This window comes from Quercus lobata, chromosome 7 (genome assembly GCF_001633185.2).
Source record: "Quercus lobata isolate SW786 chromosome 7, ValleyOak3.0 Primary Assembly, whole genome shotgun sequence".
NCBI lineage: Eukaryota > Viridiplantae > Streptophyta > Magnoliopsida > Fagales > Fagaceae > Quercus > Quercus lobata.
Window position 1 is genome coordinate 14151623 of NC_044910.1, and position 144179 is coordinate 14295801.

Consider the following 144179-nt stretch of genomic DNA (forward strand, 5'->3'; position numbering starts at 1 on the left):
AGAATATAAATTCTATCTTATATATAAAAAAAAAAAATACAGAACGCACCCTTAATGCAGTGGTCACTTCACAAGTATAAATATTTGTAGGATCTGGAGGGCAAGAGTTAGGTTTAAGTCTCCAAAAGGGAGTTTTACACACATATACATTTAGATTAGGCTAGAATATAAATTCTATCTTATATATAAAAAAATATATAGAGTATTACTATTATTATTCTATTCCCTACTAGTAAATAAAGTTAAAACAAAACCCGACACCTATGAGTGTGTGCTAGTTAAGTTGGCGTCTTCTACTTGAACGTAATTATAGTGACAGCTCTATCGAGAACGCTAATGAGCATGAGCCGAGAGTATATAGTTATTTTCTAGACATTTTTTAATGTAGAATTCGAACATGAGACCTTCACATTTCAAACCCTTAAAAGTGAGCTCATAACAACTAGATCAATCACCTTCGATAATTAAGTATAATTATATTGATATACACAACAAAGTGGTATTGTATGTCACACACAATGAAATAGTGTTTGTATGGCACATATACACATACATAATGAATACAAATCTTCTATACCATTTTTTTTTATAAAATAACCAAAGTTTAAAATTTTAAAAATAAATAAACATTTTACAAATTATAATGGCTGGCAGGTAACTATCAGTACTTCATTCACAAGTCTTTCCTTTCTCTCTCAAATGACTTCAAAGTTCAAACAGTCAAACCCCGCCCCAAAATACAAACCATGGTTAGTCGTATTTAGTTACCCTGCACCTACAGTACGTGCCACGTATTATTAAGCATTTTGCTTAGCTTACAACCAGTACGGAAGTGTGACGCGTGTCCCCCAAGAATACAACGCGGTTTCTTCCTTCTCACCGCCCTATTTATCTCCCCTCTCCCCCCTTCTTCTCTTTCCCTCTCATTTCCTCTTCTCTCAACTATCAACTCACTTTTACTTCCCAACTCAACTCTTTCTTTCTTAAGCTCACATCATCATCTTCTTTCTTGTTTTTGTGAAGACTTATTAGTTTCTCCGCCGAAATTCAACCCAAAAACGATAATGTTTTAAATTATTGTTTACCTTCAAAAGCTTTTAAAAACATTTCTAAAGAAAATCATTTATGGCTGACAACATGGCGAGTATTGAATCTTGGAATTTCCGTCACTCTTTCGCAGACACATGGATCACCGATGCTCTTCAGAAATCGATTTCGAGCGCGAATCCAGCAACCGATACGCTATCTCCGTTGCTAAACCTCATCAAGCCCGACATGACTACGTCGCCTACTCCAACAGTTTCGGGCGTATCGGGCGGTTCGGATCCCGAGACTCCGATACCGAAACGCCAGCGAAACGCGATTCCGGTTTCTGGAGGTGTAGGGAAGGTTTCGAAACGGAAATCGCGCGCTTCGAAGAGGTCACAGACGACTTTTATAACGGCGGACGCAGCGAATTTCCGCCAGATGGTGCAACAGGTTACCGGCGTGAGATTCGGTAACGCGTCGTCGGTTCCGATGGTGCCTATACTGAAGCCGGAGCCGCAGAGACCCGGTAACCGGTTACCAGGAGGAGGAGTAGGAGTTGGAGCTTGCTTGCCGACTCTCGATACGTCGGCGTTTTTGTTGGACCATCATCAGCAGCAAGTGGTGGGATCCAACTCAGCTGCGGCTTTAGCTGGAGGAGCTGGAACTGGACTTGGTGGGTCGGGTGGGCCACTTTCTTTTGGGTCGAATCTGGGTCACGTTTCTGATGGTCCCGGTATTGGTAGTTTCGGTGGTGGGTTTGATTTTGACACATTCGCGAACTTTCCCACTCTCGAGTCGTGGAAAGTCATGTGATACTTCCCAGCATATTTTTTTGTTTAATTTTATCTTACCCTTATGAATATGGTTTTTTCTTTTTTAGATTTTAATTTTAACCCAGGACCCAGTGGTTGGATCTGTTTATAATTTGGGGGAGACCGTGTTTGGGTAGTAACTCTTTTTTTTTTCTTTTTTGTTGTTGTTGCAGCATAGTTTCGTTGTTAATTAGTGGTGTAATGGTGATATGGTATATTATTATGGATTATGGATTACTTATGGATTATGGATTATGGGTTATGGCTCTTTGTTTAATTTAAAACTTTTTTAAGGCATTAGGTATTTTTGCACTTTGTATGATTTGTACACCTATAGTGTAGCAGCCTTGTTTTATATGTGATCTTTGATCTTTCTAATCCAAGACAAAGGTTGTAAAAGAGGAATGTGAACCTCCACGCAACGTTGTACTACCATTCCAGAAGTACCTTCTTCATTTTTTTTTTTTTTTTTTTTTTAATGCTTAGGCCTTAACTAGCCGAAGTGACAATGTGTCGGCAAGTTTTATTAAGGACACAGAATTTTGCGGCATTGTGCATCGTTGGCACAATTTAGAGCTGACAGCAAACCCACCCAAAATTGGTACCCATAACTTTTGAGTCGACAAGATGTTCTTTCTCTTGTTCTGTGGGTTGTTTGGGCAGCGTTTGGATTACGTTTCAGCGTTTTGCCCTTCTTCTTCTTCTTCTTCTTTTTTTACTAGCATCTCAGCGTTTGAAACATAAACAGCACATTAAGACAAATGAATAATATTTTTATTTGTAAATAATAATCAAAAATTATATTTTTATTATTTTTTCAGTTTTCAACAAAATAATAGTATTCAACGGCATCCTTGGTCACGACTAAAGCCTAAAGATATTTAGGTAAAAATATAAGAATAAAAAAATTCCTTGAGTTATTATATATGGGGTTTATTCACAATGTTGATATATTTTGACTTGGCTTGTTTGCTAGATAGTAGGTGTGATGATTTATAATAAACCAACTTGCCAAACCTTGTAGAGAAGAGATTAATAAATTATTTGGCTAAACTAGTTGGTGTGTGGTGCAAGTTACCTAGTAAATTAATGTTATCCTTTAATAAATAAAATACAATGCCTCTTTCTGGGGGGTACTGAAATAAAATTCAATGCTAACATGATAGGATGAGATGCGTCATTCATTCATTATTTAATTAAAAGAAATTCATCCATCTTCAACTAATTTATATTAAAGTTAAAGGTGCGAAGGGTTTACTCAAGTCAAAAAGTTCTAACTAAAGAATTGGCCCTCTAATGGGGTTAGTTGAGTGCATGGGCAGACTTAAGTCTCGATTTGAGAGTTGAGTTTGCTACAATCCAATAATTCTTAATATGCTGCGGAATGCGTAACTACAAAAATATGAATTGATTAACAATATTTACAATATAGATGAGATTACATCTTTTATTGATGTGCCAATCGTTTAACAATATATATACACACATTGATGAGACTAGTTTTAAATATAATCAACTGTTATTGTTAGTGTAAGCTAATAAAGAAAAAAAAAATTATGAGAAATTTATTGAATTGGCCAATGATTCCAAGATCAAATACCTTTTTTTTTTTTAAGTGAAGTTAAAGTGGTATACCTTTGTGTTAAAATCATATTTCCTCTCTCTTTTGTGTGTGAGTGTTTATTTGTTTCTCTAAAATATAGATAGGTTTTTCTAAGATTAAAAAATGATAAATTTAATTCAATAAATGTACAAGTAGTGGCATTTAAGTGCTAACCCAATGATAATAGCATTTTTTGTGATGTTAACCCAGTGGTAATAACATTTTTTGTGATGTTTTATTTCTGTAATTCAAATCTTGCATTCCCACTATTTATCTATCTCAAAAAATAAAATAAAATTGTGTGCTTTATCAAGAAAAAGAAATAGTGTTTAATTCTTGCTTTAAACTTTGTTTACTCTTAAATCGGACAGTTTTTCATCTACCAAATGATCCGAAATCAATCAAATATATGTAATTGATTTAAAGGATGTATACATTGTCATTTTTCATGGCTTGACTTACCAAATATCATGTAAAATGTCTTTCATATAATACATAACAGGAGTCAATCACTGTTCATCAAAAAACAAGAGTCAATCACTTTTGATATATTGATAAAATCGGAAAGGCAAAATGTCCCAATAGTGGGTCATTTCACCCACGTGTATTGGTCAAAGTTTTGAATTTTGTTCAGAGGTTACCAGAATAGAATATTTCTGTATCAATAATAATAATAATAATAATATAACGTTCATAAACAAAATAATATAATAAGTCCATATTTCATAATTAATTCTATTTTACTAACTAACATAAATTCATAAAAAGATGTAATAATTTTTTTAATAAAAAAAAGTTCATAAAATATCGTCATAATTATAAAAATCTCTTACATAATTTATTTATTTTTTGGAAAAAACATCTCATACATAATTAAACTAACAGAAAAAGTTCATAAAATCCCATGAAAGTGAGCATTTTTCTTTGAAAAAATTTGTAAGAAAGCCCACAAAATCAATTTTGATCCAAAAATGCAAATTCTTTCTTAAAATGCCGGAATTCTGTCAAAACGGTTGATATAAGCCAAAATTTTGACTAAGATGAAATAGAGGATTTAGTCTATCGATTTATGAAACGAAATAGAATATTTTGGCTAGAGCAGAATAAAATTTAAAACATTGGTATTGGTTGTGTCAGCACTCAAATTGAAGTTGACCTTGTTGACTACCCTTAAATTTTGAGGTAAATTTGATTTTGTCCCATAAAGTTTTAAAACTTGGATTCGTATCCCTAACTTTTGTATCGTTTGAAAATAAGTCCTTTCGTCAATGCACCATATTGAAGTGTTGTCGAGTGCCAACTAAGTTCAAAATGATGTCATTTTTTCATTCAAAACTACAACGTCTTAACTTTTAACCCTTATTAAAGCCATGTAAGATATTAGTTCAACTAAACTGTAATTTACATCTTAAAGTTTGAAATAATTTTGATTTTTCTCTCTAAAATTTCAAATTATAGATCTATAAAATTAAGTCATTTCGAATTGAGATGACACTCTTAAAAGACACCTAATCAAAATGCATGCATGGATAGAAGAGTTTAAATCCAAACGATATGCACGAACACCTAATCGTTTTGTTTTGATTATTTTTTCCCTAAATTTCAAATCAAACCAAGAAGAGAATCTTCATACTTAATTCAAAGTATTAAATCACCTAAGCCAAACCAACAAGATAATCTCACTTAGAACTCTTGTACCTTTGGCACCAGTGACTGTATTATAAATTGTGTTTTGATTATTTTACATCCAACAGTATCTATATTCTTTCACATCAAATCCACATTCTTTCATATATTGTGTAAAATGTGAATACTTGGTATAAAAATACAGACATTGTGTGAAACATTTTGCATCTAAAAATGTGAAAGAACATTTAACCTTATAAATTATAACTGCATCCCCCCATTAAATATAGAGTATGCATTTGGCTAATTTATTTGTTGTTACTTTATTTACATTTTTTTTTTTTCAAAGACAAAAAGTAACTTTAGCATAATCTGGATGTGTTGGAGATGTCTATTATTAGAACTTGCTACGAGAAACTTCAATTAGGATTAGTCTTTGGAAACACTAGAAGGAAATGACGGGAAATTAAGTTCTTCTTAACTTTATGATGAGGAATCCACTACTGTCATTTTAGATAGACTTTGATAAATCCTGGCTGCATAACCCTTTTGAAACTATTTTTTTTTCCCTCCCCGGTCCATCTTTTCCAAGATCCAATGACGGGTAGAATTTGCCTAAATGGAACTGGTCTCTTCCTAATAAAGTCGATCAAAAATTGAAAATAAATGTTGCCATCATAGCACTATGAACTTAATTTGGGTCATGAGTCAAAAAATGACTTCCCTAACGACAAACCCTTGAAAAAGACCGTGGCCATGGTGCATCCCATCTGGTTGCATTTCTCTATTAACCATTTCATGTCATAATTTAGACAAACAGACCTCCGTGATATATGGACAGCAGTACTTCGAGTCGTGAAAATCTAGGACTACAATTATTTTTGCCACAATTTCGATACAGTAGTGGTATAGAAAAAAAAATTGTAAATCCATGTAAATATAACACGAGATTACTTTTGCTTATAATTTTCTACATCGAAATTATGACAAAGTTGTGAAAAAAAGAAAAAAAAAGGAAAAGGTTGTTGTAGAGCCACTCTTATGAGTCGTTGTCAGACCGTTCACAGATCGAATATTTTGCAAAACAAGGAACCCCATCGTTTTGCATAAGGTGATAGATGCCACAACGTAAGCATTGGAAAGCTACCTTACTCGCTATAGATGTGAAAAGACCGCCACATGTTATCTTAGAAGATGCTAATCTTTTGAGTTTACATTAATAGATCTCAGCAAAAAAGAGTTTACTTTTAATAGAAGAGTGAGAAAAGATATAAAAATCTTTATTACTTATTAGGAGAGATGGTATAATGATATTGACTAATTGACTAGCTGTTTTTATTTTGTTCACGACTACATGTCATTCAATTTTAACGTATTCTGTGACGATATAGGAGCCAATTACCTTTCGTTGTCTCTTTCCCCCTTATTGGCAGTATTAAGAATTATACTTTAGGATCTTTTATTGAGAAAATAACAGTTCCCTAATCAAATTAATAATACTAATAAAAAAGAAAAAAAATTTGAAGACTCTTAACATCAGAAAAATTCTATAAAATTTAACATATAAGTCCCCGAACGCAAAAGCCAAAAATGTTTTAAAAAAAGATTGATTGGTTTTCGACCACTTGGTGGACAGGAGAATATTCAGTATCTGCTTGTGAAATATTGGGAGTTCGGATAATGAGAAATTAAAAGAGAGATCAAGATGACTGATTAGTCAGTGAAATATTGGGAGTCGGCTAAAGAGAAATTAAAAGAGAGATCCAGATGACTGATTGGCCAGTGAAAAAAATCTCCATCTTCTGTTTTTTTTTTTTTTATACGCAAAGCGTCACCAATGATGTCGTGAAAGAACATTTCCTTTCGTGTACCCTGTAACCCCCGTGTTCATATGAATACAAAAGGGTTTAATTCCAAAATAGTTGACAATCAATAGATCATATTGTCTAATATATTAGAGATAGTTGAATTGAATTTAAAGGATAATTAGGAAATGACAAAGCAATCCATGACTTATTTAATTTGACGATCCTTCCTAAAATACTTTGCTATTTGAAATCAAACTAATTTGATATTTAAGGATCCCCTCAAAAAAAAAAAAAAAGATATTTAAGGCAATAACAGTCAATTGATTAAAGAGCGCATTAAAAGGCAAGAACACATTTAAAGATCAAGAGCACTTTTAATAATTGATGTTGAGTTTAACAAAGGAAAGACATTCAAGATTTAGTGAATGCTACACTCCAATTAAGTGTCACTCCTTCATAAGACTTAATCATTAATTCTCATTACGCATCAACCCTTTGCTTGTATTCACATGTGCACACTTGGATGATCATATTTCTATGTCTAGTTGCTCACATGCTCATGTAGTTTCACATGCTCACATGCTTGTATGCCCTCATGCTCATATGCTTAGATGTTTTGATGATCACATGTGCATGCTCGCACACCTGTGTGCCCTCATGCTCACATGCTTTGATGATTACATGCTCACATATTCACATGCTTGATTGATCGCATGCTTGTATTCTCATATGCTCGAATGTTTACATTTCTTTATGCTTAAATGCTCACATGTTTAGATGCTCCCATATTCACACGCTTCCATATTCACATGATCAAATGTCATATGCTCATACTTTCTATTGACCTTTACATGATTAAGTGTCCTTCACACGAACCTTTCTCCTACTTTTTGTTTATTTGCCTCACATGACCCGTAGACGAACTATAGGGCTCAAATGTATATACGTGTTCACATATGTTGGAAAATTTAGACCCTAGTTGATAGAATTAACAAATTTTAAACCTAAGTTGTTAATTAGATTTATTATGAATAAACCTTGATAAAACAAACTAACATCAATATCATGTCAATATCATGCACAGCGGAATAGTAAATAAGACAAGATATGATGACTTAGGAAAACCAATGAAACAAACTAGTTTCATAGTAAAAAACCTAGGGGAAAACTTTCCCGAAAAGTAATTCACTATAATAAAGAGAAGTTTTAGATCTAGTACAAAACATTTATCCCTAGATTTTACAATCCTCGTTGATGAACTTACAGCAGAAACCTTCTACCGATTCAGAACCTCTGAACTTTTCAATATATGAATGCCACCCTTTTTGCACGTATCAAAGTACGTGACTAACCAATGATGCACGGCTCCCAATATGTAATTATCACACCAACTGGAAGAAGATATTGGCTGCAAAGTTCTTCACTTCATCAACAATGAAGATTAACAAGCAATTGGTTACAAAATCCTAAGACGCAGTAGCTTATTTGAGAGAGAATAAGGCACTTGGTCACTTTTTTCATGTGTTCCCCTTATATTCTCTTATGTGATGGCTTTTAAAATAAGCCTTATATATGTTTAGGGTTGTGAGAAAAGAAACTCTACACATACATGTCAGCATGGGCTGAAAATCAGATCTGAAAATTCTGATTTCATAATTCTCGATAGATACAGCTGTCGAGCTATCTATCGAGACCTCGATAGATAGGTTATTTGTCGAGCTTTAATGAATCAACACTTCTTCACTTGTTTCTTAGAAAAATTTGCATGGTTTCAATACTAGACTTGAACTCTTGTTCCTTGATGTACTAAACCCATCCTAGATCTACCAAAATATAAGTAAAGTGTGTTTTGTCAAAGGATTAGCCAATTCTAATTGACATATGTTCATAACAAATCCCACATATGTTTTAACAACATAGGCTCATTAGATAAACACCATTTATTCACTATCCAGTAACGATATATGAAGGCCAGTTAGGGGTGTCCACGGGTCGGGCCAGGTCGGGTTTATACCCGACTCGAATTTTTAGGGTGAGTGAAAAGCAAAACTGAAACCGACCCGTAATAATGGTTAGATCGTCCAATTCAGGTCCATAAGGTTTCAGGTTTGGCCGTTGGTGCCAATATTTTGCCGGATCCATCGAATCTGGACTAGATCTCACGAGATCTCGTCAGATCTAATGGATTTCAAATAGCTCTTTGTCAGAAAATCAAAAATATCGTCAATATTTGTAAATTTTTGCCGGAAAACCTTTGAATGTTGCCAGATTTTGTTGATTTTATGGTCGAGTGGGGTGGCTCGAGTTTTTGGGGAGGAAACCCGCCAACCGACCTAAAGGTATCGAGTTCTGTGGGTGGCAACCCGCCGCTGACCGTTGGATTGGTCAGTTTGAGTGGTGGCGGTTTGGTTTCGGGCGGGTTCGATAAGTTGGTCGGGTTTCCGAGTTGAGTGGACACCCCTAAGGCCAACTATGACTAGGTAGGCTTGGGGTGCCTAATCTCTTCACATCCTGTACCCAAACTCTAGACTTTGTCTGGTAGGTAGACCTTCATGGAGTAATGTTTTAGTTCCTGGACCTATAACCAGGTGTCAACTCCTTCACCTCTTTTTAAGAGGCTCTGTGTATTCCTAGGCTTACGTTGGCAATGAGTCTAAAACCGCCTTCAAGGAGGTGAAGTATTGCGCACCTCGCGTTTGTGAGAAAGAATCAACATACTGATATATCATTTAAAGGAAGTACGGATCATGGAACTTACACGAGAGATGTTTATTTAACTAAATTTAGCCCAAAAGTTCATTCAAAAGGTAATTGTATTACATATCTATTTAAACACACGTCCCTAAAGTCCTAACAAAAAAATTGATTAGTTAACGAGTGCCTTTTACACTCGTTAAGATAGAATTTTATAATGTAGTTAAAGCCACTTTTTATAAAAAGTTGAGTTACTTTCAACTAAAAATCATATTTTTATTTGCTTCTTTTATTTTCCAATATTTGAAGCTTCGTTAACAAGTGCAATACAAGTGGAACCATTTTGAAGCTTCGTTAACAAGTGCACAAAGGCACTTGCTAACTAAACCGGTAAAAAATGAAAATACAAAAAAGAAGGGACACTAAGGGCTCGTTTGGTAGAGGAGTTTGAGTAGTGTTGTTTATAGTTTTTTAAAATACGTGTGAGTGAAAAAGTATGTGAAAATGTGTGTAATATTGTTAAAAAACTAAAAATGGATGTTTGAAATGTCCTACCAAACGGTCCTTAAATATTTTTAGTAGATGTCTATTGTGTACTTTTTCTATTGGTCAACCTTGTTGGGGACCAACCTACAGTGTTTAACCGATTCCCTACAATTCCAAATTAGAGTAGTTATAGGGGAACATAAACGAATTATACTACTAATGTAGTAGTATGATTTTTGTTAATATGCTTTTTATTTTATACATATATGAGCCTTTTTAAATACTTAGGTAAAAAAAATAGGGAGCCAAAACGAAATTGCTTCTACCTCCTCTTTTGCAATTTTGCTTACTCAAGTGCAATTCTAAGAGTGTAACTAGCTTTTTTACTTCTTGTGTTGATGCAAGTAACAGGCTCAACTTCCCTGAGTTGAAGATGTGTCTAAAAGCCAAGCCAATCAAAAATTCAAAATTTCATAGCCAGGTGAGAAATGTAACCCCAATAATTCTAAAATAACGTTTCAATATTATGCTCCAAGCAATTTGGAGACCATAATTGGTTGCCTATAATACGCATGATTACTCATGGTTATTTCTAAGTTAAGGGAGAAGGCTTGTACACACTTTCCCTCTATGTCCCCAAGGAGACCACTCCCTCCAATTGGTCTTGAATTTTCCAAAGCATTCTCATGATAAGAAGTGCTACGTTTACCCTTTACAACATTTTCACAACAAATTATAGGTAATAAGTTGTTGTTCGTTCTAATTTGAATTCACTACTTAAATTACTTTTTTTATTTACCCGTAACAAATTGTAATAACCTGTCATTTAAACTTTATTGTGAAAGTGTTATAAATATAGTATTTTGTGGTGTTGTTTTCATGTCAGCAAATCTAGAGAGAACCGTATCGTGTTCACATTTTCAGAAGAAAAGTTTTACTTTGGGTGGAGCGAGAATCTTCTAAATCCAACTCTGGTTAAATGGGCCTTTGCTTTTGGAGAAAGAGGAATAAAAAGGAGACCCACGTATGGGCTTCTCTGTTAAATTTTTGATAATATGGCCAATAATATATCGGGGAACTCGTAAGCAGGACTTTTTGCCCAATTTCACTGTAAAAAGGAGATCCTTCTTCCTCTTTTCATAAGCAAAGACTTTTTCCCAGTTTCACCTGACATTCTAAATTAAAAACCTGCCCCAATGTCATAGATTTAAAATATATATATATTTGTCAGATTTGTCAAACCATAGCCAAACTCTTTACTGATTGTGTTAGTTTTATAAAACAATAAAGAAATTAATAAATCAAAACGTGAAAGAGAGAATCTATTTGCTGCTGACTTTTTTTTTTTGAGGTTAACTCACTGATGTTACCATTAATATTATCAAATAATATTATAACCTCAATTGCATTTGACATCTGGCCTCCCATCCCATTATAAGTCACTAGATGCAGATATTTTATAAAATAATTTTTTAAATTAAATTTGTCAAGGCATTTTAGGTATTGTATTAATTGGTTCAGTCTTTGGACTAAATACTTGGCTGAATTCATTGTTTTCTACTATTCTGCTTTCAATTAGTAGGGTATATGTTTTCTAGTTAACTCGATTGGTGCAGTTTTTAATGGTTGAATAATAAATTTGGGATTTATAGGTTGAAGCTTTATTAAAAAAAAAAAATTAGGAGTGGCTACTTCTTTAATTTATAGTCTTTATCTCTTAAAGATAGTTAAAATGGCAAAATAGTGAGTTCTAGATTGTTTGAGTATAAAATATTTTGTCATTAAATAAAAGATCTCGAGTTTTAAACTCTTTCTACAAAATAAAAAATAAAAAATAAAATTATTGATGTCTTAACCTAATAATAATAATAAGTAATTATGATAAAATAAATGCTATAAATTAAAATTCCTTCAAATCTTAAAAAAAAAAAATGTTAACGAATGCTCTAAAGATATTTATTGGTAAATTAATTTAGAAATTTTTTTATGGAAAAAAATAATAAATATTTTAACAGAGTTTTCAATTTCTCATAAAAATAGATAAAAAATTTTCTAAAATAATTTATTAACAATTGATCCAATAAAAAATAAAAATAAAAATCGATTCTCACAATTTTACATCTTTTATATGCTAAAATGTGGATATTTTTTAAATATTTACATTTTTACATCATTTATTGATATGTATATATATTATAAAATATTTCAAAGATGGAATTGGTTCCATTCAGCCGCGAGTGTTCCACTATTACACTCGAGAGATTACAGCATTAAGTCTCATTGGAAATGTCAAAGACGGTGTGCTGTACTTGATGGTACATTTCTGTCTTTTTGTCCTTAGACTGACAGTGACTTGCCTCTACCTTCACACCCATCATGCATTGACTTTTGTCTTATACGTCAAACTGTTGACACGTGTCCTTTCTCAACAAACCACACCTTATCCTTGACCGCTGGATCAGCATAATCAACGTTCAACATCTGGTCGACAGAGACTTTTGTGAGGCCGCGATTCCTTTCTTGAGAAATCATAGTATGCGGTCATCCACAGTAGACCGTGTCATCAATTTAATTATAACTTCATTTTAGGTATTTGTCACGAGAAAAGATTCGGGTTCAATTTTTTTCTACATAAAAAATTGATGGGTGTTTTGATCTAGTAATAAAAGAACTATTATTAAGAACGAATATCATAAATTAAAATTTTCTAAAAAATAAAAAGAGGTATTTGTCACAAAGTTAAAACTGATTGTCTGCAGTATAATTTGTCTCGCCTTCACTTAAAAGTTATTATAACTTTTGAGTAGAATTTATGTCTTTCTTGTTTTTGTGTGTTTGTTTCTAAAATAAATAAAAAAATTTAAGATACTGGGTGTTTGGTAGAGTAATTTGAGAATTTTTATTTGTAGTTTTTTGAAATACGTGTGGGTGAAAAAATGTGTGGAAATATGTGTAATGTTATTTAAAATGTAAAAATGTGAGTTTGAGATTGATGACCAAATTTTACTAATTGAGTTAACTGTAACCCAAAATTTAATTATAACACTTAGCACAATTTTTTTTTTCCAAAATAAATTTCACAAATAAAAATGGTTGATTATTAATTGGGGACACACATAGTATTATGTATTCGTAGACCAACTACTTTCCTTCATCATTCACTCATAGAATAGCTTTGACAAAAAATTACATACTTTTGAGTTAGGTTTTTTTTTTTTTTTTTTTTTTTTTGTTGTTGTTGTTGTTGTTGTTGTTGTTGTTGAGTGAAAAGGGGGCAGAGGCAACCATTGTGACTCAGCCTTTTGAGCGTGACAATAAAGACAACTCCGCTAAAGAATGTTGAATTAAGTCATAATTATTGTGGTTTGAATTAGTAGTTTGTTATTAATTTTTTATACAAGTTCATTATTAACATTATTTTATTAAAAGTTTTATTAACTTTTAAAGTATAAATTTATAAACTATTTTAAGAAACTTTTTATGATAAAATAAAAAAATTACTAACATTTTTTACAATTTTTTAAATTTCTCATAAAATGTTTCAAAAAATTGATGATACATTAACCGGACTCTTTTGTCAATAACTTAATACTTTAAACAAGTGTCAAATTTGTTATCAATTTTGATGTATTTATAGCTGGAGAAAGCTCGAGGAAGATAGAATATTGGACAATGGGGGAGGTTGTTGACCTAAGAAGTAAATGGTGCCATATAGGGTAGAATGGGGACCATGAAGGGGTGACGTATCCTCTGACTTGTGTCAGTCATTATCTATTATGTTAATTTGTCGGAGATTTTGTCCCTTTTCTTGTTGCCGGGTTGGCTCCTCTATCTATGATCTCATGCTTAAGCCTGCATTGCGTCATAATTTTTTTCTTTATACAATTGTTTCTATCATTATTCATGTATATTGAAAATATGAATTTTGTAAGAGGTATGTCTATTGTCTAGGACACAAAGTTAAATTGCATTTTATAATACATACATTGACACAAGCAAAACTGCAAATAGATTTTGAATTCTAATATAATCTGTTCTTGTATAATAAATTGGGTTTTACTCACGAATATTTTAGGGCATTCATTAGTAAATTATTTTAAGAATTTTTTTTACAGTTTTTTTAATTTTCTATAAAATATTTTTAAAAATAGATAATTAATGTATGCCCTAAGGACATACATTTACCGGACCCAAATAAATCAAGTAATATTGCATTGACCTATCTTGAGATTTATTAAAACTACACTAACATATTTCTTAATTCTTAGTTTTGAATTGTACATAGACCGATAGATCTCCATTTCTTCTCAAAATAATACCTCCACCGCAACTTAGCATCGTCAAATTCATTAATAAGAATTGAAACCATTATACTTTTACTCGCTATTCGTTAATGAGAATTGAAACCTTTATAATTTTACCTGCTCTTTTAATTGAAATTTCCGAGTGTAATTTTAGTTAATGACCTATATATATACACATGGGGACAAGATCAAGTTACACATGATGTAACTTTAAGTAATATTACACAGCATAATAACTTTTTATTAAATTAATATGAAAATCTAACTGTTGAATTGTATATTCTCTATGTCTTTAACACACATCCAAAATTTCATGTCTATTATATGTTATTTACTATTTGATCAATAAACTCATCTTTTATACATAATTTTTACAATACAAAAAACTTGATTTTTAAAGATTTTATAGATAAGGTTATTGATCTCAAATCATCTTAAATTTTGCAATATTGTAGGTGTAAGGACACGTTTTGCAGCCTAAACCCAAGATGTATGAGATCTTGGCCTAGTAAGCCCAGTACAATAAATTTGTAGAGAGTGAGTCAAAGAACTAGGCCCTAATGAATTAGACAATGGCTAACATGGATTTAAATGATGATCAAATAAGAATAAGAAGTACTGATTTGAATCAATTCACTGTCCGAGGAGGTAAGTCTTTATATAAATCAACTAGACTGAACACAAGTATAATTTTGATGGCTACAGTATTCTCTTTCTAATTTTTCCAATCCCTTCCTCATGAAGGGTCTCTTACATTATATAACTCCCTTTAGACCATCTTGATCCTACACTTATTGATCATCTGAGCCCTTATTTGAGTACCTGTCCCATCAGATACCCTCTTTGGCTTTCTGTGAGTTGTGGTAGCCAAGACAGCACTGTTTAGAGGTCTTCTCCACATAAATGCGGCTAGAAAAGTAATTGCAGTGCATTCAATGCGGTGGTAGCAGCTTTCCCTTAGATATTTTTGGGTTTCCCTCATTCTCATATGTTTATGATGCTCGTCTCTATCACTGGAGCTTCATGGAAAGTCACTGTGATCATTGGAATACATATTTGAGTTGTACTTATCGTATCCGAGGAGATATTCCTCCTCAGACAATCTTCCTATTTGCATCTTGCTCATTAAATCCTGAGCATGAACCGTTCATTATCATTCGTTCTTCCTCGGACCACTCACACTCTCGGCCAAGACTCAAGGCCCAATATACAATTTGGGCCCTTAATCCTACAGTAGGGTATAAGGTAAAGATGTAATAAAAAACTAGATTTGTTAAGATTTGCATCCAATAAAAAAATATTGTGTGGTATAATGTAACTTAAAGTCTCACACACGCACACACATATATTGTACATTTATGTAAATAATTAATGCATCATTTTTGCCTCTTCATCACTTTTATACCATGCTACTCCTACTCACTAGGAATGGCAACAGGTGAGGTTCGGGCCGGGTTTTTACATACCCAAACCCGACTCGCAGGCCAAGACTCGCAACCCGGACCAAGCCCAATTATTAATCGGGTTTTTTTTTCCGGGGCCCAGACCTGCCCCGCCGGGCCTTGTGGGCCCCGTTTAGCCATTTGGGCCCAAATCTGGCCCAACCAATTTTTTTTTTAAGCCCATTAAGATTTTTTGCCAAATTCAAGCCCATTCAAGCAATATATGGCAGCCAATTCAAGCCCATTAAGATTTTTTTGTATTAAGATTTTTGGCATTTGGGCGACGTTATATGGCGGCCAAATCAATCCAAATCATATCCAGCCAAATCAATCCAAATCATAGGTTAATCATAAATCAATAAATCACCTGTTAATTATACATCTATAAATCAATAAATCATAACTAAAATCACCGGCTAAACATAAAAATAAAATAAATCTAACAAGTCCAAGAACTAAGTATCACAAGTCCAACAAGTTCAAGAAATTAAAAAGCTACAAAACAAATCCCACAAGTCTAAGAAATTAAAAAGGCTAAGAAATTACAAAATGTCTTATCCTTCACAAACCAACAAATTAAAAAGGCTAAGAAATTACAAAAGGCTAAAAAGGCTTAGAATAATTACAAACCAACAAATTAATCCAACAAGTCTAAGAAATTAAAAAGGCTACTAAATTAATACAAAATGTCTAATCATCCACAATTGTGACACAACTCCCATCCTCTTCATTAGGCTCCTCATCATCAAGAATTGATTGAAGTGTACAATCTCTAGACGTAGTTGAAGAACCTACAACAACAATGAATTAAAAAATGGAATAAACTTCATCAAATTGTAACTAGCAAATATAAAAATACAATTTTGATTTTATAAATAGAAATTAGACAATTGCTACCTGTTGATTTCACTCCATAACCAATTCTGAGCACACATCATTGCCTCTATAGTCTTGGGATGTAGCCTACTATGGTGTGGACTTAAAAGTCTCCCACTAGCGCTAAAGGCAGATTCTGAAGCAACATTTGTGACAGGAATGGCTAAAATATCTCTTGCAATCCTTTGTAAAGTAGGATACTTGAGACCATTACTTTTCCACCATCCCAAAATATTAAAATCTTCACTCCTCTTCAACACTCCCTCATCAATGAAATGATCAAATTCCATTCTAGCACTCCCATGTTTCTTTGAACTATTTGAACTATTGTTCACAAACAAATCAAAATATGACATTGCCCCACTCAACCTAAACTTCATTTGTGCCACAGGGCTTGAAGTACTTGCAAGAATATGAGAACTTCCTTCATTATCTACAGGGGACTCATCTATATCTTCATACTCATCAAGCAAATCATAACAAAGATTCTTAATTTTTTTCAATCTCCAAAATCAGAATTATCACCATAAATGTTAGGATAATAAAACTCTAATAACTTCATCTTATATCTTATATCTAAGATAGCAGCAACAGCCATAACAACACTAACATTAGCCCAATAAGAATTAAATTTAGCAAGCATGCTTTCTGCCATCGTACTTATCATCTCATTTGAAAACAAACTCCATTCATTCAATGCAATTTTTAACTCACACACCAAATTAAAATACATATTAGTTGTGGGGTACTTACAACCAGAGAAAAACTCAATCACACTATGAAACAACTCCAACCTCCTACAAATATCTTTGGCTAACTCTTAATCATAATCATATGGCAAATAAGTATAAAATGTTTCAAGTTTGGCCAAATGCGGGAAAACATCTTTATAAATCAATGCAGTAGAAAGAATTAAGTAAGTTGAATTCCAACGAGTTTTACAATCTAAGACTAACTCTTTGGTGTATTGAATACGCAATTGACGTGCATTTTCTTCAAATTTCTGCCTCCTTTTTGGTGATCCAGTCCAATAAATCACACTATCACGAATCATTTCAGTACCATCACCAATAAGAGACAATACATCTTGAACAATCAAATTCAAAATATGTGCAGCACACCTCATATGCAACATAGACCCACCCAACATAAGAGAACTAATATCAAGCTTATTCAAGAGAAGTCTTATTATGGCATCATTAGTACTACAATTATCAACAGTTATTATGGACAACTTCTTATCAATGTTCCACTCTAAAAAAAAATCAACAAGGACTTCAGCAAGGACATCTTTCGTGTGTGGAGAAGGAACATAAACAAATCTAGAAAAATAATATGAATAATTATAACATAACTCAATAAACATTCAATTTAACATAACTCAATAAACATTCTAAATGTAAAGTCTTTAACATTCATTTTATAGATAAAAAAATTAACTTAAAACCCGGCTTTGCAACGTCCAAGTATGATCAATAAAATGAGCGGTAATGACCATAAACCCTCTCTTTTTGTTACTTGAAGTCCACGTATCAATTGTAATTGTCATCCTATTTCCATTCTTGTCTGTCATCTTCAAAACTTTCTCCCTCTCATTATCATAGATTTTAAGAATGTCACTCTTCAAAGTATTTCTTGTGACAAGTTTAAACATAGGTTGAAGATCAGCCACAAATTCTCTAAACCCAATGTGGTCAACTATTGAAAGGGGATATTCATGTATGATGACCATACGAGCAAGCTTATTCCTAACTCTAACTTGATCAAATTGGTAAGTATTCAAACTCATAGTTTCATCTACCTTATTTTGTTGTTTAATTAAGACTTGTTGTCGCATATCCCTTATATTTTTAAACTTCATCCGTGGACATCTTGCTAAATGATTACACAAATGAGTTGTACCTTGGTTAGACTCACCCAAGTAAAGTTTGTTACAATGATGGCACTGTGCTTTAAATTTTCCATCAACTTTCTTCCTTGTAAAATGAGCCCAAACATCTGAGGTAGTCTTTCTTTTTTTACTTGTATCCAAGTCCTCATTTTTGTAAGCTCTTGTTCTCCCTCTTCCTCTGTCCCTTCTTGTTCCTCTACCTCTAAGTCTTCTCCCACTAAGTCCACCGTCGGGGATTTCGGATTCCTAATTGGTTCAGAAGTTTGGAAGTTAGAATCAAAACAAATTATCACAAATTTATTATTACACATACTCATTGATTAATAGGCACAAATTCATAATTACACAGATTCACAAATTCTATTAACGCATTCATAATTAAACATGATTAACTACAAATTCAAATACTTACTCATTGTTTAATGGTGATCCTGAGGGTGAGCTGCCAAGCGACAATGGCGAGGGTGATCGTGAAAATGGCAAAGGAGACCGCATAGTTGGCAAGGGACAATGTCCGGTTCTCAAGGGAGAGCAGCTTGGTGAGGAAGAACCAGATTTGTTTGTGTCTGTATTTGTGTCTTCCATCTCCGTTTTAGGCTTTGCATTCCTAACAAACACAAAAAACAATAAACAATTTCTTCCATTAAACAAACTATGCAGATATGAAGAGAAAGAATAGGGGAACAGAATGCTTTGAGACTTGAATCAGGTAAAAGATATGTGTACAAAAATTCACTACCATATTTCACACTTAGTTTCACTGATTTCAACATCCCCAATGTATTACTTATCATCAAATCCAATCCTAATTACCAAAACAAACCCAATAACACCACAAACACCTTAACCCATAAACCAAACCCTCACCCACCCAAAACCCAAATAAACATTATTATCATCACAACAAATTCAATGAACCACCACACAATCAAAACCTCCAAACAAATTTTAATGAAACACTGAAAAAAAAATCCAAAATTTTAAAACAAAAACCAAACATTTTGCCTCTTTATCAAATCCAAAAATCGCAATGATAGATCATACATTTTGCCTCTTTATCATCAAAGAGTGAGATCATATAAAAAAGCTTTACAAATCGGACAACAGAGGAAGAGCGAGCTGTACCTGAGGTCCTGAGGAAGAGCAAGGCCGTGAGAGTGAGAAGGCGAGGCATGGCGTGACTGCATGAGTGAGGGCGTGTGCGTGAGGCAGTGACTGAGAGTGAGTGAGGGCTGTGAGAATGAGGCCTCACACACCAAATCAGACTACTTTCCAAAAACTTAGCATTGACATGAAACAGAGGAAAGGAGCCATAAGCAACAACAAATTTTATTCCTTATATAGCTTTTGTTTTTTCTTCTTCTAATAAGAAGTAAATCACCTATAATCTTTTTCTATTCACATACCAAACCAACACAAAGAACTGAAAACTGAAAAACCCAATTCACATATCGAAAAACCGAAACAAATGAGATAAGAAAAGTCTGCAAATTTTTGCTTACCTGTAACAAGATAGGCAAGTGAGACAAAGAAAATGAAGATTGAAGGAAGGAACACAACCATCCATTTATGTTTTATTAATTTGAAATTTAAATAATAAAAAAATTTATTTTTCCATTATTGAGAAAAACTCCATTAAAGCAACTATCTAGCTTAGTTGTCCTACCAAAACTGAAATTTCTTTTTGCAAAAATTATAACTACGAAAATAATATTCACAAGATCGTCAATATCCAACCAAAACTCACACACACATACAAGCGTAGAACCACTATATATAGTGAACAAGTTGGTACCTTTGATGATTTGCTACCACTTTTGGACAACCATAAACCATGAGAAGACGGTGAAGGTGTGGTGGGCCAAGAAAATGCTCGATATAGCCTCGGAGTGAGGGTGAGGAGGTGAGGGAGGCATGACTGACTCAGTGACTGAGGGAGTGTGGGAGTGAGGGAAAGGGAGTGTCAGACTGAGGGTGTGTCGAAGTGATTGAGCTGAGGGAGAGGGAGTGTCGAACTGAGGGAGGGAGGCGTGAGGGAGTGAGGGTGAGAGAGTGTCGAAGTGTGGGAGTGAGGGTGAGGGAGTGTCGGAGTGTGGGACTGAGCTGAAATGAGGGAGAGGGAGTGTCGGATTGAGGCAGGGAGGCTGCTAAGTTCTGAGTTGCTGTTGAAGAAATGAGGGATTAGGGTTAGATTATAGGTATATATATAGGGTATTTTTGTAATTTCAGGGTATCGGGTTTTTATTCAGGCCGAGTTTTGAGTCAGGTCTCGGGTTTTTTTTGATAAAACTCGGACCCAACCCAGACTCGCTTCGGGTTTTTTTTTTTAAAAAAAAAAAAACCCATTCCCGACCCTATTCCTAATCGGACCAGGTAAAACCTAGCCCATTAGGGTCGGGTCGGGTCGGGCCAGGTACCCGTGGGTCGGGCAAAAATTGTCATCCCTACTACTCACATGCCCACACAATGTGTGGCATAGTTGCAATTTTTTTGTGCCGATATTATTATTATTTTTAGTTAAAAGTTTGATGCTTCTTCCAACCACACAATATAGTCACCAACATAAAGAACTTGCTTCATGCAGCCTTATTTTGTCATATTAACTATTTTGAGTATTTGAATGAAAATATATATGATCACTTTTGTTAGAAAATGTAGAGGACAATAAATATATTTATAAAGGAATTTCTGCCATAGTATGTTGAATGACTTTTACATTGCAATATGACTTTTACTTTGCAAGATGACCTTCACAAACTTCATATGAAATGAAATTCTTAACTTATACATTGCAAGATTGTAGATTATGATATTGAACTTAATATCATAAGTCTTCAAATTTTCTTATCCATTCATAAAAGGGAAAAAAAAAAATCCTCATTTGGTCTTCAAATTCAAATTATATCATATCAAAACATTAAAATTGTACTCAAAAACTGAAATACTAATATCAGCCAAGGGGCAAAAAAGAACATAAATAAAGATAAAACCACAAATCAATAAATAAAACAATTAAAAATAATAATATAAGTTTTTGTCATCGTAGACCGAACTGGATCGAATGGACTGGAGTGTACCCAAATAACTGAAAAGACCAAAATGGACCGAAGTGAATTGAATTTGAAGGCATGTATTAGTAAAAATCCTAGACATTAATTTAGTTACAGGTAAATTTATATGTGCACATACTTTTTTTTGGGAAGTAAGTGATATAAATTTATTGATGTATTGAAAAAATGATTGAAAATAAAGTTAGACGGTAAATAATTTTCTTTTTCTTTTTTAAGAACTTGGAATGTAATTTTTCATATATTTTTAGTAGTCATTAAAAAGTATTGAAAGTACTACAATATGGATTATACCACCGCACATCCTTGGTGTGATAGTCATTCCACAAGTATAAATACTTGTGGGACGTGAGGGGCAAGGGTCGGGGTTCAAGTCTCTAGGAAGGAGTTTCACACACATATACACTTAGGTTAGGCTAAAGTAGAATTTCTTTCTTGTATCAAAACAACTATATTGATTATATAAAGTGCGAAAATCCTAAAAACAAAAATTGACTCTGCTACAATTTTTTTTCGCCCCCTGAACTCTATGGAAGAGGACTTCACAACAATATACAAGATTTATCAACACATAAACATATAAAAGAAATATCTAAAAATCCCTGACAGAATAGACAATAGATTTAGATGAATGTCTCCAAAATGGTTCAACAACTGCAGTAAATGCTAAATACCAGATTTTATGTCAAAATTAGAATTGGCAAGCCATAATAATAGTTGACACAAAAAAGCGTTTGCGCGGTGCCTTTGTAATCAAAAATTGTTTAGGCCAGTCCGTTCGTAAAGGTTATTAATCATGACACTCTTGCAATGATGAGAACAATCAATTATCCACAATCAAAGAAGCATTATATGAGGCATGGAAACAAGGTTTTAGGGAGATAATCCATTTTCTAAAATCAAATCAAGGAGTGAAGCTAATTCAGACACACCGCCTTACTAGCTTGGAGAATGTTCCCATCATGGATGATATTGCAACATTAAAAAAGATGATTAAGCACATTCACATCCAAATTGCTCCTCAACCGGTTTTCCAAGAAGTTCAGGGACTAGCAAACATGGCGACAATATGTTTTACAAGGCTCTCTTGGATGTGATCTAATAATGCATTTTCAAATTGAATTTTTAACTAATATGGTCTTTACTCACCTATTAAATGGTGCCACAAGATTTGTCATTCATGGAAAATAAAAAATACCATTTTTTTTTAATAACCAATTACCCTATTATATTATTAATTCTTAGATTTCACTCTTACTAGTAGAAGTCATGACATAAGAGCATTGATAGCAGGTTACTTAAAATAGGGTAAGATGTACTGAATATAGATAACCAAAACGAAAACACACCCCAAAATCTACCCACATTAAATTACTCATTTCAACCCAAAAAATGAGTTTTGCTATAATTGCTCCCAATCCTTAAGGATTATTATCCATTCCCTAAACATATATATATTGTTTTTCACATCTTGGTAATAGTCATAAAGTAAAGTGGGCGCTTTGAATAGTGAGAGGATAATTAAAAAAATGAATGAAAAAACAATATTTACAAGAAATATGGTTTAAAATAAGGAATTTGATGTGAGTGAAAAAAATGGTAATTACAATAAATCCACCTGTGTTTGGCCCAAATTCACTTTGTCTACCCGTGGTTTGAAAAATGTCACTTTACCCACTTGAGGTTCACTCTATTTGTCTCCCATAACCTACCTCTGTTAAAAACGAGAGTAAATATTTATTTTTGCTCCCATTTTATGTCTCTTTCCTCACAAAACAAAAAACACAAACAAAAACAAGAGAAAAAAAAGATTAAAAAGTTAAGGTTTGGTAAAAATTAATAACAAACATTTGACTCTCCCTCTCCTCTTTCACTATGTGTCTTTCTCTCTCCTCTTTATGCTTCTCTCTTCTAGCACAATGGCAACAACAAAGAATTACTATTAATGAAAATCATAATTATCCACCATCTATCAATGATTCAATTGGAAGTTTCACCTAGGATGGACCAACAGTGCTCGTGAGACAACAAAGGACCTTCGTTGCTCTAATAAGCCAACAAGATTGACGCCTCTCACTATGCAAAGTAAGTGGGAAGCCCCCAATCTAATACCCACCTTTAACATCGCACCCCTAGTGTGGCAAGCCCACAATGGCACAACAACCCGCAGATTTGCGGGCCCAAAAGGAGAAGGTCTAGAGCCTAGTCCTTGCAAAACCAATATTTTATATCTCTAACCACCAAATACCAATCATATATAGTTTAAGTATAGTGGCAAAAAAACTTAATTAATTTTGCTTTTAGTTAATGATTAGTTTTTGCAATTGTACCTGACTAGTGATTGAGGTTATTTAGATTTCATGTATATAGCTCTGGGTTCGAAATGATAAACCTACTCTGAATCAACTTAAGCTAGATTGAACACATATAGCTTAACTTCAAACTCCAAGTATTAGACTAATTAGCAAGGTAAGCAAAAAATAATGAGAGAGAGGGTGAAAAGGTGAGAGAGAGTCAGATTTTATTAATTTTTACAAAACCCTAACTTTTTAATCTTGTTTTCTCTTGTTTTTGTATGTGTTTTTTGTTTTGAAGGAGAGAAACATAAAATGGGGGTAAAAATACATATTTACCCTCATTTTTAATGAAGGTGGGTTATAAAAGACAATAGAATAAACCTTAAGTGGGCAAAGTGACACTTTTCAAACCACAGGTTAGCAATGTAGATTTTAGCCAATCCGCAGGTGGGTTTACTGCAATTACCAAAAAAAAAAAAAGTGATTAGCTAAAATAAGGATCCCACAATTGAAAATTTTTATGTAAATGAATAATGCATCTTTTTTTTTTCTTCATGCTCATCAATTTTAATACCATATTACCTCATTAAATCGAAATGTATTTCAGGTATATTTTCGTAAAGATTGATAAGTTTAAATAAATAATTATTGTATCATTTTGATGCTTATTTCTTGTATAAGTAATTTATTAGAATAATTAATATTCAGGATCTATGCCCCTAGCCCTATAAAAAAAATGATTTGATAATTGTGATCAATATAATTTAAAGGATAGTTTAGAATTTATAAATTGATTGGGTCAAAAAAAAAAAAAAAATCTTTTGAATCATGTAAAGGTTAACTTGATGCAACTATATATAGCTTTGCTAATAGTCATTATTTCTAAATAGTTGGACAAAATGGAAATATACCCCTTTCAGCGAAAAGTTTCAACAAAATGCCTAATTTTTGAAATTATTTAGGAATATGCCCCTATTTTGAAACTCAATTTTATCAAAATCGAGTTTTAGTGTGGAACTCGAGTTCCACAATTTTTTTTTTAAGTTTAATTTGACTATAACTTGATTTTCTAAAAATCGAGCTTTACATTGAAACTCAATTTTTAGAAAATCGAATTTCAAAACAGGGACATATCCCTAAATAGTTTCAGAAATGAAGTATTTTGTTGGAATTTTTTGCCGAAAGGGATATATCCGCATTTAGGCTCTAAATAGTTATTCGTCTTAATCTAGTATTTTGGCTTTGAATAATTATTTTTTATTTGGAAATTCCCCAAAGGTGTGATCATAGGTTTATATCTTATAAATACTAATAATATTATTTCAACTTCTAAATTACATGAATACATATACAAAAGGAGAGAGCTATCAGCTATAAATGGAAATAGTAGAATAAGGCTTGTAGGAACGATGATTATGTTTTTCATAATTTTTTCAGTTGCAATGGAAGGCGATATTGACGGACGGCATAAACACCGGCGTCGTCCTCCATTAAAAGACCCTCATCATTGTCCCCTTAAGCACCGTCCTCCACCCCCTAATGACGATCCCTCCCTCCAAGTCCTAGCTACAAATTCCCCCCTTATATATGATTATAAATGTTATAAGGCTTGTGTTAAAGCAGAATGTAAGTACATAGCCATTAAAAAACTAGAGGAATGTCGGGCACTATGCATGGTGAAGTGTGCTGAATCTCTTCTTCATGACGTATATAATTGAACTATTGGGTTTCTGTAACACGTAACAACATCTGCAACATTTATAAATTTGGTTTGTATAATAAGAACAAACTATAGTTTAAAAACCAGAGTCCTAATTTTGTGACTTCATGTCTCAATATCCCCCACCTCCCCTAAAATTTTAATATATTTTCAGTTTAATAAATGTTCCCTTCACACTATATAAAATAAAAAAATAAATAATAAATAAAAAATACACACTTCACCATACATAGTATCATGGATTCATTATCCAATCAAATATCAATGTATTATACACTATATGCCTTTATCTCATGATCTATAATACAAGTCAATTCTGATTTATGAAACACTTCATATATACCCCCTACCCCCCCCCCCCCCCCAAAAAAAAAAAAAAAAAAAAAGCAAAAGGAATCCGACAATTATAAAATAGAGACAAATATTTTCCTTAATTTTTAGTGCAAATTTTAGATATTGAGAGTTATAGGGGGAAATTTTTGTTAGTTTATAAAATCGGTAAGCTTATATTTTGATTTAGATCTTTCTCCACCTTCCCCCAGCTAAAAAACAAATGCACTTAAAGGCATAAGTATCTCTCTCTCTCTCTCTCTCTCTCTCTATATATATATATATATATATGAACTGAAAATGTTTGACTTTTCATTGATCTTTGAATATTTTGCCATGTTACTTTCGTAATCTCACAAATTTCCACATAGCAATCTTTTTTTTAATTATAGAAAATAAGTCCTATTAAGAACTTGGGATTCTTGAAATACTTGGAATTCCAAATAGAAGAGTTTTGCATTTTTACTTTTAGAACTTAAGATCCTTGAAATACTTGGAATTCCACATATATTAACATTTTAATTGTTACAGTTATTTGAAACCATTTAAAACTCTTATTCTTATTTTTCACAACGCTATCACAACAAATCATAAGTAATTAGTTGTTATTGGTTTTAATTTGAACCTATTACTGAAATTACTTTTTTGCCCATCAATAATAATCCATAACAACTTGCTACTTAAGATTTGTTGTGAAAATGTTGTGAACATGGCATTTATTTAAAATTAAATTAAATAAATAATTAGAACAATTGTTCTATTGGAATAAAGCAATCAAATATTATAAAAAATAATTTTAGGAAATACTAAACTAATTCTAATATAAGTTTCTTAAATATTAATGTATGTACTCAATATAGATAAAGACTAGATCATTGCCTAAACTGGAGAAACCACCCATCTGACTAACTCTTTAACAGTTAGTCATTATGGTATCTCTCTCTCTCTCTCTCTCTCTCTCTCTCTCTCAGACTTACAAGCTCATGCTCACTTGGCAACTACAACCAAAAAAAAAAAAAAGCCCATAAACTACAAAAACAAATATCAAAACAGCATCACGACCGTTTCCTTGTCCCAAAATCTTTTTGCTAACAAACTTCTCGCTAGGGTAAAACAAACTTGAAGTAATCCAGCCGATAAAACTGGGATCACTGCAGTAACCTGCATGTTCACTGAAATAACATGTATGAAGATTATCGATGATTCAACTTCAATATACATATTTCACTCCAAATTAATGCATAATTTCTTTGTTTCCCAAAGTACAAAATTTAATCTGAGCAAGACCCTTGATTTGAACAGAAATTGCAAAGTAGAATCGGTGATCAAACAAGCTAGCAAATGATATAGAGCACCTTATGGCTAACCATTGCTTTACTCTGGAGCAGTTTCTAATTACATTTTAGTTTCTTCATAGTTCACAAAGCATCAATGCATATGCTTGTCAGCAAACTATTTTTCTTGGAAGTGGGGCTAAAACAACAGGTCACATCACATATTTGCACTTCTACTGTTGGTATCTTCTTGCATGCATAATATATATATATATATATATATAAGTCCATTCAACAACCATATTGATTATATAGAGAACTAGTGAATATGTGCCAAAATCCTAAAAATAAAAATTGACTCTGCTACAGATTTTTTTCGCTCCCTGAACTCTATGGAAGAGGACTTCACAACAATATACAGGATTTATCAACATATAAACATGTAAAAGATAATCTAAAAACTGCCTGCATAAGATAATGGTATAAAACTATCTTTTTTATATATTGGTAACTTAGTTACACATGCACCTATTAGGTCTTGAACCCAAGAACACGCACTCCACTCATTTCTTTTGGGGAAGGAAGTGCCATTTGAGTCGAGCTTATCTATAACTAGCAGTATTGTGCTTCAAGGAAGGTATGGAATTAACAGTATTTGCTTATCTAACAATATAACAGTATCATGCGTTCTTGGAAATTAAAACATACCTATTTTTGAAGAATCTCTTTGTGAGCTATGAAGGAGAGAAAAACATTCCATATAAGAGCAATAAAATTAGCTGCAAGGACCTGAAATTGCTGTGGGACAAATCGGAAGTTGAGAAATTGGAAGGGTATCCACAACTTCCAATTTGCAAGAACAGCAGAAAACCACTCCTACAAAATTAAAGTCAAAATGAAAATGTTAAGAAACAAAATAAAATGGAAAATAACCCTGCCAATGAACCGCCTCTAAAGCTCATATAAATAAATGCCTTCAGAACCACCTGCTGAAGCTTCGGAATGACTTGTGATGGCCTTCCTTCTAGGGTCACCAATGTAGCTAAGAAAACTCCAATGAATATAGGAGAAAAGAGGAACTGCAATTAAATTACCTTGCATTAGTAGCATTAGAGATTCTTTTATGCAATTTGAGAAACAAATTTAGATATATTACGTCACCTGATCAAGTAGAAGGCGCAAGAATGCACCTGAGGCTCCAGGCAATGGTACCAATTTACTCAAATACAAATACCTAAAGACACATCAAGTTGTGAAAATGAAGATTGAATAAGTAAATAAAGGTCACATGTATCAGAGAGGCCAGAAATTCTTTCTAAAAAAATGTATATTGGTCTTGGCTTTTGTCCAGTGCATTTGATGCATGCTCATCATTCCAGACTACCCTTGCCTCAGGTTCATAAATAAATATAAAAGATTATCCTTGCCTATGATGATCCAAAAGCATATCCAGGAATAGATATAAAGAATCTAATTTAAAATAATTTTTCTATAGGTCAAGTAGGAAAACATCATTGGTAAGCATATATGGGGTCTCATGGGTGACACAAAAACAAATAACAAGGGATGTAAGTAAGAAACCACAAATTTTAGCTGCAATGTACATATGTACATGATCTTATCAAAAAAAAAATGTATATATGTACATGATGACTTACATCAATTACAAATAAAATTTAGAATTTCCAATTTTTTAAAGCAAATAGAAAATTCAAAATGCATAAGAAATCAATCTAATAATTGTTAAATTACTGCAAAACGCATAGAAGTGCTATTAATATTATTAGATAAAAATAATGGACAAGTTGCTGTTGCTATATCTCCCATTTTCACACATAGACATGGACTCTGAAGCATTACCAGAAATGCAATGTTGGACCCACTAACACCAGACCCAACAGAGTAAATAGGAATGTCCTTTTCATGTCTAGCGATGGCACTTGATCAATCACGAGCTGAGGCAAATAAAAATAATTTTAAAATTCAGTAAAACCAGACTGATAATTGTTAAATCATTGCAATAATGCAGTACTTAGGAAATACACAGAAAAGAGAAAGCTTTAATTATACAATTTAACTTTCCATAATTTAGTAACCTCATCACTAAAGGTAAACGTTTTGCATCTCTAGTCATTACTAACTAAACTGTGGCAACATCTACGAGTCTCTGTGGCTTGCATATTTTATTTCCAGCTTAGTTGTACAAGTAAGAAATTGGAATATGTGCCACGAAAAGCAAGTGAAATAAGAGAGTGACAATCTGCAAGATGGAAATGCATAAGAATCACACTCTGATATACTGTTCTACCAAAAAAAACACTCTGATATACTGTGGAATGCTGGAAGAAACATATCAACAAGATCATCCTGCAGTTGTAGTTATTCTCTAAACCCAATACTCCTTAAAAGATAGTAACCCTTATTACTATCACATCCATTAAGGATATGACAACCTAGACTCAATTTAGGTAGTTCAGAAAGATAAGTTGAAAGTTTGCCATTGTAATTTCTATTGGGATAATTATGAAGAACGAGTACAGAGAATCTGTAATAATCAAGAACCATTTTTTTTTTTTTTAAATAAGGGACAGTTTGAAAAAGACAGGCATCCTCTTAGGGACTTTGTTCCTGGTGAGTTCAACCTCAAGGGCACCTGAATTCTAATTATTACCGCAGTGTAATAGGGAGTGGCCAGACTATGATATCTGTTATACTTGCAACTTGCAACTTGCAAGTATAAAAGCTAAGCTTTTTGGTTGTTTGTCTTCTTTGAACTTGTGATGTGGGCAGCAAATATAAGTAGAGCTTCCTTCTTTCTTGGATGGTTTGGAAGTAGATCAAAAAAGCTCTACAATGAGGCTTTGGTTTTACAATTTTTTTTTAGAGATAAGTAGGTTTTAGCCCCAAGGAAAGAGGGAGGGGAAGATTCAAACTAGTGTCTCAGTTTCATGAGGCATTAGTCCCCATCCGATCCGATTACAGTATCACCTGGCATTATTGGTTTTGCAATGTCATGTATAGCAAAGCTGCCTCCCAATATACTTCAAAGACTTATCCAAAAAGTCACACAAAAGTTGGATCTTCTCCAACTCTGATCTCTTTCTCTTATTCATTTCTTCTTCTTCTTTTTCTTTTTTCAGAAGATAGTACATTCCTTACAAATATGACAAGTAAAATCCACCCAAATACACAAGTATACAAGGGTAGAGAACCAAAGACAAAACAAAATCAAAAGAAAATAAAAAACTATGCATGTGTATAAGACATGAAATCTCAAAAGCAATCTATATAATGATCATATGAGTCTGTCATCCAAGCACATAATGTGGGTAGAAATCATATAGAATGCATCTTTACCCAGTCCATTTAAGGCCACTTAAGATCTAAACATACTCAGTATGACTCTTCTATATGGAGCCAGCAGTGTGCATCCTACGTTGGCATCTCACTAAGCAACCCCATTTAGAGCTAGCAACTCATCAAGACGAAAATTAAGCTTTAAAACACTAAGGCAGGTGTACTAATCTGCAAACCATACATAGGCCTTAATTTAATAATAAAACTTTTTTATCACTACACTAGAATGTAACAATTTATTTCACCCTAAACCTACTTCCCAAAGAGAAACCAAACAAGCTTTTTATATATTTTGGAATCCAACTCATATTTAAAATTTAAACATCACACACACACACTCTAACTACCAATTTTGTATTTCTACTCTCTTTCACCCTTTTTTTTTTCGGTTGAGGATTACACTTCTCTCAATGTAGCAGGCATCTATTTGGTATTATTTCAACTAAATGATACATGGCATGGCATGGGTGAACTGCCCATTATTGAGAAAGCTTGATCTCTTCTTCTTTTTTTTTTTTTTTTTTTTTTTTTTTTGTAAATATTTTACAATACCACAACACCCTTCTTTTTTTTTTTTTTATAGGTAATCAGAAAACTATTATTAATGAGAAAAAAAGGAAAAGTACAAGTTGTTCATGATGATGAACATCAAGAAAAAATAGAACAAACAACACAACAAAAAGAGAAATCAGGAAACTAAGCTAAGGGAAAGCATAAACTTAGTGAGAGAAGAACAATTAGTAAAACCCCAACAACAAGACCACTCCAAAAGACTCCGTTGGCATAAAACCTTTAATTTATCCAACGTCTTCTCATTATCCTCAAAGGAACAACGATTTTGTTCCAACCACACAATCCACATCAAACACCCTGGAACCAAATTCCAAATGTCTGAATTATGTTTCCCAAGCCACTGATGCCAACAAGATAACAAACCCGCTACTGAACCTGGCATAACCCAATGAATACCAAAAGCCTGAAGCATAAAAGTCCATAGGGAATGAGTAACAGGACAATGAAGAAGAAGGTGGTCTACCAACTCCCTATCACAACAACACATACAACACCAAGTAGCCAAGGGCGACCCCTAAACATTAGATTATCCAAAGTGAGGATCCAACCATGTGCAGCTGTCCACAAAAAGAACGCCACTCGCCTAGGAATCTTTGGTTTCCAAACACCCTTCCAAGGAAACAAAGAATTCAAAGCACCACGAATCGCATGGTAATAAGACCGGATGTCAAACTTACCATCACCTTTTAGCCGCTAGCCAAGAGTATCACTCCTATCACCCTGAGGAATACGAGTTTGGATAAGCTGGAATAAAGAATAAGATGCAGCTAGCTCCCAATCTTCAAAGGCTTTATAAAACCTTAAATCCCATACTCTAACAGTACCCCCTTCTGGAATCCACAAAACCTCAGAGATACAAGCATCCTTGACCGCTGAACACACATAAAGCTCAGGATAAAGATCTTTAAGATTATTATCACCAATCCATCTATCATGCCAAAAGCAGATACGAGTGCCTTCACCCACTACAAAAGACAGATACTTAGAGAAGCTCTCCCACCCCCATAAATGCTTCTCCATAATCCACACCCATGAGTCCTCTTGCACACTTTAGTACACCCACCCTCACCATATTTTGTAATGATGGGAAACTTCATGACCATATCTCCACAACCATTTCCCTAATAAAGCTTGATTAAAAGACACCACAATTCTTATCCCCAAACCACCCATCTCAACGGGTAAACACACCTTTTTCCAAGCCACCAAAGGATATTTGAAACTCCCCTTAGAATACCCCTAAAGAAAATTCATCTAAATACTTTCCAATCTAGCAGCCACAGATTTAGGAATAGTAAAAAGGGATAAATAGTACGTTGGGAGGCTTGAGAGAGTACTCTTAAGTAACATGAGCCTACCACCCTTAGATAAATAGATACACTTCCACCCAGATAACTTCCTCTTCATTTTCTCCAAAATAGGATTCCAAATCGAAGCTATCTAAAAAGAAGTCCCCAACGGCATCCCCAAATATTTCATAGGCAAACTGCCCACTCTACATTGAAGAATATTAGCCAATGCATCTAGATTATTCACCTTCCCAACAGGGACAATCTCACTTTTCCCAACATTGACCTTCAAACCCGTAAAGGCCTGAAAACAAGACAACACCAACCTTAAGGATAGTAGCTATTCCCTAGAGGCATCACAAAATAAGATAGTGCCATCAGCAAATAACAAATGGGAGATACACACACCAATAAAGTTCATAGAGCCCACATGAAAACCCAGAATAAGATTACACTCCTCTGTCTTCTTCAATAGTCTACTCAAAACCTCCATTATCAAAAAAAACAAGAGCGGGGATAAAGGATCCCCTTGTTTCAATCCATGAGAACAACCAAAATAACCTTCAGGGGAACCATTTACCAGAACTGAAAAATGGACAGAAGTAACACAAGCCTTAATCCACCCCCTCCATTTCAACCCAAAACCCATCCAGCCCAACAAATAAAACAAGGCCTCCCAGTTCACATTTTCAATATCAAGCTTGCAAACCACACCCGATAATCTACTCTTCAACCTGCTATCTAGATATTCATTTGCAATAAGTACTGAATCCAGAATCTGCCTACCCCCAACAAACGAATTTTGAGACTCAGAAATAAGATTATCCAAAACCACTCTCAACCTATTAGCCAACACCTTGGATAGCAGATTGTTCACACTACCCACCAAACTGATGGGCGAAATTCCTTAATGTTAACAGCATTACACTTCTTGGGAACTTAGTATATAAGCATTACCCTTCTTACAACTTTCTATTATGCATAGAGTTTTAATAATTGAAAATGAAAGTTAAGAATAGGAATTAGTATATAAATAAATAAGATTGAACATTGTACAAGTTCTTAAAAGATATCAAAGCCCATATAAAATTTTTTGAAAATTTTCAAGTATATTGCCAAAAATTTTAATGGTTTCACATTGATTTGCTTTCTCAATTTATTCTTAATTAAAAAAATTATCTGAATAAATTTCTTATATTTTGATTACTTTTTAAAGTTATTGTGTGTATATATATATATATATATATATCTTTTAGTCGACACTAGGCATGAAAAATAAATTACAATTTCTATTTACGTTCTATTTGTCTGATAATTAATTTCTTGTTTTATTATTTTATCATACTTAAGTTAATAAACATGTTTCGAATGAACTCTATTTTCAATTTTGTCTTTTATATCTTAAGAACTTTACCTTTTAATATCATTGCCCTGAACTTAAAATCCTTGCTCCACCACTGTTTTAGTTATATAACAATAAACTTAAACTAGTGACGGAGTTGAAGTAGCATTCAGGCATTTCCCATATATGTGATCTAGCTTTCAACTGACTTGATTCCCAAACACAGGAAATACACAAAGTGAATGATACTCTATTCTTACTAAACAAATTTACAATAAAAATACTGGTAGGTCAACATTGATAACAAATCCACAAAGAAATAACAGAAATTTATACATTCCATTGATGAAAATTACAGGAGGTGTACCTGACAGATCAAATCTCCAATTAAAGTTAAAAGTGCTGATGTCAGAGCTTTTATTGTCACAGGATACTTCGCAAGAAGAGCCAAATACCTGTAATATGAGAGCTTCATGTTGATAATGGCAGCTTATGAATGATTTTTGTCAATTCCCAAGTATACAGGAAAGTGATTAACACAAAACTGAGCTCGTATTTCATTTCACACACAAATTAAGAACTAAAAAACAAAAAGCGAATAAGCTGACTCTGAAAAAACCAATAGGAACTAGCTTTTTTTTTTTAACAAGTTACACACACCCGGTGAGTCTTAAACCCAACCTTACCCTCCACATTGCCCTTAAAAGGAAAGGACTGTCAATTAAGCTAGGGCTCATTGACTTGGCAATTCAATCCCATGGCACTAGTAAATTAACAATATTTAGGCCAAAAGCTTTAGCTCAGTGGCATTGTCTGCTCTCCTTTATGAGCAAAATAAAAATTCAAATCACCATCTGCCGCCATTGTAATTTGTAACTATCGAATTATTCTTAAAAAAAAAAAAAAAATTTTTAAAAGGAAACCAAAAGGCATAACATAAACTACATTTGGGAACCATAAAACAATACAATTAACAACATTAAACTAAAACCAAATAACTTGAAACCTTAGTTCATTACCATGATAGCAAAGACTTATTTCCACCACCACCGTCACTGCTGCCAGCACCACCATCACCACCACTACCTTCACCTCTCCCACCAGAACCTCCATATCCACCCGACCCACCATCCGAAACCGCAGAAACTCGAAAATGATCAAAACCCAGTTGCCCAAATCGCATTTCAGAACGGCCCAAATTCTTAAACTCGGCTCCATGGCCAGAATTCAACGGGTGAGAGTAAGAGTGGCACGAAGAACAGGGACGAAACCCGCTAATCCGAACTGGGTTTACGGGAATTCGGGTGGAATGCGAAATGGGTCTGCGAGAAAACCCCATGAAACTGTAAAAGAGTGGGGATTTGCGGATGAGTGATGCTGGGTTTGGAACCATTTTTGTTTCTGTGAAGATTGAAGAAAAACAGGGGTTGTGGGAAAGTCTGTGTGACTGTGCAGTGGGTTTTGGGCTTTGAGGTTTTTTTTACGCAACTAAAATAGGATAGGAGTGCGGCTCTTGGGCACTGTGCTCTTGCTCGGTGTTTTTGAATATGTGAACCGGAGCTGAACCGCATTGAGCAGTCCGGTTCGTATAAAATTATTTTGACTTTTTAGTTTTTATATATATATATATATAAAGAAAATTATTTATGGGAGGATGAAATTAGCTGAGTAGAGTATAAGTTTGAATTTAATCAGTAAACGGTATACCTATTGTATTGCAAATAAATAATTTTTTCAATTTCTGCATTTTTCTATCTGAATAAAATGGGTCAAATGAAGATTATTTCTTAATTTTCCTTATTTAGTGATAGAATTGTTTTCCACTAAAATTTCTTAAAAAACAACTTTATCTTATGCGAAACAAAATAAGAAAAGTCAATCGATAGTTTTGCAACTTATTTTAAAGTCACGGCCAAACATAGGGAAATTAAATAATTTTTTTGAAAATGATTCATTTTTCATAAAATATTAATATTGAAATAAAAAGAGTGATATGATTCCAATTAGCTTAAGTGACTCTTGTCTATATATACTATAAAACCAAAACTTTTGACTTTTTGTTAACTTTATAATATATTGACATGTAAGCTTTACAAGCCTCACAAATTGATACCTCATTATAATTTATTTTATTTTTGTAATTCTCTTTGTAGGTACTCAAGAATTTTTGCCTCTGGTTTTGGCTTTTTTTGGCTTGATTGCCTTGTCTTGTCTTGGCATGAATTCTTTTTGTCCCACATTGGAAAGATTGTCTTCCTCTTTCTACCTTATAAGGGATGACCAATGGAGATAGAATACCACTAGTTTGGACTCTTTCTCATTGGTCATCTCTTATAAGGTAGAATAAGGAAGGCAATCTTTCCAATGTGGGACGAGCAAAAATTGCCTAGGAGTACATGAGTTTCCTTGAAGCAAAAAATGCTCCTACAATAAAAGTATCCTTTTATTGTAGGTACTCAAGAATTTTTGCCTTTGGTTTTGGCTTGATTTGGAAAGATTGTCTTCCTCTTTCTACCTCATAAGGGATGACCAATGGAGATAGAGTACCACTAGTTTGGTACCCAAACTAGTGGTACTCTATCTCCATTGGTCATCCCTTATGAGGTAGAAAGAGGAAGACAAGAATTCAAGCCAAGCCAAGCCAAGGCAATCAAGCCAAAAAAAGCCAAAACCAAAGGCAAAAATTCTTGAGTACCTACAATCTTAATTAAATTGAATACTACTACACGATAGACTCACGCTCACTTCTCAAATACCACAGTCGCCACGCCAAACCACAAAGCAGTCTTCATAATCGTTTTTCCTAATTGTTGTGAATGTTAAGGTCTGTTTGGTTGGAGGAGTGGAAAAGTGAGGGGATAGAAAATTGTGGGAAGATGGAAAAGTGGAGGGATGAAAAAAATAAGTTTGAATAAATTTACTCTTATACCCTTGTTAAAAAATGATGCCTAATTAAAACAAAAAAGTGACAAATAACCACAAAAAAAAGAGCAATCACCCAAATTTATTAAAAAAATAAAAATTATGTCCCAAAAAAAATCACGTCTAGTTAAAAAAAAAAAAAAAAAAAAAAAACAAGTATCACCCTAACCCTAGAAAATCAAAAGAAAAAAAAAAAGCAAACTTTACTGCCCAGAAAAAGGGGAAAAAAAGAAAAGAAAAAAGAAGGATGCCCAGGCCTAGAAAATCAAAAAAAAAAAAAAAGCAACGTTGCCCAAAAAAAAAAAAAGACAAAAAACAAAACAAAAAAATGGCAACAAGTTCCAATATTTTCTTAGAAAAATTTAAATTGGTAGGGATGATTATCATATTAATATGTACTGATTTTATTTTTTTGAAAAATTTTGGGGGGGCAAGGCCCCCTTTGGTCTCAACGTGGCTCCGCCACTAAGTTCAAAAGTTGAGTCAATTTTTAGGGGTTGGTGACGCCTCAAAAAATTTCTTTTTGATGGTATTGCACATTGGGTTCTTAGTGACATGACTTTTTGGGTCCGTTTAGTTGGGAGGACGAAAAAGTGGGAGGATAGAAAATTTGGAGAGGATGGAAAAGTGAAAAAATAGAAAAGATTTTAGTTTCCCTCATTTGTGTTTGGTTGGAAGGATAGAAAAGTGGAATATCTAGGTTTTTTTTGTGAAATTGTTGTAAAAATATTGTGCTTTTAGAAAAAAATTTATATAAAAATCATATCTGAAAATTGGGGGGGGGGGGCAGTTCCAATATTTTCTTAGAAAAATTTAAATTGGTAGGGATAATTATCATATTAATATATGCTAATTAATTTTTTTGGAAAATTTTTGGTGGGGCAGTAGGGGGGGGGGGGGGCGGGGTGGGGGCAAGGCCCCCTTTTGTCTCAACGTGGCTCCGCCACTAAGTTCAACCCAACCTAGTAAGCTGAGTCAATTTTTAGGGGTTGGTGCCTCAAAAAATTTCTTTTTGGTGGTATCACACATTGGGTTCTTAGTGACGTGACTCTTTGGATCCGTTTAGTTGGGAGAATAGAAAATTAGGAGAGGATGGAAAAGTGAGAGGATAGAAAAGATTTTAGTTTCCTTCATTTGTGTTTGGTTGGAAGGGTGGAAAAGTGGAGGGATAAAAACTTTTTTGTTTGGTTAAGAAGAAAAATGAGATAATTGAAAATAAAGTTTGTATATATTTACCATCATGTCACTATTAAATAAAATAAGGGGGAATTACAGATTACCCACCCGTGGTTTGCCTCAAATTTAACTTACCCATCTGTAGTTTCATTTTTGACACTTTACCCACCTGTGTTTCATTTCGTTACTACTTCATAACTCACCTCCCTTTTAGACGTTACTCTAACACATTTTTTATCAAAAAAAAAACCTAAAACAGATCAAACATTCCTCTCTCTCCCAAAACACACTCCCGTCCACATGTACAAATTTTCAGCATTTTAAGCTTGTACCAATTCTGATCAAGTTTGTGCCATCTCACAAACCTCATGTTGCAAAAGCAAAAGGACAGCAATAGAAGACATTAATCCAATTGAAGACAAAAGCACGAGGGAATAATCATTATTCGTTAACCCAATAGAGACATTCATTTCAATGAAACAAAAACAAAAGCCCAGCAACATGAGGTCAGTCTGCTCTCTCTCTCTTAGGTCTGAAACAAAAACCCAGCAACATTGTTTCCTCTCTCTCTCTCTCTCTCTCTCTCTCTCTCTCTCCAATGGCGGTCTTTTGGAGGTCGATTTGCCACCATAGTGAAAAACCCAACAAACCCAGATAAACCACCACCATTTTTGTGAGGAATCGATGCCGAAGGCAACGTTTTGGAGGTCGATCTGTCACCATAGTGAAAAGCCCAGCAAACCTAGATCAACCACCATCGTTTTTGTGAGGAATCGATGCCGAAGGCAGCATTTTGGAGGTTGACTTGCCACTATAGTGAAAAACCCAGCAAACCCAAATCAACCAACACCGTTTTTGTGAGGAATTGATGCCGAAGGTTTATATCGAACTACATCTCTTCTCTCTCAAATTTGCTTCATGGGTTTTGTTTTATTTTTTGTAGTTTTGGGTTGTGGATTGATTTGATTTTGGTGGTGGTTGTAGATTAGGGCTTGCGTGGATGGGAGTGGGTTTTGGGAGAGAGAGGAGTGTTTGATCTATTTTGGGTTTTGTTTTTGATAAAAAAATGTGTTAGAGTAACGTTTTAAAGGGAGGTGGGTTACAGAGTAGTAATGGAGTAAAGCATAAGTGAGTAAAGTGTCAAAAATGAAATCACGAGTGGGTAAGTCAAATTTGAGGCAAACTACAGGTGGTTAATCTGTAATTCCCCATAAAATAAAAAGTAAGACATTATACTTTAAAAAAAAATTGTGTATAGATGGACACTTCATTAAAATAAATAAATAAAAATAGCACAAGAAATTAACTCAAAACTATTTTCTAAAAAAAAAAAAAACCCAAAATTGATGAGAAAATAAACATATGAGCACCAAAAAAAAAAGAGAGAGAAGAAGAAGCAAAAGAAAGCTAAGGGGGTGTTTGGTTTGTCAATTTCCATAACTCATATCTCTGTTTCTATAACTCATAACTCAAAAATGGTGGGACCCATAGCAAAAAGGTTGTTTGGGAAGTCCATAACTCTGTTTTCATCACTCAATTCTCTGATTTTTGAGTTATAAGTTATGGAAACTGAAAACACATTTTGGTTGTTTTCAGTTTCCATAACTCATAACTCAATGGCAATATTGTAATTAAACACACATAGGGGACCCACAAACAGTACTAGCCGCACCTTTTGACCACTTTTGATTTTTTTTTTCACTGGTTCGGTCTTTATGTTCTGGTTTTTTTTTTTACTGGGTTTGGTGTCACTGGTTTGGTCTTCATGTTCTTCTTTTTTCTTTTTTTTTTTTTTTTTTTTTTCACTGGGTTCGGTGATACTGACTGGAAAAAAAAAAAAAAAAACCTGCACCGTGTGACAGGTATGGGACCCACAAATAGTGTGAAAAATATTGAGTGATGACAAGTGAGTGATGATGCCAAACGGGTAGGGTATTTTGAGTGATGAGTAATGAGTGATGAGCGATAAGTGACAGAAATTGAGTGATGAAAAAAAGTAAACCAAACATGGCCTAACACATCCAAAAAAAAGGGTAAATTCCACAAACATACCTTAAGGTTTGGGCTAATACCAACCAAGTCTAAGACTTTTCAAAACTAGCCAGTTTGGTCCCTAAAGCAAACTTAATCCCTAAACAGTTAGTTATTTTTTTCTCAATTGTTTTAGGGACAAAATTGGTTAGTTTTGAAAAGTTTTGGACTTGATTGGCATTAACTCAAACCTCAGGGGGTGTGAATGGAATTTACCAAAAAAAAAAAAGCCAACACATGATGTTTTATTAATAGAGAAAGAAAAAATCAAAGGAAAAAAAAAAGGCAAGTGCAACTAGCGAAGTCCAACGTGAGGGGGGTATTTTTGGCAGCTTATGAAAATGAGCTTCCACCTCTTAATTTTCTCCCCATTTTAGGGAGAAAACTTTTTTGTAGGCCCGGGGAGAAAACACCTGGGTCCTACCACAAAATTTTCCACTCTCCCTCCCAACCAAACACTTACTAAAGCTTCTTTCTCTCCTAAATTATCCAACCTCCCTAAAATCCCTCCAAACAAACACACCATTTGTGTGCATATGTTTCTAGGGTGAGGTGTGTATGTGTGTGAGTCTTTTTTTTCTTCTTATTTTTATTTTAGAAGTCGCCAGCAACCATTGGTTTTAGGTGTGATTGGTCACCTATTTGTTTAATTCATTTTAAGTTACCTAATTACATAAACCAATTTTAAGCGGTTTAGTAATTAAGGTAAACCAAAAGTCTCAAACCAAAAATCATGGACTTGGAAGTGGGGTTACGTGTGAGAAAGGTGTTAGGTACCCCACATTGTCTATCCAAAGATAGTACCCCATTTTAATTCAGTTCTAACATTATCTTTTTAGTGAAGAAATAATATACTCGGCATTTTGTTTTTGAAAAAAAGTTTTGCACAAACAATATATATGTATATACATGTGAGTACTTACTTATTTATAATGTAACATGTGAATAATTTACTTCAAGGATTTATTTACAAACAAAGCATGTGAACTATATATATACATAGCATGTGAGAAAAATTTACCACGTTACAAGAAATAATATACAATAGCATGTGAATACTTATCTACTATATATTTAGCATGTGAATATTTATATACTACACATATATACACATAGATATATAACAACGTAAAAATAAAAGAGAGGAAGGTAAGAAATAATAGCATCTTGTTGTCATCCACCACATTTTCACATTTTATCATACAAAAAAGAACACAATAGAAAGACATTAGTGCCAAGAAGGGAAGGAATCATATAAGCTTGATTGGTGCCTATTGGTTCAATGAAATTGACCCATAGGCACAAATCTCTAAAGATACAATTTTAAGAAAAAGTTTTAAACGACAATGCTAAAAAGGAGATGCATGAATTTTGAAAGGGATTTTTCTTTAAAAAGTTTACACATTTTGTAAAAATTGTTTTTATAATGCTTTTGAAAACATTGACTTTTTAAGGAAAGAAAGTTTTGAAAAAAAAAACATGTTTTTCCTTAAAGAAAGGGGAAAAGAAGTTGTAGAAAACTATTTTCGTCTTGAATGAGCAAAATTTGAGATAGGAAGATCCTTTATGAAGACAAGTTTTTATTTTTATTTTTATCATTTTTTAAAGAAGGTTCTGTTTAATACTTGGATAAATGTCAAAAGCTATTAATTTCCCCTAAGCTTATGGTCCGAGGATCCACGCGGTACTTAGGTTCTGTTTAAAACTTGGATAAATGTCAAAAGCTATTAATTTCCCCTAAGCCTGTGGTTCGAGGAGCCATGCGGTACTCAAGTTCTATTTAATACTTGGATAAATTTCAAAAGCTATTAATTTCCCCTAAGCATGTGGTCCGAGGAGCCACGCGGTACTCAGGTTCTGTTTAATACTTGGATAAATGTCAAAAACTATTAATTTCCCCTAAGCCTGTGGTTCGAGGATCCACGCGGTACTCAGGTTTTGTTTAATACTTGGATAAATTTCAAAAGCTATTAATTTCCCTTAAGCCCGTGGTCCGAGGAGCCACGCGGTACTCAGGTTCTGTTTAATACTTGGATAAATTTCAAAAGCTATTTGTAGGAACCAAGTATGAGACTTCTGGGCCTTAAATCACTTGGGCTCACAATTTATTTGTAGTGGGCTTGAGGATTTCCTACTATGGGTCGTTCTCGGCAGAGAGACTCAAAGCAACACTCAATTGATACTCTCTCACTTGACTGTTTTCTCTCAGTTTTTCTGACCCCCTTCTTCTCCCAAATTTCCTCTATTTATAGCCAAGGTTAGTGGGGAGATCATGATTACAGCCACCATTGGTGCTACTGAAGGTCCAATATTATCTGGTTAAAGTGGATGTTTAGGTGAGAGGGCGGTGCAGCATTTATGGCCTTGGAACTTGGTTCCAGCTTGATCGATTATGTTCGGCAACTCAGTTTCCCGTGCATATCATGATTTTCCCGGACACGGCTCATACGCTTGCCCTGGAAAGTTTAACCGGTCACCTCTTGGAACTCAATACCCGAAACTTGTTTTTACATTAAGGCAGTTTCAAGAAGGGCATAGGGTAACTGGACCTTTCTGCTGGGCCTGCGCCCAAATCCGGTATGGGCCTGGGCCCAGGGCCTGTATGGGCCTGGGCCTAAGGCCAGTATGGGCTTTGGGATCTCGGTGCCGTACAATAGCCCCCCTTTGATTCATACTCGGTCGCCGAGAAGAATCAAGGAGTTGTCTGGGCCTTTTGACCTCGGGAATCTTATAACCTGGGACTCATGACTGTGGCTTCTCATTAATATTCATCTCAAAAGACGCGTCGTTTCGCGGCGCCAGGCGCCATCGCCATTATTGCCTGACGGTTCGTGAACCGAAGCGGCGCGCAAATCGGTTACGTTTGGCATTCGCTGGGTCGCTCGTAAATCGTGCCCATTTATTACTTGATTAAACGTTTCTTCTCCCCCCATTTCTTTTTGGCTCTATAAATAGTCCCCCTCTGAACATCATTTCATTTTTCCTTCGCCTCTGATTTCTCGCGCTTACTCTCTGCCGACCAAATTTCTGTGCGCTTACCCGCTTGTCCAGTGTTCTTTTCCTCCTTAGAACCCAAAGTAAGTTTTTCTTCCCCTTCCTGTTCCTTCAGTTTTATTTCTTTAAGTTCCCTTTTGTAGTTTTAGGTGTTATAGATGGGTTACTCTTACCTTCTAGAATCCTCGGTTGCTTTGGCCACCTTTAGGAGTAAATTTAATATTCCCGATGACGTGGATGTGGCTTACTGCCATAAGAGTGATATTGAACTCCACCGAGGGCGGGGTACAGCCTTCTTTCCTTTGATGTCAATTTTAGAAGGCAGGGTCAGGTTCCCCGTGGATCCCCTCTTGATAAACACACCCACTTACTACGAGCTGTGTCCTGACCAGCTTCCCCCCAACTTTTACCGGGTAGTTAGTTGCGTCAGTAAGTTGAACCACACCTTTAACTTACAGTTAAACCGCCATGACATTAACCAAATGTATAGCCTCTGTGGAAACAAAGACACCAACTATTACTTAAAGACAAGAGATACTCGGGTACGGCTGATATCATGCCTACCTGATTCGAACAGGAACTCCGCTGGGGAGTTCGTTAGGGTGCGCGGCAACTGGTTTGCCGGGGACGTCCCTTGCCCCCTTTCACGGCGTGAAGTGGGTTCGTACCATCCCCTTGATATAATTGCTTTCCTCCACTTCTCCTTTTCTTCTTATTGAAGTAAATTTTTATTGTTAGAGACTAATGCGGCACTTGCTTTTTTGCAGACGGCAAAGTGTTTGTTCAGGACATCAGAGCCGTCCACGCCAAGGATTTGAACTTCATCCTCCGTTCCGAGATATACGTGCATTGGGACGGACAACTCCGGGCCTCGCACTTGATACTCGGAGTAGAGCCAGTTTACTCTACCTGGCAGCCCTTCAAGCAGACACTATTAGTTGATAGCCCCTTGCTATCATATATAGACGTCCGGTACGTAAACTTTTTGCCGCCGAAACTTACAATGGGGAGGCAAGGGAATTTGGTCGGCGTTTTACTTGCTCGGACGAGCTAGCTCCTTTGCGAGACGAGTCCGCGGAACGGGTGTCTCAGCGCCTCAGAGAGATAGCCCACGAAGCCATACAGCAAGAAGACCAAGTCCAAGAGCAACCCGATCCCGAGAATCCAGCCGCCGAGCCTCAACAACAAGTGATAGAAGCGGCTGCCTTGCTAGCTGAAGCTATCCAACCTGGTGGAAGGATGGTATCTAGAAAGGTCATGACAATAGACCGGTTCGTGCCCGGTGCCCGGCAACCCAATCAGCCACCACCTTCTCAGGGTCGGGGTTAGGTGTCTCATCCTCCACCCTCTTCCCAGGCAGGGCGAGCCAAAAAGAAACAAAAAGTCACTGATCAACCCTCCACCGGCCCGGGAGATGCTGCCGTGCATACCCCTCCCCAACCAGCAGGGGGATTGTTATCCGCGAGCCGCAAACCCAAGTTAGAGCGGGGGTTACGTCCTCCTCCCAGGCGGCCCCAGCGTGGAAGCCCAAGTTCCTGTTGGACGGCAAACCTTTGCCTTCTACCGCCTGCGTGCGGATGTGGGAGAAGGGTGAAGGTGGCCGGATTACCCAGACGCTGGCCGAGGGTCTTCTTCTCCTCGATGATGTGCACGCCTTCGAGGATGGATCCGAGGAGTCTGTGGGGCGCCGGTTAGAGTGGCATGCCATTGCGGTAATTCTTTTGTCTATCTACTCCTTCATACAGATTTCCTTCTGCTTCTTTTCTAACCTTTGTGCTTGCTAGGCTGCTCAACTGGCTCACATTGTGGCTGCCCGGGCACGGGATCTTGCTGAGAAAAACGAGCGCGAGAAGGGGGCGCGGGAGTCAGCGGTGAAAACGGCGAAGGAAAAACTGAAAGTTGCTGAGTCTGCCGAGAAAAAGGCTGCTGTCGCGGAGAAGAACCGGGCATTGGCCGAAAAGAGGTGTACGGAGCTCCTGGCCAAGCAGAATGAGACGGAGGTCAAGTTAGCTGAAGCCATCAGCCTCAATACTGCCAATGCCAAGGAGTTAGCCGACCTCAAGGCAGCCTTGGCGGCCGCAGAGCAAAAGTGGTACAACAAAGGTTTCGCTGATGTCGAAAATTCTGCAGAGCCGGTAGTGGCTCGGGCTCGGAATATGGGTTTTGAGGCCGGGTGGTTCGCCGCTCTCCAAGCAATGGGAGCTCCCGAAGATTCGCATCTGAGAGACCCCCGCCAAATTCCCTTTCCGAGCCCTGTACCTGCCGTCCAGGAAGCCCCGGTTGCTATTAACGAGGAGGAGACGGCCAGTATGAGGGAGCTGGTTGAACAAATTGACGCTTACGCCGAGCCTGAGGAAATGGAAGCCACCAGCATCCCGACTGTGCAGGAGCTTCTCGGTGAAGACCCGCCTTTCCCCCTGACCGTCCAGCAGGAAGTGACCCCGCCGACCCAACCTCCTAGCTAATTTTACTTTTATTATTATCCTATTTCTAATTTGTTGGTTTATTTGCTTACGTCACCGGGATGTGGTGACTGAACAATTGCCTTTGTTTGTTTAATTGGTAAATCGTTTTCTTTTTATGTTTCAATCTGTTGAATGAATTTATATCTATTTGTATGCTTTGCTTGAATCATGCCAGCGTTCTGGCCGCTCAGTGGAATGATACCCCCAAAACCTGTTGTGCGGTGCTTTGGGGAATCCGAGAGCGCTAATGGACTTAGCATTTGTAAAGGGTTAGGTTTTCATCCTGCTTGGTGATTTTAGCTTAACCGAGAATCATGTTTTCGTCCTTAGAGCATTTACTTATAAGTTTTAAACCTGTTCGGTGATTTTAGCTTATCCGTGAACCTCGTTTTCGTCCTTAGAGCATTTAGTTATAAGGTTTAAACCTGTTCGGTGATTTTAGCTTATCCGTGAACCTCGTTTTCGTCCTTAGAGCATTTAGTTATAAGGTTTAAACCTGTTTGGTGATTTTAGCTTGACCGAGAATCAGGTTTTCGTCCTTAGAGCATTTAGTTATAAGGTTTCCACCTGCTCGGCGATTTTGATCGAGTCGAGGGTCAGGTTTCTGTCCTTAGAGATTTATTTGTAAGGTTTCCACTTGCTCGGCGATTTTGATCGAGCCGAGGGTCAGGTTTCTGTCCTTAGAGATTTATTTGTAAGGTTTCCACCTGCTCGGCAATTTTGATCAAGCCGAGGGTCAGGTTTCTGTCCTTAGAACTTTATTTGCAATTCTCTTGGTGTGCGGTCACGGAGCCAAAAACAGCATATACAAATAAGTTCATCATGATCTTAATTTTAACGAAATACAAGTTCTAGCTTACACGGATGATGATGCGTAGAATTTCTTCAAGTTGTTGGCGTTCCATGGTCGGGGGAGCGGCCTCTCGTCAAGGTCTTCCAAGTAGTAGGCCCTTGCACCCGCGATGGCTATGACTCTGTATGGCCCCTCCCAGGTTTGAGCAAGCTTCCCTGCAGCCATGTCTCGCATGTTCCCCACAACCTTCCTTAACACTAGTTCCCCGGCACTGAATTCCCTCCTCTTTACATTTCGGTTGTATCTTTGGACCAGCTTCTGCTGATACTCGGCGAGTCATATGGTCGCGGCCTCCCTGCATTCTTCTAGCCAATCCAAATGCTCCATCATCAGGTCGGCGTTTTGGACGGGGTCAAACCCGGCAACCCGTGCACTGCATAAGCTCACTTCGGTTCGTATCACTGCCTCCGCTCCGTATGTCAGAGAAAACGGGGTTTCCTCCATGGATCTCCTGGGGGTCGTGCGGTAAGCCCACAATACACTGGGTAGCTCTTCTGCCCATCTTTCTTTCGCCCCATCCAACCTTCTCTTGAGCCCGTTCAAAATAGTCTTGTTTACTGCTTCAGCTTGGCCGTTACTTTGTGGGTAAGCCGGGGTTGAATACTTGTTCCTGATGCCGAGCTCGCTGTAGAAGGTCCGAAAAGCGTTGCTGTCGAACTATAGCCCATTGTCTGTTACTAGCGAATTTGGCACCCCAAACCTTGTAACTATGTTTTTCCATACAAACTTTTTCACGTCAGTATCCCGGATATTAGCCAAGGCTTCAGCTTCAGCCCACTTTGTGAAGTAATCTACAGCCACCAATACAAAACGGCGGTTCCCCGTTGCTCGGGGGAATAGCCCGAGGATGTCAAGCCCCCACTATGCGAACGGCCACGGGCTGCTGACAGGATTTAGACGTCCTGCAGGCTGATGGATCATTGGGGCGTGCTTTTGACACTGTTTGCAGCTCCGAACGTATTCAGCGGCATCCTTCTGCATCTGTGGCCACCAAAACCCCTGGCTCATCGCTCTGTGTGCTAAAGACCATCCCCCAACATGTTCGCCACACACTCCCTCATGCAGCTCGGTCAGAAGCTCTTTGACTTTTTCGGGATGTAGGCACAAGAGGTAAGGGCCTGCGAAGGACCTTCGGTACAATTTTCGGTCCGAAGACAGCCAGTACCGGGGAGCCACCCGGCGAATCTTGTTGGCCTCGACTTCATCCTCTGGAACTTTATCTTCGGCAAGGAAGTCTATGATCGGGTTCATCCAACACGGACCAGCCACTGCTACCTGCGCAACCTCTACTCCGGCTCGGTCAGGAACACTTTTCACATAGATACTTGGCTCCCTTATAAGTTCTATTGAGACAAGCCATGGCGTGTCCTCGGTAGCCGATGAGGCTAACGTGGCAAGGGAGTCAGCGTGCTTGTTTTGTGACCAAGCTACCTGGGATACCTTTACCGTTCCAAACTGACCGATAATCTGTTTTACCGTACTTAGATAAGCTTTCATTCGAGGGTCCCGAGCCTCGAAGTCCCCAGTGATCTGATAAACAACCAGCCGAGAGTCCGAGTAAATCTCTACATCCTTTGCGCCCAAATGCAATACGGCCCTCAACCCGGCCAGTAGGGCCTCATACTCGGCTTCATTGTTTGAGACTTTGAATCCCAATCTGAAGGAGTGTTCCAGTCGTATACCCTCAGGGGTGATTATGACAATACCAGCCCCGACCCCTATAGCATTTGATGCGCCGTCCACAAATACCCTCCACGGGCGAATTTCTGCACTACAGATTACCTTGCCGTCGTTCTTGGGTGTGAATTCTGCGATGAAATCAGCGAGAACCTGTCCCTTCACCGAGCTTCTAGGCCGGTATCTTATGTCAAACGATCCCAACCGAGTCCCCCATTTGGCAATTCGACCTGTGGAGTCGGATCTCTTTAACAGTGACTGCAATGGATACTCGGTGAGAACGAACACCGTGTGTGCCTGGAAGTAATGTGGCAACTTCCTCGTGGCGTGCACCAGGACTAAAACTAACTTCTCCAGGGGCAGGTACCTTGTCTCGGCATCTACTAAGGTTTTGCTTACGTAATACACTGGCATTTGTACTCCCTGGTCCCTTAGCAACACAGCACTTACGACATGTTCGGTAACCGCGAGGTACATAAACAAATCCTCCCCGGGCTTCGGGGCTGTCAACCTCGGCGCCTTTGCCAAGTATTCCTTCAGCTCTGGAAAAGCCTCATCACATCTCTCGTCCCATCGAAACCCCTTCCACTTCTTCAGAAGTTGATAAAACGGCCGGCAGCGATAGGCAAACTTGGAGATGAATCGGTTCAGAGCAGCTAACATTCCAGTGAGCACTTGCACCTCTTTAGGATTGCTTGGTGGTTTGAGGCGGTTCACGGCCTCTATTTGGTCGGGGTTAGCCTCTATTCCCCGAGTAGAGATCAGATATCCCAGGAACTTACCAGCCCCCACTCCGAAAGTGCACTTCTCGGCATTCAGGCGCAATTTGTGCCGCCGTAATATCTCGAATACTCCCCGGAGGTCTTCGGTGTGCTGTGACTCAATTCTGCTTTTTACCACCATGTCGTCAATATAAACTTCAACCGTGCATCCAATTTTTTCTCGGAACATTCTCGTCATCATTCGCTGATACGTGGCTCCGGCATTCTTCAATCCAAACGGCATGACCTCGTAGTGATAGTTTGCATTCGGGGAAATAAATGCTGTCTTTTCTCGGTCCTCGGGCGCCAAGGCAATCTGGTGGTAGCCTTGGAAGGCATCTAGGAAGCTCATCCTCGGGTGCCCATATGTTGCATCTACTAGCTGATCAATCTTGGGCATTGGGAATGGGTCCTTGGGACATGCCTTGTTCAAGTCTGTGAAGTCCACGCAAACTCTCCATTTGCCATTCTTCTTCTTCACTACGACAGTGTTTGCCAACCATCTCGGGAAGAATATCTCTTTTATGACTCTGGCCTCCTTCAGCCGTTGGACCTTCAAGTTTACTGCATCGACGTGTTCTTTTGATACTCTTCTCGGTTTCTGCTTCTTCGGGGGGAATAATGGGTCCACGTTGAGTTTGTGGACAATGAACTCGGGATCTACGCCGGGCACTTCATACGGGTTCCATGCGAAAACATCTACGTTCTGCAAAAGGAACAACAACATCTCTACCCTTTCCCGGTCATTTATGCTTGTACCTATCTGGAAATATCTGTCAGTATCTGGAAGAATTCTTACCTTCAACACCTCCTCGGCAACGTCCGCCCCAGTTTCCCCCTGGGGTTTCTGTAATTGCTATGAAGTCTCTTTCTCGGCATGCTCGGCTTGACCGAGCGATTCCTTTTCCCATCGGACCGCGGCGACAAGGCACTGCCTCGCCACTTGTTGGTTCCCCCTTACCTCGGTAACTCCATACTCAGTAGGAAATTTTACTTTCATATGGAGGGTGGACGGAACAACCTCCATGGCGTGAATCCACGGCCTCTCCAGGATTGCGGTGTACGGTGAGAATGATCGGACTACTATGAATGTAACTATAACTCCCTTGCCTTCCATGTCTACTGGGAGAGAGATTTGCCCCTCGGGAATTACAACTCTCCCGTCAAATGAGACCAGCGGCGTGTCATACTTCGCCAAAGCCTGGGTCTTTAACTCGAGCCCTTCAAAGAGGTCCGGGTACATGACGTCAGCCCCGCTCCCTTGATCAATCATTACCCTCTTCACCAGGAATCCACCTATCCGGGCTGTCACCACCAAAGCATCGTCGTGAGGTTGGACCGTTCCTTCCAAATCGTCTTCTCCGAACGAGATGGCTAGCCGTCCAACTTTCTTTTTCTTCTCGGATGATTCTTCCCCCGCGCAAGCCACTGTCAATACCCTTTTCGCTGCTGCTGTTCTTCTTGGTGCAGCATGGATGACTTCGATTACCCCCAGTGGAGGTGGAAGGGGGTTCCTTTTCTGTTGGGCGCCCTGTCCGGCTTCTCAGTCAATGGAGTCTACTACAAACTCTTTCAGGTACCCTGCCTTCACTAGCTGTCCGAGATGATCTTTTAATACCCGACACTGCTCGGTGGTGTGTCCTTTGTCTCTGTGATAGGTGCATTATAGGTTTTGGTTCCTTCGAGATGGGTCGCCCCTCATTTTGTTTGGCCACCTGAAGAATGACTCGTTCTTGATCCGTTCCAAGATTTTGTGTACGGGCTCTTTAAATGCCACATTAACCCCTTCGATTTGCACCTCTGGTTCCTGCACTCTGAAGTCTCTTTTTGGTTTCGTCGGCAAAATGCTTTGCCGAGATCTCCCCACTAATGGAGCTTTCCCCCTGTTCTGCAGCCGGTCATCCTCCAGGCGTTTGTACTCCTCTATGCGTCTCATCAGTTGCCTCATATCCTCGGGGGGTCTTCTCGTCAGCGACTCCCTTAATTCAGAATCTTCGGGGAGCCCCATCCTGAAGGTGCTTGCTGCAATTTTCTCGTTTCCTCCACCAATCTCGTTGTAGAGTTCCCAGTATCGGCTGGCATAACTCCGAAGGGTTTCCCCGACCCTCATTTTCATGGAAAGTAGTGCGTCAACTGGCTGTTGCACTCGGCTGCAGGTCACGAACCTACTGCAGAACTCTTGAATCAGCTCGGCGAAGCTGTGTATAGAACATTTCCGTAACCCATTGAACCATCTCAGTGCAGTAGAGCTGAGACTAGAGGGGAATACCTTACACATCAATGCATCATTGTGTGCATGCAAAGACATCATGTGGATGTAATGGCTAACATGCTCCACGGGGTCTGTCCTCCCCTCATACGAATTGAATAGCGGTCGCGTGAATCTGCTCGGCATTGGGGCCCGTTCAATTTCATCGGAGAATGGAGATCGGGCCGCCATCCGCAAGGCTCGGCTCATAGCGTCCATGGCGGCATTGTGGTGCTGTCGTTCCTCCGGCGATTCTGATCCTTGGTCATTATAACCATGCGACCGTGAACGGTTCCGCCGATGACGTGGTTCCCGTGGATGCCGGTGTGACTCTTGGGAGCGTGATCGGTCTCGGGATCGTTGCGTACCAGATCGGCTAGAGCCCTCCTCGCCCTGATTTCTCCTTTACTGGGGGTTGCGATTCCTTTCATGTCGCCGACCCCTTGCTTCCAGCTCTAAATCCATTACTAGTCTGCGCAACCGCTCCAGCTCTCGGTCTCTATCATCATACTGCCGATGCGCCGAGACGCCTGAAACCGTCCGGTGTGTCTGGGCCGACCCTTCTCCCTATCCGGACCTTTCCTCCCCTCTTGGGTGCTCCCTATCTTCCTGCCGTTTCTGCCTTCTCTCCCTCCACGTTGATCCCCGAGAAGATCCTATGGAGCTGCTCGGTGCACGCTTTCCTGAACGCTCCTCAGACATTCCCTTCATTTGAGTCTCAGTCGAACCACAGTTTCGTAGGAGAGCCCCACGGTGGGCGCCAATTGTAGGAACCAAGTATGAGACTTCTGGGCCTTAAATCACTTGGGCTCACAATTTATTTGTAGTGGGCTTGAGGATTTCTTACTATGGGTCGTTCTCGGCAGAGAGACTCAAAACAACACTCAGTTGATACTCTCTCACTTGACTGTTTTCTCTCAGTTTTTCTGACCCCCTTCTTCTCCCAAATTTCCTCTATTTATAGCCAAGGTTAGTGGGGAGATCATGATTACAGCCACCGTTGGTACTACTGAAGGTCCAATATTATCTGGTTAAAGTGGATGTTTAGGTGAGAGGGCGGTGCAGTATTTATGGCCTTGGAACTTGGTTCCAGCTTGATCGATTATGTTCGGCAACTCAGTTTCCCGTGCATATCATGATTTTCCCAGACACGGCTCATACGCTTGCCCGGGAAAGTTTAACCGGTCACCTTTTGGAACTCAATACCAGAAACTTGTTTTTACATTAAGGCAGTTTCAAGAAGGGCATAGGGTAACTGGACCTTTCTGCTGGGCCTGCGCCCAAAGCTGGTATGGGCCTGGGCCTAAGGCCTGTATGGGCCTGGGCCCAAGGCCAGTATGGGCTTTGGGATCTCGGTGCCGTGCACTATTAATTTCTCCTAAGCTTGTGGTTCGAGGAGCCACGCGGTACTCAGGTTCTGTTTAATACTTAGATAAATTTCAAAAGCTATTAATTTCCCCTAAGCCAGTTGTCCGAGGAGCCGCGCGGTACTCAGGTTCTATTTAATACTTGGATAAATTTCAAAAACTATTAATTCCCCCTAAGCCTGTGGTCTGAGGAGCCACGTGGTACTCAGGTTCTGTTCAATACTCGAATCAATTGAGAGACAATAAGCACAATACCCACATATAACAACAACATAATTTATTCAGGAAGGAAACTTTTCATTAATAATAGTACCTTTTCAAGTTGCTTACATTTCAAGGACGTGGAATTACATTCTCATCTAAATCTTCTAAAAAAATATGCCCCAATACCAGCAACTACGGTGATGCGATACGGTCCTTCCCAATTTGGGCCCAATTTTCCCCATGTTGGGTTTTTTGCAGTGCCCAGAACTTTCCTCAACACCAAGTCCCCAGGCACTAGCAGCCTTAGCTTTACTTTGGCATTATAACCTTGCTTGAGTTTGTATTGGTAGTAGGCCAATTAAACCGTTGCTTTTCCCTTTTTTCTCTGATAAGATCTAGACTTTTCTCCAACAGTTCATTGTTGTTGTTTGGACAGAATAAGCTAGTTTTTAGTGTTGGAAAGCCCGTTTCCAGAGGGATGACAACCTCGACCCCATAAGTCATCAAAAAGGGGTCTCTCCTGTTTATTTGCGGGGCGTGGTTCGATATGTCCACAGGACATGTGGCAGTTCTTCCACCCATCTTCCCTTCGCGTCATCTAACCTCTTCTTAAGTCCGTTCACTATGACTTTGTTAGTAGCCTCGGCTTGCCCATTCCCCTGGGGGTAGGCTGGAGTATAATATCTATTCGTAATTCCCAGTTCGCAAGAGTATCTCCTGAAGGCCTTACTATCAAACTGAAGACCATTGTCCCAGATGAGGGAGTGAGGGACCCCAAACTAGGTAACAATGTTTTTCCAAACGAACTTTTTGACGTCCACATCCCTGATATTTGCCAGAGGTTCAACTTCAACCCATTTGGTGAAGTAATCTGTACTGACGAGCAGATACCTTTTGTTCCCTGCTGCCTTGGGAAAGGGGCCAACAATATCTAAGCCCCATTGTGCAAAAGGTCAAGGATTGGACAGCGGATTGAGGATCCCTCCTGGTTGATGTATGTTTGGTGCGAATCTCTGACACTGGTTGCATTTCTTCATGTATTTGAGTGCTTCTTTCTGCATATTCAGCCACCAGTAGCCTTGGGTGATGGCCCTATGAGATAAAAACCTGCCTCTCGTGTGGCTTCCACAGATCCTTTCGTGTAATTCCTCCATGATCAGTTTTGAGGCTTCAGGGTGTACGCAGAGTAAGTATGGCTCGAAAAAGGAACGTTTATATAACTTCTGGTCCTTAGATAGCCAAAACCGAGAAGTGTTTCTCCGTATCTTGTCAGCCTCAATCTTTTCTTCAGGCAAAATGTCTTCCTTTAGAAACAATACTAGAGGACCCATCCAGCTAGGTCCCACCTTGACGTTGTGGACTTGGACTACTTCTTTCTTAGTCACTGAGGGTTTGTATAAATCCTCCACCAGGATGACCCAGGGCAAATTTTGAGCCGAGGAGGTGGCGAGCGTGACCAAGGAGTTGGCATGCGTGTTTCCACTTCTAGGGATATGTAGTAAGCTAAAGGAATCGAAACGTGACTGTAGGCGTTTAGCTTGGTCCAAGTATTCTTGCATTCTTTTGTCTCTTGTGTCCAACTCCCCATTTACTTGGCCGACAACCAGTCTTGAGTCTGAGAACATCTCTATTGCTTTTCCGCCCAGCTTCTGAACCATGGACATTCCTTCCAACAAGGTTTCGTATTCCGCCTCATTATTCGTGGCTGAAAAGCCCAGTCTTAGTGATTTTTCGATGGTGATTTTTCGATGGAAACTAGAACTAGCCCCACCCCAGAGCCCCTTTGGTTTGTTGTGCCATCAACATACACTTTCTAGCACGTGGGCCCTTGTAGAGAAACTGCGCCAACATATTTTTCATCCATGCCTTGCGCTCCTACTTCTTCTTCTAGCGAGGGTTCAGCGAATTCGGCCACCAGATCCACGAGGACTTGGCCCTTCACAGAGGTACGGGGCATGTACTTAATGTCAAAAGCCCCTAGAATCGTGCCCCACTTTGCAATTCTCCTTGTATAATCAGCATTTCGAAGTATGGACCTGAGCGGGAGTTGGGTTAGGACAATAATTGTGCGTGCCTGGAAGTAATGGAGAAGTTTTCGTGTGGCTTGAACCACCGCTAGGATGGCCTTTTCTAGTGGTAGGTAATGAGTCTCGGCTTTATGCAATGATTTGCTCACGTAATAGACTGGTCATTATACGCCGTTGTCTGTTCGTATCAGCACTAGGCTTACTGTATGAGGGGCCACAGCGATGTAGGCGAATAAGACTTCGTCGGTTTCCAGACTAGATATGATTGGTGGTCGAGACAGGTACTCCTTAAGCTGTTGGAAGGCCAAAGCACATTCTTCGGTCCATTCAAATCCCTTCCATTTATTCAATAAGAGGAAGAAAAGCCTACACCTATCCACCGATCGAGAAATAAAATGGTTTAAAACAGCGATCATGCCAGTGAGCTTTTGGACCTCCTTGGGATTCCGAGGAGGCTGTAAGTTGTGGATAGCCCTAATTTGATCGGGACTGACTTCGATTCCCCTGTGGATCACCATATAGCCCAAGAATTTCCCTGATCCCACCCGAAATGAACATTTGGATGTGTTGAGGCGCAGCTTGTGTCTCCTCAGAATTTCAAAAATATTGCCGAGGTCTCTTACATGTTTGGACACCACTTTGCTCTTCACCACCATGTCATCAATATAGACTTCTATGCTCTTACCCAACTGCGGCTCAAACATTTTTGGTCATCATTCTTTGGTAGGTGGATCCTGCGTTTTTCAAACCAAAAGGCATCACTTTATAATGGTAGTTCCCAATGGGGGTGACAAAAACTGTTTTCTCTTGGTCGTCTATGGCTAGGGGTATCTGATGGTATCCTTGAAAGGCGTCTAAGAAGCTCATCCGAGGATGGCCAGCGGTTATGTCTACCAACTGATCTATCCGGGGCATAGGAAATGGATCTTTTGGGCAGGTTTTATTCAGATCTGTGAAGTCTACACAGACTCGCCATTTTCTGCTCTTCTTCTTTACCACTATAGTGTTGACCAACCACTCAGGATAAAAAACTTCTTTAATAGCCCCTACTTTCTTAAGCTTCATCACCTCGTCCTTAACAACGTCAGCATATTCCTTCGACGGACGTCGGGGTGGTTGCTTCTTGGGAGTAATGGATGGGTTAACATTCAGGTGGTGATAGATGAAGCTTGGATCGACCCATGGGGCCTTATTGGCGTCCCACGCAAATATGTCCACATTTTCTTTGAGAAAACCAATTAGCTCGTCTTTTTCTTGGGGGGGTAGCTTCGAGCCGATTTGAAAGAACTTTTCTGGATCAATGCCAATTGAGACCTTTTCTAGATCCTCGCATTTTGCCTCCTCGGCTAATTCTCCACCAGGCAACGCCGGGGTGGTTAATTGCTATAAACCGCTTTTAGCAGAGGCCGAGGGCTCAACATTGTGTTAGCATGAGATGGCAGCCACCATGCATTGTCTGGCCATGGTCTGATCCCCCATAATCTCTTTAACCTGGCCTTCCGACGGGTACTTCACCTTCTGGTGCAGGGTGGAAAAGACAGCTCCCAAGGCATGAAGCCAAGGCCTAGCGACAATGGCCGTGTAAGGTGAATAAGTGTCAACTACAATGAAATCCACCTCCACTACGTCCGAACCTGTTTGTATGGGCAGTCTGATCTGGCCCCTTGGAGTAACGGTTTTCCCCTCAAAGCTTACCAAAGGGGAATCATATGCCGTTAAGTCCTCGAGTTTTAAGTTCAGCCCTTTGTATAGGTCAGGATACATTACTTCCACAGCGCTGCCCTGATCTACTAGCACTCTCTTCACATCATATCCTCCAATCTGAGCGTGACAACCAGTGCGTCATCGTGGGGTTGGATGGTTCCAACCTTATCTTTATCCGAGAAGCCTAGCACGAGTGAGGCCATCGTCTTGGCCTTTTTGGACTCCCTATCATCGTCCTCAGTGTAAAGTCGAGCCATAGACATTAATTATTAAATTAATCATGACGTCATCACGGTTCGACTCCGGTTCAACCTCGATTCGACCTCAAAAGCCTTGAACCTCTCCCTTTTACAATTTAATGAACAGTTCGGATTTTAAAACCATATTCATACCTAGACGTCTATGGAGCTTACCATAACTTGATTATAGGCCCAATCTAGAGGGAAACCAGTTTAGCTTACAAGGATGTTATTGCTAAGACAGACACCCCTTTCAATTATGGTGGCTTTAGGAACACTCGTACTGAAAACCAATGGCACAGTTTAATAAAATAATAATTTTCATGTCTTATGTAGATTTTTCCAATCTTTCTTGGCTGGCTATATCATTTTCGGAGAGTAATTAATGGGAACATGGATGAAGTCATTCCACATGTATCAAGTTTATCATAATCTTCGAAATTAATTCTTCCTATGCTTTGATGATTTATTTATATTATTACTCTTTTTGCAAAGGCTAGAGATTATCTGTGATATTTAGGCCAAATGTTAAATCAGTTCCAACTAAAATCAAGGAGGATATTGATTATCCTCTCTTGGTGCAAACTCTTGCTCAAATTTGATGTTTGTGATGTACATGGAAATACTTTGTATTTTTTTTTTTGGAGAAACAAATACTTTGTATTTGAGGTAGAGTTGCTCACTCATTCCAACAATTTTAGACCCGCATGCATCTTTGTTATCATTTGTTAATACTTTGCCGTGCAACCATTTTCTATAACTTTGAAAGTAACCTTTGACACTATCTACAATGTATCAGCTATTATTGTTGTTTTTCTTTGTTATCACATTAGGGAAACCATAACAAGCACTGCACGGTGCTTGTTAACATTTCCCTTTACTAATTGTCAATTGTTCATGCATGTCATCCCTATGTGAATAGTTTCAATTCGTCTTACTTTTAATCTAGCAAACCAGTTTTGCTTTTTTTTAAACCATTTTTGAGATAATCATACTAAAATGCAGCAACAACAAATTCTGTATCCATTAAACTTGGTCCCAACATTATAGAAAGCAATGGCAGAAACTTCACTAGAATTTCCAAAAAAATTTAAACTAAAAAAAGAAAAAGAAAAACCCAAAAATCGAGTTCTGGTCAGATTGGGTCTAGATATCTATTGGTAAAGAATTCAGGTACCAACCGGGTATGATGCTAATTAGATAAGGGAATTAGGTATCCATGATAAAATAATCAGGTTGAGTACCCATACCTGACCAGGGATGAAGGCAAGCTTTGACGTGGGGGGCAATGGCTCCCTCCAAATTAAAAAAAAAAAAAAATAGTATATACTTGGGTACTAATTTTAGCAATTTTATTATATAAAATTACATTTTGCCCCCTTTAATAATATCATTAATTTTCTTAAGAGTAATGCTATTACCACAAATTTTTCTACAACATTTTTACAAATGGTTGAGGTAGAAAATTCATATTAGTTCGCACTTAGGCCACCGCCTATACCACTTTTTGACTTACGAATAACCACTCACTATATCAGCAATTTGTAAACAAGTTTGTAGCTCTAGCATTTCTCATCATAAAAACCATAAAAAAGTCAATAGATCTAAAATTTAAAACAAAATATACAGACCTAGAAAATTAATGCAATAACAAAAATTACCAATAGTAAATCTAAAACAAAATAAGCCCAATTAACCAATTTTACCCAACACAAAAAATCCAACCCTTTAAAAAATTTTAAATAAAATTATTTTGTCCTTGTCTAGCAACATCAAAGTCACACACACCAAAAAAAAAAAATCCCTCAAACGGCTAAGTAGTAGTAGTAGTAGTAGTAGAGCCAGAGTTCAGAACCACTGCACAGCTAATAACGGACTCGCCCTAATTCTAAGTCCTACTCGCCCTAACTCTAAGTCTTAGCTCCGTCTGACTACCCAATCATGACCAATCCCTAAATTGGTGAAAGATGAACCGAACTTTGGTCATCTATTGGTGCCGTAGGCTGTGGTGAATATTAATGCACGTACAATAGAAACATACAAACACGTGAAATTCATTGGTGATTATTAGTAGAGCTTCAACTTCAATTAATGCTCATTCATTCATAAACGGACAAACACTCCAAACACTGTTGCTCTTCTCTCTCTCTCTCCAACTATTGATCCGTTCACGTCACTCTGTTTTTCTCTAAGCTTAACCACGTCTTCCTTCCTTCAAAACTTCAGACAATATATCTTCCCTTTTCAATCAAATAATCTCCCATCAAAATAAAAGGTAACATCTCTCAATTCCAAAAATCTATAAACCTCTCTCTCTCTCTGTTTGTATTTGGCTTTGGTTTACCATTCACTAGTTGATCTGGTGTTTATTTGAATATTTGTTATAATTCAGAGTCTCAGACCCATCCATATTCCATACAGAAATATTATGTTTGCTGGCATATTCAATATCTTTATTTATATGGGTTGTTTAATTATTATATCCTTGTACTGTTTTTTTTTTTTTTTCCCAATTCTTTTTATCAAGAGCAATGGGTAAAAGAGTTAAATACCATTTATAATTTTTAGCTAAAGCGATTTGAAGCTTAAATTGTACATGATATGCCAACATGGTGAATTTTTTTGTGATTATGTTATGGATAAGCTTTCAGTGATCAGTGAATGACTAGACTAGGGTACGGTTGCTGTGTAACTTTTATTGGCTAGAGGGAATATATCACAATATTTACTATTGTATTATTAGGCTTTAATACCATTTTAGTCCCTAAAAGTTTAGCCCATTAGATTTTAGTCCCTAAAGTTTAAACTGATAAAACTTTTAAGTTTGTTTGCATGTAATCTTGTTGAGATTTTTGACTCCTTTTCGATTTGTATTGGAACTTTCTGTTAGACACGTGACGTGGCTTGAATTGGAAACCATTAAGTCGGTTACCTTCAGCCGTAATATATTTCCCGTGCACGGCAATGTATTTAAGTACTGAGTTTTCTTCTCTTTTTTTTTTTTTTTTAATTTTATTTATTTATATATATATATATCTATTGATTACTACTTGGTTTTGGACTTCTTTGTGGCTACTGGCTAAGGACTAAGGAGTGTAAGCCGACTTTGATAAATACAGCCAGTACTATATAATATAAGTGTTGTGGCTTTATTCTTTCACAGATAGTGTGCCGCAAAATTTTGAGATTAGCATTAGAGTTTTTGTATTTGTGAGTAAGAGTGATTTAATTTGGGTGTATTTGGGATTTGGAATTGTGAGAGTGCTCTCTATACTAAATTTGTATCTCCCAAATTTGTTAGTGAAATTTTTTTGTTGTTACTGGTGGATATAAGCTATTTTCGAATCACGTAATTCTCAATGTGTTGGTGTCAATTTTTCTTTCGGGTTGAAATTTTTGGTTCCCCAAAATATGTACACAATCAATCTTGGTAATTCAAGTTTCAGTTATTTTACAACACTTTCTTTTTTTACTTATCGTGATATATGTGTCTAAAAACAATGCATTTTTGGTTCAGCTACAATGACATCTCCTTCTGACTCATGGATGCGAGGAATCAATGAAGCATCAAAATTAGCTGAGGATATCAAAGATATGATTGCTGGAAGTAGTTCACTGCCTCCATCTGGACCAGAAACACAGCGGCATTTGTCAACAGCTCGGAGAAAGATCACAATATTAAGGACCAAACTTGAGACTCTCGAGTTACTTCTGTCAACGCTTTCTAATACACAGCCAATGTAAGTATTCTAGTGGAATTTGTATCATTATAGGAAAATAAGCTGCAATGTGTCTTGAATCACATCACAATAGTTGTTGTTTCATATACTTCAAGTTTCTAATGGAAATTCACATTAGCTAATCTTTAAGGATAAAAAAAAAATTAAAAAATAAGACAGGCGAGGCCTTCCATTGCTGCTCAGAAATTTTTAAAACAAAAGCCATCTGCAATATAGGTGCAAGTTGTAAGGGTTCCTCAATTTTGAAAAGGATTCTGTTTCATGTATAGTTGAACTTTACTACACTGGTAGCTGTTCTGGTATTGTCATGGAAGCAACTTATGCTATATGAGGGCATGTTATTTTCAAACTTGGGCTTGTGGTGCTTGTAACACAACTAATTGATTGAAGTATGTTTGTTAGCTTGAAATGCATGTTTTATGGTTTCTCTTGTACAAATTTCCATAGGTTGATTTCATCTATATAGACATAAATAATATATATTTTACATGCTGTGTTTGTAGTTGCCAAACGTCAATAGTAGTGCCATTGTAAAAATTCATTCCTGTTTACCACTAATCATTCTGTGGTTTTGGTTGTAATCTTCCATTTGTCATCAGCTATTACATTGCCGCTTATCCAAATATCTCAAACTTGCTGAATGTATCCTATCGAGTTAATTTAGATACCAGAATTTGTGGGCATAAAGATGGCCACAACATCTAAATCCTTTAAAAGTTTGTTAAACTATATAATTTTGGTTTCCTTGAGTTTTCAAATTGATAAGCTTCTAGTGAACATAATTAACAACAAAAATAAGACTTTAGTTTCAAAATTTTGGGGTTGACTATGGATCCTTTAAAGACTAGTCAAAGTCGGCCACTTGTAATCAAGGAACTTTTATTATATAAAAACAAGAACATGCCAGTCAGTTAAGTGATAATTGTCTTTCTTAAAAAACTACTCTCTCAGTCTCATATTTTTGGTTTGTTTAGAGAACCCAACTTTTGAAAAGGAGACCATTTAATTCATTGTCTTTCAAATAACAATGCATAAGTTTTTAAAACTACTCCTACCACCTATAGCTTGCCTTCTCCATCCACACCACTGCCTTAGACTACCATCATCACTATATTACTCCCTCCATTCTTTCTGCAATGACCTCCCCCCCAACACCCCCCCCCCCCAAACTACTTACTATTACCAAAAACCTGACATTAATTTTGTTGCCAATAATATCTCAGTGTGCTGGCTTTCTTTTGATGGTAACCTTATGATTTTCTCTTAGAAAGGGAAATAATTTGTTATTTACTTGCTTTGGTAAGTGTAATTTAAAAGTTTTAATTTCCAAGCTCTTGATGTACTGCAGCGCATCTCTTACTCATGTCTTAAGTCCTTGCATGCATGCTGTTGTAGTCTACATTATGCATTCCTGCAGTGGTTGGTTGGTATGTGGTGTTCCTCCAGAGTTCATCAAAATTCATGTTTTCTGGTATCAGGTTTTGAAGTCTGACTTCACCAAAGTATTAAAAGTGTTAAAAATTTACTGGAATTGGAATGGTTTAGGATTTTTGGTTTTAATTTATATTCATACAATAACCAAATGAGTGCAACACGTAATTGTAGGTAAGTAATTTTTATATGGCAACAGTTACCTTCTTTTCTATGAGATTCAAATCGTTCTTTTAGATAATGTTTTTTCTTTGACCTTTGATAAATTACCGATTCTCTTAAAAACTAAAATTGATAGAAAAGAGTCCCTTAGCCATTATCCTAGCACTCGCCCTCATGGGTAGGCCCAAAGTCTTGAGGTCCAACATGTGGGATTTTGAACTTTTAAAAATGGGAGAGTGAAGATAGAATTTGAATTCAGGACCATATGCTTTGATACTAAGATAAATTACTGATTTTCCCAAAAACTTAAGGTGTTAGGAAAGAGTGAATTTTATCAATTAACCATTATCACAACAACCTTATTAAAGCTTGCCTCTGCTGATGAACAGAACAGGAAAAGAGATGAATAGGCGTCAAGACATGCTAAAAAATTTGAGTTCCAAAGTCAACCAGATGGCTGCTACTCTTAACATGTCCGGCTTCAATAATAGAGATAGCTTGCTTGGGCCTAATATAAAGCAAGATGACATCATGAACAGAACAAATGGCTTGGACAACCATGGTCTTGTAGGCTTTCAGCGGCAAATTATAAAAGGTATGTAATTCTTACTTGGACACATGTTACTTTTTATGCTACTTGGATTAGAGTATATACGTTTGTAATCTGAATTACATACTATCATTGAAAGCAGAACAAGATGAAGGTCTTGAAAAATTGGAGGAGACAGTAACAAGTACAAAACACATTGCATTGGCAGTCAATGAGGAACTTAACCTCCATACTAGGCTTCTGGTTGGTTCTTTTACTGATGTGTTCTCCATTTTTTACCTTTTCCTGATGTTTACCATCCTATTTGTGCTTATGACTTCTGCAGTCTCATAACTTTATGTTTTTCTATCTTTTGCAATATGCAGGATAACTTGGATCAGCATGTGGACTCAACAGATTCCCACCTACAGGTTACACCATTACTATTGTTTTGTTGCACTCTTATCAACCTTGAATACCTGCGCATGGCAGTGTTCACTTGTCTCTGTGCCAAAGCATCCAACTTTATAATACTTTGACCTCCAGAAATTGAGCATAGGGCATAACCATGTTAAAGAACCAACATCAATTTTTTTGGTTTTAAAATAATATGAGAAAAGAAGTTCTGTAGGCTTAATAAACAAAATAGAAAAACAAGAATTTGAAGTTCCTGGAATGGCAGATCTCTCGTTTGTCATGACTCATTGACCTTTGTCTTGGACTTCTTTGTCCTTGCATGTTTTGCTAGCATCAGAACATCAGCATCATCTTCATTGCTAAGGCAACATGAACTACATTTACATTATGACTTATTATTCAAAGGCTAATAGAAAGTGCTTATTTCTCTGCACTTCTCTCTCTCTCTCTCTCTCTCTCTCACACACACAAACACACACACACACACAAACACCCTCACAAAAGGTGTTTATTTCTCTGCATTTTAATAATGAGCTTGGATATCAGGGTTTTTTTTTTTGCTTATTACCTAGGCAGTATATTTACGAGATAATCTACCACCCATATCAACTTATATTTAGCAGTTCAACTCATGCTAATGTTCTTTTGTTTGGAGCAGCGGGTGCAAAAGAAACTGGCTGTGCTGAATAGACGTACCAAAGGCGGTTGCTCTTACTTGATTCTGCTGGTCATTGCTGCTGTGATTCTAATTATTGTTGTTTGGGCACTGATCAAGTATTTGTAAAATTAAATGATCATAAGCTCGACTATTGTGTAATTGTTCCTCAAAATTAGGACAAGTGTAAAAAGTGTTGAGGATACAGCAAGAATTGCTTAAGGTTTGTGAATAAACTATAGATGAAATAGAAATTTAGATCATCAATGGCTTGTGGATCGAAAGTATTATTCATTGGCCAAACTAAACTCAATGTCATATTTATTATCATTTTGCTTGCTGTGGCCCATATTGTATTATGGAGTGATTAGTAAATACTAATACACACAACTCTCACTTCCCTTCCCTTCTTCCCCTTTCTATATCCTCTATATCCTCAGCCTCTCAGTTCTCTTCAATCTGTACACTGTTTGAGTTGTAGCTAGGTAAAATATGCATATTATCACATATATTGATGTATCAATGTATTGTTCCAAAAAAAAAAAAAAAAAGTCTCGTTTACCTTATAAAAATCAAATTGCAAATTACAATTTATCCATGTGGTTTGACATTCTCACTATTTAGTCTGCAAAGTTTCATTTGTTACATTTACACCCATAAATTTTGAACTGAAATGAAACTGTTAATTATATTCATCCAAATTAACGGATTTTGCACTTTAGTGAATAAATCAAAGTCTCCAAGACCGCTTCCATTTAAAACATTAGATTTTGTGATGCCAAATGTCATAATTATCTTCATCCAATTTTTTTCCTGTTGTTTGAATTAATTATGATGCCTTTTGATTTCATCTCTCTACAGAATTTTACCTACAAGATATTACATACACGTTTCAAAGAATTTTGTTCTGTTTGATCTAAAATAAACTTGAATAATTAGCACATGTCACAAGATTAAAAATTTGCCAAGCTTCCTAATCATCTTCCACACAACTAGTGTTCATTACTAAATTTAATTTTAATATTTTAGAGTGAAATTACATGTGGAAGCCTCAAACATACTCCCACTATCCAAATTAATTCTATGTACTTCTCAATTCTAACTATCTCATGGAAATATGCTTTGTTAAAACAATTGAACAATTTGTACATGTCAAGAGTTAATTATTAGAGTTAAACATGCACCAAAATGCTTAACCTAATCAAAAAAATAAATTGTATTTCTCAAAGAAATAATTTCTATTTTACTAAATTCAAAATTTAATATCATGTACCATTAATTTGTAAATTTTATATTTGACTAAGAAATAATTATGGAATTAAATACTTTAAAGTTTAAACTAATTAGATGAAATAAAAAATGCCCCATTTTTTGATATTGGTAAAATTATTTTTGTGCGTCTAATTTAGAGCAATTATGCACTATTTTTTTTCATATAAAAATCACACGAAGCATAATATAACCTAATTTTCATTAAATAAAATATAAAAAACCATATTTTATTTTATTTCATTGTCATCCAAGAGAAATAGCAATTTTTAATACAGTATTATATTTTTCCAATCGATTACATATTTTTGAAAAATTTTAGTTAAAATTTTTTATTGATTTAAATATAATTCAATTATATTTAATTCAATCAAATATTATTTTCAGTATAAATATTTTTTTTGAGAGAGTTTCAACTTATGGCGTCCGCTCCTGATGATAGCTCTTTATCATCAGACCAAGACACCAATAAGTTTTTGGTGTAGGTGGGGATTGAACTCCAGATCTCTTATACAACCATCAGAAACTTTATCAGTTGAACTAACTGGAACCCATTTCAGCATAAATATTAAATGTGAAAAATATAAAGCTTTGAAAAATGTCGTGTTGGACGTACCACTCTTCTTCTTTTTTTTTTTGGTTGTTGTTGTTGTTGTTGTTGTAAGAATGTGTCATGATTGTGATTTGTGATAGCAGGGAAAATTTTTATAAGAGTTATCAATTATCAATACACATAAAAAAGTTTCCAAATAAATAATTAAACAAAAATGTTTTTGTCCTTAAAAAACAACTCAAAGACATTACTAGAGCACGAAAACAACCACTATGACCTTTATACCAATATTAGAAATTGTATAAAACATGAATAAATTTTTATTTTGAATTTACCTCTCTTGCTCCAAAATTTTACCGAAGCAGACGATCTAGAGTGAGTCTCCACTCACTTGAGCACTCTAAAGAACAACGAACCTTTACTTCACAGTTTTTCATAGTTTTTGACTTCGCACAATTGAATTCTCACGGTGATGGTGTAGTGATGGTGTATTTTAAAATCTAAATCCTCATGCAATCACATAGAATTATAATATTGGTGCATTGAAAAACCTCTTGGATGCCTTTTATAGCCATGTTAAATTGAAGAAGTTGGCTAGATTTTAGCCTTCGAGTAACAAATGGGGTGTGTACCTCAAGAGAAATTATTAGGTCCACCAGAAAGATTGATGACATGGTCCTCCCTAACCTCCCAACTAGAAAGACTTTTATTTATGCAAATGTGATATCACTTGTTAATTTTAATTTTTTATTCGTTGTGCTAATTGGGAAGTTTATCACACATTTGCATAAATGACATTATTTCATTGGTTGGGAGGGCCACATTTACAGTCTTCCTAGTAGATTTAATAATTTCTCGTACGTCAAGGCATAGGGCATTATTCTAGTTCTAGATGATGATTTTTTTTTCCTTAAAAAAGTTTATAATTTTAGTATTTTTCCTAGTTATATGAGATAATGAGTGATGCCTCAACGATTACACCCATTAATTAATGTGGAGTAATGCTTGAGTGTTATTAAGAGTATGAGTTTCCCACAATTGGGGTTGGGGGTTAGGGGCTCACTCACAACTCTAGATCTAATTAATTTGAACATGGACTTCTTAGATTGTTCCCTTGTTCGAACTCAAAAAAAAAAAAAGAAAAAGAAGAAGATAATATATATAATAAGAATAACAATCCACTTTTTTTGTCACTCATTTTTACATAACTTGGTCAAACTCAAGCACAAACCCAACTCGTACACCAAGCTTTTATTAAAAATTAAAAATTATAGTTCTTATTGGCTTATTTCCATGTATGTTTATATCCTAAATTTAAATTAAATTTTTTATATTGTAGATGAAAAATATTAATAAATTGCTAAGTCCTTGTTCTTATGACACTTATTCTGTCTTTAGTGGTTTTTTTTTCAAGTGCAAACAAAAAAAATTAACATTTTTTCAAACCTTTTTTTTGGACAAAAATAAACAAATATTTATTTATATTTAACCTTTTCACTAAAACTTTTAATACTTTAATAAATTTCATTCAGAAAAAATATTTAATAAAATTCATATATTTAATAATATTTTATAGACATCATCAAAATAAATAGTGAGGGTTTATTCAGAAAAAGAAAATATAGAGTGGGTTAAAACTTAAAAATAAATAGCATCTTCAATTCTTCGTGGTTTTGGTTTGTGGGGGTAGTAAAACTTCCAAGCTTTGCTTATCTCCTTCCAAACCCCATTAGTTTATATTTTATACACCCTTTCACTCTCTCTAAGAACTCTTCCATTTGAATACGGAACCCATGTTTTTACTTTTTATCCATGTAAGACAGCTTCGTTCCGATCAGCGAATACGATTCCATTATTGAAAATTCTATCTCTGTTCTTTGATTTCAATCTTCAATCCTATGTATGTGTATTCATTTCCAAGTATAAATATGTATCCAAATCTTTGCGTTCTTGATTTTAAATTGCCTTTGTATTTAGGTATAATTTTCACAATTTTTTTTGTTATCGCACTCAATGTATTTGCTCAGTCGGTTTCATCGATTGTATAGTGCTGATGATACATGATTTTTTTAATTAGAGATTATATGTGTTAATATATTTTTTTCTCTGCATTGAATTTGTTTGTCGATAATATATTTTTAGTAGAGGCGATGCTTGTATGAAATTTTGAGACTGTTTAGATTTTTATAGAATCTGCTGGTGAGATTGGTTTTAATCCTGGAGTGTTTGGCTATTGATGGAGATTTTATTTTGACTTAGTATTTATCTTGTATATCGTCACAAATGAAATGAACATTTGCTGTTAAGAAAAAAGTTTACAAGTTTGATAAATTTAGATAATGAAGACTAATAAAATAATTAAAAAAAAAAGAAAAAAGAATAAAACCGAAAGTGGATGAAGACTATATAAGTGGAATTATCTTTTTGGATTTCATCTAGTGGAATGTGCTTTAGTCCTACTGTGTTTAATAATTTCCTTTCCTCTCTCAGGATTGATGCTGCTGTTTTGTTTTGGACTGGTGCTATAGCCGTTCGATTTTTCTGACACGGGCCTTATATCCGGAGTTCTCGTTGTATTTAGAACATCTCTTGTAATTGAAACAATTTAGTTTTAAAAATTTCCTGTACATCTGTAAACATGACATTCTAGTATTAGTAATATTCAATTCAATTCTTCAAAAATTATTGCAATCTATTTATTTGATCTGAACCACCACTTTTTCTATAATTATTTCCCTTTAATTCTCCATTTTCTATAAATGCGTTTGGTATGAAATGTGTAGATGTATATTGGTTATACGAGGGAAAGGCGAGAGAATTGACTTCTTTGTTGGTGGGTGCTTGATTACTTGAATTCTGGGAAAACACCTCTTAAGCTGTCAACAATGGAGAGTTTGGCACAACTTGAAAATTTGTGTGAAAGGCTTTACAATTCACAGGACTCCGTTGAGCGAGCTCATGCTGAGAGAACTCTGAAATGCTTTTCTGTGAACACTGACTACATTTCACAGTGTCAGTACATTCTGGACAATTCATTGACTCCTTATGCGTTGATGCTGGCTAGTTCGAGCCTATTGAAGCAAGTGACAGAGCAGAGCCTCCCTTTGCAGCTTCGTCTTGATATTCGTAATATTCTTGTTTGCTTGCGGATATTTATGCATATGTATATCTTGTGGAGGAAATTTCTAGGACTGGCTTCTATCCTCTAGATGAGACTTTTCTAGTCTCTGTTCTATAAATTTTATGAAGTAATGATGTCTGTTGGTTAATTTTACAAGTCACAATATTAACTGCTGTATTTTATTGATTCAAAACCACATTAAAGGTTAATATTACCAAAAATAGCAATAAATGAGGCAGAAGCAGACATTTGGGAAGTTTTTGGGTTTCACCTTTAATATTTGTGAGAGTGGATGACTTTCAGCTAACATTGACAGTCACCGTTTTCATAAATTGTTTCTTTCAACCTCATCTCTTGATTATTTCCAAACTTGACCGAACTGCACTTTGTCTGAAGGAAACTATCTTATAAACTATCTGGCAACCAGAGGACCTGACTTGGAGCCTTTTGTGGTTGGATCCCTAATCCAACTACTTTGTCGTGTTACAAAGTTTGGGTGGCTTGATGATGATAGATTCAAAGAGGTGATTAAAGAGGCGATGAACTTTTTAAGCCAGGTGATGAATTTGTTTTTGACTTTTGTTTGTTTGTTTTTTTTTTGTTTTTTTTTTTTTTTTTTTTTTGCTTTCTTCTTTTTTAAAATGATTGCTTCTAGGAAATATATACCATTATCTTCTAACTCCTGTGGCATATTTGTTTTCTTGTTGTGTTAGGTTGTTAGTATAGGACTTTTTATATAATAACAATTTGGTTACATTATTATAATGGTATCCATATTTTGTCATCATCGTCATAAATAATTGTATGCATTGATTTGTTTATGTCTTTTGGGTTGATACTAATTATCTAGATAATTGGTAATCACATTGTCTCTTGGTCTAAGCTACTGGGTCTGACTTGTGCTAAAAGGCATATTTGAACCCAAATTCAAGTGTTGGGAAATTGCCTACAGCCTTTTTCTGATAAGTAGATAAAATTATGTTAAAGCATGGGAACCTCCTCATGTATATGATGTATACATAAGATAGCCTAAAGAATTGCAAAGAAGGATAGTTATTTAATTGAAATGTTTGAGAATTTGAAATCTACAAATGTATAAATAAGATAGCCAAAAGAATTGCAAAGATTGAGCTTCGAAAAGACCTAAAGCCAAGGATTATTCAAACAACGATCTAGTAAAAAACTTACCTATCAAAAAAAAAAAAAAAAAGATCTTGTAAAAAACTACTTCTAACTTAGCCACCAAGGTTCGTCATCTTCAAAAATACATTGCTTTCTCTATCTCCTTTAGTGTTCATATCAGACATAGGGGGAAATAGATCCAAAATAGAAGAAGAGTGTTTACCCAATCGATTCCTCCATCTAGACAAGGGATCAACTACACTCCTCAAAATAACCCATTGAGCCCCAAATGCTAAGAAGAAAAAAGTCTACAATGCATATGCAATGTCACAGTGCAATAATAAATGATTCACTGTGTAAGAGCTTCTCATATACATGCAACACCAATCTACTAAATTGTTTCATCTCTTCATGAGATTACCACAAGTTAGAAGCTTCTTGTAATTTGCTGTCAACACAAAGAATGTATTTTTTTTTAGAAGCCTTAGCACCCCAAATACTTTTATAAGGGAAATGTGTATCAGCAGCATAATATGATTGCACATTGAACCTAACGTTCATATTATTACAACAACAAGGCCTTAGTCCTAAAATTTAGGGTCAGCTATGGATCGTTGACAAGTTAGATTGGGTTGGCCACATTAGTATTTTCCCTCCATTCTATCCTTGACATGTCATTTCTTATTACTTCTACTAATGTTATTTTTAGCCTTCCTCTACCTTTTTTCATTGTCACAACTTAGATTAACCCACTCTTTCTTACCAATTCATTGCTTAGTCTCCTCTGAAAATGGCCAAACCATCATAAGCTACTCTCCCTCATCTTTCCATCAATGGGTTCTAATCTTTAAGCGGATTTCCTCAATTCAAATCATATCTTTCTGTCTATTCCCGCTTATCCATCTTAGCAATCTCATTTTTGCTACACTCATTTTATGGATATGTTACTTCTTAGTCCGATATTCGCTATCATAGAGCATAGCTAGTCGTATAACAATCTTATAAAATTTTCCCTTTAACTTAATAGGTACAGTCGGTCACACTTCACTTCATCCACCTGCTCTTATACTATGATTCACATCCTCCTCATTCTCTCCATCTTTATGAATTATTGATCCAATATATCGAAAACTCTTACTCTTTTGTATCTCTTGGCCATCAAGTCTTATTGCCCCTTTATCTTTGTTTCTACTTTTACTAAACTTATATTCCATGTACATCGTTTTAGTCCTACTTAAATGAAAGCTTTTAGATTCTAGGGTGGTAGGCTCATGTTACTTAAGAGTACTCTCTCAAGCCTCCCAACATATTATTTATCTCTTTTTACTATTCCTAAATCTGTGGTTGCTAGATTGGAAAGTATTCAGAGGAATTTTCTTTGGGGGTCTTCTGAGGGGAGTTTCAAATATCCTTTGGTGGCTTGGGAAAAGGTGTGTTTACTTGTTGAGATGGGTTGTTTGGGGATCAGAAGTGTGGTGTCTTTTAATCAAGCTTTATTAGGAAAATGGTTGTGGAGATATGGTCATGAAGTTTCACATCTTTGGCAGCGACTTATCTCCACAAAATATGGTGAGGGTCAAGGGGGGTGGTGTACTAAAGTATGCAGGTAGGAGGACTCATGCGTGTGGATTATGGAGCAGCATTTATGGAGGGTGGGAGAGCTTCTCTAAGCATCTATCTTTTGTAGTGGGTGAAGGCACTTGTATCCGCTTTTGGCATGATAGGTGGATTGGAGATAATACTCTTAAAGATCTCTATCCTGAGCTTTATGTGTTTTCAGCGGTCAAGGATGCTTGTATCTCTGAGGTTTTGTGGATTCCAGAAGGAGGAATTGTTAGAGTATGGGATTTAACGTTTTATAGAGCTTTTGAAGATTGGGAGCTAGCTGCATCTTATTTTCTATTCCAGCTTATCCAAACTCGTATTCCTCGAGATGATAGGAGTGATACTCTTGGTTGGCGGCTAAAAGGAGATGGTAAGTTTGACATCCGGTCTTATTACCATGCGATTCGGGGTGCTTCGAATTCTTTGTTTCCTTGGAAGGGTGTTTGGAAACCAAAGATTCCTAGGCGAGTGGCGTTCTTTTTGTGGACAGCTGCACATGGTCGGATCCTCACTTTGGATAATCTAATGCTTAAGGGTCGCCCGTTGGCTACTTGGTGTTGTATGTGTTGTTGTGATGGGGAGTCGGTAGACCATCTTCTTCTTCATTGTCCTGTTACTCATTCCCTTTGGACTTTTATGCTTCAGGCTTTTGGGATTCATTGGGTTATGCCAGGTTCAGTGGCGGGTTTGTTATCTTGTTGGCATCAGTGGCTTGGGAAACATAATTTGGACATTTGGAATTTGGTTCTAGGGTGCTTGATGTGGATTGTGTGGTTGGAACGAAATCGTCGTTCCTTTGAGGACATTGAGAAGACATTGGATGAGTTAAAGGTTCTATGCCAAAGGAGTCTTTTGGAGTGGTCTCGTTGTTGGGGTTTTACCGATTGTTCTTCTATCACTGAGTTTATGCTTTCCCTTAGCTTAGTTTCCTGATTTCTCTTTTTGTTGTGTTGTTTGTTCTATATTTTCTTGTTGTTCATCATCATGAACAACTTGTACTTTTCCTTTTTTTCTCATTAATAATAGTTTTCTGATTACCTATCAAAAAAAAGAAAGCTTTTAGATTCTAGGGCTTTTTGCCAAATTTCTAACTTGGCATTAACTCCACTTTTAGTTTCATCCACTAACAATTTAAAACTATATCATCTGCAAAAGGTATACACCGAGGGACTTCCTCTTGAATCAATTTAATGAGCTCATCCATCACCCGTGCAAAGAGATATGGGCTTAACGCTGATTCTTGATCCTTATGAAAATTTGTAGTGACAGGAAACTCACTTGTGATTCCTCCACTTGTTCTCACACTAGTTACAACTCCGTCATAAATATCCTTGATTAACTTAATATACTTTAGAGGAACTCCTTTCTTCCCCAAAGCCCACAACGTAACCTCTCTAGGGACCCTATCATATGCTTTCTCAAGATAAATGAAAACCATATGAAGATCTTTACATGCCTCGTTATTTATTTTTCTGTTAGATGTCTAAGTAAGAAAATAGCTTCCATGGTAGATCGTCCTAACATAAAACCAAATTGACTCTCTGATATTGTTGTATCATGTCTTAACCTATATGTTATATCACCGTTCATATTATTATGTGCATAAAATGAATGAACATAGAACACAACTTATTGTGCCAAAACCTCACCTTGTTGCATGATCCTCTGCCTCAAACTATACATTCTCCCCAAATCTTACCAACACACTCTAATACTTCTCCATAAACTACAAACATGGGTACCTTTAAATTGTTTAGTGGACCATCGACCCTAATTCTCCCTATATTTTGAAGCAAAAATTTGTCACACTGACTGTCTTCTTCCCACAAAACTCCAAAGTCATTTACCCGGTAGGGCTTGTTTAAATTTGCCCTCTTTCCTCACCCCCAAACCACCATTTTTTATTTGAGAACAATCAGCATTCCATTCCACAAGATAGAATTTAAATTTTTCACCCAACCAATCCCACAATAGACCTAGTTCATGCCTTGCCTGTTGCTCTTTTTTTTTGATAGATACTTTTCTATTTTCATGCCTTGCCTGAAGGGAGTGAAACTCCTTATATGTGATTTGTAGTGAATCTGTGAAAAGATATGCTTGCTTACAAATTATATGCTTTCATCAGGCACCATATCATTGTGCAATTGGTTTGAAGATATTGAATCAGCTTGTTTCTGAGATGAATCAGGTTAGTAGCGTAAATGTCTGATTAAGATCTTCTAGTGGGAACTTAATTATGCTATTCTAAAAGAGCACAAATTCTGAAACATGGAGAAGTTCCTTCTGACATCTCACGATGTCGTTTGTGCTGAGGCAGTAGCCTTATTATATGTATATTTTCTGTGACCTGGATTTTTTCTAGGATAGAATTCTTGTTTTACCACCTTTATAGATAGTATGCTTGTCATCTTTTAATTGAGGAAGCAGGTTGCTTTGAGCAATGCAAATTTATTGAAAGGAGTTGCTTTTATGTAAGATTATCTTTTGGCAGGTTCTTCCCTAATTCAATCTGCATCTTATTTGATAATTATTGGGTCCTCGCCTTTTTGGCTGGTTGGCTGTTTTTGACTGATTGGGAGTGGAGGAATGCTTGAATTTCCAAAGAACTAATTCTGTTCTATCTTCTGTTATGTGATAATTTTTCTTCTAGAATTGGGCACTTGTTCTCCATTTTCAGTTGTAGCCAGTTTGTAATAGAATGTGTTGAGTTGATAGCTGGGTTGTACTTTGATAAGGTTGCTCTTCTTATTACTGAAAATAATAATGAAGATGAGTTTTGGTTGCTTACTTGCTTATAGTCTTGATATTCTGCTTATACCACTTGACAGATGTCATTTTATTGCAATTTCAGTTCAACTCAACTTGACTAAGTCTTAATCCGAACTAAATCATGGTTGAATATATGTATCTTCTTCTATCAGTATATTGTATTGAAGGTTATACTCTCTTATTAACTTGAGTTAAATCACTCGTGCAAGGATTCACATTCATGCATTGTGACTAAGTTTTATGCTAGCTATCAATTTACCACACCCACCACTTTTCTTTGGGCTTGGTGCTAGCTGTGTATAAAGATTAGGACATTGAGCATCACACAGGCAGAGTTTCATTTGACTCTTAACATATCTTCTTGTTATCTTTCTGTGTGAATAAGCAACTTGTGTTTCTATTTAACTAGGGTCACAGGTGTAATTTCTGATTGGGTTGTTAATATAAATTCTTTTAGTTAAAATTTTCTTCTTTTTTCCATAATAGATAATCATTCTTGGTCAATTTTTTGAATACAAATATTTCATCTTGGTTCATCAATTGTCAGACCAATTCTGGATTACCTTCTATGCTTCAACGTAAGATAGCTATTTCTTTCAAGGATCAGTCACTTTTTCAAGTTTTCCAGATATCTCTAACTTCACTGCACCAACTTAAAAATGATGGTAATACATTGATTTTTATATTAGAATTGTATCTTTGAATTTTTTTTCTTTAAAAAGTTTTATTTGATTGTAGTATCATTTTTTTTTGGTTGATCCACCCCCCCCCCCCCCCCCTCTTCCCCAAAAACAAAGTTGGAAGCAAGTTGCAGGAATTGGTTCTTTCACTATCCTTGAATGTTTTATCATTTGATTTTATGGGGACATCTTTTGATGAAAGTTCAGATGAGATTGGTATGGTACAGGTACATTTAACTTTTTTTTGAGGCAAACGTTCTTGATATAACTCATTAGCCTTTTACGTTTTTTCTATTTTAGTACTTTTTAGTTAAAACTATTGTTGCCTTGTGTTGTACAGATTCCAATTTCTTGGAGGCCAGTTATTCAGGATTCCTCGACACTTCAAATATTTTTTGATTATTATGCAATCACTCAAAGCCATTTTTCGAAAGAGGTTTGTATTAATTATATCCTTTTTGTAGGATAACCTTTTTTTAATAATCATTTTAAAGCTGTCCTCGAGAGAAGTTCTTTACGCTGTATCTTGTTGTAGTATCTAAATTTACTTTCATTATAATAATTTTTTTGATATGTAATTAAAATTTTGTTGGTGTTAATTTGTTGGGACTAATCTTTTAGACATTTTAAATCCCATTTACTATTACATAGTGGTATGCCTGAATAAGGTGTTCACAAATGATTTATGTGTTGGGGGGGGGGGGGATGTGTCAATCACGTTGTATTTTAGTGAAAATAAAATATTTACCCTTTCTAGTTTCTTCCTATCATAATTTAATCCACAAACTTTTAATTGTTACATTTGACCCCTAAAATATGGATTAAAATGAAATTATTATGGTTCTACCAAATGACCAAATTTTGCATTTTTGGGACTAAGTTTCAATTTTGCTCCTCCCATGCATCCAGCTCTGCAATTATTTCTTTTAGCTCTTTCTTTCTGTGTCCAATGTCCCCCAACTCCTCCTTATTCCACTTCTTCAAATCTTCCTTCCAAGCTCGAAGTTTTTGGGCTAGAATGAAACTTGGTGTGCCTTGAAAGGTATAACTCTCCACCATTGTCTCACCCTATCTACAAACCCCTCTATTCTTAACCACATATTTTCAAATTTGAAATGAGTCTTACCTCCATTAATACTACATACTACCTCCATCAAACAGAATTGGAAAATGATCCAAGATGGTCTGAGGCAATCGACTTTGAGTGATCCTAGAAAAGTGCTCTTCTCAAATAGTGGAAATCAAAAAATTATCCAATCTGGAGATGGACTTTATCTCATGATCATTGGACTATGTAGTGACCTATTCAATCTGGACATGGATGTAGACATGGACGTTCTCCACCAAATCCTTCTGCCTCTAATACGGCCCAATCAACAAAAGGACTACCCCAATACACTTCTCACCCTGGCTCTGTTAACTACCTCCAACTTCGTTTCTTGCAAACACACATCGTCACCTTTCCACTTCTTCAAGGAGTTTCTGACCCTCAACCTTTGATCATAATTGTTTAATCCTTGAACATTCCAAGACAAGATTTTAAGCTTCATAAGGTTAACTGTAGAGCCCTCTCCATCCTACCAATATCTCTGTTGCTTCCTCTCTTAGAATCATAGTTCACTGACCACTCCATATTTTTCAACTCCCTTACTCCTTTCACCACACCTCTATTGTGTTGCTGTGGGGAACCTCTCTGTGTCCCAGTAGCTCACCACCATCTCTCAATTGCCGCAAACCTCATTACTTCTTCCTTGTAGCCATCATGGGACACCCCCAGGATTTTATTAAACACCTTAATCCTTCTCATTACCCTCTATGAGGGTTCCTCATGAGAGGTGGCTGATTACTTCTCAAATCCACAGTAGGTGCTCAAAGGGGTAACTTCTAACACTTCCTCCTCAGCAGTTTTTTTTTTTTTTTTTTTTTCAATTTTATAAACTTCCTCCTCTACAGTTACTCCATTAGCCACATCTTCATCTCCGTTGAGCCATCTGCTCTCTGACCCCTTTGCCTTGAACTACCCTCCTACCATTGAGGGAGGCATTCAACTACTGCCAAAGCTAGGAGTGCTGACCCTAGGAACAATGGGCTCGATGTGTTGCTTGTTCTGAGGCAGCCACCTGGGCATGAATTCAAGGTGGATCGTGCACAAGCAAGGCTTCACCACTACTACTGCTGGATCTCTTCCTATGATACATTGCTGCAAACTCCTCACTGGTTGGCTCCATTTTGACCACAGCCCACTCACCCCGAGTCTTCTTGTGGGCGTTCTCCTCTGGAATCTCACATTGAGGGGGGCTCACTCACACTGCTCTGAGACTTCCATGATGTCATACTTCACTACGCTCCAGCAAGCTTGAAAAAATGCATTAGTAAAACCATCCAGATCTAAATGCCATAGGTGAACACCTCACGTTTCAAATGGTGTATGCTTCTATTCATGCTTTTCTCATTTTGCTAACATTTTGTTCAAGTTTCCTCTTTTTGCTGTACTCACTAATGTGTTTATTCACTATCCGCCATATCGTATGATGAAGAATTTCTGCCCTTGTTATTTTATCATTTTATCCCTTTATTAAATAAGACTGTCATAGGAATTCCATGCAAGTTTTATCAGCATAACAATTGCAATTTTTTTGGGCTGGCCTTCTGAAGTCAAATTTTAAAAGCATAGTTTCCCTCCAGCTCTCCATCTATGTTATTGTGTTTGAATTTCCTCTTATGTTTTTATCATAAGATATCCTCTAAAAGCTTTATAAATAGATTTGTTCATATAAGCACATCTTTATTATTTTGTGTAGTGTAACCTAAAGTTGGGTCTTGTCTTTGTAATTCTTGTGGAGTGATCAAATTAGCATTTGTTTTTAAATTAATGATTAATCTGTTTTGGGACCATATCTGACTATTTATATATTTTTAGTCAAAATAATTTTATTATGATTTAATCTTTTGTTAGTTTTGGGATCAAACTTAACTCATTTAAATTTCAGCGTTATTTTTGTTGTATTTTAAGTTATAGTCTTTATATTATAAGTTAGTATGATCTTTCATACCGGTTTTCAACGTGTGAAATGTTAAACTCTTAGCAGATCCCTTTTTTCATTTTTTCACCAATTCATTTGGTGAAAATTCTTTATTTGAGGTTGAATTGTAATTTTTCTGGTCAAAATGTGAGTTGATTTTTTTTTGCCTTACTAACTCTTAGGTCTGCCCTAATGTTTAATTACAGGCTTTGGAGTGCTTGTTGCGGCTAGCCTCTATAAGGCGATCATTTTTTATAAATGACGCTACACGATTGAAGTTTTTGTCACATTTAATGACAGGCACCAAAGAAATCCTGCAAAGTGGAATCGGTAAACTGGATTATATTTGTGTTGACTTCTTTTTTTCAACGTTATCTGTGGAGTGCTACTATGCAGTAAATTTTTTGAAACTTTTTTTTGAAAATCAACTTTGCAACCTTGGTAAACTTAAGATAATTGAACTTTTTAAGTAAAATAACCAGTATTGATTCAGTTGCATGATAAGATGAAGACCTCTTATATCTGGACCAATTAATTACTGTTTTTTTTTTTCTCTATATTATGCTGCAACGGTTTTTAATATTTAATTTTATAATTTAAAATCAAACATTGAACTTAGAGATGCTTTGACATCCTAAATCACAAGTTCTATTCTCCTACTATATAGAGATTTAATAGTATTGGTCATATGCCAAAGAGAAATTCACTAGATTCCAACTAAATATAAAACAGCAGCAATAAGATGTCTGAAAAACATAATGAAATATATGATTACTACACAGCAAAACACCATAGACAAATACTATTAAATCTGCATAGCATTTCCAACTTTTCCATCTTTGTGTCACATGGTTCATTCGGAAGGAAAGGAATTACTGGAAATTCAAAGGCATTGAACAACCTATGGTGGTAGTGAAGTTGATTTTTCTGTGCACTTTGTACGATTGGATGGCTACTATGGGTGGTCATTCCTTCTCTAGTTTGTTGGATCTTCTTGATTGTTCTACTTTTACGTAATTTAAATGCACCTCCAGTACACTGGTTCTGTTTCCTTATCTTTCTTTTCATGTTGATAGGCAAGTCCAAAGGGTTCTTTCTTAGAAAGATTTCATATGTTACTAAAAAAAATAGTTAGCATAAAAATTATTCAGTTTAGACTTAGTTAAATGTGATGATTTAAAACCAACATGTAAACTCTCAAGGGAAGGGATGGAAAGGGAAGTAGGGGAAGGGGGATGTAGGCTTGTCGCTTGTGAGGAGATAGTTGTTGATTTCATTAGAGAAGTCATTCTTACTGAATGGTTGCAAACAAACTGTTCCAACAATAACCATGATGTTTTGATCATTTTTTCTTCTAGGACATGCTTTGTTTCACTGCTAATTTATTGGTGGAAATTTCTTTCTTAAGAATAAATTCCTCGGTTATTTTTCCTTTTTGTAGCTAGTGGAAAATAGGTGATGAATTTACTTAAAGCTTCATAACATGTGACAAGACTATTGAGCCAGTGATCTTTTCCCAAAAATATATTTCTGGAATTTTTATCCAGCAAAGCAATAGGAGCCTTGGGAAAGCTCACCCATAAAAATTTAAAGAAAAATGATTTGTTTTCTATAACTCTTAATACTTATCATCTTGAAAATTGTAATTGTCAAAGTTTTTGCACATTGTGAACCAAATCATGATGTCAGTAATAAGTATAACGATCTTTAACATGCATTGTTGGGGGGAGTTGGGAGAATTCATTTACATAATTGGATTGTGTTGATCCTCTAAAACTTTGGCTGTTCTGGGTCATTTTAAAACTTGCTTAAATATTTAACATTTATTGCCATCTATATACTAAAATAATAGTATATTGATTGTATTAATTTATAAATCATTTCATCCCTGTTGAAATTTGTTCCTTTTTGGTTTGGAGGCAGGTCTTGCTGATCATGATAATTATCATTCATTTTGTCGTCTGCTTGGCCGCTTTAAAGTGAATTATCAGGTGACTTTGACTATATGCTCACTCAATATATGCATTCAACTACTTCTGTTGTGACTTATGTTGTATGTTTGGCTTAATTGCTTCTTGTTGATTGGTAATTTGCTTAATCTCAAAATAATATATAACTATAAGATGCTTCTGTTTATAATATCCATTTTAACTACCCAGTTGAAAAAAATTTGAAAAGCTACGCCTAGGGTTCTTCACATCAAGAGTTTGTTCTCTTGTAGGACAAAAACATTTTTTCTTCTATATGTTGTATTTCATGGACATATATTTGTGTTATTTTTTGGAAATTGTTAGGAGGAAGTATGAGAAAAGTGTAATCATGAAAAGGAACATATGGCACTGCATATCTTTCTTCATTTTGGTGCAAAATTCTCTATAAAATATAAGTATATAGATGTCCTAAATGTTTTGCTTGAAATTGCAGCTGGATGGACAATGTTATGTGTGTTATTATAAATTTGCTTGATGGACAACCTATGCTATGGTGGGGCTTATTATTATGTCTATTGAATGGACTTTGTCAGAACCATGTTGCCTATATCTTGTCTTTACAATTGACCTACTTTCTTTTCTTAAATTTTTCCCTGAGAAAATTCTATACCGAGGATTGTAGCAATGTTTCAGTATAAAGGGTGGTTGTAGAACCTATTTCTTGTTTTCAACCTTTCTTGAATGAAAATCAGTAGAACAATGTTAGTTGTAAAATGAAAATTCTCTTCTAGTGTTAATTGTAAAAGGAAAAATGAGTGTGGATTTAAGACTGATTGGGTTTGTATGTGTTTCTTACCAATAAAAGAACTGGAATGATGTTCCTAAAACTTGAGTGCCATTTTGGCCCAGTTGGTGGAAGTAGGTGCCGGTTTTGGGGGTTGTTCACATTGTTAACAGTTATTAGAGGTGTAGGGACAGTCACAATTTAGTCATCCTATCAATCTTGATCAAATTCGACTCTGCTTAGGTCATGTGACTCGACTGGTGGTCATGAGGTTGACGTTAGAGAGGGTATAAATATATTGGTCTGTGTTTGAGTGTGGTCCCTGAAGCCTAGGAAGAAGAATGATGTCATTGCCAGAGTTGGGTAACAGCGAAGTTATGGCGTTGGCTGTGAAAAGGGGCTTTAGTTCTCTGATACAATGTTGTGCATTGGGAAATGAGTTTAGGTTTAATTAATTTACCCAAACACACACATATTAATTTCTCTAGATACATGTTAAGTGGGGAGGGGAGGTTCAAACCCTGATTGTCTTTGTAAAACACTAGGAAATGCTATTTGACCTATAGTTCATTGGCACAAATACATATTATTTAGAGGTGAGTAATTTCAATATTACAAGTTTATCCCTCACTTATACATATTCATACACTTATACATATTCATAACAGTCTGCATTCTTTGTTGCTAGAGGTAATAATGAAGTTGGAGCTGATTTACAACCATCAAAGGAAGTTGTTGGTCAGAATGCTTATGCAACAAAAACAAAGGAAGGGCTGGGTAGCGAGTCATAAGAAATGAGCCCTTTAGTTGCTGGAGGAGGATTTCGTTGGAGATGTTGCCACAATGTGGACTTTTAGAGTGACCGATAATGCGGTTAATATTTAGGGTTTACATGTTACGTAAATTGAGGGATATGGTTAGGTAGCTTATGTTTGGGAGGGCAACTTTGCGTAGTGCTTTTTTCCCCGATCCTTTCTATGTCGTTGAAGATTGTGAAGGGGAGACAATTAGGGCCTGTTTGGTGGATATCTCACCACCCATATCTCAAAACCCATAACTCAAACTCATAACCCATAACTCATAACTCAATTCCCACTATAACTCAAATACCTCTTCAATTTCTGTTTGGTTACAAAACTGAGTTACATCTTTCAGTCTTTAACTCCACTTTTTGGCAAAATGGTGGAGCCCACCCACTAACACTACACAGAACAGAAAACACCCCTACCCATGTTCTGTCTCCTTCATCCTTCATTTTTCTGCTAATCCTCTCCACTTTCGTCTTCTCCCATCATAAAACCCAAAAAAGTGAAGAAATCATTTTAAAAAAACAAGCTTCAAGAAATCACTTTAAAAAAAACAAAACAAAAAAATAGATACTGATTTTCTAAATATATTGTTGGCATTACGTTTCTTCTTAGTCTAGGCTTGTCAGTCCCCTCTAGTTTGTTTTTAGATTTCTTCGTCTTTTTCATCTTCTTGTCCTTTTGTTTTGGTCCTTTCTATATTCCAATTCCAAGTTGGTATTCTGTGTGTTTTTAACACTTTTTCTCTTCATGTTCTCTGAGTTCAAGTCACTTTCTTTTCTTTTTTTTTTGATGAAAAGTTCAAGTCACTTTCATTCATGGGTGTGTCTGATTCTCTGATGTTTCTCTCTGAGAAAGATCTAAATTCCATGGAATTAATTTCCTAGTACGACCCACGTTGAATTTTCAAGATCAGTGTCCAACAGCACCTTCAGAAGAAGAAGAAGAAGAAGAAGAAGAAGAAGAAGATCATGAGCTTTATAAAAAACCAGAAGTCTACATATCCATCTCCAAACACCCAAAGCATGTCTACATCTCCATCTACAAATGTGACAATGGACATGGAAAATGGAGAGAGAGAGAGAGAGAGATAGTGGTCACCTGGGAGAAGATCTTAGTCTAGGCTTGTCAGTCCCCTCTTGTTTGTTTTTAGATTTCTTCGTCTTTTTCATCTTCTTGTCCTTTTGTTTTGGTCCTTTCTTTATTCCAATTCCAAGTTGGTATTCTGTGTGTTTTTAACACTTTTTCTCTTCATGTTCTTTGAGTTCAAGTCACTTTCATTCATGGGTGTGTCTGATTCTCAGATGTTTCTCTCTAAGAAAGATCTAAATTCCATGGAATTAAATTTCCTAGTACGACCCATGTTGGATTTTCAAGATCAATTTCCAACAGCACCTTCAGAAGAAGAAGAAGAAGAAGAAAATCATGAGCTTTATAAAAAACCAGAAGTCTACATATCCATCTCCAAACACCCAAAGCATGTCTACATCTCCATCTACAAATGTGACAATGGACATGGAAAATGGAGAGAGAGAGAGAGAGAGATAGTGGTCACTTGGGAGAAGATCTACAAACTTGATCAAGTGGAGTGACAGCCCGCCGGTGACAAAGCAAGCCTCGCCGGTGAAGATCTTGGGTCTCTTTGGTCAGCAATGGTGAGCATGGATGGGTTCTCTTTGGCTTTGCAAGAGCTTCTAATTCTCCGATTTTTGAAATGAAATGGAAAAGAACAAATGTGAGGGGAGGAAGAGAGAAGGTTGTGGAGAAGAGCAAAGTGAAAATTGAGGAGAAAGTCTAAAATGAAGGAAATGAAATGAAAAAAGAAATGTGCCCAACTTGATGGTTGACGTGACAACTCACTGCTTATGGCCCCACAAACTCACCAAAATAACTACATTGCCACTAAAACTCAAATTTGATGTTTTGGGAAATCCAAATTTTTGTTTCCGGTTTTCATCACTCAAACTCAATTTTTTGAGTTTTGAGTGATGAAATCAAGATTCAAAAATCTTGCCAAACAACATTTCTTTTGTGGGTCTCACATGTTTTGGATTATGGGTGATGAAAACTGAGTTATATAATATAACTCAGTTTTCATCCAATCCAAACACCCTCTTAGTAAGCAGAATATCTAACTTCCAAACTACATCATTAAGGGGTTTTTTAAGACTGTTAGATGGGGACTACCTATTTTAATCTTTTGGAATTGAATTACTTAGCCTAAATACTGTCCTTTAAAATTGCTGTTTTACATTGGGTTTTGATGTCATTTGAGGGGCTTGAAAATGATGGTATGTGATTGGAGCCAATGGTCTTGGATGAAGAAACAAGGAGGTTGGCAAATGAGGAGCAGGAGGTCACATTTTACATCAAGTTATTAGTAGGGAAAGGGCGGTTGAGGGAAGTGAAGTTAGCAGAGAGGAAATTGGAGCTCATATGACTATGAGTCTTAAGATCCTTTTTAGTAATGTTCATGGTCTTCATGATCTTGACTAATAGCCTACTAGGATTTTTTTAATCTTATTTTTTGCATAGCTGCAAAGTTAATATGGTTTGCCTGAAAGAGGTTAAGATCCATTCATAATAAAATGACTAAATTTTACATTGACCGTCAACCTTCTATGATCCTCATTTTCTGGGCTTGGGACTGGTTGTGAGCAAAATATATGACAATAAGCACTTTTGCTGGCCATTAACCCTATATAGGAGGCTAAGATGTAGTCCCATTAGTCAATTATTCATCCAGAGCTTATGGGGAACTCTGTTTTTTGGGCTGGATGTATTTTATACGATTGAACTTTTGGAAGGGTGTTGGAGAAATTACAGAGAGACTTTTTGTGGAATGGGATTGGTGGTGAACCTAAAATACATTTAGTTAATTGGGCCAAGGTTTGTAGGCCTTTGTAGGTGGGGGGGTTGGGTATAAGATGGTTGGGGAACTTTAATTCTGCCTTGCTAGGTAAATGGTTGTGGAGGTATGGCATGGAGACTGATGTTTTATGGAGGAGGGTTATAGAGGCAAAATATGGGAATATTTGGGGTGGTTGGTGTACGAAAAAGGTGACAAGTCCTTATGGGGTCAGCCTGTGGAGATACATTAGAAGTGGCTGGTTGAACTTCTCTAAATTCCTTGTTTATGATGTTGGGGATGGTACTAGAGTGAAATTTTGGAAGCATGTGTGGTGTGGGGATTGTACCCTCCAAGAGGCATTTCCAAAGCTTTATCATCTTAGTAGGTCAAAGGATTCTTCGGTGGCTGAAGTTATGGGTTGGTTTGCTGGGAGGTTTAACTGGAATGTGCAATTTCTTCGTCCACCACAAGATTGGGAAGAAGAAGCCTTTGACCGGTTTATGGAATTGGTCTATTCTTTGATAGTGCGGGGTTTTGGTCCTGATAAGGTTTGTTGGAAACCTGCAAGGAATAGAGGTTTTGAGGTTAGAGGTTATTATAGCTCCTTCTACCCTCCTACTTTTGTTTCCTTTCCATGGAGAATGATATGGCAATCGAAGGTTCCTCCAAGTGTGGCTTTCTTTTCTTGGTCTGCTTCCTTAGGTAAGATCTTAACAACAGACAACCTTCGTAAAAGACGAGTGATGGTGCTTGACTAGTGCTATATGTGTAAGAGGTGTGGGGAGTCAGTGGATCATCTTCTACTTCATTGCTCCATAGCTTGGGAGTTGTGGTCCATGGTCTTCTGCTTGTTTGGTATTCAATGGGTTATGCCTCATACTTCTTGAGTTGTTTGAGGCTTGGCAAGGAAAGTTTGTGTGACATCGTCATATTGATGTTTGGAGACTAGTGCCTCATTGCTTGATTTGGTGCATTTTGCATGAAAGGAATGCTAGAAGTTTTGAGGGTTGTGAACGCTCTTTGCTGGAGATTAAGTCTTTCTTCTTACACACTCTCTTTGAATGGAGTGTGGTTTTTTTTCATTTTTCTTGTTCTTCCTTTTCTTTATTTCTTGACCGGTGTTCTTTTGTTTCCTGATTTGTGCCCCCATAGTACATCCCCAATGTACTCGGTTTGGCAACCTTTCTATTATTAATAATATTCTTACATTATTTATCAAAAAAAAAAAAACTTTTGGAAGGGTGTTTTTATCATGGGATGAAGGGGTAAAGCATGAAGGAGGATATGGAGCTGATTCTATTTCTTGTTTGTTCTAGATTGAGGATGATTTTACTTGGGTAGTTACAACTGAATGATGATGTGGGGAAAGCAGAACTAGGGGAAGAATTCTCCTCTTTGAGTTGTAGTGGGATAGACATGTCATATTGGGGAATATTTAATGCACTGACATTGGGGGGACATTTTATTGCATTGAGATATCCTAGTGAGAGATATGGTTGTCTTAAATGTTGTCAGCTGTTTTGGAGTTCTCTACTTTTATGCTATACAGTGCATTGGTGGATATTCCTTTGAAGGGCAAAACAATCCTGTACACATTGGTCCAACAATCATTTGTCACCTTACTTTTCTAATATGATATGACCATAGTTCAGAAAAACAGTAGAAATAACTCTCTAATAGGAAGCACACCTAGAGAAAATAAAGCTCCCACAACCTGTTATCATAGACAAGGGGTCATGAATCTCATGATGGAGTTTAAAATCAAACAGAAAAACTTCCAAATCCGTTTCAATGGGGGACTATTAGAGCTAAGAAGCATTGACACGAGTACGGATATGACACGTTGACAAGATTTTTTTTGAAAAAATAGGACACGGGTATGGCAGGACATGTCTATTAAATATATTTATATTTATATTTATATTTTCTATATATATTATTTTTTATATAGTGTTAATTATGCATTGAATTAAGAGTAATAATGGATAATAAAGCAAAACCATGACCATTAAAGAATGTTTAGAAATTAGAATACAAACCAAGAATAAAGATATTTATTAATTTTCAAATGCACTCTTGATATTTAGAGCATGAATGCTCTCTCTTTTATTATTATTTTTTATTATGTAAAAGGGTATTCAATTCTTCTTGTTCTCGTGTCTCGGCCATGTCTTGCATTGAAAAAAAAAAGGACATGGTGAGGACACACATGCTGAAGTTTCCAAGCGTGTCAAGTGTCCGACACAAATACAGCATCCCAAATGAAGTGTTCATGCTTCCTAGAATTAGAGTCACTCCAAATTTTGGAGCAAAAGAGAAGGTGGGGGGGGGGGGGGGGGATCATTGTGGGTTCAGTTTTCTATAAGGGGAGCTTCTGACTTTTATTATATTATTGTCCATTTTCTCTAATTTTTTGGTGAGCCCAGTCATTGATGGTTAAAATTGGTAATATGTGTGTTGCAGTTATCAGAACTTGTTAACGCTGATGGCTATGCTGATTGGATACGCTTAGTAGCAGACTTCACACTGAAATCTCTTCATTCCTGGCAGGTTCATTTATCTCCCATAACTTTTGATTATTTTTTATGAAGAAAATGATGGAATTTGATTTTATTATGGATAGATTTAATGAAATTCCTCGTCTGAATTGATGAATTCATTATCTTTTTCCAGTGGGCTGGCAGCAGTGTTTATTACCTTTTAGGGATGTGGTCAAGATTGGTCACATCTGTACGGTTTTTGAAGACTGACACAGCAAACCTGCTGGATGAATATGCACCCAAGATTATAGAAGGTTTCATTTCATCAAGATTTGATTCTTTGCAGGTGAGATAGCAGCTATAATTTTTGCAGTGATGCAATGCTTTCACTTTCACTATGTAAATTTTTTACATTACTTTTGCTTCATTTATCTGCTGCAGTCTGAATTTTCTGATGAACTCTCTGAGGATCCACTTGATAATGTTGAACTCCTTCAGGATCAACTTGATTTCATTCCTTATCTTTGCAGATTTCAGGTTTGGAAAACACGCATCAGGAATACTTTTGAAAAGTTTTACATTTCCTTATTGGTTAAACTAAACAACCCTTCAATTTTCTCAAAAATTGCTGATGAATTTGACTTTAACACCATCTTTTCTTGCGTGAATTGCAGTATGAAACTTGTGGTATGTATATAGTGAAGATTATGGAGCCTATCTTGCAATTGTATATGGTACTCTATTGAATACTCCCTTTCCTTACTTTCTTTTTCTTTTTGCAATAATTTGATATTACATGTAATTTTCTTTGTATAGGATGGAGCAAACCTCCAATGTTGTGCATATAACATTCAACTCTCTTTGGCCGAAGTCAAACTTGCTTGGATAGTGCATATTGTTGCTGCCATTCTTAAGACTAAGCAAATTTCTGGCTTCAGGTTACATTTTTATTGCTTATTAAAAATTTACAATTATAGCTTTCAGAGAGAATTGTGTATCTCATCAGGCCCTTTTGCTTCTCTAATCCAGTGGAGAATTGCAAGAAGTATTTGATGCAGAACTTTCAGCTCGTGTTTGGCAGTTGATAAATGTGACAGACAGCGGGTTACAGAGTCAGGTTTTTCATTAAACCAAGTTGGCATTTTTTTTGCATTCAGATATTTTCAGTGCAACTTGAACATGCAATCTTTATGGTGTGGAATTGTTGCATTTTATATCCTTTTTTCCTTCTTAAACATGTTTTTATAAAAATTAACATGACATCTTTGTATTAGGAACTTAGGAGTTACAAGTTTATATTAGATAGTTATCTAATATATGGTTGTTCTAAAGGAATATCTTGGGTTCATAAGTGGAGTCTATTAATCATGCGTTGCCCATATCAAGTTGTATCTAAGCCTGTTTTTACTTTCTACTAGTACTGTGATAAAGCTTATTGTTTGAGGTCTGAATATGACTTCAGGAGTCAATATGCGGTCTAAAGTAATTTGCTTGACCAGTCAGAATTGTAGGACATTATGAAGTATATGATACTCTTGATGATACCACTTTGTTATCTGACCTCATTAATAATCCATAGTTTGAAACTTCTTCTAATCCCTAGTCTCTGCATAAAGTCAGGGTGGTAGCCAGTCTGACTCAAAAGATCTTAGTTAAGCCCAAAATTTTACAATAATGTACTACCAGGTCATAAATAAACTTCTTGGGTACAGACTGATTCGAATTTGGACTTGACATTTGGAGATTATGTAATTGTTTTCCTCTTTTGTTCTCTCTGTTTGGTGGTGATGCCAAAAGCCCTTAGGTGGTGATGCCTAGATTTTGCATGTAGGTTCTAGGTGGTGAAGCCTAGGGTTTGTCCAGTTGTTGCTTGTGTTCCTCTATTATCTATATTTTCCTATTGTGTGCTGCATCAAAGTGCTTGCCGCATTTTGAAATTCTTGAAAGATAATGTATAACTTACTAGTATCTATTTCTTTGTTATGAAGAGTGTGATGTATGTTGTGGCTGAGTTGTAGTTCAATTGGCACCTCCTTCCCTCTTAAGAAAGCATGGAGGTGAGGATGCTTCTGTTGAGAGAGAGTGGACATGATTTCTACCTTGTTAGTTGCCTTTTTTTTTAATCCTCAAACCAGTATGCTTTACTACTGGATTCTTCTGCTGGTAATAATGTTATTGCTATTGTCACCTTCAATTCTAGTGAGAAAGTGATGCACAGTGGTAATAGCACTCTCAATGAGTTTGATGTTTGTCGTTCCAACCACACCTTTCCCTACCCACTATTTACCTAACAAAAAATATTTTATCTATGCAATTCTCACTCCTAGTACCATCCTTTAGCAAAGGATTTCATCACATTAAGCACCTACATTGATTCATACCAAATTTCACTGTTGTTGGCTAATTTTCTTATAAATAAAAAGTACAAAATTTTGGAAGATAGTTCATGATTTGTATGCAATATTTGCAACTTAGGCTGCATTTGTTTTGGTGTAAAACCATTTCAGGAAATGGTTTTACGCCTCACCGTGTGTTTGGTTGCGCATGAAAAATTCATTTTCCGGAAAAACATTTTAGTTGGCCGTAAAAATTATGGCTTTGACCCGGAAATTTTTTTACACTTCTATTTTCACTTCAAACCATTTCCGGACTTCAGACGCGCAGAGAGAGAGAGAGAGAGAGAGAGAGAGAGAGAGCGAGCTAGAAGAGAGAGCACAGGTGGCCGCCCAGCCAAGGTCCAGCCAGCCCAGATCGTGCTGCCCCACCGCCTCCTCCATCGCCTAGATCACGCCGCCTCACTGCCCAGAAAGAAGAGAGAGTAGAGAGCCTTTTAGCTCATGACCGATTGCGCCACAAGGAAAGCCGAGATCGTTGAGATCGTCCGCCGAGATCGTCGAGAAATTGATGGCTTCCTTTCTTCCTCCAAAGCTTCAATCTTTACCTTCTCTTCCGACGAAATTGATGGCTCCGATCACTCGGATTTGAAGAGAATGGATCGTTGGGTTGTGGCCTGTGAGTCGGTGGTGGTGGGATCGGTGGTGTGGGTCCTTGGGTTGTGGGCTGTGGCCGGTTGTGTGGGTTTTTATTGGGTTGTGGTGGGTTTGTTGATAGCCATTGTTGATGTGGATGGGTTGTTGAGGAGGATTTGTGGTGGTGTTGGTTGTTTTTTTGTTTTTTAATCAGAGTTGTTGTGGTGACAAGTGGTGGTTTGTTGATGTGGGTGGGTTGTCGAGGTGAGTTTGTGGTGGTGGTGGTGGTTTTTTCTGATATAAAATTTGTTTTGAAGCTGAGAAAATAGCTAAGAAAATGTGAAAAATTTGTGGGAAAATAGCATTTTCAGAATTTTACCAAACACTGAAAATTGTTTTCTAATATAATTTTTAAAATACAACCAAACACTCGAAAATATTTTCCTTTCCCGAAAATATTTTCACCTGAAAATATTTTACATCCGGAAAATATTTTACACTGAAACAAACACAGCCTTATTCATTTCATCAAAGATTAATGCACAACTTGAGTGGGAGTGTTGATTACCAGGAAAAAAAATTATGGAATTGGTTAGTAAATTAAGGGATTGATTGCTAGAGAATGTCGTGGGATTGAAGCAATTAATACGCAATTCAAATTCAAATTACCATTGAATTTTGTGTTTAAGCTCTATTATAAATATGGATTCCATTATTGTTAAGAAAAGTGAAAGAAATTGTAGCTCTTTGGGCTCTTGTCCATGAATGTAGGTCAAAAGGCCGAACCACGTAAACTCTCAGGTTCTCTCCTCTCCTCTTTTCTCCCTCACATCATCACAAATTTCTACAAGGCCATTTGCATCTCCTTTGATTGATGTTTTAGTCTATACAATGATATGGCTACAGATACATTGTGACATTGGTGTTGGGTTTGAAATAGTACACAGAATAAGTAAATCACCCGTGTACTGTTCCATAACTTTTAACCCACCTAATCTGGGTGTTTATTGTAGGCTTTGAAACAACTAATCATTACCCTTTTGTCTAAAGGGTTGCATTTAATGATTTATTTTCAATTCTTACTTTCTTTTAGATCATGTGCATCTGCATATGGTTTAAACTAAGGCTTTGCTGATTAGTATAAAACTACTTGTTTTTTAAGATTTTCTTTTAAGCACAATTTGTCTCCATTCTCCTTTTAAATTTTGAGAGGTAAAATTTATATTTTTTCACATTAAAGCAGCTGATTCTTTCTTAAATATATCTGGTTGTCTTTTTCCTTTGTTACAATATATCATGTTTATTTATTCCTTGGACATTGGCAGAGGTATGGTGAACTGAGCAAGCAAAGGCTTGATTGTGCAATTCTTACCTTTTTACAACAATTTAGGAAATCTTTTGTTGGTGATTATGCCTTGCATTCTTCCAAAGTAAGTGAATTTGAAATTCAAACCGGTACTTTTTTTCCTTTCTTTTTGGTTGAGTTCGACCCTCTTCATGTTCCTGGATGTTTTTTTGCAGCAACTATATGCTCGACTATCTGAGCTTCTTGGAATCCATGATCATTTACTATTATTGGTTGCTATTGTAAGAAAGATTGTTACAAATCTGAAATCTTACTCTCAGGTGACAGATCACAGCTTCTATTAACTGTTCTAATGAATTCAATTATTTTATCTAATGGCATGATATATCTGTATTTGCAGTCTAAAGTGGTTATTGACCATACCTTGAGTGTTTTCTTGGAAATGACATCTGGGTTAGTTTTATAACTTCAGATTTAGTTTGGAAACTTTTTATTTTTTATTATATTAATTTTCTTGAGGTTGAGCCTTGGTGCAATGGCAAATGCCTTCCACCAAAAGCGATAAGTCATGGGTTCGAGTATGGGAATCAACCTCTCAAATTAATTAGGGATAAGGTTGCCTACCTTGGTTTCTTTGAGACCCCGCATCAGTGGGAGATTTGTGTACCGGGTACGGCCTTTTTATTATATTAATTCTCTCTGCTGTGTATTTACATCAACATGCAATTTTGTGCAGATCTATGTTGGGAAAGCTGCTTCTGAAGTTGGATATCATTAAATCTATTATTTCACATCATGATGTAAATATCACTCTTAAATATATATATATATATATATATTTTTTTTTTTCTTTTGGCTTTGTTCTCATATTTAAATTTACACTTAACTGTAAGTTAATAGTGGCCAATAATTTGGCAATATGTTTGTTTGTTTTCCATTTTCAGAAAGAGCACTTCCCTTTCTTAGATGATTTCAGATGTTCTCGTAGTAGAACAACGTTTTATTTTGCTATTGCCGCGTTGATTTTCATGGAGGACAGTCTTTTGAAATTCAAATCTTCAATGGATCCTCTTCTACAGGTATGCAATTTTGTTCAGTCACCTAATTGAGAGTTTTAAGAATGTTGAACTAAAGTAATCCTGCATTCTTTTTTTATTCTGGCATAGAATAAATGGTTGGATTTTGACATCTTTTTTTTTCCTTTCTTTTTTACATGGATATTGTAATTTAATAGTTGGCTTAGGGTTAAAAACTAAATAACCATTCTACTCATCTATTATTTACAGATTAGGCATTAAATACAATATGACCAAACTGCCCACATAACTTATACAGTATATTACTCAAAGCACTCCCCTCAAGCAAATGGTCTCAACTTGTTACATAGCAAATCTAAGCGTGCCTTGTATAACAGTTTTGTGCATGTCAACTTTAGCAGTTTTTTTTTCCTCACATGGATCTTGTAAATTAATAAGTGGCTTTGGGTTAAAAAATGAATACCCATAATTCTCATCTATTATTTGTATATATAGGCATTACGTAAAATATGACCAAACTACCCTCATAACTTATACAATGGGTCTATTTGGATACAACTTATTTTTGTTGAAATTGAAAACTGAAAATTGAAAACACTGTAGCAAAATAATTTTTAAATATGTGAATAGTGCCGTGGGTCCCATTTTTAATTTTTTAATTTTTTTCCTGAATAAAGTGGTTGTGGGTCCCATGAACAGTGTGTGAACAGTGATGAACAATGCATGAACAATAAAACTTGTCTCTAAAAGCTGAAAAGCGTGAAAATAATGGAAAAAAAAAAGAAGCAAAACGCAAATGCCAAACGCAATAATAATTCTTATCCAAACACTCACAATATTACTCATAACACTCCTCTCATGCTGGGGCATATATTTATCAAAAAGTCTGGGCTTGTTACTTAACAAATCTAAATCATGGCATGGTGGTTTCATGAACATATCAGAAACTTGGGCTCCTGTAGAGACATATGGGTGTGTCAACCACTCTCCACTCCCTTTCTAACAAGATGCAATCTACCTCTATATGTTTGTTCAGTTCATGGAACACTAGGTTGGAAGTGATTGAACTGATACTTGGTTATCATAATACATGGTCATGGGCAATTGTACATCAAATCTCAATTCCACTAGCAGATGCTTAATCTGTATAACCTCACATAAGGTATGAGCCATGGATCTATATTCAGCCTCTGCACTGGAGCAGGACACAACACTCAGTGTTTTAATTTTTCAATTGATCAATTTACCTTCTAGGAGAGGACAATATCTTGTGGTAGACTTCATAGTTGAGGGTGATATTGCCTAATCTGAATTTGTAAGAGCCTTTACATGCAAATGATCATGGGCTTTACATTAAAGTCCACGTCCAGGATAAGCCTTAAGGTGTCTCACAATTCGAAGAATGGCTTCCCAATGTGGATGATGAAGTACAACCATATACTGACTCACAGCACTTACTGCAAAGTATATATTTGATTGGGTAATAGTGAGGTAGTTCAACTTAGAAATCAAAGAACATGTCTTTTTGATGCAGCCAGTCAGATTTGATTTTTCCAAGATATCTTTAATATTTCTTGAAGTCTGGTCAGTTATTATTTATTTATTTATGTTGTAATAGAATTTAAGTTAGTCAATAAGTCCTAATTTGAGTCAATAGTTTTTTATGACCTTTTGACTGTATGATCATGGAACTAGGGAGATTGTTTATTGTGTAAGTTGTCAAGTATGGGATCATCTTTTACCAATTAAGATATCTAATTTAGAGAATCATTCTCTACAGCCCTATTTTGGGTTTGTCTCTTGATCTACTCTTTCTATTCTTTTGTATGTTTGTTTTTTTTTTTTTTGGTTTTGTTTTTGTTTTTTGTTTTTTGTTTTTTTTTTTTCTCTAAATCAGTTCCAGCAACCATTGGTTACTGTGGACTGCATCACTCTTGAATTAGATAACAACTCTCCCCTATCCATATCCATTTGATATTGGTATCCATATGGGTCTCTATTAGTTCTGAACTTAACAAAAACTTGTTTCTTCCAATATATTCAACACGTATTTCCTGTACGACAAATTATTTATCCCTTGGAGCGTGCTACTTCAATATCTAAGGAGTAACGTAACTTTCCTAGATCCTTAGTCTGAAATGATGCTTGATGAAACACCTTTTGCTCAATAATTCTCTTCTTGTGACTAACATAAATGATTAACAAGATCTTCCTTCTTTCAGAAGTATATGAGAAAACAGGGTGATCACATTCACAATTTTTCATCCCAAATCGGACCATTGTTACACTGTACTTACCAAATCAAGCTGGGTGAGATTGCTTAAACCATAATGGGTTGCATAGTTTACACATCTTCTCAAACTCTCCCAGAGCAACAAACTTGTCTGGTTACTTCATGTAGAATGTCACCTATAAATTTAAAAAACCTGCAATATCATTTTTGATATTCAACTGATGCAATGGTTGACCAAGGTTAGCAGTTAGTGATATTAAATTTGTACATAAGCAATCTTAATGACATGGGAAAAAGTTTAAGAATAATCTACAATATAAGAGGATTGATGAATTATGCCATGATATGAAAACTAGGGTTCTACTAATTCTTTGTTCTGTACTATTCCATAAAAACCTATGAATTTTGGCATCTTGTGCTCTCCAGTCAGCATATTTTGAAGCACTTGATTCAGGGGGATATATCACCAAATACTGAAATTTCTACTTACCTAGCAAAAATACTTCTACTGACTTTGCACACTGAGCATAATTGTTAGTACTTAATTTAATGGAGGTCAGTGGAAATAATTCAAGGGGAAAAAAGAGGCTTCATTTCTTTCTTCAACTCCACGACACCAGCCAAATTCCAATTAAGGGATAAAGTCCATTAACCACAATAAATAAGAATAAATTTACCAACTTTGCAAGACTCCATGATCGGAACATCCAATTTGGTCATTTGACAGGCCACCAACACACAAGGATATCAGTGGATTAAACCACACCATATTAATCACCATTACCCAATCTGTGGTTTAACAGGGAACAACTACCTCAAGAAAGACAGGTTAAACAGTGTGACACATTTATGAATTCAAACAGAAAACAACAAAAGAAAAGGTTGAAACAGCCAGCTAAAATCGGAGGTATGGGCTCTTGATAATGGGCTTTAGTGTGTCTGCAGGAGACAAGGACAACTGTGATGATGGATCAGGTGGTGTTTGATTGTGGTCAGCAGTGTTTGATTGTGACTGATCAGTGGTTGACTATGGTATATGGGTGTTTTGCAATGGTCGATTGTTGTTTATGAGTTGTTGGTGATGGTCGGATATAATTGGTGGTGTTGGGCTTGCGATTTACATTAGGCTTTGATGCCATGGAAACCAATAATTGGCTCAGGATTATAAATTGCTCCCCCCCCCCCCCCCCCCCCTTGGGGATACCTCAGTGGTTAGGGTTAGTGCCTGGACTAATTGTAATGTAAATCCAAAAGTCTCTGGTTCGACTTCTAGCTTGGGCATTTTGTGATTTACTCGATGCCTGCTCAATGGAGGTGTGTAGGCATTTGGGTTTGCCCCTTCACCACTGGACCATACCTTGAGGGGGTTCCTTGTCATAAAAAAAAGGATTATAAATTGACTAACCCTAATACCCATCTATTATTTATATATTAGGAATTAAAGGCAATATGGCCAAACTACCCTCGTGACTTATAAAATATTACTCATAACAGAACTGATGGTTAAATTCTGGTTGCGTTCGCTTAAGTCTGCTTGTGCAACAATTTTGTTATCATCTTGTGCTTGGATTACTGCTGTCTTATGTACTCATGTTATATTTAATTGAATGGCTTAACTCTTCAGGCTTATGCTAGTGTGTCGATATGCATTTGATTGGCTTCTTTCTCTTGAATAATATTGAATTTTGTTCTGGTGTTTATGCCACCTAAGGTTTTTGTTAGTTTGGAATCAACATCTGATGCAACATTCCACTCAGACGCTGTAAAATATGCATTGATTGGTTTGATGCGGGATCTAAGAGGAATAGCAATGGCGACAAAGAGGTTGGTAATGTTTAATTTTTGGCATCTTCTTGCCAATGGCTGTAAAATTTTTTATTTATTACTTTCTTATTTTGAGGCTGAGTATGGTCCTTTTTTTCTTACTCTTTCTGTAGTCACAGAACATATTGTTTCCTTTTTGATTGGCTGTATCCGGCTCGCCTGCCACTTCTTTTGAAAGCCATTGCATATTGGACTGATACTCCAGAGGTTTGCAATTTACCCTTTGATCCCCTTGTACATACTGATCTGCATGAAATGATATTGATTTTACCTTTTTCTGGAAACTGGTGATTTTATAAATGAATTTGAGTTCATTTTGTGCTTGTTTAGTCAGAATTTCTTTACGGTGATAAATTTCTGATGTTTTAACAATCCAAATATAGCAATTAACCTTGTAATATTAAGATCTAAAATTATTTGTGATAATAACTATTGTAGTCAGGCCCTTATCCTCTCCCCTTTGGATACTAAATTAAGTTCATCTTATGCTATAGTTGAAACTGAACCACTTCAATTGGAAGTCTTTTGATGTAATGGATATTTATACATTGTTATAAAATCATGGACTTTGTCAATACTAGTTTATGTATAATTTAAATTGTCTAATTTAGAATGAGTTATCATAATTAGAGAATAACAAAAATGTAGGCAAAATGTTTTCATTACATTGCAAAGCAAATATATAAACCTACCACAGCAATGGATGCCAGTCCCCAGGCTGGATGCTGACTGGAGCTAAATGCCTGTCCTATAGGCACCTTATCATAGTGATATGCTCCTGAGTTTTCCTTGAATTTTCATGTAGGAAGTGTGGCTTGTGTTTACTTGAGCTTGTTAATAGGGTAACCTTGCCTTAGAATTGTGTTATCATAATTAGAGAAGACTAACAAAAATGTAGGCAAAATGATTTCATTACATTGAAAAGCAAATATATAAATCTACCACAGCAATGGATGCCAGTCCCCAGGCTGGATGCTGACAAGAGCTAAACGCCTGTCCTATAGGCACCTTATCATGGTGATATGCTCCTGAGTTTTCCTTGAATTTTCATGTAGGAAGTGTGTCTTATGTTTACTTGAGCTTGCCTTGGCTACTGGGAACTATCTTGTTTCATGGATAGACCTAGTTGATCTTTCCACTATGAAAATATTGCCAATAGCTGATGGTATCACACTTTTGTCAGACTGTGTCAATGGTATGCCCAGTTTTGGATTACCACGCTAGACCTACAGAAGACAGTACAAAGTTATTAAACACCTCTGGGCAGTGTTATTGAGTCAGTCTGCTGACATATTGATCACTCCTGTCAAGGTGATCTATTCTAAGAGCACTGGCATTAGGTGTTGTATCCAAATCCTATTTTAACACACAAATACTTCACTTTTTCTACTTTGATATAGCATTTGTCAATACACTCCACATCAATTGTTCTATTTCATGTGCTATTAATTTATTTTATTCATTTTTATCTCTCTATTTTCATGTGATATCATGTGATAGCTGATAGCTCTTCCAGTTTCCTTTGCTGCTCCTGCCTTCTTTCCTGCATTTTTCCGCCTACTTTGCAAGGAACCAAGAAGAACAATAAAAGTTGGCCACAATGTCAAACTTCCCTAAAATATATCCAGTTACCACTGATTAACTTGAATGAAGAGTACCAGCCTCTACAACAATTATTGGGTTCCCTTCATCTAATTGCATCTCTCTCTCATAAACCAGTCAACCATCATCCCCACAAAAATCACCACATCAGAAACAGTCAACCACCATTCTCACAACCCACCACCACCTCAAAGGCTCAAACCCACAACCCATCACCACCACCACCACCATCAAAACCCATCAACAAGAACACCAAATTGATCCCAATACTAGAACAAACTCACCGTTCACAATCACAACTCACAAAACCCATTCCAAAACCAAACAAATCCAACGATTAAACCCATTCCACATCAAGAACAACCCTACGATCTCCACCAGCAACCACTCTGGTCTCCACTGATCTCCACCGGCAACCACACCAATCTCCACTAGGCAAAAAGCAAAACGAGAGAGGGAGAGATGGAACCAAATTTTTTATTTAGTTTTAGCATTTGCAACATCTGATATGGTGAGGTTTTGGTGTTCTAAATGCTTAAAATTTAGCATTTAGAACACCTGATGCTAGGCTCTAAGCATATCTTGAGGATTGTTGGGTTACATACCATGTTTTTTTCCTGATTTATGCTCTCAAGTCTATCCACTCTCCCATCAGAAAAATGAAACCTCTACCATCTTATTATGCAGCTTGCCTTGGAACAGCCAAGATTATAGTTTTATTATACCCGTAATGTGGATAAAGGGCCTCCTTGTACCTAGAAAATAATAGGAAAATTAGAAGTATACCCTCACAAGGGTAAAAAAAAAAAAAAAATTAAGTAATATCAAGCAGTGTTGTTAAAAGCATGCTTAAAGTGCGCTTAAGTGCAAAGCGCAGAGCACACAGACCTTGGGGCCTTTTCCTCTAAAGTGAGGCGCCCTCAGAAAAGCACGCCTTAGGCATGCCTTTTAGAGCTTTTTTATTAAGCGCAAAACTTGCTTTTTTGAGCTTTTTGTTAATTTTTCCTAAAAAAATCTTGATTTGATTTTTAGCCATTAGATCTAAATATGTTTGATATATGCCATTGATATAATATATAAAAACTAATAGTGTGGTGTGCTACCATACACCTAAGTCTACCCCTTTAGATATTCTAGACCTATTGGACTACAACCACGCAAACAAACGCTCAAGTCAGACAATGATGATGGTCTCTTGCTTAATGAGGATGATGATTATGTAGATTAGGATTGCATTGTATATTTGCATTGATTTTGTTAGGCAAAGATAGCATTACTTAATAGTCTAATACTTTTTAGCCTTTGCCTTTTTGGTTCTATACTTCTATTTTGATTCAACCATTTTTTGTAATCATGGCCATCAAATATCATGGTTGCATATATTTTGTAAAGCACAAGAGAATTATATAAATGTTATATAAATTATATAAAATGTTTTATTGTAATTTATATGATCAATTGATCACTTGATTGTTGTATTGACCATTAATAAATTTTTTTAATTTATTAATTTTTTTTTTCAACGAGCGCTTCACATCGATCAGGCGTGCACTTGCGCTTTTCGCCTAGGCTCCAGGAGGCCTTTGCGCTTAAGTGTGCTCAACGCTTTTAACAACATTGATATCAAGGCTGTTAGAATATTGGTTAAATGATTAAATTCACAATTTTCTAACAACTTAAAAGCTTTTGGGACAATCTGTAATTCATTATAGGTCATAAATTCCAATAGTTGGGTTGTGATTAAAAAGTTCATTTACTTGTTTTGTGAAAGTTTTAGATAATTTTTTTTGATCGGTATTTTAGATAATAAAACATTACTGCTACTTTCCACATTATTTGCATCAACTTTGCTGGAAATTATCTTTTTCTTAGATATTTTATGCATGTTTTGGAGGCAGAATCTGTTGGAAGTTGTGGGTATCTGCTGAAGTCTTTTCCTTGTTCTGATTGTGTTGAGATAAATAATTATCCTTGTACTATACTGTTGTGTTTGTCAATTTTCCCTAAATTCATGACGAAGTTCATCTAATGGTGACTTCAATGCAATCAACTTCCTATGATCTGACCTAGTCATCTCATCAAGTGCATCTTAAATTAGAAGAAATTGAACTCTCCTTTATTTGTTCAAAGGAATTTTTGACAGAAAACCATGGTATAGGTTACAACTCCATTGTTGAAATTTATTGCTGAGTTGGTGCTGAATAAATCTGAGAGATTGGCTTTTGATTCATCATCTCCTAATGGCATACTGCTTTTTCGAGAAGTCAGCAAACTGACCGTAGCCTATGGATCAAGGATTTTGCCCCTTCAGAATGCAGCAGATATGTATACTTTCAAATACAAGGGAATATGGATTTGTTTGACCATTCTTACAAGAGGTATGAGGATTATTTCTTCTGTCTTTTTGAAAGCCACTATATACTTGCATGCCCAGCTTGAACTGGTTTCCTGACAACCGAAGTTGTTATCATCTCTTATTTCTTTGTCATATGAAGTTTTTTAACAAGGTTTTTAAAATAATTGGAGGTCTTATACTTAAGGATGTCATGTATCTAAGCAACACGAGACACAGGAGAATATTGAAAAGTGACTAAAGAAACAGTTCTACTCAGTATGTTTATTTACATTGCTAAAGATGGTACCACATCAACTGACCATTATATGGGGTTCATTTCTGTATGGCAGCACTCGCTGGGAACTATGTGAACTTTGGTGTGTTTGAACTTTATGGTGATAGATCTCTTGCTGATGCTTTAGATGTTGCTCTCCGAATGATATTGTCTATTCCTTTGGCTGATGTATTAAAATTTCGAAAGGTATAAACTTTAGCTTTGAGTTATATTGTTCCTTTAGGATTTCAGTGATGTTTGTGAGAGAACTATTCCTACTGGCCCCTTCCATTCAATGTATGATCTCCCTGCATCACTGAGGTATTTCATTTTTTATTTTTCTTAATTACATATTCACACTAAACTTACTAGCACCAATCTGCACACAGGGTCCTGAACAAAGTGAAATTTTGAATGGAAGAGATTAACCCATTCCAAATTTTAGTTGATAGGATTTAGGGTATGGAAAACCATAGAATAGGAAGATTATAGTGACTAGAAAATAAGTAGGGAAGGAAAGAAAATATGCCCAATTGAATTCTAAGTGCTAATGATTGTTGTGGGGAAGAATATGGGTTTTGGAAAGGGGCATGATAAGGAGTAATGATGCAGAGAATGAAGTAGCTCAATGAGAACGTGAAGCAGTTCTGAAAGACTTTATAAGTATAGATGTTAGTAGTAAGGGACTCAAAAGAGATGCATTAATGACTTCATGGACTTGTTCTCACTGAGAGTATGATTCAAGATCTGGTACATTCTTGTAGACCCCTTAAAATACTGAATGACTGAAGAAAAGATCCTAATTGAACTTGCTGTTCAGCTATTTATAGGTGAAGGTGGTTGCTTTTTAGCTTATAATTGAACCAATTATGATCATTTGAAGCATGGCCTGACCAATGGAGGCTGTATAGGGCCTGAAATTTGCTGAGTGACTTATCAAAAAAGAAACTTGCTGAGAGTGACCCTAAGAGCAACACACCCATAAGGACTACTCAGAGAAAAATGCCTGACCTCATCTTACTGAATGCACAATGCATTTTTTGAGTAATGACTACAGAGAATTTAGTAATTGATACTTTAGTATGTGTGCTTTCTATTTTATGTTATCTTCTTCCTCAGATGGATAACTGAAAGAATTATTTTAATTGGCAGTTTATAAGGATTATTTGAGGTTAAAACTCTTGACAACAAATTTTGCACGCACTTGGTCAAAGTTCACATCATGTACAGAATATTCAGAAGTCATTTTGCAACGTTCTTATCTTTCATGTTTCACGCAGATCTAATCTTTTCTTGTACTTTCTCTTTGTTTCTTTCCAGCTGGCTCAAGCCTACTTTGCATTCTTGGAGATACTTTTCAACAGCCATATGGCTTTTATTTTAAATTTAGATACAAGCACATTTATGTATATTGTTGGATCTCTTGAAGCAGGCCTTAAAGGTTTAATTGAGAATATCTCGACACAGGTTTGTATAGCATTCTCTCTTTTTAACTTTTACAGATTCCTTTGTGACTTGTTCTTCTGCTATAGCATGTTCATGATCCTTATAACATGCAAGAATGATTTCTCTGTTACCTATAATAATGATTATTAAACAAAAACCCGTAGGTATCATAGGGGCCACGCCTGGTCACTAGTTTAAATCTTCCATTCCCTCTCCCCTTGGGCCAAAACTTACTCGTTAAAATAACTATGATTGTTACATAAATAATTATTCTAGAAGCATTATGATTATATCATAAGACTATTTATGAGATGTGTTTCCTTTTAATAATCAACTCTTAAAATGTCATTGCAGTGCGCATCTGCAGTTGATAAATTGGCTACTTTTTATTTTATTGACATTGTGACTGGAGAGTCACCCAGTTCACCTGCTGCTCTGTGTCTTGCTCAACACATTACTAATTGCCCTGGTTTATTCCAAGAAGTAAGTTTGCTAAATACTTGTGTTAATATTCTTATATTACATCAAGTAAGCAATGCAACTCGCAGGTTTTTTTTTTAAATATTTTTTTTCTCATATTGAGGGAGAGAGGTATGAAATAGTAATTCTTCAGTAAAACAATTCACAACTAGGGTTATGCACAGGCTTGCTTAGGGGAGGAATTCTCAACCGGCCCACTTGTTGGATTGAGAGAATCCAAACAGCAGCCAAACTAAAACACCTATAAAACTGACAGGGTGGCTTGTAATCAGTCAGATTGATTTAATGACTTGTGCCCTTAGGTTCGGGTGGATTTATTGGCTTGAGCTCTTTTGTTCAGGTTGACTTAATGACTTGAACCCTTTTTTCAGCCCCTGTAACTAGGCCTTCAACATCTATCTGACATCAAAATGGGCCAATTAAAAAAAAAAAACCTCCAAGCTTACCATCAGGTCAACCCCCTCCAAAAAAAAAAAAAATCAGAAGCTCTGCAGCACATGTTTATTTGCCTGCACCATCTGTTCAAAACAAAAACAGAAAAATAGTCAGACAAAAGCATATACAAAAAATCAAATCTCTAAACTACTAGACTATAATGTAATTTGGAAAATATTATAGAACTCATTTGAGGTGACTGAAGTATGTAACTAAAAAATCAAAGTTGCATTTTCAGAAAACATATGAAACTTTTGGGGGGGAAATTACACTTTACCCCACTAAACTATACCCCCTTTTACACTTACCCTACTAAACTATACCCCCTTTTACACTTACCCTACTAAACTATGGGAACACGCACTTTATCCTCCTAAAACCTAAACTATGAGAGTGCACACTTACCCCCCTAAACTATTACTCGTGTAACACTTTGCACCCCATCACGGGGATAATAATTTAGGGAAGTAAGTGTGCATTCTCATAGTTTAGGGGGGTAAGTGTAAAAGCGATTGAAGTTTAGGGAGGTAAAGTGTGCATTCTCATAGTTTAGGGGGTATAGTTTTAAAAGAAGGGGGGGGGGGGGAAGTGTGCATTCTCATAGTTTAAGGGGGGTAAGTGTAAATGGGGTCATAGTTTAGGGGTGTAAAGTATAATTTTCCAAAACTTTTTGACTGATAAAATAGTACTTTTTAAAGCACAATCCAAAACCGTCCAAATCATGGCCACTATACTCAAAATCTGAGCATTTCACTGCAGTTCACACAGGGCAGGTAGGCTGGTTAGTTTTTTGCACTTCCTATTCATCACCATTGAAGTCTTAGACATTGCTAGAAATCAGGCACACATGATTTGTCTCTGCAATGCATTTTTTACTGTTAGCCTATGTTATCTAGACCCTTCACCACTCCCACACTGATACGACATGATATGGTTAGGGCAATGCTTCTGGACACTCCAAAAGGGTGGATAATCTTTTAATTTGAAAAAAAGAAAAAGAAAAAGTATACCAAGTATAGTGAAGTATTGGTAAGTACTGCATGTAATATAGTTGATTACTCAAATTCAAGAGGGGATTATAAGTAATTATTGAGTTTCTTATAATTAGGATAATGCTGTAATAGATGAGCATGTATGGAGTCCTAAGAACCTTCATTACCTAACCTCCTGGTTTCTTCATTAACAAAGATGTCTTTTTGTTTCTAGATATTGAGTACCCTCTTTGAGATTATTATATTTGGGGATGGTGGCAACCAACGGAACCTTAGCAGGCCAATGCTGAGCTTGATACTTATCAATGAAGAGGTAAGACCCTCCTACTTCTTTTACCTTTTGCCTTTTTTGCTTCCTGTTCTATATTTTCTATGGGGTTTGTATCATTACTTGCTAAGGCTGTATCACGGTGTCCAACTATCCATACAGTTGCATTACTACAACATAGGTACTGAGGGTTGGACACTGAAATCTGAAGAGGTATTGATGGAAAGTTATTTATATGAATAAGCAGTGTCTTACAGGACTTTTAATAAGATTTTGTTCTTTGCTTATGGATTTCATATAAGCGAAGATTCTTTGGGATCATAAGTTTATTTTATTTTATTTTATTGGTAAGCAATACACCCAATTGGTCTTGAACCCTCCACCTAACACTTGCAAGGGAAGGAGGTGCTAGTTGAGCTAGAGCTCATTGGCGGGATCATATTTGTTAATATGAAATAGAATTGAACATTTGACTTCTGTATTGGCATCTGAGTGGGTTAATTGATGCTTCCTTAAAACATGCCTACATAATGTTATAGTTTATAGAAAATGTATGGATAGCTTGCCGTTTGCCAGGGTAAGTTAGATTGACGTAATAATTAATGTTCAGGGTAAGCTTTTTTCATTCTTATTTATTTCAATGCCTTCATGTTTGGTCTATGATGCCCATGTTTCCATCTTTGTTTTTAATGACTATGACCATCCTCAATATGTAGAATATGCTTTTTTGGTTGGAATATGTTCATTATGTAGCCAATCCAGTATTGGTGAACAAAAATAGGGACTACAAACCCCAACCCCCCTCCCCCGAGAAGAAGAAAAAGAAAGCACTGAGAGTAATCAGTTATATCGTCACAAATCCTCTTGTAATGCCCACTAATGAGAAACATGATTTTAAAATAATTCGGCCCCTGGTAACTGTTTGGAATTTGAAATTTACTTCAAGGAATTTTATGGAATCATTTTGGTCTCTTTAGTCTAGATGCTTTTGATGTATTAAATTGAACTTCACAAAGTAAATGGTTGTGGATATTATATGCTAGTATATGCGTGCATGTGGGTACATTGGTTTTGTATCTGGTTCTGGGCAAGGCTAATTTAACCTTGTTCCTGCCCTGAACTCAGTTCAAACTTCTGATTGTCATTCTACCTAGCCTATTGGCAGGGAGGTGCCCAACCAAAACAGGGAAAATGCAATCCCTGTCCCTACTAAAATGAAAGCAAAACTAGCTCGATGGTGATGTATTGAAGCTTAAAACATGTTCAGCTTATGTGCAATATTGTTCACAATGAAAAGATTCAACATAGGATTTCCTAGTTATATATAAAATATGAGTCTTTTTTAAAATAACAAATTAGTCTTATTCATTTAACTTTTCAACTTAGATTATGTTTTCAATTCAATAAAATTTATGTTCATGTTAATATTGAAAAGAAATGGCTTTCCAGTAGCTCTTGCTTCTTCTATCCAATTTGATCACAAGAATGAAGTTCTCTTTAGTCCTTTTTGTGTTTCCTGCTAGTACTCTAGGCTATTCATGAATGAACAACTTTCAATATACTTTAGTTTTGTTATTAACTTGAGTTGACCTTAGATAAATAGTGGTCAATTAAGAACATTGTTTTAATCAGGAATGGATGATAGAATAGGATTCTTGGTCAGCCTCTATCATTTGGGTTTAACGCATATTTGATTGAGATTTTTTATTAGGTGATGGGGAAATGGGGCACAAGCAAAGAGAGCTCCCTTATTTTTTGGGCCAACCATGCATGTCTTCCATACACTACTTTTTCTTACTTTCTTAGGTTTGGAATTTTTATTTTTATATATTCATTTCTTAGGTTTTTTTTTGGTTTGCATAACTTGATTAGTTATGGAAACTGAATTTTTAAGGTTTCCTTTGTATCAACTTTTCGAAACAATCTTCATCTCACAGTCCAAATGAAGCAAAGATACAAAATCAATCCCAAAACCATCGCTAATTATTCTGTTTATGATGCCACATCACAGCTCTTGTGCCAAGATTTGGGGTAGAGACAGACTGGGCTTTTATGAGTCAAAAGTTTTAATTTTACTTTTGAATAGGAGAGAGCTTTACTTTTCAGAAAGTGGGAAACATTTTAGAAAGAGAATAGAAAGAACTAGAATGACGTTGAAAAGCAGCTCTTTTGAGAGAGGAAGGCACCTTTATGAGAAGATTAAAGTTGGTGTGAGAGATCAGTTTCAGAGAGTCAAGGATTAGAAAGATTGAGGGAGGAAATCTAGAAGAGCATGGAGATTTTTAGTAAATTTTGAAGTTACAGGAGGCATAGAACGTAATAAAACTACCGATTTTTACGGGTGCTGACAAGGTTTGCTGGAAGCCAGCAATGAGAAAAGATTTTGAGGTTTGAGGTTTTTATTACGCTCTATCCTCTTCTTCTGTCATTTCTTTTCTTTGGAAAATGGTGTGGCAACGAAGGTTCCTCCTAGAGTAGCGTTCCTTTCTTAGACTGCCACTTTAGGTAAGATTTTAACTATAGATAATCTTTGGAATAGGCATATTGTAGTGCTTGATTGATGCTATATGTGCAAAATATGTGGGGAATTGGTGGATCATCTTCTTCTTCATTGCTTGATAGCATATGAATTGTGGTCTATGGTATTCTGTTTGTTTGGTATCCATTGGGTTATGCCGTATAAAGTTATTAAGTTGTTGGCTTCTTGGTAGGGTAAGTTTGGAAGACAGAGAAATATAGATTTCTGGAGTTGTGTTGCATTGTATGTTTTGGTGTTTATGGTGAGAATGGAATGCTAAATGCTTTGAGGACTCTGAACGATCGATCCTTGATATAAAGTCCTTTTTTTTTTTTTCCTTCTATACTCTCCTTGAATGGAGCTTAGATTTGCCTTCATGTTCTTCTTTGTCCCTCTTGTTCTAGTTGATCAATATAATCTGGGTTTTTAATTTCTGCCACTGTAGTACATTTCCAGTGTACTTGGGTTGGCTATTCTTTAATAAAAAGTTCTTACATTATTTATTAAAAAAGAAAAAAGAAAAAAAAAGAGAACATAATGAAACTTGCATTTTCTGTTTGCCACACCCTGTGCCGAGGGGAAAGCAGGGTTGGAAGAGTCAGGAGGCTTGTCTGATTGTGTTCATTGTTCCCCTTCACTTTTGCCTTATCAATTCTTTCAACTGTGCTTGTATTATAACTTTTATAACTTGACTTCCTGCAGACGTTGACAAACATCAAGGGTCAGATTTTGGCTTCACATGTAAGTCTAATACTTGAACACTTTGGTTCATACATTACCTATGCTTACTAAGGTCTTGTTTCAGCCCTCAATTAGCATGCCTAACTTGTTTTATTAATCCGTAAGATAAAACTATCTGGAATTTGGAGGGTATATGATGTAATGGGAATATGTAATGCCCCTCTAACATGTACTTGACTGTTTCACCATATGCTTTTTCTTGAAATTCACTAATATTCGTCGTTTAACCCCATTATCACTATCTTTACTATTTCTCAATTTTAGTGATTTTAATTGCATTCATAGAAATCATTACGAATATTGTTTAACTTCAAGTTACGTTTTCTCATCAATAATATACATGTTGGAGGTGGTCCCTACAAAGTGATTTTAATTGCATCCATAGAAATTATTTCGAATGTTGTTAACTTCTATTGGAAATCTAGTAGCTATTAATGGATTACATTCCCCCTAATCCCATATCTTCTAGTGGGATAGATGCACAACCTGTCAACCATCACTTTGTAGGGACCACCTCTACCTGTAATTTGGCTTCCAAGGCTTAATCGTGTGTGTTAATTTTCTGATGTCTTGTTTAATTATCATTGTGCAGCCGCCGGATCAACAGCAGCAACTTTCCTTGTGCTTTGAAAAACTAATGGCAGACATAACTCGAAGCTTAGATTTGAAAAATAGGGACAAGTTCACTCAAAACCTGATCAGATTCAAGAATGAATTCCGCTCCAAACGATATGCTGCTATATTGACTTAGTAATAATTATTTTTTGTTTTGGCAGAACCAATGTAAATTCCTAAGCCTCAATCTCTTCTCCTTGAAAAGAAAAGAAAGGTATATGTTTTGGTATTAGAGGTCGTGCACTGCATTTGCTTGATTTCTGTTGGGAGGAGGATGATTTTGCAGGGTTTCAAAATGATCTATAGAGGTATGCCACTTACCGTGGCAACTGGAATAGAACTTGGACTTACTTTGCATCCCCAATTGCAAGTTAAAATAACAAAAAAAAAAAAAAAAAAAAAAAAAAAAAAAAAAAAAAAAAAAAAAAAAAAAACTTGAAGAGTAGAGAATTTAACTTGTATAGAAATGTTGCGTTCAATAGTCTTCAATTGTTATCGAAATGTAACTCTCACCCCCTGCCCTGTCTGGATGATTTTTATTGCATGCAGTTGAGGCAAATCTCCTAAATTGTAATTTGCTTTTGGGAGTAAACAACAATACTTATTAGAACACACATGAATATATATTAAATTTTTATGATCTCCTGTGAGTATGCAAAATCTTAGTTGTTTACAATTAAATTCAACTCTTGGTCGTTTTGAATTTAATTTTTCTTCAAAAATATAATAATATTTGTATTTTATTGATTAATACAACTAAGTGTTTGAATTTAATTGGAAAGATTAATGTGTTGCATTTAAAGTACTATAACTAAGTTTTACTCTTTGCTCAATATACCAATTAATTTTTTTTTTAAATTTATAAAAATATCGTATTCAATGCACAAATTTCTACTTTTGCGAGGTCTATGAGAGGCATTAAAAAAAGATTTTTTTTATTTTTTTGAGGAAAAAATAAAAGATAGTTATTCATAAATGCAAATCATGAGAATAAATCCATATAACATCTAGACCATCACAACTCAAATTTGGCTAAATCTTGTTACATACTTCTTATTACATACTCTTGTACATATTTTTTGTAACATGATTTCAGTTTATGCGGCAGTGTGAACAGTAAATAAATAAGTGTGCAATAAATGGTGTCATAATCATTACCTTCAATTTTACTCAAGTGTTTATTTATTTATTTTTATAATGCATGATATCATTAAAAGTAGAAACACATCCTTCCTCACCTTCTTGAACACCAAAGGAGGGAAAGGAGGGAGAGAAGCAAACTTAGCATTAATACCATGTTTCTAATAACATATTTTCAAAAGTAAAAAAACACAATTGTATGTTTGGTATAAGTATTATTATTATTATTATTTTTTTTTTTAATGTGGTAACTATCTGACATGTACATTTTTTTTCTTTTGTTGGTACTATTGTATTTGATTAGGGAGAGAGAGAGAAGATTGTTGTAAGAGAAGTAATTGGTGAGAAGAGTCCAAATGGTCTCTGTTCGCATGAGAGAGAGAGAGAGAGAGAGAGCTATTGTACGCATGAAAGAAAGAAAGAGTGTACCAAGTTGTTCGGTTTGTGTATTGTCAAATCATGTGAGTCACATGCATTTCAAAATACTTATAACAATAACACACAACATTGTTACTCAAAAACTAAAAATTGCTTTGGATGTATTCCCAAAATACAGTGTTTAAACACCATAAATTTTTAATCTTTCACTCAAACACTCCTACTAAACACACTTTTTTTTGGCCCACAATTTTCAGTGTTTAAACTCTGAAAATTGTTGTTTGAACTCAGATGCCAAGCAAACCCTTATTATTTGTACTTTTAAGCTGTATACGAAAGTTATATCCTTTTCAGCATATATATATATATATAAATCATTCAATTTGGTTAAAATAGAGTTTTTTGCTTGTTGTCTTATGTGTTAAGTGTTAACCAATAGCACAAGGACTATATTCCTTATATAAACACAAGTCCATAAGAAGAATCACAATCAAGCACAAGTATAGTATCTCATAACAAAGAAATTTCCTTCTCCCTTGATGTTTTGCTCCACTTTTTCCCAAGTCATGCAATCTCAACCATGGATCGTCATGGTCATAATCTGCACATCTCTATTGCAGATTTTCTTGCCTATTGTGGAGTTTGATCCATCCATAGGTGATATAGTCCTTAGTTTTCCTGGGCAACCAGTGGTCAGTTTTTAGCAATTTGCTAGTTATGTCACAGTAAACATAAACAGTAGTTGATGATGCCGAAAATCGTCAGTAAGCTACATGGTTCTCACGTGCCCGAGACAACACCTGAACAACACAAAAAAAGAAGACCCTACAGAGAGTATCAGTGTGGTACTGGCCGAATACCCTTCGAAGGTTAAGTCAAAGAACTTTCACAACTCTAGAGTGCCAGAGCTGGGATAAGTTATGCGTATCTCAATTTGTGAGGGCTTTGGAGTTTTTATAGTAGTTTAGAGTTGACATTTGTTCCTTGGTGGAGAGGGCCTTTCCTTGTTGGGAAGATCCTCATTAATATGCGTATTTTGTGGGATAATTTCCTTGTAAGAATCCTCTCAATTAGGGTCAACTGTGGGGCGCAAGATGTTTCCTTATATACACATTCGTGGAGGCCAAGTAAGGCCATGCTGGACCAATCACAAGTTTTTTTCTCCGCATCGGCTTCCTATCCTGCCTCGGCATTTTGGTTGTCTCACATAGATGTCGTCGGGTGTGGAGGTGGAGTTCGCCTTTCTCGTCTTCATTGAATGCGTAAGGAAAGACTGATGGGTTTATTGGGACTGTCAGCTTCATCGCATGTGAACGAGTTTAAATTGATTCAGAATTACCCTTATTAGCTGCCCCCTACTCCATGGCTTCGTCGGCTTTAGCTGATGGGTTATGGAGTTTAATCTGTAGCTTTTCTGTTATTTTTATTTATTCAAGAAAAGGGGTGCTCATTAATGGTTTCTTGAGTAGCTATCATTAAATGCTAGGACACATGGCACAAGTTGGTTGGCCTTGTTTCTAAACAAGAGGGTTGCTTCATTTCCCATGTATTTTTGTCCTATAAATAGTTCACCTCCTCTTTTCATTTTTCCTTATTTCATCTTTTGCAAATCTTGAGAGAGAGCTGTCATTTTGTCATTTTTGCTACTGTCTACTTGCTGATCCCGTCACCTCTACAAACTCGTCTATTAACCTTGTAAGTCCTCTTCTTTTTTTCAATCCTTTTCTATTTCTGTTTTTCTGGATGTTCATTACTTTTATAGAGAGACTTGTCAACTTAGGTTCTTAGAATACTTTCGTCACTTGTAGGGGAATAGATGTGAGGAGATAGTGAAGCGACAAGTGAGCAGTCGTCGTCAGTCCGTGAGGGAGCGGGCTATGACGAAGTCTTCTCGTCAGGTCATGGGCCCAAGAAAGGCTTGTCCTGGTCATCAGAGAGGGACCCGTTTGCCCATTCTATTGTCGACGAGGAGGAAGACTATGAAGTAGAGGAAAGAGAAGGAGATGAGGATGAGGATGAGTATGACAAGGGTGAAGGAGAGAATGAGGGGGATCTTGAGGGAGAACATGACGAGAATGAGGATGAGAGCGACGGGGGTGCTTCTGTGGAGGGAAGTTCAGGAAGCCAAGGGGATGGTCATACTCGTCCCTTCATTCTTCCCTCGATATGGACTGTCAATGATTTTAAGCCGACGATGACGACCAAAATTTTTAATAACTTAAGGGATGGTATCAAATCCTTGATAACATTCCAATCCGTCTGCCTGGAAAGTATGAAAAGTGCTACTCTGATAACATTCCAATCCGTCTACCTGGAAAGTATGAAAAATGCTACTCTGGGAAGATCGTGGACATCGGCATGTATGATGCCATGTTTGCGGTAGGATTGAGATTGCCTCTAACAGCGCTACACCATCAATTGGCCATTTTCCTTGGTTTGTCCGTTAACCAAATCGTCCTAAATGCTTAAAGGATATTCGTAGGGGCTAAAATCCTCTGGGGTCTTCTTAGTGGGGGGAATCGTCAACTTACACTGGACGAGTTCTTTTGGTACTACAAACCTTAACATATCTCCTCGTCTCAGGGGATATACCATTTTGCAGCAAGGAAGAAGACATTTAGGTTGGTGTCGAACATGCCGACTCCAATAGAAATTGGAAGGGTAGATACTTTTTTGTTCAAAGGACGGACTGAGTATGACATCGGGAAGAGTGGGTGACAATGCCTCATGGTTTTGACAAAACTTGGGGTATTGTCAAAGATTCAGGTTTAGCACCGTTCGTCATTTCACTTTTTCTTTATTTATTTGTCTAAGTTTTTAACGTCGTCTGCTTTTTTCCTTTTCAGATAGCATTCGTCCAAGTATAACTGACGAGCAGGAGGCTTTCATCTGTCGGGTGCTTGAGATACCTTTTGACGAGAGGAAGTGCAGGGACCTGATCACCCTTGATACACTGCACGCCTATTGCGGTGGTCCTGTGTTGACGCCTAGAGCTTGTAAATTAAACACATACTCCCAATGGTGTAAGTTCTCATTCCTTAGTTTCTTTCTTCCCGTTGTACTTATTTACGTCTGCTTATCTAATGTCCATCTCTTACCCTTCACAGAAATGGAGGCAGTGAGGCAAAGAGCCTTGCTAAGGGCATCAATTGCGGCACGCAAGAAGGACGGGGCCTCCTTGTCAGCTCCGAAGGGTGTTGGCAAGGGAATGTCCAAGTGGAAGAGCAACGGGAAGGATGAACATCTGCTCAAGAAAAGAGTGGGCATTCCTATTGTTGAAAAACAACCAAAGCAGCCGTCACCCCCCAAGCCTAGCCATGGAGCTGGTAAAGGTCTAATGATGTTAGCTGGTCTCGTCACCCAGGGAATTGAACATCGTCTTCTCACTCATAAGGAACATGCCATTGAGATGATTGAGTAAATCATCAAGGAGACAGATTTGGACCCTTGTGCTGAGTAGTTGATAGAGGACCTAGGGGCGTCGGGTCTTTTCGACCTTGCCAGGGTATGTTTTTCTCATACTTTGTTCTATTTCGTATTTTCTTCTCTTGCTAATGGTTGTTTTTCTTCTAAGCGTCAAGGCACTCCAAGACAAGTGCATCGCCGGAGAGGGAGTGATCCATTGACTCCAGAAGGGTCAAGATATCCAAAACAAGGAGGCCGTCTACACCCTTAATAAGGAGCTGATGGCTGTTACTGAAAAACTGAAGCAAGAATCCATTCTCCAAGAGAAGGTGCAAGAGGCCAAGACGAATCTGGAGGCAGAGCTGACGGCCATTTTTGGGTAGGTCGAGATGGCTAGGGTTGACGCCATAGCAGAGTTACCGCCAAGAACCGCCGAGTCCGACTCTGAGTTCTGAGTCAACATCCAAGCCGCAATCATGATATTGATCAGGAGGGTTTGTTGATTTCATTATGGGTCTCTCTGGGTTTGCTTGGATTTGTTGGAGAAGAAGAGTTTTGATTGTTGGAGAAGAAGAGTTGTTCTTGCTGAGAGAGTACTGAAATCGATTTCTATAGACTCGATTTCAATGATAAAAAAACGAGTTTAATAGACTCGATTTCAAAGAGCAAAATCAAGTCTAATAGACTCGATTTGTTAGATTCCTAAATAGTTTCAAAACCTTGCTAACTAATGAAATTGTTTGAGGGATTTGGTTATTTTGAAAAAAAAAAAAAATCCCTTTTAAAAATGGTCATGTTCAAGGCTTCCCAGCCTTTTATCGATGCATGCGCGGTGTACTATGGTGACGGGTTTGAAGATTGCCTGAAATAGGTTGGGCCTATCTACCTAAACTTGGACTTATCTAAGGTCACCATGGATGACCCTATGCTGACAACTCCTGCATTTGGCGACATCGTCAGCGAAGAGACCGATGATTCCACTCATATAGAGTAGGAACTGAAAGACAACGGTGTGGTCCTTCCTCAACCTGCCCTTGAGAAGCCCGTCACTCCCTTGGTCTCGTCTGCTGAAGACCCTCCTGCTCCTGACGCCCTGAACTTCGCTACCCAGGATGCCCCAAACTCCTCTACTCAAGATTCCTAGAACCCAATTATCTAGGACGCCCCGAATGTTTAGTTTTAATTCTTAGTTGTTGTTGTTGTTGTTGTTGTTGTGTGTGTGTGTGTGTGTGTGTGTTTTTTTTTTTTTTTTTTCATGTATCCACTTTTATTTCCAAACAGTAGTAAATGCCCTTGTTTTTGGGCTTTAGTATTTTTTGCTATGTTTTGATCTTTACTTTGAGATATCCGTATGTCCGTCCATCTTTTAGGATGTACTTGTCCCTTAAAGGACTTGGTGAATAATTAGGATGAACCCGTCTACTTTGGTGAACTCGTCCATTTATAGATTTAACGATGAACTTGTCCACTTGTGGACCTAATGATAAACTCGTCTACTTGGGCATCTAATAATGGACTTGTCCACTTGGGGACTTAATGATGAATTCATCCTTTGGTGGACTTAATAATAAACTCGTCCACTTGTGGACTTGATAATTTCAAGGCATCCTCATGGGATGAACTCGTCCACTTGTGGACTTAATAACAAACTCGTCCACTTGTGGACTTAATAATGAACTCGTCTGCTTGTGGATTTAATAATTTCAAGGTATCCCTAAGGAATGAACTCATCCACTTGTGGACTTAATAATAAACTTTTTTACTTGTGGACTTAATAATTTCAAGGCATCCCTATGGGATGAACTCGTCCACTTATGGACTTAATAATAAACTTGTTCACTTGTGGACTTGATAATTTCAAGGCATTCCCATGGGATGAACTCATCCACTTATGGACTTAATAACAAACTTGTCCATTTGTGGACTTAATAATGAACTCGTCCACTTGTGGACTTAATAATTTCAAGGTATCTCCATGGGATGAACTTGTCCACTTGTGGACTTTAGTCACGGATGTAGTTTCGTAGAGGCATACACATACACATAGGTCATATTTGAATAACTCCTCTTATTATGATAGATGCGTGCATAAGTAAAAAATTGTTCTTGAAAGAATAAAAAACTGCCTTTTGGGCTTAGGAAGTACTATAGATAATAAAAATTAACTTAAAAAGAAGTAAATTGGAAACGAGGAGTGTTGTTCTTTGTGCTGTTGTCTACTAGTAGTATTTCTTCAAGTGCTCTGTGTTCCACGGGTGGTGCAACTTTTGCTTGTCTAGCGTCTCCAGGTGGTAGGTTCTGCCATGAAGCGATTTTGTAGGGTCCTTCCCAATTAGGCCCTAGCTTTCCCTAGGAGGGATCTCTTGTAAAGCTTGTCACCTTTCTCAAGATGAGATCTCCAACTTGAAAGTCTCTGTGCTTGACTCTCGAGTTGTAGTGCTTCGCCATGAGGTTCTGGTATCGTGCTAATTTTTGTTCAGCTGTTGCTCTGACCTCATCTACCAAGTCAAGTTACAAACACATAGCTTCATCGTTCTTGCTTTCGTCATGGTTTCCCACTTTGTAGCTTATGAGTCCGACCTCAGTTGGGATGATAGCCTCGCTTCTGTATGCTAGTCAAAATGGTGTCTTTTTTGTAGGTGTCCTCGCCGTCGTCCTGTATGCCCATAGAACACCTGGCAATTCTTTTGGCCATATACCCTTTGCCTCCTCGAGCCGAGTCTTGATGATTTTGTTCGAGGATCGGTTTGTTACATCAACCTGTCCATTGGTCTGAGCATGGGCAGGTGAAGAATAGTGATTCTTGATTCCCAAATGCGAGCAAAAATATCTAAATGAGTCGTTGTCGAACTGCTTCCTGTTGTCTGAGATCAGTACTCTAGGTATGCCATACTTGCAGATGATGTTCCTCCATACAAAGTTTCGTATGTTCTTTTCTATGATAGTGGCCAGGGCTTCAGCTTCCACCCATTTGATAAAGTAATCTATGCCGACCATTAGGAACTTTAACTATCTCATCGCTATTGGGAATGGGCCCATGATGTCCAACCCCCATTGAGCAAAAGGCCATGGGGCCGTCATTGGAGTGAGCTCTTTTGTTGGTTGTTTGATGACGTGGCCGAACCTCTGACATTTTTCCTAGGCTTTGTCATAGGCTTGGGCATCCTTCTGAATGGTGAGCCAATAGTATCCAGCCCGAATTGGTTTGTGCACCAATGACCGCGACCTTGAGTGGTTCCCGCAGATCCCTTCATGGAATTTTCTCATGGCATAATCTGCTTCTTCGGGGCTTAAGCACCTTAGGTACGAGCAGGAGAAGCCTTTCTTCTACAAGACGTTCTCTATCAAAACGAATCGTATGGCTTGGGCCTTCAACTTTCTTACGGCTTCCTTATCGTCAAGTAGTGTGCATGTTTTCAAATAAGAAACTATTGGTGTAGTCCAGTTGCTTCTCGAGTCTATTTCCTACATGCCAACGTCATCTATCAAAGGTGAGAGCTGAACAAAAGAAAGTACCTTACTAGGGATAAGCATGTGTTCCACTGAGGCAGCTTTGACAAGGCGATTAGCCTTCTCGTTTTTTTTCTTTGGGGACTTGGACGAACTTGGTCTGCAACTCACCTACTCGTCTCTTCACCTGCTCCAGATACTTTTTCATCTTTTCCCCTTTGCATTCGAAATCACCGCTCACCTGATTGGTGACCACCTGGGAGTCGCAATACATAATCACACTTGTTGCTCTGGCAGCTTTAGCGAGATCTAGTCTTGCTACTAAAGTTTCGTACTCTGCTTCATTGTTTGTTGTAGGGAAGTCAAAACGAACCATGCATTCGATCTTGTCCCCTTCTGGGGAATGGAGTACTACACTGGCTCCGCCAACTTGCTTGTTAGATGACCTGTCCGTGTGGATGATCCGTTGAGGATGTTCTTCTGCCCCCAAGCCTTCCATATTGGTGAACTCTACAATAAAGTTAGTGACTGCTTGTCCTTTTATGGCAGTACTAGGGTGGAATTGTACGTCAAATTCACTAAATTCTATTGCCCATAGTGCCATTTGTTCGGCGGTTTCGGGATTACTCATTGCTCGTTATAGAGGCTTGTCAGTCAGGACGACCACAGTGTGGGCCTGGAAGTAGGGCTTGAGCTTACAGGTTGCAGTAACTAAAGCGAAGGCGAGCTTCTCCATCGATGGGTACCTTTCCTCTGCGCTTCAGAGTGCTCGGCTAGTGTAGTATACGGGCTTCTACACCCTGTCTTCTTCCCTGACTAAGGCAGTGCTAATGGTAACTGGGGATACAGCCAAGTAGAGGAATAATTCTTCCCTCGGTTTGGAGGGACTTAGCAACAGTGGGGAAGAGCGGCAGGCCTTCAGATCCTCAAATGCTTGTTGACACTCAGCCATCCACTCAAAAGGTAGACACTTGTCCCTTGCCCTTGACACGAACCTATTCAGTGCGGCTACCTTGCCGTTGAGGCTTTGAACTTCTTTCACGTTCCTTAGTGGTGCCATCTCCATTATGACTCAGATCTTGTATGGGTTGACTTCGATACTTCTCTGAGACACCATGAATCCCAGGAACTTTCCAGCCATAATCTTGAACATACACTTGCTCTGATTGAGTTTCATGTTGTAAGAGCGGAGGGTCTCGAAGGTCTCATTGAGATCGTCCAAATGGTTATCCTCCCTTCAGCTTTTTACTAGCATGTCGTCAACGTAGACTTGGACATTTCTTCCAATTTGATGTGCAAACATTTTGTTCATAAGCATTTGATATGTTGCGCTCGCGTCCTTGAGGCCGAACGACATTACTTTGTAGCAGAAGAGGCCTTGGCTGGTAACGAATGAAGTCTTCTCCTGATTAGCTTCGTCCAGTTTGATCTGGTTGTAGCCAGAAAAAGTGTCCATGAAGCTTAATAACTGGTGTCGAGCTGTAGAGTCTACTAGGATGTTAATCCGCAGGAGAGGGTAGCTATCCTTAGGGCACGCCTTGTTCAAGTACGTAAAGTTTACGCACATCCTCCATTTCCCGTTGTCTTTCTTGACCATCACCATGTTGGCCAGCCAGTCGGGGTAGTAAATTTCTCTAATGAAATCTACATCTTGCAACTTGTGGACTTCTTCCGCTATGGCTCGGTCTTGTTCTTGGGTGAACACTCACTTCTTCTGACGGATAGGGGAAAAGTGGGCAACACATTCAACCCGTGCACCATAACTGAAAGGTCAATCCTGGGCATGTCTTCATGGCTCCAGGCAAAGACGTCCTGGTTTTCTTTTAGAAACGTGGTAAGTGCCTGACGGATTGGCGGACTAGCGAGAGTGCTGATTCTAGTCGTTTGCTCAGGGCTTGAGTTATTGAGGAGTATCTCTTACAATCTCTCGACGGGCTTTGCAACTGTCCGCTGTTCTTCTATGCTCATGGTTTGTAAATGGTCATCCATTTCTAGCATCGCTATGTAGCACTCACGTGTTGCCACTTGGTCCCTACGTACCTCTCCTACTCCATACTCGGTGAGGAATTTGATCATCAGATGGTAGGTCGAAGTCACGGCCTTCCACGAGTTGAGAGTAGGTAAACCCAAGATGGCATTCTAAGTAGATGAGCAGTAGATCTGAAACTTCTCTTTACTATAATGAACTGCTTTTCGGGAAGGTTTCCCCCCAGGTTTTTTACTGTCAAACTAGCTTGTTTCATTGGTTTTCCTAGGTCATCATATCTTGTCTTATTTACTATTCCGCTGTGCATGATACTAATGTTTGTTTGTTTTAACAAGGTTTATTCATAATAAATCTAATTAACAACTTGGGTTTAAAACTTGTTAATTCTATCAACCGGAGTCTAATTTTCCCAACAGTGAGCATACCCAAAAGAAGGATATATTGAAGTGAATAGTACTGGTTTGAATCTTTCATTCCTTCTTTCATTGGGACTAAAATTCACTTATTGAAAAAAAAAAAAAAAAAATCTAGGAATCAAAAAGTCAATGCTAAGTGAAGAATGTAAATGTTAGGTGCCTTTGTAACATACGCATGCATTATCTCTAACATTTTAATTTGACATAAAAAAAAAAAAAACAGTAATAATTTATTCTATGATTTCTACAAAAATTTCATTGGTTGCAAACGAAAGCTATTAAAGATACCATACTAGCAATTTAATTTAGGACAAAATTTAGTAACAAAATTGGTTGTATACAACCAATTTTAGTGAGAATAGGGTGAGAGAGAGCTGAAATATGTTTGGTGGGAAGTGAAAAATAAGTGTGGGAAGTGAAAAAAAGGGCTGAAATATGTTTAAAACCGTTAGTGACGACTTGTATTTCGTCACTTTTGGCTACCTTTAGCGATGAACTTGGATTTGTCGCTGATAATGATATTAGTAACTGATGTTTTTAGCGACTACTTGGTTTCCATCGTTGATAATGATACTACTATTCATGATTTTTTTTAGTGACGACTTATTTTCATTCCTATTTGTCACATTCAGCGACGAAATGGATTTCGTCACTAATAGTGTTCCCAACAACCCCTTTAGTGACGAAATTTTTTGTCGCAAAAAACTTAAACTATTAGTGACGAAATTATTTGTTGCTGTAGATTAATTTAGTTTCGTGCCCATATTTTCATTTGGCGCCCTTAATTCAACACAACATATAGTGACAAAAACTAATTTTTGTCGCTAAATATTACTAATTTTTTTTTATAAATAGCGACCAAATATAAATTTTGTCACTATACGGTACTTTTTTGTGACGAAAAAATTTTCGTCACTAAAATTCGTCATTAAAATTACATTAAAAATTACAAATTTTCGTCACTAAAAATTTGTTGTAGTGGTAGCTTAAGACTGCAACCTTACTAAATATCTTTTTATTGGAGGTGAATTTTGACAAATCCACCACTGGATTATATCTTCTTCTTATATCCTCCATGCTTGCAAAATTTCTAGAAAATTAATGATCAATAGCTATGTTATCAATAAATTGTTTAAATTGCAAGTTTTTGTAATTTAAAATTATGCATAAAATATAAGCGTATATATCATATGGTACATAATATTTGATTGACACAAAATTTGACATGTGTATTAAGAGCATAAAGAATATGCAATTCAACAATTAAATTTTCAAAATGTATAGTAATGTTAATTTTACTAAAGGAAGTTGTAGTTTTAGGCTACAACCAATTTTGTAGCTAAACTGTGTCCTTTAATTTATTTATCAGTCAATATTATTTGTCTCAAATTTTCAGTTCTATGCTCTTTGTAACATTGGTGATTCATTTGTCAAGTCTGGCATCCGGACTCTTGTCTACAGGTATGAAAAGAAGATTTTCATTGAGAATTTTTCATTTCACTTCACTCCTTTGTAACATTGGTGATTCATTTGATTTGGGATTGAGTGTAACTGTGCCTTATAGGCCATGGTTTGAGGGAAAACAGGTCAATTTTCTTATTAAGCTCCCATATATAACCTTACACGTATAAATTTTCTTACTTAAATGATTTTTTGTTTTTTGGTGCTTCATATTCTTTTCCAAATGCTTATTCTTTTGTCCAGGTTGGTGGGTGGACACAAGTTTATGGTGACATTCTAGTCTTTGTCCTTGTAAGAGGAGGTGGACACCAAACTCCAGCTACCCAACTAGAGAGATCACTCTCAGTGTTGAAGGCATTTCTTGAAGGGAAACTGTTACCAGACTCATGAACTGATGAAGATAATTGATAAATAGTTTATTCAAATAAATTGTGTCAATCTTCAATTGAAATGCAAAAGCTAGCTAGCATGTGCTAATGTGCCATGCAATTTTCATAATGAAGTAGAATGAAACCATGTTATTCAAATAATTAAGTATGTTAGGGACATATTTATGTAATTGGCTAATCTTTTGAAAAAACGCACTTTACTTGTAATTGGGTAGATTTAGGATGGGTTTACTACTTCAAGAAACAAGTGTTCAAGTTTAGTATTGAAGCCATGCAAATTTGACCAAGAAACAAGTGAAGGAAGTGTTGTTCATTAAAGCTCGATAGAAGTCTTGACAGAATACTTTCTATTGAGAATTACGGCTGAAGCTTGATAGAAGCTCGACACAAGCTGTATCTATTGAGAATTACGAAATTAGGTTTTCGAGATCTAATTACACGCATATCCTTGAGTATTTGTGTAAGGTTTCTTTTCTCACAACCCTAGACATATATAAGCATTATTTTAAGAGCTGTCACAAGGTGATGCAAAGTGATAATACACGCATATTGTGATTGGAGACAGAATTTGCTCTAGTTCATCATATTCTTTGTAATGACCCCACCCCAATTGTGTAGATATTGTCCGCTTTGGGGCCTCATACTCCTCACGGTTTTGTTCTCCCCCAAAGCACACAGTAGTGGGGAAAATGCCTCTACACATTGAAGGGAGGTCATTCCTTATAAACACATTTCCATGTGCTTCCCTAGGTGATGTGGGATTCCATGGAATGCAAGACCCCCCTTTTTGGGTCACTACATTCTTTGTAGAAACTACTGCGTCTTTATGCTAAGGGTTTTGTGACCAAGGGGCTTCCTGATCTTCATTGTTGATGAACTGAAGAACATTACAACTAACAATCTTCCTCAAGTTGGTGTGTTAGTCACGCACTGGGATCCGTGCATCATTGGTTAGTCACGTACTGGGATTCGTGCATTGAACGGAGAGATTTACAATACAAGTCTAATTGGGTATTGGGGTAAGGGTTCAACTATAGGTTGGTATTGGATACTGGGATTCCTTTTACTTGTAACCACTTGTGATTGATAATAGTGGATTCTCGGGAGTGGTGACCTTAAATTCACCCAGTGGGGTTTCGCTTCGGTGGTTTTCCCCATTCGTAAACAAATCACCCGCGTCAAATTTATTTTCCACTGCATTTAGTTATTTGGTGATTTGTTTGTGCTACCACGCTATTGCATGTTAAATTGACTTAATTAATTAACTTGGATAATTAATTAATTAATTTGCCAAATGGGTCAATTTATTTTTGGCCTATCAAGTGGTATTAGGGCGGGCACACTCTGATTAGGTTTAAACTTTGCTGTGTGATCCATTGACCCTTATTTGTCATGAATAGAGGAAAATCTTTTATTATACCTCCTTTATTTGATGGCACAAACTATGCATACTGGAAAGTACGCATGAGAGCTTTCTTGTAGTTTTTAGATGAGAAGGTGTGGCAAGCTATGGAGATTGGCTGGACTAAGCCAAAGGAAGTGCTAGCTGATTGGGATGAGGCCAAGATCAAAGCTGCAAACTTCAACAACAGAGCATTGAATGCCCTATTTAGTGCAATGAGCAATGAAGAGTTCAAGAAAATATCTTTAACTGAAACTACTAAGGAAGCGTGGACCATTCGTCAGACTACCTATATAGGAACCAAAGCCGTAAAGGATTCTAAACTCCAAAGGCTTACTACAAGCTTTGAGGAGATCAAGATGGAGGAAGATGAGTCATTCGATGAGTTCTATGCCAAGCTGAAGGACATAGTCAACACACCGTTTAATCTTGGATAACAAATTCCCAAACCCAAGATTGTGAGAAAGGTGCTCAGTTCTCTGCCTGAGAGATTCCATGCCAAGATCACTGCCATTGAAGAATCAAAGGACATTGACAAAATTCCTTTGACGGAGCTAGTTGGCAACTTGCAAACCTATGAATTGGGTTTGACTAGAATTGGGAAAGGAAGCAAAAGTAAGAGCATGGCATTGAAGGCCAAAAGTAATGAGACTAATGAGTCTTTAGATGATGAAGATTCCAAAATGAAGTCCTACATCACTAGGCAGTTCAAGAAATTCATGAAGAATGCCAATGCGAAAGGATTTGAGAAGGATCGGAAGCAATCAAGTTCTTCTCAATTCAAAAGCTAAGACAGAGGAAAGAAGGACGCTAAGGATGACGGTCAGTACACTATTCCTTCCGGACCAAAGTGCTTTGGATGTCAAGGTTTTGGACACATGAAACAAGAATGTCCAACAAATCTCAAGTTAATTGGGAAAAGCAAAGCTCTTGCTGCTACCTTGAGTGACACCGAGCCTAAGATTAAGTCAGATGATAGTGATGACAAAGGAATCTTGAGTGTCTTCATTGCCACAGTGGATCCTACTGAGGGGATCGTAGAAGTAGTAGATGAAGAAGAGGACTTGGTGGAATCAAAATTTGAGAAAATGGATGATCAAGATGACATCCATACAACCTATGCTAAGTTGTACAAGGTTTCCGAGAAACATGAGAAACTGTATAGGCTAGCCACCAAGAAGCTGAGTGATGTGGAGCTAGATCGGGAGGAGCTCTCTACAAAAGTTCATGAAGCAAATCAAACCATTGGAGCTTTGCGGTTCGAGAACAAATTTCTTGCTGAGAGGACAAAGAAGCTTGTAGCAGAACTGTTCTAGGTTAGAGCTCAATTGGAGAGGACTTTTAGTGCAAAGCTCGATGAGATGCTAAGCTTTCAGAAAGCTGCTTTTGATAAAACCAGTTTGGGGTATGATTTCTCTTCTCCTAATATTGCCTCATCTAGTACTATTGTGTTTGTCTCTCCTGCTGATAATGTTAATTCTAAGAATGATGAAGCTAAAACTGAAATAGCTAGTGAGAACTTAGATAAAGGAAAATCTATTTTAGGAGCACCCCCTAAGGTTGAAAAGAAAGAGGCTAGAAACCCTAGGACTAAAAAAGACAAAAACAAAAAGTCTCAACAAAAGAAGCCGCATTTCTGTCATCACTGTGGAGTTTCAAGGCATACTCGTCCAAATTGCTACAAGTGGTTAGCCACTTAACAAAGCAATAGTATGGTCTCATCTGGGAATCAGAATTAGTTTCCATCATCTCTTGCCCCTCTTGGAGATCTTCTTAAGGTCCTTATGTTCCTTTCAACCTTGAATGGTTTCAATTCTTCCCCCTCACCTCTGGATCAAAGGTTCACCTCGATAGATCGGTATCTGTTGAGGTTTATGAAATTCAGTTTTTCAGGACTATTTTCATCCAATCAGTGATTGTATGTTTGGGTTTTCTTTTCTCACAACCCTAAACATATAAAAGGATTATTTTAAGGGCCGTCAAAGGTGACACAAGTTGCACAAGTGTTGAGCAAAGTTTGTTCAAGAAAATTATGACCGGAGACATAATTTGCCCTAGTTCATCTTTCTTGTGAAGAAGTTGCTGTGTTTGTGCACCCGTAGGGTTTTGTGACTAAGGAGCTTTTCGATCTTCATTGTCTGGATGAACTAAAGAACTTTGCAGCCAACAACCTTCTCTAGTTGGTGATTGAAGTCACGTACTGGGATTCGCGTAATTGGTTAGTCACGTACTGAGCAGTGCATCAAAAGGAGAGTTTGTCACTACAGAACAAGTCCAACTAGGTATTGGGGTAAGCGTTCAACTGTAGGTTGGTATAAGGTACTGTGATTCCTTTACTTGTAACCACTTGTTGTGATAATAGTAGATTCTCGGGAGTGGTGACCTTAAAATCACCTGGTGGGGCTTTTGCCATGTAGGTTTTCCCTATTCGTAAACAAATCACCGCGTCAATTTATTTTCCACTGCATAATTAGTTTAATTGATGATTTGTTTGTGCTACCACGCGTTTGCATGTAAATTTGATTAATTAATAAACTTGGCTAATTAATCAATTAATTTATCACAAGGGATCAATACGTTTTTGGCCTATCAAGAATGGCAATATTGTCCTTGAGTTCCTCTTGGTGATGCTCTTGGTCAGGAGGTAGTATATATAACCGCATACGTCGATCTCCTTATGTGTGAAGAGGTCATACAGGAAAATGGTTCTTGGTCCAGACAATGTTGTCAAGTTTGTCATCGGGTAGAGGTTGTGAATCATGACATAAGCCAATGTCCTCATCTCCGCGTTGAAAGGGATGGTGTTCATTGACTTCTTCTAGAGAGAACCACTGAGGAGCTCTGCCATTGGCTCAAGAGAGTCCAATCTATCATCATATTGTATGGAGATTTGTTGTGATGGTGGATGAACTTCTAAGAACTCTTGAATGGAATCCCTTGTGATAATGAATTCATTTTTTCACACCCAACAGTTGATGTGATCTCCTTCCACAGTGGCATTGGTGAAGAACTCCCTTATGAGTTCAACATAGACATTTCCACTTGGATTCATCAACTTTGTCCAAGTTCTCTCCTTGAACACTTTAGGTATGGAAATGTTTTCAAGGGTCTCCATTCTTACAACCCTTTCCATGATGATTGTTGCCATTTTTTTAGCAGTCACTGTAAGCCATGTCTGCCTCAATGGTTCAAATATTCTCTAAGTCCGTGCATGGACGCTTTGAGGATTTCTTGGAAGCAAAATGCTTAGTGGGAGACATTTGCACAAACAGACACAAAATACAAAGGAACAAGTGCAAAAACACAAAACAAGAACACAAACTTGATTAGAACCAAGTTAGTTCATAAAATAAGCAGAAAGTCCTAAAAAGAACATAAACATTATCACACAATCATGTTATAAGCGCTAAAACATGTAATATCATTGAAATGCAAAAACAAAACAATTGTGCAAGTGTGTGCATCAAGTGTGCATGTGGTGTGCCTATGTGATGTATGTGCAAGGCATGACTAAGCACATTTGGGTCAAAGTGTGTAAAACACATAACTAATGATCAAAACATGATAAAGATGTATAATCATGGTAGTCCCCAAAGTTTGGTACTCATTGGAGTCCAAAACAACACTAAAATGCCATTTGGGCATTTTATCAAACACTTGATATGCACCTATAAAACTAACATGTGGGCAATGTGGGTATATATAGGGTGGTTAGAGATAAGGTGTATTAGATATGACAAAATAGCAAAACAGAATGTTTCGTAGGTATCTCGCGGGAAGGCCTTACTTGTGAGACACTCGCGAAAACCAGCTGTCACCATCTGTCATGACTCATCACATTCCAATCATGTGCTGAGCACATGCTTCACTCCGTGGGAAGGCTTCTCGTGAGCTACCCGCAAAAACTTCTTTAATCTTCAATTTGCCTTGAGTCTTCACACTCTCTCTCACACACAACCATTACAATGAAATCCCACATATAATACAGGATACATAAGATTGAACATAATTACAATCAAATTTGGGACGGAATTAAAGTCAATAAAAAATAGTTGTAAATTACAACTTTACAGCTCCATAATTGGTGAAATATTAGACTTTTGTTTTGATAATTTGATCTATCAATACATACATACATATTTATATACACACAAACAAGAACCTTACATTGGAGATCATGAGGTTTTGTAAACTGTAATGTGGAGCATTCCTTATAATTTTTTTCATTAAACCTACCACCTCACCAAACCTTGCATTTATGTCAAATTATTACTAATTAATTTTTATGTTTTAATAAGATAAAAGCATTTATTATCATGTATTAATTATATCTAATCTAATAATAGAGTAATGCTACAGTTACAAACTATTTTACAATATTTTTACAAATAGTTGATGTGACCAATTTCTTATTGGTTTTCATCTAAACCCACCATTAACAATATTTTTTCATTTACCAATAACAACTCACCATATCAGCCGTTTGTCAAAAATTTTGTAAAAAAGTTTGCATCTCTAACATTACTCCTAATAATATTACTGTATTAGTTATAGAATCCTAACTTTAGACTCTGCCATATTTAAGATGATTTGGACGCATGATTCCAAATGGGAAAAGTTAATTAGTCCATGTCAATTTCTCTAATAAGTTGGTTGTCACATGTCACTAATGACTATTCATTTTCATTAAATTCTTGTCATAAATTTATATATCTATAATTAGCCACATTTATTTCATACAATTACTCTATGAGATTTAAATTACCTCTTCACATTCATTTTCATTAAATGCTTATCTTAAATTTATATATCCATAATTAGCCACATTTATTTCCTACAATTAATCTATGAGATTTATATTACCTCTTCACATTCAGATTACTTAATATCTGTGAGTTCTGAAAGTTCAAATATGTGTATAAACACCCTTGAACGTTTAGACCCCCAATATACAAATTACCAATTCAAGCAATATGTCAAACAATTAATGTGCGGAACATGAACAAAAGCTTAATACAGAATTGGTAAGCAATCTAAGCCAATTAAAAACACATCCACAGCAAAAAATAAAAGGCAAAGATAAAGGGAAGAGAGATGCAAACACAAGGACAACACACGATGTGTTATCGAAGAGGAAACCGAAGCCCTCAGCGTAAAACCTCTCCGCCGCCCTCCAAGCGGTCAATAATCCACTAGAAAATGTAGTTGGGATACATGAACAGCAATAGACCCTCCAAGCCTAATCTACCCGATGTACCTAAGCCCTCCAAGCTTCTTGCTCCAACGAGGTTGCGCTGAACCTTTTTCTTTTCTAGCTTATCGGATTCCGCTACTAGACCGTAGCATCAACCAATGAAGATTGGTTCCTTCCTAACTGCTTCCCAGAAATCCAAACAGCTGTCTCACAGTGATGATGATGGTGGGAACCAGGTTTGGTATAATGCCTCTCAAGGATTTGACAATGGAGAGGAAGAGAGTTGAGGAATTTGAAGAGACTCTAATGTATAGATTGTGGGTGAATCAATCTTGTTTTTCTTTAGGGTTTCTCTCTCAAAATTCTCTCTGGAAGCTCTCTTACAATCGTGGGTAAACGGGGTATTTATACTAGAGTGGGAGAGGAATGTGAAACGTCAGGTTTTACAAAACAGGGGTGGCTCGCGGCTTGACTAAGTCGCGAGATCCAGTCGCGAGATAACCGTATGGCCAGTTGTCCTGTTTTGTCCTGTAGTGCTCCAGCTTGCATGACTGTTCACCTTCCAGCATGCTTGGCACGTGTGCTGTGTCTGGCGGCTTGAAGCCGCGAGTCACCCGCGAGGCCCAGCCGTGAGTCTCTGTTTTCTTGCACACTCTTGAGCAATCTTCACTCTATCTCACTCACTACCCTTACATCAAACCCACCTAAATACAGGGTTACTAAATGCTGAATTACAAGCAAATTTGGCACGGAATAAAGCCAATTAGATGGTTGAATAAATTCAACCTTACATTCCAGTTAACTTAACTGGTAAAATCTTTAATAGTTGAATAAGAAATCTGGGGTTTAATCCCTTCTTACATACAAAACTACTTGGTGTCTTCATCTTTTTTGAGAAAGTGGTGTCTTGATTTGATGATAAAAGAGCTATCATCAGGAGCAAACTCTATAGGTTGTAAGTATCTTAAAAAAAAATCTTGGTATCTAATATATCTATATATGTATAATATATTATAAAAGTTGGATCCTTAAATCGAAGCATGCACACAATAATAACACGTGACATTTTGACAATGCATTAAATAATGACACATATCATCTTTCATAGTAAAAGAATCCAATCAATAAAAAGACAAAAGAAGCAAAGAATAAAATGATCGAAAAGTTTTTAAAAAAAGAACATTAGCCTAGGCAATTTTGTCCAAAATATTGCCAAACATTTTCTCTCATGTTTTCACTTCGATTTTGGGTGATTCAATTTTGGTGAGTACGGAGAGAAAGCTGATGGGCCCCACCACTTTCTCCCCTCCCAACCAAATACAACTATTATCAATTTTCTCTCCACTGTTTTCCATCCACCTTGTTTTCAACCCAACAAAACATACCCTTAGTTTTTCCCCCCACCAAACTTGGCATTTATGTCAAAGTATTACTAATTAGTTGTAAAATTTTAATGAGATAAATGCATTAATTATCTTGGTATACTAATTATTAATAGGGTCATTAATAATACACACATTGAAACAATAATCTTTTCTTTAGTGGCCACTTTTTTATATTTTCAAAATTAACTCTAGTATACAATTATTAATAATCCAGTTTTTTTATTCAGAAAATTCTTAGGTACTCTCGGAGTATAAAGAAATAGTGTTCCCTCTCCTCATATTCATGGTGGATCCCACCATGAATTTAGTGAGTGGACCCCTCCATGAATGTGAGAGGAGGGAGTATCATTCTCTATGCTCCAGAAGTACCTAAAAATTACTCTTTTTATTCAATCAAGGTCTTCCGTCCACTTCGGTTCAAAGATTCTGTTAAATATTTAACTAACTAATAAAAAAAGCATTTTTTGTAAAAACAATTCTCACATAAAAAATATTAAAAATAAATTTTGAAAAAACTAACAAAAAATCAAAAAACTCTCCCAGCATTTTCCTATTAACCAAACAGAAAAGGAAAAAAAAATTTGTTTTCCAAATCGCACAAAATCATCCACAAACACTAACACAACCCCTTCTCTCTGTTTAGTTTATTGTAAATATTAATCAATAAATATAACCCCCCTTCTCTGTTAAGTATATTGTATATATTGTCAACAAATATCTGGACTAAAAAACCCTATAATTTGCTTTTAGAGCCCTCAAAGTGTTCGGTGAAATGCTTGAACCTTACATTTCGTAGTGGGGAGAATTTACTAAAATTTGTATTTTGTTTTCATTAAAATGTTTTTATTAATTTTAGATCATTTTATTTGAGAAAGAATTCATTTAAAAAAAAATTGTATTTTTTATAGTTAGTTGGATACATAACAGAATCTTCTAATAGAAGTGGATGGAGGTCTTGATTGAATAAACTTGAAATTTAGAAGACACAATGAAATGATAGAAAAGTTAGAAACTTGTAATAAATTCTTCTAAAACTTAGAGGGTGATTTTGTATTTTTGTCAAATTTTAAAATTTAAAATTCAATTCAATAAAATTAGGACAATAAAAAAAGTAAAGGATATAAAATAAAGTTTTAAAACTAAAAACTCAAGTTCAAATTTCATAATTTTAGGACACACCTTTTATGCTTAAATTAAAACTATTTGTAAAAAGTTTCTCGCGCCGCTTAGGGTTTTCTCTAAACTGCGTGTAGAATATCGTCCCTAACCTAGTTTAGGGTTGCTGTTCCCTTCACGTCTCCGGACTGATAGGACGGACTGTTTGACTGTGTGGTTCACTGTGTTAGTTATCGTTGCTGCTTTATACCTTCATGGCTGCGCTGGACGACTTGTGGGCACGTTTTTCTCTTACAGAGGATGAGGAAGGGGGTGCTGATGTTCCACACCAAGAAGAAGTCGTGGTCCATTGTTTGGCAGGCAAGTTCTTCACAAAAAGAGTTCTTAATGTCGATGCAGTGGCGCGCACCTTCAAGCCACTGTGGAAACTGGCTGGTGAACTGAAGATACGGGATTCTGGTGATAACGTGTTGGTGTTTGAGTTTGATGATATCATAGACCTTGAACGAGTGCTTGAATATGAACCATGGTCGTATGATAAAAGTTTGATAGCTTTCCAACGGGTTACTGATGCTGAACTGCTACCACAGATGGAGTATAACCACGTAACGTTTTGGGTGCAGCTTCACAACTTGCTGTTGAAGAACCTAACCTATGAAACCAGTGAAGCTATAGGCAATGCTATTGGGAGGGTTGTTCAGGTGGCTGATCCGGAGGACGACGGCGCGAGTGGGGAGTTCTTGAGAGCTCGAGTGACCATGGATATATCCAAGCCCCTTTCGCGATGTTTGAAACTGAGATCAGATGGGAAACAAATAGGGATGGTGGCTCTCAAATACGAATGCCTTCCCAATTTCTATTAATGGTGCAGTCGGGTTAACCATGGGGAGCGTGACTATGAGGTTTGGTTGAGGGGGAGAGGGAAGCTGCGAAGGGAAGAGCAACAATATGGTGAGTGGTTGAGGGCTGAACCGGCTCGTCAAGGCAGGAAAACAGTGGCTGTTATCTCTGGCAGAGTGCGTAATCAACCGCCATGGTGGAAGAAAAATCAACCAGCTCGCAGTAAGGAAAAGCCAGTTCAAGATCGGGGTGGTGACAATGATGAAGCCCATTCTGCAATGGAGGCAGAAAACTACATGGACAACTGTGAGGTGAATAAGCGAGGTGGGTCTCGGGTTGTTTGTGATCAAGGTGAAGGGCAGAGCAGTGGTTTCTCTGGCGAACTTGGTTTGAATCTCTCCAAAGCGGGCCATGAAGATGTATTGGATGAAGAGGCAGTGGGTTTATCAATTCAAGAAAATTGCTCCCCCCCATGCAGACGTAGGTCCGAAAGTCCCCTACATGAAAGCACAGTCCCTGTCAGTCCAAGAACTAGTCCAAATTCTAATAATCAAGTGTCCATCCGTACTTGGAAGAGGTTGGCTTGCGAATCAGGTAATCCAATTCCAAACTATTCTCTTATGATTGTTGACAGGAGACCTAACATTGAAACAATAGATTTGAGGGAAGGGAAGAAAGTGTGTTTGACAGATTGTGGCTCTTTAGTCAAAGAACATTTAAAGGTGGTGGTTGGTTCCCAGCACCACCGTACTCAATGAGTTGCCTTAGCTGGAACTGTCGTGGGCTTGGGAACCCACAGACAGAAGATGAACTAGTTGCGTTGATACGCAACAAAGATCCCAAGCTGATCTTCTTAATGGAAACTAAGGTTGAGAAATCAGTTTTAGATAGAATTGGTAGAAAGATTCAATATTCTAATTTATTTGTGGTTCCTCGGCATAATTCAGGGGGTGGTTTAGCTTTGTATTGGGCTGCTGACTTTAATGTGGATGTTCAGTCTTTTTCTGAGAACCATATTGATGCTATTATTGACCATGGAGTTGATGACGCCTGGCGGTTCACAGGTTTCTATGGAGACCCTGAGACCGCCAACCGGGAAAACTCCTGGTCCCTGCTCAGAACGTTGAGTAATCGTTTCACCCTTCCTTGGGTTTGTATTGGTGATTTTAATGAAATTTTATTTGCTGATGAGAAACAGGGATGGCTTAATAGACCGGAGAGACAAATGCAGGGTTTTCGAGATGCTCTTGATTTTTTCAGGTTGAAGGACCTAGGGTATAATGGCTTCCCATTCACTTGGTGCAATAGGTGACCAGGAAATCAGAATGTGTGGATTCTCCTGGATAGAGGGGTAGCCACAATTGACTGGATATTGAAATTTTCTTCCTCCAGAATTCACCATCTGGATGCTTTCCACTCTGACCACAAACCCATTCTTCTTAGTCCAGACTCAGAATTGAACCGGTTCTACAAAAAAGGGCGCCCTTTCCGGTTTGAAGCCATGTGGTTAAGGGACAGATCCTGTGAAGAGGTGGTTTGTGATTCTTGGGGAAAGGAGATGGCTCAAGCCACAGCATGGGGGTTCAATAGCAAAATATTGGCTTGCCAGTCTAACCTCAGAGTATGGAATAAGAAGATATTTGGCCATGTTAGAAATTCTTTGAAGAAAAAAGTAGAAGATTTGAAGTTTGAAGAGGAAAATGGGGGATACAGAAAAAATCCTGTTAGAATCCAGGCCTTACGAGATGAAATTCAGAAGTTACAGGCAAAAGAGGAATGTATGTGGAAGCAAAGATCCAGAAATAGGTGGCTTAAGGAAGGGGATAGGAACACAAAGTATTTCCATTGCAGAGCCAATCAAAGAAATCGGCGGAACCTAATTACAGGATTAGAAGATGAGTTTGGAGCATGGGTTGAAGATGAGGATGGTATGGGCAAAGTGGTGGAGGGTTATTTTGAACAAATCTTCACCAGTTCAAATCCGAGTGATTTTAGTAATATCCTCAGTAGTATTCAAAGGGTGGCAGGAGAGGATGATAGAGATCACGTAGAGGGGGACTTCCAAGCATGTGAGGTCAAAGAAGCTCTCAATTCAATGGCCCCTCTAACGGCTCCTGGTCCTGATGGTATGTCTCCTGTTTTCTATAAGTCCTTCTGGCATATTGTAGGTGAAGATGTGACTGCAGTGGTTCTTCGAGCCTTAAACACAGGTATTGTCCCAGAATCCTTAAATACTACTTTCATCACTCTCATCCCCAAAATTAAAAACCCTAAGAAGGTTTCTGATTTCAGGCCCATTAGTCTATGTAATGTTCTTTACAAACTTATTGCAAAAGTAGTGGCTAATCGTTTGAAAAAGTTTCTAGCTAATGCTGTGCCAGATTCTCAGAGTGCTTTCCTATCGGGTCGATTGATTTCTGATAACATTCTTATGGCTTTTGAGACCCTCCATTATTTGAAGAGGAAGACAAAAGGAAAGATGGGATTCATGGCTCTTAAGCTGGATATGAGTAAAGCTTATGACCGAGTGGAGTGGGGATTCTTGGAGGCCATTATGCAATATTTGGGGCTTGAAGAGAGGATGAGAAGAATTATTTTGTCATGCCTGAAGTCTGTGTCTTACTCTATTTTGCTTAATGGGCAACCGGTTGGTAGCATCAAACCTTCGAGGGGCCTTCGCCAAGGTGATCCTTTATCACCATATTTGTTTCTCTTGTGTGCCATGGGGTTACAAGGTTTATTGCAAAAAGCTGAGGTCGAGGGGAGTATTAAGGGAGTGGCTATTAGTAGATATGGTCCTCGGGTTTCTCACTTATTTTTTGCAGATGATAGTGTCCTCTTTTGCCGTGCTACTGAGGCCGAATGTCAGAGAGTCCTGGATATTCTGTCTACTTATGAGAGGGGAACGGGTCAAAAAATCAATAGAGAAAAGACTAACATTTTCTTCAGTTCTAATACCCATCACCAAACCCAATCTCGTATCCAACAACTCTTGGGAGTTCCGGCAATTAGACAATATGAAAAATATTTAGGGTTGCCTGCATTAGTGGGGCGGGGAAAAAAAAGGAGTTTTATTTACCTTAAGGAGAGAGTGTGGAAGAAAATTCAAGGGTGGAAAGAAAAGTTACTATCTATAGCTGGAAGGGAAGTCCTCATTAAAGCAGTCATCCAAGCCATTCCTACTTACACAATGAGTTGTTTCAAGCTCCCTAAGTGTTTGATTAAAGAGTTAGAAGTCCTCATTCGGAAATTTTGGTGGGGCTACAATGATGCCGCAAAGAAGATGCACTGGGTTAGCTGGGAGAGGTTATGTGAAGCTAAAGAAGTTGGCGGTATGGGCTTCAAAGAAATTGAGAAGTTTAATGAAGCCCTCCTTGCTAAACAAGTCTGGCGCATGATGCAAAATCCAGAGTCCCTTTGCTTCAGAGTTTTTAAGGCTCGATTTTTTCCTAATTACTCTATTCTTGATGCCAAGGAATCCAACTCCGGCTCCTACGCATGGAAAAGCATCCTTAGTGCTAGGGATGTCATTAGAAAGGGTATGGTTTGGCGTATTGGGGATGGCCAGTCTGTCCGGATCAAAGAAGATAAGTGGTTGCCGGTGAAACCTAGTAGATTAATTCTCTCCCCCCTCCCTCCTGTCATGGCAGAAGCGAGGGTTAGCTCCCTCATCAATCCAGATTTGAGTATGTGGAAATCTAAGGAGGTAAACCGATTGTTTTTGCCCCATGAAGCTTCGTTAGTTCTGGGCATTCCACTTAGCCACAGGAAGCCTTCTGACCGTATCTCTTGGTCTTGTACCCCATTCGGGGAGTTCAGCACTAGCAGTGCTTACAAGTTGTTGGCTGCCCCATCCTCAACGGATCGTGCCAGCTCTTCCAATCAAGATTATCAGCGAAGTTTCTGGAAAGGGATTTGGAAGTTGCAGGTTCCCAATAAGATTAAACATTTTATTTGGAGAGTCTGTAATAATGCTTTGCCGACCAAGAGTAATCTGAAGCGAAGGCATATTATAGATTCGGACCTCTGTGATCTTTGCAAGGATGCTACGGAAGACTCTCTTCATGCACTCTGCTTTTGCTGCCACATTGCCCCTGTTTGGCAGCCCTTCCAATGGTTTCAGACCATGATAACCCCCCTCTCCCCTGAATTTTTGTGATTTAATTAACAAATTTTTGCAGGTTCGCGATGAGATGAGAACGGAGATGTTTGCAACTATGTCATGGTGCTTATGGAATAGACGGAATGCTCTCCATTTTGGTCGTCCAGCTCAGCCCCTCTCAAATATCAGTACCGTTGTAGGTACTCTGCTCCAGGATTTCATGGCTAGTCAAATATCAGAGACTCCCCGCCTTCGACCTTTTGCTCAGCATCAATGGCGCCCTCCAGAACAGGGCTTTGTGAAAGTAAACTTTGATGCTGCCATGTTTAATCACTCGAACTCGGCTGGACTTGGTGTTATTGTACGTGACTGGCGTGGCGTCTCCCTTGGTGCTATGTCAACGCACACTGCATTAGCTTCATCTGTAGCTGATATGGAGGCTCTGGCATGTCTTAGAGCAGTCCAATTTGCTGCTGAACGTGAGCTTCAACAAGTGATAATTGAAGGTGATTCGGTCATAATCATTGCTGCGATCACCCAGGGACGTTCTTTACTTTCCTCCTTTGGTAATACTGTGGATGATGTTCTGTGCTTGCTGCCTAAATTTTCTTCAATTCAGTTTAATCATGTCAACCGCTCTGGTAACTTAGTGGCCGATTCTCTCGCGAAGAAGGCTGCATCCATTGTAGGCTCTCATGTTTGGCCGGATGCTTTGCCTTTGGACATTGCTACTTTAGTGGACTTTGATGTTCATTAAGTTCTTGTTTTTGTTTCTTCAATAAAGTCCCAGACTTGAAGTCTGGTTTCTCAAAATAAAAAAATTAAAACTATTTGCGGTCATGACTAAAAAATGTTACATTTTAATTAAAAAAAAAAAAATATATATATATATATATATATATGAGTTTCCGAACACGCACGTGGCATATGTGATATATATATATATATATAAAAGGAATTTTTAAAGTTATTTTATTAACAAGTTATTTAAAAATTAATTTATTTAGAATACTTATTATTATCCAAAATTTTTATGAATTTGAAATATGACATTCTTCCTCATATTTAGTTGCTTTACCAACAATTGAAACAAAAGCCATCAAAAGGCAAAAGCAAATTTAATAAAACATGCCATCAATAATATAAAAAATAACTGTGCACTACAATCTGTCAAAAAAAAAAAAAAAAAAAAAAAACTAAATATATGCTATATAATTACAAAGAGTATTAATAGGGTAAATGTATTTATTATTTTGTATTAATTATTTGTACATGGTGCACTGATTATTTATATAAAAATGACTATCTATTTTTATTTTTCTAAGATTTATATAAGAAACAGCTTATTCAAAATATATTATTCTTACTCAAATTTAATTGCATTGGAAATAATTGAAACAAAATCCAGCAAAGGATAAAAGCAATGTTTTTATGAGGAAAAAAAAAAAAGCAAATTAATAACCCGCAATAAATAATATAAAAAATTAAAATAAACATACGCTTAAGTAAGAGGAAAATAATTACAAGCGAAAGGTTCAAATTTTAATTATTTTAATGTTAACAATTTGTGTTTCCTCTTTCATAATACAATTGAAGTCGTTTTCCTAAATATATGTGTACTATAAGATAATTCTTTACAAAATATTTCAAAATGTACCATACATCACGCAAGACATTAGCTAGTATGAAAAATAATGGATATCAATTGCCAAATTACCTTCTAGCTCGTTGATGTTATCTTTAGAAAGTCAGCAAAGAATTCTTAAAGAAAAATAAAAATAAAAAGAAGCCTTTTATTTATTTTTATTATGGTGAATTCATTTGTGCTATCACAATAGGAGGTAGCACTCTCCGGTTACAACAACATAGATTGTGCGTTAAGAAGCACAAACCTTGAGCAAAAATTAAAATGTTGGTTTTGCTATTTTTGCATCGCAGCATAGAGGATTAGTGGGGCATGGACAGCGAATTATATCATCTCTGGACCCCATGACTAATGGCACGGTTATGAACATGATCACTAGGAATGCAAGCACCAGCTTAATAAAAAGTTGCTCCATAATTGGTGAAATATTAGACTCTTGTTTTGATAATTTGAACTATCAATATATATATATATATATACACACACAATAACCTCACATGAGAGATCACGATGTTCTGTAGACTGTAATGTGGAGCATTCCTTATAATTTTTTTCATTAAACCTAACACCTCACCAAACCTTGCATTTATGTTAAATTATTACTAATTAGTTGTCATGTTTTAATACGATAAAAGCATTTATTATCATGTATTAATTATATCTAATCTAATAATAAAGTAATGCTACAGTTACAAACTATTTTACAATATTTTTACAAATGGTTAATGTGACCAAGTTTTTATTGGTTTTCCTCTAAGCCTACCATTAACATAATTTTTTTATTTATCAATAACCACTCACCACAAAAGCTATTTGTAAAAAAACTTGTAAAAAAGTTTGCATCTCTAACATTACTCCTAATAATATTATTGTATTAGTTACAGAAGTCTAACCTTAGACTCTACCATATTTAAGATGATTTGGACACATGATTCCAAATGGAACAAGTTAGTTTCTCAAAAAAAAAAAAAAAAAAAAAATGGAACAAGTTAATTAGCCATGTCAATTTCTCTCATGAGTTGGTTGTCACATGTCACTAATGACTATTCATTAGTCATTTAAAGAAAGTTTTTATGGGAAATGAAAAAAAAAAAAAGTAATTAATATTTTGACAGCTTTTTTCATTTCCTATAAAAGTGGTATCAAAACTTTCCTAAAATTGATTATTAATGAATGTCCTAAGGACACTCATTAGTATGACCCATACAATAATATTATTAGGAGTAATGTTAGAGATGCAAACTTTTTTACAAACAGCCGATGTGGTGTGTGGTTATTGGTAAATTAAAAAATGATGTTAATGATGGGTTTAGAGGAAAACCAATAAGAACTTGGTCACATCAACCATTTGTAAAAATGTTGTAAAATAGATTGTAACTGTAGCATTACTCTATTATTAGATTAGATATAATTAATACATGATAATAAATGCTTTTATCTTATTAAATCATGACAATTAATTAATAATAATTTGACATAAATGCAAGGTTTGGTGAGGTGTTAGGTTTAATGAAAAAAATTATAAGGAATGCTCCACATCACTGTCTACAGAACATCGTGATCTCCCATGTGAGGTTCTTGTGTGTGTATATATATATATATGTATTGATAGTTCAAATTATCAAAACAAGAGTCTAATATTTCACCAATTATGGAGCAACTTTTTATTAAGCTGGTGCTTGCATTCCTAGTGATCATGTTCATAACCGTGCCATTAGTCATGGGGTCCAGAGATGATATTCACTGTCCATGCCCCTCTGTTCCTCTATGCTGTGATGCAAAAATAGCAAAACCAACATTTTAATTTTTGCTCAAGGTTTGTGCTTCTTAACGCACAATCTATGTTGTTGTAACCGGAGAGTGCTACCTCCTATTGTGATAGCACAAATGAATTCACCATAATAAAAATAAATAAAAGGCTTCTTTTTATTTTTATTTTTCTTTAAGAAGTCTTTGCTGACTTTCTAAAGATAACATCAACGAGCTAGAAGGTAATTTGGCAATTGATATCCATTATTTTTCATACTAGCTAATGTCTTGCGTGATGTATGGTACATTTTGAAATATTTTGTATAGAATTATCTTATAGTACACATATATTTAGGAAAACGACTTCAATTGTATTATGAAAGAGGAAGCACAAATTGTTAACATTAAAATAATTAAAATTTGAACCTTTCGCTTGTAATTATTTTCCTCTTACTTAAGCGCATGTTTATTTTAATTTTTTATATTATTTATTGCGGGTTATTAATTTGCTTTTTTTTCCTCATAAAAACATTGCTTTTATCCTTTGCTGGATTTTGTTTCAATTATTTCCAATGCAATTAAATTTGAGTAAGAATAATATATTTCAAATAAGCTGTTTCTTATATAAATCTTAGAAAAATAAAAATAGATAGTCATTTTTATATAAATAATCAGCGCACCATGTACAAATAATTAATACAAAATAATAAATACATTTACCCTATTAATACTCTTTGTAATTATATAGCATATATTTTTTTTTTTTTTTTTTTTTTTTTTTTTTTTTTTTTTTTAAGATTGTAGTGCACAGTTATTTTTTATATTATTGATAGCATGTTTTATTAAATTTGCTTTTGTCTCTTGATGGCTTTTGTTTCAATTGTTGGTAAAGCAACTAAAGATGAGGAAGAATGTCATATTTTAAATTCATAAAATTTTTGGATAATAATAAGTGTTCTAAATAAATTAATTTTTATATAACTTGTTAATAAAATAACTATAGAAATTCCTTTTATATATATCACATATGCCACGTGCGTGATCGGAAACTCATATATATATATATATATATTTTTTTTTTTTAATTAAAATGTAACATTTTTTAGTCATGCTCGATAGATCCTTGACACATTCTCGATCCATCGAGATTTCTGGGTTTCTTCTCGATAGCACCTCGAACAGATCCCCGATACATCGAGCTACGCTTTTCTATATATAGTTGAGGCAAGATTCGGTTTTCATTTTCTCACTTCTCGCTCGATAGAAAACTCTCTTTCTCAACCCAAAACTCTTTTTCACTCTCAAATCTCCTCACCCACATGTTCTTCAGCCTAGATCAAGCTCAAAAAACTTGGTAAATGTTCTCATCTTCTCTCGTTTCATGCATTTATGCATTTTAGGCCTAAGTTTCGGGGTTTTTCAAAATTTTTGGGGTTTTTGAGTTTTTCATTAAACTTTTGGGTTGGGCTTTGTGCACTTGTTGTTATATGTTCATGCATTGCATCTTCTATACACTATAACAATGTTTCATGCATTTGTTAGATGTGTGCTTGATTAAACTTGTGAGTGCTATTAGGTTTGGATTGGGTTTTATCCATGATGTTTTTAATTTTTGCACGTCACATGGTCATGCATCTTTCATGCATACGTTCTTTCTTTTTCTTTTCTATTCTGAACTTATGTTGTGTTTCCTTCTGTTCTATTCTGTTATGTTCTCTCTCTCTCTCTCTCTCTCTCTCTCTCTCTCTCAGATAGAACCTCTTTATGTCACCCAAACAAAGAAAATCCACTCCGGCTCAGAACCCTCTTCGTGGTTCCAAGTCATCCTCTTATGATTCTCCTATTCCATCTCATATTCGGCTTTGTGATGAGAAGGCCAAGATGGACTTCTTTGAGAACTTCCAGAACTGTGGCGTTTGTCCAAAACGCCGGGTCATTCAGCCAGATTTCTCCGACACTACGCTACCCGATGTCATTCGAACTCGGGGATGGGAACCTCTCTGTGAGAAACTTGTGCGTTGTCTTGTCGTGTTTACTCAGGAGTTTTACTCCAACATACACGGCATCGATACCTTTGTGCCTCAGTTTGTTTCTACATTTCGAGGTACACGTATCGTGGTTACTTCGGATATTGTATCCGATGTACTACATGTCCCTAGGGAAGTGCATCCTAACTACCCTGGCTATGCACATCTCCGGACCGTGTCTAAAGACGACCTCATCTCTCACTTTTGTGAGACTTCTTCCATATAGGGTGGTAAGCTAAACACTCCGTGCTGGGTTTTGCTAATGGCTCGAAGTTCCTTAACATGGTGATGACATTCACTCACACACCATTGTCTCACTATAACTCCATCACTGAGCCTCGTGCTCGTTTTCTTCTTTCCTTGATGGAGGATCTTTCCATCGACTTTCCCTCTCACTTCATCACATCTATTATAGATGTGGATCAAGACACCGCTACTCGTGATAAGCTTATCTTTCCTTTGGCTATCACGCGGATCCTTCAACACTTTCACATTCCCATTCCTCTATCTCCTTTTATCACTATCATGGGTGCCATCAGCGCTAGTTCTGTTTGGCGGAGTAAGGCTTAGTTTTGATCGAAGTAGCCATGAGTGGAGATAATCGGTCCTCCAGCTTCTGCTGTTCCACCCTTTTCTTTGACTCCTTCCTCTGTGACTGGTGGTGTGACCCTCAAGGCCATCATGGAGCAGCTTTAGTGGATGCGGGCTGACTTTGGTGGTCATCTTGACTATCTCACTGATGAGAGGTGTCAGATTAATACCTGAGTAGGCCGTATTGCCCGCTGGTAAGCTCACATGGCTGGTTTTGCTAGTTCTCCCTCTCCTTCTCCAGAGGCCTCACTTGATGATGAGGCTGATGATGATGAGGATGATGCTGACTCTTTTGGTGATGACGAGATGACGACCTCTCAGTGAGTTGCCCTTTGTCATTTGTGACAAAAAAGGGGGGAGTAGTCTTGGGTTTTTGAGAATAGTATTGTACTTAAGGGGAGAGTTAGTATAATATAGGGGGAGTGTTTATAGTTTTTGAGGGATGTAGTGAGGACTTTATATATTTTCTTTTCTTCTTTATTTACATCCTCTTGTATACCAATCTTGTGACCATTTATTTACGTACATTGTACTTTATTTTCATATATGATGATGATGTATGTTTTTTTTCTTCGCCTACTTATACATGTGTTGTTTCTTTTCTATCTTTATACATATTTTTCTTTATGTATGCAATCTTTATTTTTGTTTCACACATGATGCCTTGATGAGTTTTTTTTAAGTGATTCAGAAAGACAGGTTGTGAAAGTCTATCATGTTGTGAACTCTTTTCTTGCAAAGTTTTTCAAAAGTCTGTAGTAGGGATAGATTTACTTTGTAATACAACAAGTGGTTATGAGTTTAGTGATTTAAGACTTCTCTCATGATTATTTATTTTGTTGTAGTTTTGTCACGGATTGCCAAACGGGGAGATTGTTGGGGAAAAATTTTATGTAATTGGCTAATCCTTTGACAAAATGCACTTTACTTGTAATTAGGTAGATCTAGGATGGGTTTAAGACTTCAAGAAACATGTTGTTCAAGTCAAGTGTTAAAGCCATGAAGATTTGACCAAAAAACAAGTGAAGAAAAGCTATTCATTAAAACTCGACAAAAGTCTCGATAGAATCCTTTCTATCGAGATTTAATGTTAAAGCTTGATAGAAGCTCAACACAAGCTGTTTCAATCGAGACTTACGAAATTAGAAATTCCAGATCTTTTTTTCAGCCTATGCTTGATTATTTGTATAGGGTTTCTTTTCTCACAACCCTAGACATATATAAGGATTATTTTAAAGGTTGTCACACATGCAAAAAATGACCTAGTTCATTATTCTCTCTGAAGAAGCTACTGTGTCTTTGCGCCATAGGGTTTTGTAATCAAGGAGCTTCCTGATCTTTATCATTGATGAACTGAAGAACTTTGCAACCAACATCTTCTTCAAGTTACTGGTGTTAGTCACATAGTTGGATCCATGCATCATTGGTCAGTCATGTACTGGGATTCGTGCATTGAACTAGAAGATTGCCACTACAATACAAGTCCAATCGGGTATTTAGATAAGGGTTCAACTATAAGTTGGTATTTCGAGATAGGTCAAAGGGTTTGGTAAGATTCCTTATACTTGTAACTGCTTGTGATTGATAATAGTGGATTCTTGGGAGTAGTGACTTGAAATTCACCCGCTAGGATTTTGCCTCGGTAGTTTTCCTCATTTGTAAACATATCACCTTGTCAAATTTATTTTCCACTGCATTTAGATAATTTGGTGATTTGTTTGTGTTCCCATGATATTGCATGTAAGTGAATCTAATTAATTAACTTGGGTAATTAATTAATTTGTAAGGGGTCAGTTCTTTTTAACCCATCAAATAGATACTTCACGGGATTACTTTTAGTCACCAACTGCGCACGGTGCCCTCAATTCTGGTCCCTTCATAAGCTTGCTTATACAGTACACTGGTTTCTCTACCCCTTCTTGCTCTTGAGCTAATAACGCTCCCATGGATTGATCTGAATTTGCTATATACAATAACAAAGGCTTCCCAAGTATAGGGGTCACCATAGTGTGGGGATCTGCCAATATCATCTAAATCTTCTTAAATGCTTTCTGGCATTGATCACACCACACAAAGGTTACTCCTTTCTTTGTCTGCTCCATAAGAGATTTCAAGATCTTAGTTAGGCTTGGAATGAATCTCCTTGTTGAGGTCTGTGAGAGTGCTTTTCTTTCAAGATACTCAGGCCCAAGGATCCCGGGCCTAAATGAAAAAAAAGGAAGAGAGGATTTGGTGGACCGGGCCTTGGCTCACCGCAGCTAACGAGCTGTTTAAGAGTCAAGTAGGTGCAGAGAATACTCCTGACATCATAAAAAAATGACAAACGAGGATATTGTAGAATGCCAAAATATTAACAACGTAAATTCAGAAGAAAGACAGGATTAGCAAAAAAAAAGAACGATAAAGAAAAAGGTGCAGTGGGATCCTGGGAATTAATAAGCAGTATTTTATTAACAAATTGTCTGTTTGATTACAGAAAGCTCACTAAGACGTGATACAAGGTCCAATCAAGCTCAAAAATTGCAGTCTTGAATGGCTATTTCAGCCTTCAAAACTTGCAAAGTTTGATTCCCGTTGAATCCGAGTATGTGCAATAGTGGCCTTTACAGGATATCGGAAGACAGTATTTTGTTCTTCCCTTAGTATTTTTCTTTCTGGATGGATCTTTCTGATGGTTCTTCCTAGAGAGTTTCTTCTCTTTTTTTTTTGTGCTTCTTTTCTTTTTTCTCGTCCCTTTCTTCACGACCCGTCCCCTCCTTTTATAATGGAATTTTTCTGGGTATCCCGGGTTCCTCTGTTTTGCTCTTTTGCAAACAGAGCATGTTCTGTCCCTGTTGCCTTGGTAAGTTCCTTTGCCGTTTTCCCTCATTCTTCCCTTCTCTTGGTTCTGATTCCTTCAAAAGCTTCTGGTCGGTCATCCTCTTTGGGACGTGCTGAGGTATGCCCTTCTCGGTATCCCCATTTCTGGCGTGTTTCTCTTTTCCCTTTCTTTCCTATTTGGGCGGAATCTTGTTCTGCCATCAACGAAAGTCGTTCGTTGCTATTCTTTCTTCCCTGTCCTGGTTCCCCGAGGCCTTTTGCTGTCTGTGCTATGAGAGGTCGTTTTGCGCTTCTTGTTTTTTTCTTCTTTTCCTGTCTTCTTTCTACCGATCTGTCTCAGTCTTCCTTTTTATTTGTGCTTGAAGGGTTCTGGGGATCCTTGCTTCTTTATATTTTTGCCATGGTCTCTTTTGGGATGCTGCTTCCTTTTCTGGGCTTCAGGATCCTCTGGCTTTTCTTTTATCCCCCATGGGTCATCCGTTCCTGTTACTTTTGGGTTTAGCCTGGATTTTTTCTTTTGGGCTTTGACTTGCTCTTCCATTTCTTTTGGGCTTGACTTGCTCTTCCATTTCTTTTGGGCTTATTTTATTGTAACCCCTTTTTTTTTTTTGGACCTCAACAAGGTCTAAAAAGGGTCATAATGAAATAAGCCCAAAACAGAAGAAGAAGTCAAGCCCAAAAGGAAAAATCTCAGGCTAAGCCCAAAGTAATAGGCACGGATGACCCATGGGGGATAAAAGGAAGGCCCAGAGGATCCTGAAGCCCAGAAAAGGAAGAAGCATCCCAAAAAGAGACCATGGCAAAATATAAAGAAGCAAGGATCCTCAAATCCCTTCAAGCACAAATAAAAAGGAAGACTGGGACAGATCGGTAGAAAGAAGACAGGAAAAGAAAAAAACAAGAAACGCAAGTGACCTCTCATGGCACAGACAGCAAAAGAGCCTCGGGGAACCAGGACAGAGAAGAAGAATGGCAACGAATGACTTTCAAAAATGGCAGAACAGGATTCCGCCCAAATAGGAAAGAAAGGGAAAAGAGGAATGCGCCAGAAATGGGGATGCCGAGAAGGGCATACCTCAGCACGTCCCAAAGAGGATGGCCAACCAGAAGCTTTCGAAGGAATCAGAACCATGAGAAGGAAAGAATGAGAGAAAACGGCAAAGGGACTTACCGAGGCGACAGGGACAGAA

The 144179-nt window shown here is 36.8% G+C and overlaps 7 protein-coding genes across 9 annotated transcripts; 4 read left to right on the top strand and 3 right to left on the bottom strand.

Annotated features, from left to right (window-relative positions):
- Positions 1-907: 907 nt before the first annotated feature.
- Positions 908-2096, top strand: LOC115951176 (calmodulin-binding protein 25-like). The gene has a single exon (XM_031068357.1). The coding sequence runs from the start codon at positions 1126-1128 to the stop codon at positions 1840-1842; it is 717 nt and encodes a 238-aa protein (XP_030924217.1). The 5' UTR covers positions 908-1125; the 3' UTR covers positions 1843-2096.
- A 15404-nt stretch (positions 2097-17500) lies between these two features.
- On the bottom strand, positions 17501-18469 carry LOC115951641 (zinc finger BED domain-containing protein RICESLEEPER 2-like). Its single transcript, XM_031068806.1, has 2 exons — positions 18183-18469; positions 17501-18002 (listed from the first exon to the last, which is right to left on the bottom strand). The coding sequence occupies exons 1-2, from the start codon at positions 18467-18469 to the stop codon at positions 17501-17503; spliced, it is 789 nt and encodes a 262-aa protein (XP_030924666.1).
- Positions 18470-26780: 8311 nt separating this feature from the next.
- On the bottom strand, positions 26781-35351 carry LOC115953537 (protein sym-1). Of its 2 annotated transcripts, none has more exons than XM_031071255.1 (7): positions 34841-35351; positions 34189-34276; positions 29121-29215; positions 28422-28494; positions 28247-28339; positions 27969-28136; positions 26781-27147 (listed from the first exon to the last, which is right to left on the bottom strand). In XM_031071255.1, exons 1-6 carry the CDS (start codon positions 35212-35214, stop codon positions 27969-27971), a joined length of 891 nt encoding a protein of 296 aa, XP_030927115.1. In that variant the 5' UTR covers positions 35215-35351; the 3' UTR covers positions 26781-27147. The 2 variants fall into 2 exon arrangements, with proteins under 2 accessions (XP_030927115.1, XP_030927114.1); XM_031071254.1 differs by having other exon boundaries at positions 26781-27158.
- A 20620-nt stretch (positions 35352-55971) lies between these two features.
- LOC115951643 lies at positions 55972-56507 on the bottom strand. Its single transcript, XM_031068807.1, has 2 exons — positions 56415-56507; positions 55972-56367 (listed from the first exon to the last, which is right to left on the bottom strand). Exons 1-2 carry the CDS (start codon positions 56505-56507, stop codon positions 55972-55974), a joined length of 489 nt encoding a protein of 162 aa, XP_030924667.1.
- A 1926-nt stretch (positions 56508-58433) lies between these two features.
- LOC115952429 (syntaxin-51-like) lies at positions 58434-63881 on the top strand. The gene is made up of 6 exons (XM_031069604.1): positions 58434-58764; positions 60007-60229; positions 62212-62417; positions 62515-62615; positions 62738-62782; positions 63427-63881. The coding sequence occupies exons 2-6, from the start codon at positions 60012-60014 to the stop codon at positions 63550-63552; spliced, it is 696 nt and encodes a 231-aa protein (XP_030925464.1). The 5' UTR covers positions 58434-58764; positions 60007-60011; the 3' UTR covers positions 63553-63881.
- A 3007-nt stretch (positions 63882-66888) lies between these two features.
- Positions 66889-107873, top strand: LOC115952600 (exportin-7-like). 2 transcript variants are annotated; one of them, XM_031069774.1, is made up of 30 exons: positions 66889-67145; positions 67736-67836; positions 68029-68371; positions 68763-68923; positions 73219-73281; positions 74410-74527; positions 74660-74769; positions 74883-74978; positions 77772-77895; positions 79489-79556; positions 86401-86487; positions 86611-86763; positions 86859-86954; positions 87092-87151; positions 87234-87355; positions 87447-87534; positions 90712-90816; positions 90908-91012; positions 91093-91145; positions 91429-91492; positions 91637-91771; positions 95674-95786; positions 95900-95993; positions 99547-99766; positions 100074-100204; positions 101318-101464; positions 101798-101926; positions 103565-103663; positions 106839-106877; positions 107470-107873. In XM_031069774.1, exons 3-30 carry the CDS (start codon positions 68131-68133, stop codon positions 107626-107628), a joined length of 3180 nt encoding a protein of 1059 aa, XP_030925634.1. In that variant the 5' UTR covers positions 66889-67145; positions 67736-67836; positions 68029-68130; the 3' UTR covers positions 107629-107873. The 2 variants fall into 2 exon arrangements, with proteins under 2 accessions (XP_030925634.1, XP_030925635.1); XM_031069775.1 differs by having other exon boundaries at positions 66889-67059.
- A 22936-nt stretch (positions 107874-130809) lies between these two features.
- LOC115951644 lies at positions 130810-134914 on the top strand. The gene is made up of 3 exons (XM_031068808.1): positions 130810-131330; positions 131448-134151; positions 134237-134914. Exons 1-3 carry the CDS (start codon positions 130810-130812, stop codon positions 134912-134914), a joined length of 3903 nt encoding a protein of 1300 aa, XP_030924668.1.
- Positions 134915-144179: the final 9265 nt, after the last annotated feature.

Excerpts from the sequence above, each read along its gene's own strand:
- LOC115952429 (XM_031069604.1), top strand. The coding sequence starts at position 60,012 with ATGACATCTCCTTCTGACTCATGGATGCGAGGAATCAATGAAGCATCA. Across the intron at positions 60,230-62,211 it reads CTTTCTAATACACAGCCAAT|AACAGGAAAAGAGATGAATA; the intron begins GTAAGTATTCTA and ends GCTGATGAACAG. Across the intron at positions 62,616-62,737 it reads ACCTCCATACTAGGCTTCTG|GATAACTTGGATCAGCATGT; the intron begins GTTGGTTCTTTT and ends TGCAATATGCAG.
- LOC115951176 (XM_031068357.1), top strand. The coding sequence starts at position 1,126 with ATGGCTGACAACATGGCGAGTATTGAATCTTGGAATTTCCGTCACTCT.
- LOC115951643 (XM_031068807.1), bottom strand. The coding sequence starts at position 56,507 with ATGGCTCGACTTTACACTGAGGACGATGATAGGGAGTCCAAAAAGGCC. Across the intron at positions 56,368-56,414 it reads GCTTCTCGGATAAAGATAAG|ATTGGAGGATATGATGTGAA; the intron begins GTTGGAACCATC and ends TGTCACGCTCAG.
- LOC115951641 (XM_031068806.1), bottom strand. The coding sequence starts at position 18,469 with ATGAGTTTGAATACTTACCAATTTGATCAAGTTAGAGTTAGGAATAAG. Across the intron at positions 18,003-18,182 it reads TCAAGTAACAAAAAGAGAGG|ATTTGTTTATGTTCCTTCTC; the intron begins GTTTATGGTCAT and ends TTATTTTTCTAG.
- LOC115953537 (XM_031071255.1), bottom strand. The coding sequence starts at position 35,214 with ATGGTTCCAAACCCAGCATCACTCATCCGCAAATCCCCACTCTTTTAC. Across the intron at positions 29,216-34,188 it reads TTGGAGATTTGATCTGTCAG|CTCGTGATTGATCAAGTGCC; the intron begins GTACACCTCCTG and ends TATTTGCCTCAG. Across the intron at positions 28,340-28,421 it reads TGCGCCTTCTACTTGATCAG|TTCCTCTTTTCTCCTATATT; the intron begins GTGACGTAATAT and ends ATTTAATTGCAG.
- LOC115951644 (XM_031068808.1), top strand. The coding sequence starts at position 130,810 with ATGAGTTGCCTTAGCTGGAACTGTCGTGGGCTTGGGAACCCACAGACA. Across the intron at positions 131,331-131,447 it reads TTCAGGTTGAAGGACCTAGG|AATTCACCATCTGGATGCTT; the intron begins GTATAATGGCTT and ends TTCTTCCTCCAG. Across the intron at positions 134,152-134,236 it reads TTTGCTGCCACATTGCCCCT|GTTCGCGATGAGATGAGAAC; the intron begins GTTTGGCAGCCC and ends AAATTTTTGCAG.
- LOC115952600 (XM_031069774.1), top strand. The coding sequence starts at position 68,131 with ATGGAGAGTTTGGCACAACTTGAAAATTTGTGTGAAAGGCTTTACAAT. Across the intron at positions 77,896-79,488 it reads AATCCTGCAAAGTGGAATCG|GTCTTGCTGATCATGATAAT; the intron begins GTAAACTGGATT and ends GTTTGGAGGCAG. Across the intron at positions 95,787-95,899 it reads ATAGCAATGGCGACAAAGAG|TCACAGAACATATTGTTTCC; the intron begins GTTGGTAATGTT and ends CTCTTTCTGTAG.